Source organism: Tachypleus tridentatus, chromosome 8, assembly GCF_004210375.1.
Source record: "Tachypleus tridentatus isolate NWPU-2018 chromosome 8, ASM421037v1, whole genome shotgun sequence".
In the NCBI taxonomy this organism is placed as follows: domain Eukaryota; kingdom Metazoa; phylum Arthropoda; class Merostomata; order Xiphosura; family Limulidae; genus Tachypleus; species Tachypleus tridentatus.
In genome coordinates, this window is record NC_134832.1 from 14,740,743 (window position 1) to 14,853,543 (window position 112,801).

At 32.6% G+C, this 112,801-nt stretch overlaps 1 protein-coding gene and 1 long non-coding RNA gene across 7 annotated transcripts; both read left to right on the forward strand.

Annotated features, from left to right (window-relative positions):
- The first annotated feature begins 14,635 nt into the window (after positions 1 to 14,635).
- LOC143258569 (uncharacterized) lies at positions 14,636 to 15,769 on the forward strand. The gene is made up of 2 exons (XR_013032359.1): positions 14,636 to 14,817; positions 15,425 to 15,769. It is a non-coding gene; the product is annotated as an uncharacterized LOC143258569 (long non-coding RNA).
- Positions 15,770 to 16,523: 754 nt separating this feature from the next.
- On the forward strand, positions 16,524 to 97,396 carry LOC143258566 (uncharacterized). 6 transcript variants are annotated; one of them, XR_013032358.1, is made up of 45 exons: positions 16,524 to 16,737; positions 25,537 to 25,664; positions 26,641 to 26,771; positions 26,938 to 27,064; positions 28,068 to 28,196; positions 31,502 to 31,597; positions 32,007 to 32,143; positions 33,279 to 33,483; positions 35,006 to 35,117; positions 35,663 to 35,817; positions 39,495 to 39,617; positions 40,352 to 40,596; positions 41,554 to 41,704; positions 41,912 to 42,046; positions 42,850 to 43,010; positions 43,974 to 44,066; positions 44,927 to 45,098; positions 46,198 to 46,299; positions 51,273 to 51,458; positions 53,746 to 53,917; positions 54,283 to 54,443; positions 59,655 to 59,771; positions 61,430 to 61,531; positions 62,813 to 62,911; positions 64,826 to 65,006; positions 65,461 to 65,594; positions 67,635 to 67,709; positions 68,223 to 68,432; positions 68,874 to 68,998; positions 69,538 to 69,676; positions 69,886 to 70,071; positions 71,749 to 71,864; positions 72,326 to 72,503; positions 74,638 to 74,861; positions 75,237 to 75,359; positions 76,252 to 76,342; positions 77,324 to 77,410; positions 86,510 to 86,695; positions 88,726 to 88,815; positions 89,696 to 89,855; positions 92,773 to 92,938; positions 93,249 to 93,416; positions 93,749 to 93,871; positions 94,464 to 94,611; positions 95,756 to 97,396. XR_013032358.1 is itself a non-coding variant. In XM_076517726.1 (45 exons), the coding sequence occupies exons 2-45, from the start codon at positions 25,542 to 25,544 to the stop codon at positions 95,902 to 95,904; spliced, it is 6,297 nt and encodes a 2,098-aa protein (XP_076373841.1). In that variant the 5' UTR covers positions 16,524 to 16,737; positions 25,537 to 25,541; the 3' UTR covers positions 95,905 to 97,396. The 6 variants fall into 6 exon arrangements, 5 of the variants coding, with proteins under 5 accessions (XP_076373841.1, XP_076373844.1, XP_076373845.1 ...); XM_076517726.1 differs by having other exon boundaries at positions 92,773 to 92,942; XM_076517727.1 differs by having other exon boundaries at positions 16,596 to 16,737; positions 25,540 to 25,664; positions 92,773 to 92,942.
- Positions 97,397 to 112,801: the final 15,405 nt, after the last annotated feature.

Below are 112,801 nucleotides of genomic sequence, written 5' to 3' on the forward strand. Positions count from 1 at the left end.
TTATTTTATCACAATAGTGAAAAGGCAAAAATTAAAACTAACAGCAGTCGAGTACTATAAATCTGGTAAGGTAAATACGTGCATGCATTTAAAAGTGTAAAAAAAAAGTCGTTTTGACGTAGTAAAAAGAAAATATGTTTAAAATAAAAACGAAAGATAAAAACCTGTTTTCTTGGACAATCAAAAGCAACAGTTGTATTTTAAGTGTTTGTTCGTTGTTAGTCGGTAAGCTAAACAGTGAGTTATCTGTGATGTATTCAATCACGAGTAACAATTCGAATTTTAGTGCTAAAAACCAAGTTTGCCGCCGATCCGCCTCTAAAGAGCATAATTAAAATGAATTAGTTTTAAACAGAGAAAAGTTTAAAATGTTTTGATTCGCCTAAGTTTTGTACACACAAAATTTCACATATTGCACGTTATTATATTTAAGTGACCTCTTTACAAAAGTAACTTATTTCAAACTATGTTTAAGAGTTGTCAGTAAAACTGAAGTATAAGGTATCTTAGCAATTATACCAATAAAAAAAAATTGCTTTTCGGGAGAAGAATTACGTCAAAGTATTTTTCTTGTAAAAAGATAATTAAAGATTCAGATATAGCTACTATAAATTGTACTTATTAGTTTTGGAAATACTCACTTTTTCTTTCGTTTATTTTCTCTGTTCCTCGGTTAGAAAGTAGTAAATTTACGGACTTGCAACGCCAACATTTATGGTTCGATTCCTTGCGGTGGACACAGCGGATAGCCTAGTGTGACTTTGTTTTAAAAGCAAATAAACAGTTATTTCACCTTTCTGTAAAGTAGATACATGAATGAAATACTGATTGTCAGCAAAAAAATTAGAAAAAACTTGAATAGAAGATTAATATGATGATGAAAAACCCATTTTGAGACTAATAAAATTTATAACTAGTTCGACATTTACTGGTGACTAACAGGACGATGGGGAAGAATAACTTATTTATTTATAATAAAAATAAGATTCGAATATATTATCAATGGATAAGGAAAGTGTAAATATAAAGAAAATATTTTTTATTGGCAAGAGGAAAACTACAAGGGCCTGGCATGGCCTAGCGCGTTAAGGCGTACGCTTCGTAATCTGAGGGTCGCGGGTTCGCATCCCCATCGCGCCAAACATGCTCGCCCTTTCAGCCATAGGGGCGTTATAATGTGACGCTCAATCCCACTTTTCGTTGGTAAAAGAGTAGCCCAAGAGCTGGCGGTGGGTGGTGATGACTAGCTGCCTTCCCTCTAGTCTTACACTGCTAAATTAGGGACGGCTAGCACAGATAGTCCTCGAGTAGCTTTGTGCGAAATTCTAAACAAACAAACGCACGTTCAGAAAGCGGACAGACAGAAAACCATGCATAATTAGCATGTGGTGTAAGTAGTGAGTTTAATATGGATAGAAAAAAAGTCCACCATAAAGAGTCTATAATGAACTGACAGGAATCGATATACCTGCACAAATTTCGTACCATAAAAATACTGACCAATCAAAGTTAGTATAACTTTAACCACTTTGTTTGAATGGAAACTCTTCACTTCATTTTAAGAAGTGTAAGTGCCTTCACAAATATAATCACAGAGACCAGTGATAGGTTAACAAGTGTTGCTGACTCTCTAAAAAAGGTAAAATCTAAATGGTTTAACAGCCAAAAGTGAAATCATTTTAGTTTTTATTATGCTCAGTTATTAATGCTGATTTATACCTATACAGTTGGACGGTTACCTACTTCAACGCTAAAGATTACAAAATTTGCATTTTTTTCGCATATATTTATGTGTATTTCATAATGCCTGAATATCATAAGGTTAAAACTAATTCTTTCAAAATTGTCACCTGGTGGCTAATCAGAATGTCTGAGAGCTTATAACATTTAACATTGGGTTTCGATACTCCCGTGGCTACAGCATTTTTTTTAACAGCAGAAACAAATAAATCTAAAATTATATGTTCAATCTATTTTTTAGAGTAAAACTACAATGGTCTATCTGCTGTGTCCACCCCGAGGACTCAAACTGAGGATTTTGGTGTTGTAAATCTGTAAACTCACCGCTGTCTAACAGGAGGACTATGTTTTGAAATTAATATGTTAAACAACGTACACTTGCAAGGAATAGTTGTTCTTCTATAGTAGTTGGAAAGTTTATTTACTTTTTAAAAGTTGTGATACTAGTAGTAACTAGTTGTTTAATCATTTAGTTCAATCGCCATTGTATGTGCTTGTAACCATCCAGAATGTAAATGTAGGCGTGTTTTTTTTTTTTCTTATAGCTATATGTTGAGTGAATGTAGGCTTTTGAGCAGAACAAGGAACTTTGGAAAGCTATCAACAACATTAAATGCTTGAAAATGTGAAAGAGTTCAATGTTTCATTTGATTGAGGGCCCTGCACGGCGAGGTGGGTTAAGGCGTACGACTCTTAATCTGAGGGTCGCGGGTTCGAATCCCCGTCGCACCAAACATGCTCGCTTTTTCAGCTATGGGAGCATGTCAGTCCTACTATTCTTTTTTGAAAGAGAAGTCCAAAAGCTGGCGGTGGGTGGTGATGACTAGCTGCTTTCCCTCTAGTCTTACCCTACTAAATTAGGGACGGCTAGCGCAAATAGCCCTCGTGTAGCTTTGCGCGAAATTCAAAAAACAAACAAACATTTGACTAAAACTATCTGGTGAAAAACATTCCCACTCACTCTTTTTCATTTTGTTAACTCCCCCGGTGGGATGGCGATAAGTCTTCGGACTTACAACGCTAAAATCAGGGATTAGATTCCCCTCGGTGAACACAGCAAATAGTCTGATGCAGCTTTGCTCCAAAAAAAAGCAGCCGCACAAAGCCACATAATGGGCTATCTATACTTTGGTGACAACTAATAAAATCAAGAAATGTATTCAACAGACCTCAATAATATGCTTGAGAATACAAGACCAACAACTCCTGTATCTACATACATAAGATTTATAAACAGTATAAAATAAGCACTTTGTTCTGAAACAGAACGAAAAAGAAAAGAAGCGAAATTTTACAAGTTTAGTTTAACAAAATCTCGATCGATGAATTCTGAATTAAAAAGACTGGCATCACTTAAACATTTGGTTAGCATGTGCTTTAATACATTGAATTTTTGTAAGTATTGTTTTGTTTCAACTTTGTAATTAGTGAAGCAAATACTATTTGTTTTGGTATTCTCGATCATTTCGAATACTTATTTTGGAACAAAATGGAATTTTATTGTGATATTTATCCCTGCTGTTTGGGCGACTATTTTATATTATACTGATTTCAACATTCAGAGTTGTTTATACTAAAACATTTAATTTTTAACTCGTTAATAGTAGAGTTTAGTGTGATGAGTAGATAGATAGTGCAGGGATTATATATATAGTAACAACCAGGTTTTTGTTTAAATTTAAGCACAAAGCTACATAAGGGGTTATTTGTGCTTACCACGGGTATCAAAACTCGCTTTTTAGCGTTTTAAGTTCACAGACATGCCGTTGTGCCACTGGGTGCTAAGAAATCTGTTTATGTAAGTGTTACAATAAATCTTTTGGCTTGAGAAACTGTGCCTCTCAAAGAGATGTATGAATTTCGACTATGAAAGTGTTTTTTTTTTCAAAACATGTGAGTGAGAGTTCTTAGGTCATTAAAAAATAAAGTCTGAGAAACTTAAGTCACGAAGAATCAGTTTGTTGCTTCACTTCATTTTTTTTCCATCAGGTGACTCTCGCGAAGAAAGGCAACACGAGTGGATCCACAGATTCAAAGTTTAGTTTAGTATCTAGATATGATAGGCACAAAAATAAACAGTTAAAATCATAGATAAATGAAAGTTAGTGTAATATATACTGACTTGCTGTACACGTGTTCATTTCCATCAATACGTAAATAGTGAAACTTCGAAATTTCACAAACAATTATTGTGTAATCAAAAACAAAAAAGAAATGCACTTCTGTACCTCCAATATATACTGACTTGCTGTACACATGTTAATTTCCATCAATACGTAAATAGTGAAACTTCGAAATTTCACAAACAATTATTGTGTAATCAAAAACAAAAAAGAAATGCACTTCTGTACCTCCAACGTATCTGATTGCTTCCATTGACTTTTGATTAAAACTGCCTATGTTTATTTCTTCCCATTCTTCAGAGGATCAAAATTTACATTAATATTTGTTCTGTTATGTAATAATAAGCCTGAAATAAAAGTATATATGTTTTATTTGTTTGTCTTCCATGTAAAATAGTTATTAAAGAAGATAAACATTATTTAAGCCTAATAACCAAAACATGTAATTAGTTCAAAGTGAATTTCATATTAAAGATATGTTAAAAGGCATAACTATCTTTTGTCTGTTGATGTGTTCTATCTAGTTTTCGACGAAAGGCCAACTGGACTGTCACATGTGCCACAAAAGGAAACTGTGAATTTAAAAAAAAAATTCAGATTAAAAATCCATAATGAACTAATGAAAATAACTGTGAGAAAAAAACATCTACAATTATGGCATGCTGTATTTGCATTCATCTCTTTTATTTATTTGTTTAAATTTAAACTTGGTCCTGAAGAATAAGACCAGTAAACGTAAAATGCTGCGATAACTAATTTGGTGGTGGCCCGGCATGGCCAAGCATGTTAAGGCGTGCGACACGTAATCTGAGGATCGCGGGTTCGCATCCCCGTCGCGCCAAACATGCTCGCCCTTTCAGCTGGGGGCGTTATAATGTGACGGTCAATCCCACTTTTCGTTGGTAAAAGAGTAGCCCAAGAGTTGGTGGTGGGTGGTGATGACTAGCTGTCTTCCTTCTAGTCTTACACTACTAAATTAGGGACGGCTAGTCAGATAGCCCTCGAGTAGCTTTGTGCGAAAGTCAAAAAACAAACAAACAATTTGGTGGTACAATTTAAACACTTTCGAAAAACATTTATGGCTTCATATATGTTTCAAGCGTTGTTAATGCCAAGTATGATTTTCACAGTTTGATTGTTTCATAACTAAACAAGGGCTATTGTGCGTAGCTGTCCATAATTTTGAGCTAATTATCTACAGCGATGGTAGCTAGTTGATAGCGCATACCTTCAACTCTTGAACTATATTTGACTTGCAGAATGATGGGATTCACTATCTTTCTTATAATGCTCCCAAAGAGGAAAAAGCGTTTTCCAGCAACAGGACACAACTCATAAACTTTTGAATTCGCTGTTTTGAGTAAGGTAACTACTAGACCACGCCTGGTTTCATTTCAGATAGGCCGTACAGAAGAATAAGTTGAGCCTGAAACGAAAATAGAGTAAGCGCTAAAGACACCAACAAAGTGTGCTTTATAGATTGCCGAGAAAAGGGGTCACAAGAGAAAAAGATAAAACAATAGATTTGGTTTCTTTCATATAAGGTACTGAAAATTGCAGAAACTATATAAACAACGTTACGAACTGTATTTTTTATCGCTTTCTCAAATTTATGCATTTCACTCTATCTGCATATTTTCGCAGTTTAATTTTATTGATTGAGAAGTAATTATGATAGCTCTTTTTTTTGCTAAACCTAACATATAAACATTTTATATGGTGCATCATTTTATATTTATGTACAATGAAAAGCTTTAGTTAAAATAATAACACTATTAATGGTATGTTGTTTGGGTGAATAGGTGGTCGTGCTTATACACACTTCTTCCAAAGGAAATAGCTAATAATTTTAGTTTATGTTTTAACTGTAGCATATTGTTGTAGCGTTGCATAGGTTACCTTAAATAATTTGGTGAAAATAAGACGAAGGCCAATCAACTGAATGATAACAAAGTAGTTCATGTCTTCATTAATATTTCTACAAGCTAGTTTCATTTGTGCCCCCGCTAGTACAGCGGTAAGTCTACGGACTTATAACGCTAAAATCAGGGGTTCGATTCCTCTCGGTGGGCTCAGCAGATTGCTCGTTGTGGCTTTGCTATAAGAAAATACACATACAAACCCACGCTTTCATTTGTACACTATTATAACTTGAGCCTAGTTTACAAATTACATTCAGAAGGAAATTCCACGACAATTGTACTACTTTGTTGTTGTTGTTTTGAAGTTACGCACAAAGCTATACAATGGGCTATCTATGCTCTGCCCACGACAGGTATCGAAACCCAGATTCTAGCGGTGTGAGTTCGGAGACATACCGCAGTACTACTATGAGGCTGTTGTACTACGACCAATATAATTATAAACTTTAAAATTACATGTACAATTTCATGGCTGATTGACCAAATAAGTTACTCAATATACGCGAGAAGTAATGCGGATCTGGATATTTCGCTGAAAGACTGCCACCATGACAACTGAAAACAAACTGACTCAATGTTTCATTTATTCTAATCGTGTTTATTGTCAACTCTCATTCTAAAATTTAATAGACGTATGACATCATATTTAGGTATACATTTATAAACGTTTCGATCAAACTTAACGTCATGCACATCCTAACTAACATTGAAAATATAGCTCATAACACCGCCCTCTTCCTTGACTGTGAAGTCTCTTGATCAATACTAAAAATGAAACACTAAAATATTCATCCACCAATCTTTTGAGTTTGGTGCTTTTCTCTTTTTTTCTTTTCTTTTCAGAAGTACATAGATGTAATGGCTTCTTCTCCCTTGTTGTCCTTGGCTGTTTTGTCGCTGGTGGATTTCTTCCTAGACTCCATTCTTAAGTATCCTCTGGAAATAGTCTTAACAGGAACACTGGGCCCTTTCTTTTAAATAATTGCTTAATAACGTTTGTTAATTTCTTACAGGCTCAACTATAATGATTATTTATATAACGGTTTCCTTTTTCTAGAATCATCTTGCAGAAGTTTTATTTCATAGAAGTTTTAATTCACATCTCTTCATAATATATAATTTCAAGTTACATTTGAAACATCTATTTTCTTATTTCTTACTTCATTTATTTTGTGTTACCAGATTTTCAATTAATTTTTTAATTTTTTGAAGACTGTAGTTGGAATAATTTGAGGTTTCAATACTACGTCTGGCGATCTTTTAACTGCTATATCGTAGTCGTAGTTTCATCTACAATTGCAGAACTTTCTATAAAGATGCACACCTACTTTACTTCACCTTACTTATCATATTATCATTTTTCATGACATCTGTTAATTGGTTACATGCCGACGATTGATGATTTCACGAAGAGAATAATTTGGCAAAGCTTTACTCATCTGTCACGAATCCAACTCTATACTCTGTTCCAGAATGTTGTTTAGATACTTCTTTTTTTCCTACCTCTCTCAACTTGTTGAATAAGGCAACTACCTTATTGACATTTTTTTCAGGCAAGATGATTCTAGAAAAAGGAAACCGTTATGCAAATGATCATTATAGTTGAGCCTGTAAGAAATTAACAAACGTTATTAAGCAATTATTTAAAAGAAAGGGCCCAGTGTTCCTGTTAAGACTATTTCCAGAGTATTTTACTTTTCGGTAACTATAAAAACAATCCTGTTACATGTATTCATGAAAATATATCTAACCATCTTGTGCAAATGTTCCACATCTACGTAATTTATAACATCCTAAACCGGATATAAAATATCGTATACCTGCAATAATCCTCTATCTTAAATAAAGGATATGTTTTACAGCTGTTCTGTAAAAGGCTAATAATAATTACTTGGACTTGTCTCTGTATCGTACCCACCTGCACTCAGGATGTACTCATTTCAAGGGATGGTAAAGATATTTGTCTGAGTTAGCATTATTTGTAGTTCTATATCACTGTAAAATGTATAGTTGAAAGAGTGTTACGGTTATACTTAATTTCTGACGAGTCACCGATTTATTATGTTACGTATATTATTAGGTCATCCCTTAAATAATGTCCGATTCTTGATTCAGAAAAAGAGAAAGGATTTTAATGTTATTTAGCCAATAATGTATGTTCCATTATTTTTAATTAATTCCTACCAACGATTCACAAGCTTCTGAATACTACTTTTATAAATATTTTGGGGTTTGAAGGAAAAAAATGTAGTGAGGGTGGTTTTGACATCTTCGTGTGTTTCAAGCTCTTTTCTATCAAGATAAATCTGCAAACTTCGAAACTAATGATAATCAGATGGGGCAAGGTCTGGAGAATAAGGAGAATGTGAAAGTTTTTCCCAGTCTAGCTCTTCAATCTTTGCACATGTGATCCTTGCTGTATGGGGCTGTTCATTATTCTGGTGTAACACAACACCTTGATCAATGCAAATCTCTTTTCTTTCGATTCAACATTCAAGTGCTCTGACTGTTGACAACAGAAGTCTAATGTAATCGTTACATTGAGTGGCAGCAACTCAAGATGGATTACACCAACAATATGTCACCAAACGCTTAACAAGACTTTCCTAGAGTGTAGGTCCGTTTTGAGCTGTGCTTTAGCCAGTTTACCTGCACTGAGCCATTATCTGCGGCGCTTAACGTTTTTATAAAATATCCATTTGTCATCTCCAGTCACTAACATGGCCAAAAAAGGTGAGTTACGTTCATGAGAGTGCACATAAAAGCAAACGTCCACTGTTGCTCTAAGGTTGGCTTCTGTCAAACAATGGGGGACCCATTTTTCAAGTTTTGACACCTTTTCAAGCTGTTGCAGATGACGATGAACTGTTAAATGGGTTGAATTAACCTTCTGTTCTAGTTCTTTAACTGTTACAGCACAATCTTCATCAAGTATAGCCAGCAGCAAGTCATCATTAAACTTAACAGGACGACATTAACGTGACGCATCACTTAAGCTGTAGTCATCTGATCTGAACTTTTGAAACCACCTTCGACATTTTCTTTCATTGAGAGACTCAGCACCATAAACACTTTGAATGTTTCGTATAGTTTCTGCTGCACTATTGCAAATTTTAAACTCCTAAAGCATTATATACCTAATGTGCTTCTCAGACACATCCATCTTCATAAAGGTTTATTTGATTAATGATCTGAAAATGTGGAGTTGGGTTAGTTTCTTTTATTCATTTGAACATTTTTATACACGTCCTACTATAAATTTTATTCATTAAAGCCTTATACAGAGACAGAAATGATGATCCACATTCTATATTAAATTTTGGGGCATTACATGTAGGATGGCCTGATACATTTTAAGACTTGAATTTAGAAGTTAGTTAAATATTAATATGTATCAAGTTTATTATATTTGCCAACAAGACTGATATACAAAATTTTCTTTCTTAACACAAATATTCAAATAACAATACAGTTTATAACAATGATTATTACAAATAATTATTATAAATATTGGTATATATACAAGAGTTTTACAAACTTAGAAACTATACTGAGTCTTCTACCTGGTCTGGAACTTGATATTTTAACGACCGTCCAGGTCCACGAGGCGCAAATTATTTTTGTGTTGATACACAGATATACTTGATGGGTATTCTAGCTAAGTATTCTTGTTTGACTTCACGCCCACTTATACGCTTGCTTTTTATCGACGAAGATATTTAATATCCTCGTAGCAAGTAAACGTCTGAAGTAAATTCAATGAAATTAACCGGTTTGTAATGTTCGAAATGAATAAAGTTTCTGGTAACATTCTGTAGTTTTCCGATTAATAAATTAATAAACGTTAGTCACAATTATAGTTTCCGAGGTTTATAGTGTACTGACTGTAGCTGACCAATAATATTTAAATCTGTCTTTCGGCGCATCGTATTATAAAATTTAAGGGACGATTCTCGAACGTTCAGTATGTTCGAAAACACATAAACTGCATATTGTTGATTCTTACTCTCCAGGATCTTCTACAATGGAGACTTGCGCAATACACATCCAAAAATATACGTCACATGTATCAAACTGAAACTCACGTAGGTGTTAAAATAAATGTTATATAGTAAATTCATTACAATATAGTAATTAACTTAAGTAATCTAGGGATATGGGATGTCACACTAGAAACTGGTGTAAAATTAGTATTTAACATATAATATAGAAACCAATTGGTGTTTGAATCTAATATTTGGTTTAAAATGATAATAATGATTGGATATAATTATTTCACACTTACTTTAACCAGCTTGTAAGAATTAACAACAGTTGGAGATACGAGTTTTGTTTGTTGAAAGTTCACACAAAGCTACACGAATGCTATCTCAGCGATCTATAACTTTGAAATGATACTATAGAGTGATTCAAACTAATCAATATCACTTCCAAATAGCTCTTTAATTAACAACTCTTGTCAGACCTGATAATGTATTTGACAGTCGTTCTTATAATTCATTCTTGGCTCTAAAATTAAGAGGTGCGACTCCTTTGTGTGTGTGTGTCGGTAACGCGGCACGAATCATGAAGCTTTTTTAGTTATAAACACTTATGCAAAACAGAACACCATACGTATCAAAGGTGTCGTTACTCTACTGTGAACTATCAGTATTGACAATAAAACAAACAATTAAGTGATTTCTGCAGAACGTGTGATAATCCTTCTCAATATTATCATTTAGGCGTCCCAAAAATTATCTCGCTGATCTCTAGATGTCATGTTCAGTAAAGTCATATTCCTTATATCTAGCATATTAAAATAGGGGTGCATCGTTGGGAGAAAGATATACACTCAATAAAAATATTGAGCCGTCATACACATGGTCGTGTTTTGTTGGATTTTGAATGTAGCTACTAGTAAACTAGGAAAGGCGCTTCTGTAAGTTAGTCTTAATATTAACAAGAGGTATCTTCCTAGTTTAAAATCAATATAATGTTGCACTGAAAGCAGTAAATGCCCACATATGATATTATTCTTAAATTCTCAATCAAACCCGATAAACATTTCCATGAACAACAACTTATTTCCTCACACTCCGATTTCTACACATATTCATACATGAATAGTAGGTCCAGTCTTCCCCTTTCCATCTATTGACATGTTTTTCAAAGAGCTTGAACGTTTGTGGTTAATAAAAATACTCCTTAATTGTAATGACTAAATCTGTTTATTTTATTAAGCCTCTTACATTCAACACTGAGCCTGAAGTAACTCGACATAATATTATGCCTATTTCTTAAACTTGTTAATAATAACCCTTGCGTAAGAGTTAGCTGATAATTTGCTTCATAAATATTTGTTTAACACAGTTTTAGATACCTTCACAGATTAGTTTTAGTGCGTGATAAAAAAAAATAAAACACACAACTAATAACAATTTGCTAAACATCAAGTTTTAATAGCGAATTGATAAACCCGTTCCCATTGATTATATTTCAATATACATTGTTATATGTTTTAATAAAGCTAGTTTTTATAAATACGTTGTATGTTTTGAAATAGCTCATTGATACAGTCTTCCTAGTTGGAGTGTAGTTAACCTCGTTTTCAAAAGGTCGATGGCCGCGGTTGAAGTAAAAAAGTATTTAAAAAAAGGAACATAATATAATATATAATGAATAGGCAAACAACGATTTATAAGCATAAGGAAGAATGTTACTGATGGTGGAACATATTACATATTTCAACAGAACACTGGTCTTCTTTCGAAACAGTTTTCACTATGAAACAATTCTTCATTGTGATAACAAATCGTTTTTGCCTTCCTAATATTACAGGTAATGCTTTTAAAAATTTTATTCTACAACGGATACTATTTTCACGTATCATGAAAATACAAATATTAAATTGAAGTTTTATATACCAAATAACATTCTACAAAAAAACAACTAGCAGTTTTTCTCATCTGTGATGTTTAAAATATAATAAATTTTCATGTGGCAAAATATTTAAATTTTAACATCAAACATTTTGCAAGGTTTAAAAGTATATTTTTATTCTACATGTGCGTGTAGAGTTACTTGATGATTTTTATGATCGAATATGTTTCGTTTGGATAATATAATATCATTGTGAGCTATATTTTCAACGCTTTAATTTAGATGCTCGCTATACGGCACATGACCGAAAAGCTTATAAAAGTGAGTCTAGAACAACTAGGATGCTATAAATTTTATTTCAAAAATCTAATAAATATGGAAGGTATTGAGAAAAAAGAACAATTTATAAATGCGAGAAACGAAGAAGCATTGAGTCAGTTTGTTTTCAGTTGGTATAATGCCACTTTTTCAGTGAAGTATATGGATTCATGTTAGTTCACATATGAATTCAGTTACTTGATCAGTCAGCTGTAAAACTGTACAGGTAGGTTTATTTTTATGTTACTTGAAGCATGGTACTTTGTTTGGACTTCATTTGTAAACTTAGAACTGTTAGTTACAACAATGTATCATAAAAATGAAGCTAGCTTGTGAAAACGATATTGAAGGAATAAACTAATTTCTTCTCGTCCGTTGGATTAGACTTAATCTTGTTTTTATCAAATAATTTAAAAGAGTTTGCCTAACCAAAAAACAAAATTACAACATTGATCTCAGAAGAGGAAATAATTTATCGATAATAAGATGGAACTTTAAATGTATTTGACGTTTAATTTCAACTTTTAAGAAACGACCACTACAGTCGAAAAGTAATATCTAAACGTTATTGGAGATGATAATTTTTGTTTTAGAGTAAAGCCACTTGTAGCTGTTTCCTGTATTCACTAGGATGAATCTAACAATAGATTGTAAGACTAACTATCTCATCTGCGGACAAGAGATGATGAAAGTATTAAAATAAGGTCAAGAAGAAATAGACAGAAAGTGAAAAAAATACCAAGAAGACTGATACAGGGAATTAAAACAAGAACAAATAGAAAGAAAATTAGAATAATGTGACAAATGTTAAAAGAATACCAGAGTAACGATACAGAAAATATAAAGAGGAACAAGAAACAACAGTTAGAAATTGAGGGGAGGAGTTAACAGAAAGAGACATGTTATTTAAAGAATAATTAATCCGCCGACGAAACAAAAGTAAGTTTACGGACGTATAAAGCTAAAAACCTTGTCCAGTGCTCCGCGATAGACATATCAGATTACTTAATATGGTTTTACTCGAAAACAAACAAACAAAAAAAAAAGGGCGTACTCCGATGGGACAGCGTTAAGTCTTCGGACTTACAACGCTAAAATCAGGGGTTCGATTCCCTTGGTGGACACAGCAGATAGCCCAATGTGGCTTTGCTATAAGATATAAGAAAAAACAAAGGAAAAAAGAAAGAAAGGTGAACAAAATAAAAAAAAAGATACCGACGAAACAGGGAACTAATTATTAAATTGAAAGACTAAAGCGGTCAAGCTTCTTTCTGCATTAACTCAAGAGCTCTATCTTTAAAAAATCAACAACAAAAATACAGCTACTACAAAGTAGGGAATAGAATAATTTACTTGGTCTACCCGTATTACTACTGCTGCTGTGCCACCCGTTTCTGTATAACTTTTCTGGACCTCTCAAGATACTACACTACCAAATACAGTTCTGGAGTTTAACTGGTCAGTTGAATATCGACCATATGAGAAACCAGTATAATATGATGGAAAGATACCATACTAGGTATACCAGGCTCAGTTTGAAATAATTTTCAAAGTGAAGGGGTGGAGCAGTAAGCAACAAGCTATTCTTTCAACTGCAACAGTTTTCTTGCTAAGCTTCAAAATATCAGTAATACTTTTCTCTACAGCTTTCAGACTATTTACAGTTTAATAACAATGTTAACCCCCGTGGAATGCTGTATCTTATTATTTCCCTGATAATTTGATACGTAAAAAGTTTCATAATACTAGCTTGATCCAAACACACTTTAACCGAATAGTAATCGTAGCTGTCAAATAGCAGTTTCCTAGGAAAGGTCCCATCGTTTAAAATCAACAGAAATATTTTCGAGGTGAGGGGACAAAACATGTACAAAGGGGATCAGCTTTTACAGTGTGAGTTAACAGACTAAAATAAAATGAATTATGTGTAGTTAAACACAAACACATATTTACAGCTTTAGTAAAATTACTTAAAATGTTTAGTTTATATCATAATACAGGAAAATTTTTGTGAAATGTAATAGGGGCAACTGCCCCCTCTTGTCCCTTCTTGTGGGCGCTATGCTGTCTCACATGCATGCTAAGCTACTTTTGTTTCCAACATATTCGAGTTGCTAAGAAGCAAACATCTTCGCCGAAGGTAAACTTTAAACGTGTTAACATGACTGATGTTTTTCTACAATTTAGCAGTACTTAGAATTTTTTGGTAAGAAGTAACAGTATATGATACGTGTATATGACGACATATATAATTTTGAGAAAAAGGCAGAAAACACTACTGAGTGGGACTACTGGTTGAATGGTAATTTGAGAGAGGATAAAAAATCTGCAACAAAAAACATATATTTTATTAAAAACGCACAAATACCCGATTAAGTCTAGCTACATGCATACATCAAATACCCTTTGTTTGTTGACTAATTTATACAAATAAAACATAAATATTGTAAATAAAAAGGTTCATGTTTTGAGCTTTTGGTATATCCCGTTTCACGTGCTTGTGTTGTCAAATTCATCGAATCCATGTGACGACATGAATGTTTTGAATGCCTGGAGAACACGTGCACAGCACGTGCAATAGATAACTCGCTAGTTAGCGTCAACCGGTTTTCGTTATGTATGTTGTTTGTAGAATTTCGCTCAAAGGTGCTCGCTGCTTACATGCGGTAGTCGTACCTACTTCTGAAGTGAAAGACTAGAGAGAACGCCACCAACCTGTAGGCTGCTATAATGAGACATTGAGATTTGACCTTTACTCTTACAACGTGCACGTGAGAAAAAGTTTCTCTGTCTTTTTACTATTTAGGATGTCCGAACCGGGACCAGAAACTATGGGTCCAAAGTCCAGCACAGTAAGCATAGAGCCACGCTTCACTCTCATTAGACATGTACCCGTTGAAGATTTCTCATGGTTTTTGAAATATCCCATTCCTTTTGGATATTCGCTCTTAATTCTGACTAACAGCTAACATTATATAATAAGTATTACAAGTTGTGAAAATTCGGACCCGTTTTTAATTTTAAAATACAAGTTTGCATATTTTAGACCAAATTCAACACTAATTTCTTGAATTAGAATTGTTTTCTTTTTAAGTTCGTTGTCAGCACGTTCAAACATTATTTATATAAAGAGCTGACCATAAATAATGCATTTGAACTTATTCAGGGTCTAATTAAAAGAGCCTACCCTTTTTGCACTATCTAGACGGTTGACTATGCCATGTTAAAAGAATTTGGAACAAGCAAAACTGCAACTTACTTGACAAGCACAATTGACATAAAGTCGTGGTGCAACGGGAGTTCATCAGAACTACATTTTCACTTTGTTTGGTGGAGTGCAAGTTGTGTGATGTTATTGAGAAATGATCACTTTTGTAAAGGGTATTTAACATTTATGTATTCTATATTTATGTGTGTAAAATATTATATTCTTAGATCATAAAATTGTGTTCAAATTAGGTACTTAGAATTTCGAAGGCGATAGAATTCTTGTACTGCTATTGGAAAATAAAGGAATTTGGACCAGTTTACGAAACCAAGATCATCGATAAAGAAACCTGCAACAAGTCGTACCTAGCCATGGTAAGAAAAGTACGACACCTCATAAGAGGATAAAATCCATGAATAGAAAGGTCGACAGCAAAAGTCATCTACCTGATACAGGCAGCAGTACCCAATATAATTAAATTAAGAAGTATATCTGACTGCAAAATCGATACAAGTAAAGTGTAAACAAGTTGCTTTCATGATATATCTGTTCAACCGTCCCATACCTCAAGCAACTGGAGAATAAAACGCGTACTCATGCCATTTTACATGAAAAAATACTGGACAAGTTGTCTTTGGATTTCTGTGTGATAGTAGTGTTGGAATGTACACTATATGGCTTATGGAAAGGAAAAAGAAAGGAGTATGCTTTGGACATTACAACCCTATGATGAACTATTTTACAATAACAGCTATGTTACAGAACTATTGTACAACTCACGGTTGTCGGATGGACCATGACTGGATGTGGCGACTTTAACGACGTGGTGAGGATCTGAAATCGGCTTAACATAACGAATTCAATTACTATTTCACCCTAAATTCAGGAGTAATAACACGTTTACATTTTTGATTTTCTATATTACTGACTGTGAAAGAAAGGTTTATCTGAGAAAATGTTTTAAAATAGAAAATGTTCGCACAAGAAAATTCTTAAAATTATGTCTTATTAAGATTTGTTGTCATTGTAATATGTTTTTACCTTATATTCAGGATAGCTGAATAAACATTAAAAAATTAAATATCAGGATTTATCGCTCCAGATATATGGTGAAAGAAAATTAAACAAATATGTGGAAATTATGTAACCATGAAAGATAGAGTCATATCCTGCAATGTTAGCAACAAATAAAGATGTCGGCTTTGTGCTGTCAACAAAAATCATTAAAATGACTTATTTTATTTACGCAAGATCTTCTTTAACTTTGATTCGTCTAAACAACATTAAAGGCGCATGCTCAGTAAATCCTGGAGGGGTGGTAAACAAAGCTGTCGTTCAAAGACTGCTGTTGACGTTAGATTGTCTTATTCTGACTTTACATTGGTATGAAGATAGTAACTGTTTTGTAACAAGTTCGTGATACGTCAAGCACGGCGAATGTTATAGCTTTAAGAAGAGTTAGTCGAATATTTTACAGTCTCCGACGCATTAAAGTACAACAGTTAGGCCAATAACTAATAATAATTATTACTTTATTTGTGGAACTTCACCTTTAAATAAAGTGGTGAGTGTTTATGAATAATTTTAATTCATAAAATGTAGACTTGTGACATTTATGTAAAATAAAAAATACATAATGTTTGTGGTCAAAAGTAAAAATTAACGTGGTACTTACGTCTTGTTCCGAATCATGTTTTTTATGTAATAAAATAAAATTGATGGATACAAAACGTTTTTTTTTTCTTCTAAATACTGACTGCCTCTATTATGTGGGTTATTGCATTTGAAGATAAATAATAATTCCAAAATGTCTATACAATACTTAAAGATCACAGCGTACCTGAATTCTATATTTATAAAGAAAGATCTGGTTTGCTTTTGTTTTTTTTAGGAATCATTTAGGTGTTTAAAGAATATGTAGAATGAACTGTTAATCATCACATGTCGACGATAAACGCAGAACAGAGTGTTTACATGCAAAGTTTATGTTGAATAATCATAGCTTAACTGCCCTAAACCGTTTTTCATGCGCATATCGTATCACCCTTCTGTTCTGGAAGTGGTAGATTAGTTACATCTTGTTTTGTAGAGTGTCAGTTAATTACGTCTGTATAATAATATAGCCGCAAGAAACGTAATAAATGGAAAATTAGTAGTTAAATAGAAGTTATTTTTAAATACTATCACGATTGTGTATTTTTTTTCTTTAGTGACTAATTGAGCATGATAAGTCGTCTGGAAAATCGATAAAGTTACACGCACGAGTCAGAAAATCCATTCTTCTTTCACATAAAACTTCATTAATGAATCAGTGCACTGGTAGTATCGTTTAATTTGATATTTTTACAGTACTTTGTAGGAAAAACATAACAAAGTTGTAAAGGTGATACAATGTTAAAATGCAGTGTAACAGCACAACTAAGAATTCGGTCCAAATACTGCTTGCAATACAAAATTATAGAATTTATGTTATTGAGAATAGTTAAAACAATAACTGAAGGTCAAATAAAGTCTGTGGGTCATTGTATGACTTGTTTAGTCGATGTTAGAAAAATAGATGTTCAACTTGTTATAATACAGGCGGTGAGATTTTAATCCAAAACGAACCTTATTTTTTAGTTTCTTGTGTTGACACTTATACTGATTTAAAGCTTTAATATTATAGTATTTCGAAAGAAAGGCAAAGGAAATTTACATTAATTCCTTCAGTTAATTTCAATAAAACTTCTAAGAACAGTAAAGGCTTTGAATATTTTATACTAATATTCATGATACCATGAAAACTATGAAAAAAATAAATTGCAAAATTAAAATCCAATAACAATTTGATAGGTCTATTAGCTGGAAGAGCTCAGGTTATTGAATTGGTAAAAGAGTTCTGGTGTTTCACTAATAGAAGCAAAGGACAATCTACTTACTTGTGGGGAAGGAGGAAGAAGCAGTCATAGTTGACGGTGTCCTTAAAGCGTAAAATATAGTTTGAAAATGTTAAAAATGCAACTTCTCTTCCAAGGAATGATAACTGGAGATTGAATAAAATGGAAAGTTCGATACACTATTAGTTTTTTATTATTCCTTTCTTTTGTGGCAAGTAATATTTTAGGAAACAGTCGGGTAATTTTAAGGCCTATAGTTTATCGCTGAACCTACGAGGAACTGTTTAAACTAAACATGCTTTTATCGACGTTAATATGACTGTATAAAATCTTGCGTTTTGAATCCTTTTACCTTGGTCTTTGGTAGGGTTAGTTTTATTAAATTCTTCGTTATGCCTTCTTTTTGACATCAGCATTATTCGTGTTTTACATATTAGAAATTTGATTTGCACCACGGTAAACATAACAAATTACTGTTTAACTTAGATAACCAATAACATGTAAGTTTAGAAAATAAACTTTTAATTTCTTACTGGCACCATATTATAACTTTCCTACGTCTCTTTCGTTTGATCGACTCGACTTTCACATCTGTTTTACTTTCTTCTTCCTTCCTCCTCTGTTGTTTAATTCCGGTCTTTTATATCTCTTTCGCAACACTACGAAACCGGTGTCTTTGTTTAGGACATCTTGTTTCCGTATATTTCATTATAATGTGTCAAAACCATAGGAGCTCTTGTATTCTCCATACCAGTTGATCTCAGAAAGGTAGCCGCTACACCAACTTCTAACAATAATTGTCTTATGCTTAGAATATTATTTCCTAAATTGTTTGGAGGTTGACCACTGGTGCTGTTATACTTGAAATTTTCAAATATTTTATAATGACTTAAAATATTCTAAGCCAGCGTCTAATTCCTTAAATGAACTTTCGTGTTTCTTTCGTTACGAGTTAAATTGCAGTATCGGCCACATAGACTTTTGAGAACCAAGTTTTTCGTGTAGAGTATTCCTTCAGCTTAAAAATGAATATTTGTTGTTGTGACTCGTGGTTTCTTAAAAGTTTGTAAAAGGTTATCTCCTTTATTTATCATGAGTTACAAGGAAAGCAGAAGTAAGCTGAGTTTTTTTATAAGTCAAGTTACAAGTTGTACAGTGAATTATGTATTACTGCTGTGTTGGATAACGAAGAGACAAGTTGTACAGTGAATTATGTCTCGCAGCCATGCTGAATAACGAAATTAGCTTTAAAAAATTCGCTTGTTAGCACTAAGGTGAACTGATGTAATGATGTTATGTGGTTCTGATTAAATCACAAGTTCCTGAATACAGAGAAAGCAGATTTTGCAATGTAACTTATTTAGTAATAAAAACTACAATTGCTTAATAGTTATAATCGAGTTTTATTCCTTCCGGTATTACAGTTTGTTTTCCTCACCAAAGTTCGTTAGTAAGGCTGTTTTTTTCCTTCCTGTTTTTATCCATGGAATCACTGAAAAAAAAAGTTAAAAAAAATTAAGATTTTCTTAATCTTTTCTAAGTATTAAAATGGCATAGCCAGGTGGTTAAGGCACTCGACTCGTAATCTGAGGATCGCGAGTTCGAATCCCGGTCACACCAAACATGTTCTTTCAGCTGGGGAGGCATTATAAAGTTACTGTCAATCCCACTATTCGTTGGTAAAAGAATACCCCAAGAGTTGGCGATGATGACCAACTGCCTTCCATATAGTCTTACACTACTAAATTAGGGACGGTTAGCGCAGATAGCCCTTCTGTAACTTTGTACGAATTTCAAAAACAAAAAAGTATTAAGACTGCCCATTAATCATTTCAAGACGCAAGTCTAGCTCATGCACGTTATTAGTACGAAATGTGTGTTGTATGTTTCTGTCTAGTGTATGAATGTTACTACATAGTATTAAATCCAAACGTGCTACATCTAGAAGTAGCTTTCTCCAAATTTGTAAAATAACTTCTGATTGTAACCGAGGCCTTAAGCAGAAATTAAAGTTGCGCCCCTTAATCACCCTGGAGTAGCCGATTGTTTAGCGCCCTTGGTATCCGCTTCTGTTGCATAATTTTAATACTGGATCTAATGTCAGTATAGTGTGTGTGCGTTTCTGATAGTATTCATTACATAATGAAAGCTCCGACGTCATATATCAGCTTTCATCGTGTTATCACTCGAGACACTACTTTAAGGTCAATGTTAAAAGGATGAATAACATATGGCTAACATTACGTTAAACCGTCTTCGTCTCTTGTTTGTTTGTTTTTGAATTTTGCGCAAAGCTACTCTGCACTAGCCATTCCTAATTTAGCAGTGTAAAACTAGAGGGAAGGCAGCTAGTCATCACCACCCACCGCCAACTCTTGAGCTAATTTTTTTACTAACGAATATTGGGATTGACCGTCACATTATAACGCCCCCACGGCTGAAAAGGCGAGCATGTTTGGTGTGACGGGGACGTGAACCCTCGACCTTCAGATTACGAGTCGCATGCCTTAACCCACCTGGCCGTGCCGGGCCCTTCGTCTCTTAATCAAAGTTTCTCAAAACATGGATCATGTTACTCTTTCCCTTGAAATGATTGTAACCCAACGCCTTACATTTTATTATGCCGTATTTCTATTTTTTTTACGTTTTTTTAAAAGTTGCAAACGCATTCGTCCAAATCCGAAGCCCCCAGTGGCTCAGCGGTACGTCTGTGGACTTACAACGCTAAAATCTGGGTTTCGATACCCGTGGTAGGCAGAGCACAGATAGCCCATTGTGTAGCTTTGTGCTTAATTCAAAACAGCAACAAAATCCGAATAATATATATATATATTTTTATTGTGATGTGATAAAAGAAATGTAAATAATTGTAAACGCTGTATATCTTTCATGGTGGGTCAAGAATCGGTCATTTGATTACGTTATAGTGGTTCTTCATTAACTTTGAGATATCGTGTTAGTTTTATTTGCGAAAAATATGTAGTCATTTGTTGACGCACTTGGTTAAACCTCTTATCACATCACTGATTCTTGTACATCTTGGTGCGTTATGAGAGTGGCAGTCAAATTCCAATATTCGATCTGACGAGCAGAGTTCAAGAATTGACAGTGGGTGTTGTCTAGCTGCCTTTACCCTAGGCCTACTCTATCATTTCAAATTTGGGATGGCTGGCGAAGAGAATTCGCGAGTAACTTTGTAATTTAACAACAACAAAGTTTTTACACACTTTCAGAGCCCAGAAGCTTTTAATGTCCTACAGCGAAGCAAAAGAAAAAAACCTTAATACATTTCTGTCATTGGGAAAAATGAAATAACCGACCAATAATTCATTGTGACTTCTGTGTTCTTTATCAAATTTATCCAGTTTGGGTTGTTTATGTATTAAATGTAGTATATTATATATGTCGACATAGAACACTTCTTTCAATTATTGTAATTTGTTTACTTGATTGATATTATCATGATGAACTTTGAGATAAAGTAACGACTTTAACACCTTCCAACCAGAGTTCAACGTAGGACAATGACCCTTTCAAGAATGTTGTTCATTGACTGTCCCACAACTGTTTTTAATCATATATTAACAGTCTGCACAAAACGCCCTCTATAGCTAAATAACCAGATTTATTTAATTTTTAAAATTTTCGTGCGTATAAATTTGTACTGAAAAATAATTTGAGCTGCTATCGCGAATGACCTTCAAGAAATGGACGTAAGCAATACATATGGTGTATATTTTCTTAATTGTAATGCTATTTTAACAAAAGATGTACGTTAATATGGCTTCTTCATGTTTTGAACATTCAGTATGTAATTGTTATTTCACTCCCATATGTGTTAACGCTTTATTCTTGTATAGATATAATTTTTTAAAGATTTTAAAAATCGCCAAGTTTTTATTTACCTTTCTTTAACTGAATTACAAGTGAAATATATGAGAAAAACATGAAGGATTAGGTATGAGAGATTCCAAAACATTATACCACCCAGTGGCACAGCGGCATGTCTGCGGACTCGCATCGCAAAAAATCGGGTTTCTGTACCTGTGGTGGGCAGAGCACAGATAGCCCGCTGTGTAGCTTTGTGCTAAATTCCAAATAACTTATCAATTAACCATCAATTATATTTTAATTAGTTAAATACATTTTATGAGGTGTGATTCGGTTTTGATCACGTTTTCTGAATCGTTTCAGCCTCATTTTGACCTAAAAACAAATAACATGAGACTACAATAGTACAATTTATCTTAAACACTTAAGTTGTTTCCTGAGATTAACTTACTTGAGGAAGCTCTAAAGATGATCTGAAATTTAGAATTAGACTTTGATCTTTTCTATTAACTGAAGAATAATCAGAAAAAGTAAATTATTTCCAGTTAAGCTGTTTTGGTATTTACTCCTAAGAGTTTTTCAGGTGACATGTTTGAATTTTTATGCTTATTTAAATTGTATTACAAGCACTTCTTACAGTAAAATTTAGCTTTAACTAATGTGCAAGTAAATTATCTGTATCAGTTTACTGAGCACCGTAATTCATAAGTGAAGCAAAAAGAAAAATTAAATTGCATGACGTTAGTGTTATATTTTATCTGGTGAGAAACCTCGTACTTTGAGTTTTGTATTCTGTGGTCGCCACACTCATCAGAATTTAATTCTAAGTAGACGCTAACACTTTTAAATTGTATGTGTTCAAACGCGTTTACTGTGTATACTTTGTTCGTAATTAATGTCTTTCTGAAATCATTTGTTCAAGTCTATTAACACTTTTTTTTTTCTTTTGTCCTAGCTAGTTCACCAACAGGTTTAACTACTACTGTCGCATTTAAGATTGATTTCATATTAATCTGTGGTTGTTTTTTGTTGTCCTGTGTAAAACTTCTCTTTGTTATGAAAATTTTTGCTCCACCGCATATCTCTATGAAAATATCTTTTATATTATCAATATTTTAATAATAACCCTAAGGCTCCCTATGAACCTTAAAATGTGGGGGGAGAGGTATGGTGGTGGTGATTTAAGGTAGCATAGCTCCCAAAATGCAGACTCTGCTATTTCAAAATATACGAATGTGCAAGTCATTATTAACACTTAAACATTTAGAGCATACTCCTTTCCCATTATTAAATTCTCACAAAGATTTAAACTTGGTTTTTGAGATACTTTCAAACTTGCACTACTATCTACTACTTATGCTGTTCATATTTGGTTACTAATACTTTTTTACTGTTAATGACTGTAAAATATGTTTTTGTGCATTATATTCTTATTAGTAAGAGGTTTGACAAAATTTGAAGGAGTGATTATCACTTAGACTTTCCTCAGAATAGCCACTGGTTTTTAGACCTTTATTATTCGTGAGAATCCTTTGAGAGTATGCAGTAAGAATGGTAAATAATCCACTCCCAAATACAAATTATGTGAATTCAACATTTGTTTTCTTTTACTTCTGTACATCAATTATACAAATTCTGTTGAACTGAGCTATTCACACGTTTGATTTTGGGCAAACATTTGAAGTTCATTCGTAACACTTGCAAATAAATCAACAGAAGCAAATCACGTTTCTAGCATCTTTTTTTCTATTTTTTGTAGGGTGTTTATTAGCGTCTTAAAGCTATTTATCCTCGAGTGTTTTTAAAACATTCCAAACCTGAGTAAATCGGATTTTAGTTTACCGTCACGTTATTACCCAATTTTAGAAGCCTATATATAACTCTCGCATATGACACAGCTAATACAATAAAAAGGAGGTGGGACTTATCTCCCACCTTTCGCGATTAGGTAGAATTTTAATGTCAATAGGATGGTTTACTTAATAGGTATTACTTGCAGTAAATTTTAAGATAACATTTTTAGTACCTCATTACCAGTTTTGTAGAGCCGGAACATTAGGTGTTTCATTACTACTGTATTTCCACAAACTAACAAAACAAACTAATCCAAAAATTAAATTTCCGTTCTTTTATTATTTAGCTTCAGAGACTTTCTTTAACACTACCAGGACCGGATTAATGAACAATTTACCCAAGTTAAAGCTTGACTTCCGTCCAAAGAGTTACAAAATATTTTTTTAGTAATCAAAGGCTATGAATGCTGTTCGGAATTGCCGTTTTCTTATCCTTTTATAAAGATAATATGGATATACAAGTGTTCTTAAAATTTTTACGTTCATGTATTCGAATACTACTTGTGGGAAAGTTTTTTTGTTTGATTTTTAGTATAACGTTATACCATGGACGATCTAAGGTATGTTACCGAGGAGAATCGAACTTCACATTCTGCACCGTAAGTCCATAGACTTATTGACCCACGCAGTGAATGCTGTTGTTAAACTGGTTGTTTATGGAAACATGTAAACAGGAAGTATTGTGTAAGTGGCTAACAACAGAAGTTTGTACATAAAAGGCTACTTTGGCTACATAAACTATAAACGGGATGATCAGGCGTGTGCAAGCAAGCTTATAACGTGTAGCTGAATTTTATATTCTTTAGCTAATTTCTGAAGGTAACTAACTTTAAAATATAAATTTGTTCTTTAAATATATGCTTTTTGACTGCTACTGAACTCTAGTCTAATTTGATATGTTCAAGGTACAAGTACGATTTGTATAGCTATAATTCTGTAATACATTTGCTCTATCTTATAATGTTCCCCGAGAGTTTAATCCGGTCTTGTCTACTACTGCTACAAGCTGGAAACTTGACAAAGGTAAATATGAATCAGTTCCTTCTCTAGTGACAAACCCTGTATACTTTAAAACACAAACATACATATCTTTTATTCTTTTTCTGTTAAAACAAAAGAAAAAAAAACTATAAACTTTAACAATAGATTTATCTCTCAATACTTTCTCGTGATCTTGCTTCAATGTAGTCTTTTTTAATAGGAGAAATACTTAACTTCTATTATTAAAAGTGATAATCTGTATGTTAATGATATCTAACTTCCTTGAAGTATAGCCATAAAAAGTATTTTCTGAACCAAAAGAAAATTGTGAAAAGTAAACTAATGTTAAAAGAAACAAAACCACGTAGATTACTTTATACGTTTTTGAAATAATGCCAAATGTTTATGTAGCCGAATTAGGTTTTCCTAAGCCCTAGTTGTTGTTTTTTTTTTCCTTTCCAGTTTAAAACGAATGGCAGGTTTTAAAAGATATTTAATTGACCATTTAGAAATAAAACTTTTTTTTAAATTCATAACCACTATCGCATTCAATTTAGTTGGTAATACAGACAGGAAGCACACATCAATGAACGTCTTATTTCTTTTTCAAACGTGCTTATACTTTCTTTAAAAACAGAAATACTGCATGAAGCACAACATTAGTCGGTGTAATAGCCACGTTTGTTTTTTAATCCATATTAATAGAGACTGTCTTTTATAAAAAAGTAAAGAAAAACGTTTTGTAGAAGCATATGAAACCGTTATAATTTTATTACTAATTCTTAATTTTAACTTTACTACTTTCCGTAATATTTCTGGCAGCAGTTATGGCGGAGATGCCATTGTTATATGGATATCCACAAGCGCGTGGATTATACGATCCCCAGTACGAAAAAGAAGCTTGCGGTGTAGGCTTCGTTGTGAATGTCGATGGAATTCCTTCTAATCAAGTATGTAACGTTTTCATTACGATAGACCATACCAAGTAAAACTAAACAGAGAAGCATGGTGTATTTCTTTAGGCATGTCTTTTTTACTTTTGTTTCTGTAGTGGTTTCGGATATTTCAGTAGTCATTTTTAGTAGCCCAAAAAATGAATTGTTTAGGATCTTCGCAGTAGTAAATTGTTTTAGTTTATAAAAACTCGCTAGTATGTGTTCATGTAGGAGAGTACCATACGAGTGATAGAGGCTCATTTATTATGTCTGAAACTTGTATATTATTTGTTATTTCGCTCACTCTTAGCTTCATACACTTTGTAAAGATTAAGTCGGTAGTATTTTTTATATTTCAGAAAGAAAAGAGAGTGAATTGGGAACTTCTTAAATATATATAATATATTAGTGTTTGACAGATGGTCAACGATCATGCTCGTCCTTTCAGCCTTAGGGGCGTTATAACATATCAATCGATCTTATTGATTATTCTTTAGTAAAGAGTTTTAGAAAGTTGGCAGTGGATACTGTCGGCTGTTATCGGTAGTTCAAAATTACGGATAGCGGTATTTAACCTTAATTGTTTTTTCATAAGAAAAACAACATGAAACTAGTCCAAAAATTGTTTCCATTCTTTAATTACTGATATTCAGAGACTTTCTAATCTAAGATGGGCGAAATATTTTTTAAAATCCACTCAGTTAAGAACTGTTTATTTTAAAATTATACATGCAACTTGATCTCGTTGTAAAGAGCTTTGAGCAGTTGCTTTGTATGTTGATTTCTTTTATCCCACATCTTTAAATACAAATGTTTCTACTTGCATGAATTTCAATATGTAATAATAAAGGAATTATTATAGCAATCGTTTAGCTAGAGAACAAGACGAACATTTTCTCAAACGAATTATCGGAGATGTGGATATTTAATAATATAATAACGGCTTACTATGTTAAAATTAACAATTCACGTTACTTTATCTCACTTTAAGCTCATAAGAGATGCTGCTATCGTTTCCCGAAGAATGGAACACAGGGGAGCATGCTCTTGTGATAATAACACTGGCGATGGAGCAGGTGTTCTGGCTGCCATTCCGGATGTATTCTACAGGAAGATACTCAAGTAAAATAAGACAGGCATTTCAGAACTAATGTATAAACGAATTTTCATAAAATTAGCATGCTAATCTAGGTTATGCAATTTTTTTTTTTTTTGTAATTTGTTGAATTTTCTGGAAATTTGTATATTATATCAATATACGAAGTTAAGTCTTGATGTATCGCTACAGGGAAGAGCAGGGAGAACAACTGCCACCTAGCGGGAAGTACGCAACAGGAATCATTTTCATAGATCGTACATCTTCTTCTAGAGCTTTGAAACTCTTCGAGGACATTGTTCTAGAAAACAGTCTTAAGGTTAGAGCCCTATTCGTTTACTTGAACGCTAGTTTTAAGTTTACAATGATCATTTTTTCCCTTTCTGTGGTATACGCATACAAAAACTAATGGATTATTAAATCTGGTATGTGTAGACAAAAACAAAAATCGCCAAGGTTTCCATATTTCGCTGTCGTAGGATAATCCATTATTACATAGCAACATAAAATCGATGCATTATTTTTATTTTTAAAGTTTTCTGTGCTTTAGGAATGGGGTGGGGAGTAACATCACGTGATGATATACACCTAATGTTTTTCTGTTTTATATGGAGTTGAACATTAGTTAACATTTAAGATTTTATCGTTACAGATTTTATTGATGTTGATTCTTTTAAACATTGAAATTTCATTGATTTCATACTTATGACTAAATAGAGAATAGCCTGTATGCTTAGGTAAACAATGCATTCAGCGATGTATAATTTTACACGTTATACATTTATGGACTAAAGGTACACTGACGCCCTACAGATAAAATCAAATATCTTCAAAACGATTTTTGGAAATGTTACAAAATATATGGATAGAAACAACACACACACACACACACACACACACACACACACACCTTAAAGTCAAATCAGTCTTAATATGCTATCTCCCAGTCCTTAGGTTACATAAAACAACAATTATTCCAAATAAATAAACTCGTAGAAAAAAAGAACCTGATTAATACTAACTTCACAAGTCTCTTCATCATTTTTTTGAATCGACTTTAACTCCATTGCACTGAAAAAGACACAGGCACGTAGTCAAATTGGTACAAGCGTAGTATGTAATTTTTACCTAGGAAACAATAGTACTGCAAACTTATGATTCTAGTATATCCGGTTTACTGCACGTAAAATTTGAATAAAGATGTATCCTGCACAACATGTCAAATGATTGAGTATATTATTAGCATCACACACTTATTGCATACTTTTTTCTTTTCTGTATTGTTTTTGTTCATAATGAATTTGTGGTTTCTTCTTGTTCAGATTTTATGTTGGAGAGATTTGCCCGTTGATAATTCTGTACTTGGAAAAGTTGCACTTTCTAATGAACCTCTGATGAAACAAGTTTTTTTGGTGGCGCCTGGAATGCCGAAAGATCGATTCAAAATACAGGTAGGAGTTCTGTAATCACAAAGTTCTCTACTGCAAGCTGGATCTTTGCTGTAGAAGATACACTGATGATGTATTCATCATTTTTAATAATGGAAGTAAGATGATAAGGCTTTTAAAATTATTTGGGTAACGTATGCAACAAGATCTGGTCTACAAAATAACGGAAAACACTTTATTAGGAACGTTTATTTATTGGACATTTCATTACCGTCACATTATTACGAGGACAATTTGTGGCAGGTGCATCCTTGTTACATTATTTTTCATGACATGGCAGTTTGTGTTGAGAACTACCCGTCAAAAATCAGTATTCATAATATAAAATTGATTGATTGATAAAAAAAAAATATTGATAAATTGTAGAATCATTTGGGCACTATTCAGAAATTATATAAATGTTATGGGGATGAGATTGTGTCCACCGGTACTCGAGTTAGATGGTAGTGAAATTAATAACGAAATTCGCCAGTCACAAACATTTTGTAACGAGATCTTTCGTAACAATATGGTGGTAAATGGATGTCGTATCGAAATGTTTTTTGTAACAAAAAATCCGTGTCACAAATTGTCCATAATAACGAAATGTCCCAGGCTCGTATTGACGCCATATCTTCTTTGGGAAGTATTTATCAATAGGCACTTTTTTTATGATAGCTAAATTATACATTATAAACGAATTTTTGATGAGAACATGGTCTTCGTAGAAGAACTGAAGTATATACTAGAATAAGAGAACTGAAGCTTTGCCAAAACGTTTGGTTTTGAAATGGCAACATTTCAAGACTGGGGACTGTGTTGTCTTTTTAGTTTTTCCTTTTTTAATAAACGGTAACTTTTGAAATATTATACCATGTTCCATTTTGCTAAGGCCATAGACAATAGAGTAAAATGAAGCCTAAGTTGTTGTGGTTATTCGTTCTTAAAAACCTTTTAACTCTAATCCTGATAATGAGATCGGTATGTGAATGTTGTAAACTATATGATTAAATAGCTACACATTAAACATGTTTGTTTTCTTAAGGACTTTCAGAGAGCTAATAGAGAAGTTGTAATCCAAAATATTCTCTCTTTACATATTTTAAAGAAAATACTACCTACCAGAAAATTTATTAGAATTTTGCTTTTGGTAGTTTGTGACTTCACTACTTTAAGAGACATTTTATTACTGCTTAATATACTGATTTCATATCTGACATAAACTTGCCAAACGAGTGGAATCTGTAAAGAATTTACTGGAATTACAGTCTAACAGATCGTTGACGAAGATAATGCTAAAAAAGGAGCTGGTGTAAACTCTCGTTGCATTTCACTTCGCGAGTGCGCACGCACGCGCGCGCGCGCACACACACACACACAGTGGCTAACCCTCGCCCATATTCATATATATATATATAAAATTAAATGTACTACTGAGTTTGGTTGTACTTGCAAAAAATTCATAATTGTCGCAAGACAGTTGGCTCTTTTCTCATATTGCTGTGCACAAAAACCATAAAGCAACTGCGTTTTTAAACCAGATTTTCCTGCTTCTCTAATAAATCATTGGGACATGTGCATTGTTAGAGTGGGTAAACATAGAACAGATTCAAAATAACTTTATTTTTTACCTGCAGGCCAATGAACTGTTAAACTTTTGATAAAGTAAACTAACCAAATTTTTAAGGATATTTTCGAGAAGATTTTAACTCCTAATATATCTTTGTCTTTGGGAAAGAAATCCAGAAGATATAAACTTCATTTACGTACTATTTCAATATATGTTAACAAGGAGAATTGTTATTTAATAATATCTAAAATAAATGTTTAATTTTATAAGGATTTATATATGTTGAATTATTTAATTTATATGGTGCATTTGAACATAAAACTGTTCCTGCACTTTTGAACAATTTGCTTTGATTTTTTTACTTTAGCATACTTAGGTTTTTTCTATAATAGACACTATCCATTATCTCAATTAATTAGTGTTGTTAACTCTTCCTGGACAGTAAGCATTTACCCCCTGTTTCACTGTATGTTAATTTCATTCTAGGTAACTAAAGTTTGTGGTGACTAGTAAATAAATCTACCAAGACCAATGCCAAAGAGCCATTCTTGTGTTGTATGCTATGTTTTATTCAAAACACTAGACATTTGTATTGTTTCAGTCTAAAAGGATGAGCATATGTCTAAATGTTTGGAATATTCTAGTTTAGGAAATGACTAGAATAATATAAAACGTGAATTACGCTAGAATAATTGATTAACTCGACACTGTTACAGATGATTAATTTATTAGTGATTTAACAGATTATTTACTAAATTTTGTCCAGGTTTGTGAATATTGTTTTTGTTTTGATAAAAAAAAGAAGATAAAAGATGTACATTACGTAATAGAGAAGTTGTATTTTCAGTTTAAATCTGTTTAGTCAAATAGTAAATAGTGTAGTTTTGCTATATAAATGTAAGTTTGGCAAGATATTGGAAAGTAATACTGAGTTCTGTTAAAACTGAGTCTGTATATGCAAAAATATAAGCAAACTAGACATGTTGTTTAATACACAATGAAACAATCTTTATTCAAACAACAAAAAACAACTGCAGGTGTACAATACCTTTTAAATGATGGACAATCACCTTAATTAAAGAGGTGGATTAATCAAGAGGGTTATACTCCTCCAATACTTAAGTCGATTGACGTCACCTAATAGAATTGGTTATGTCAGACTTTCATACAGCAACTAGTGCCAATTATGTAACTTGTCTGTCCATTTCAAAAATAAAGGGGATTTGCCCTTCAAATATCAGTTGATCTATCATTGGAGGACATTGCTGCATATATTCATGCAAAAGATGAAGCAGCTATACTACCATGGATAGACCAGGTGTTATCATTAAGTGATTACAAAGAACAAAGGTAATTGGAACGAAAATAATTTGATGACATTCTTGACTGTGTTATGTAAAAACTACATTTACCTTTGTATAAAAGAGAAATTACTAGATTAGAATAAGAAGGCAAAAACATGTGCTTAAAGTTAGCAAATAAGTGAAATTGTTGTTAGTGAATGTTAATTAAGCCAAATTTAAGAACTTGTAATGGAATAAATGAAACTTTATTATTATTATTATTATTACTAAGTGGTTTGGACTTTGTAATGGTTTTTAATGAATGCTTCTCAAGAACCTGCCCTACAGTAAAAGTTGATATGACAGTATGCAGACTGGAAGTAAATATTAATATAATTTTGGTAGATTAAACTTATGATCGTGTTTGATAACAACCTTAAATTGTTTAACACTTATCATTTAAACTTAAATTATAGGTGTTTATGTTGAGAAAGTTGGCCACTCACAGAATTCCTTCTGAGGGTCTCCGTTTTTACATTTGTAGTCTTTCCACAGACACTATTGTTTACAAGGTAAGTTAATTAATACTTTAAGCATTATTGTGGCAAGTAAATATATGTTTGTTTTAAACTTTGTGAAATTGGCAAGCCTTGATTACCCAAACCACCAGGAAATTAAACAAATTGGATAACCTTTGTGATTCTAAAGGTATAACACTTTCTGAGTGATTTTGTGATATAACTACTTGTTATTTTCTTTAACAATGTTTATGTGATTAATGAAACATTTGTCATGTAAAGTCATTAGCTATACAAAAAACTCTCTAGAAATTAAGCTATGAAAACCATTGAATCGGCATGATTTTTTCTTTAAATAATTAACTACCAGTTTGTGGACCATTGAGTTTGTTTATAAATAGTGTTAAATATGATTGTGTGAAAGTATTTAAAGACTAAAATTAATTTATTGGATTTTGCTTAGGGCCAGTTCACATCAAGACAACTGTGGGAATATTATAAAGACCTTTCTAATCCTGAATTTCAAACTTATGTTGCCTTGGTACATGCTCGGTTTTCCACTAACACGTTTCCTAGCTGGGAGAGAGCACACCCTCTTAGGTATGGTTGTGCTTCTTATTTTTTCACAAAAGATGCCAGAATGGGAAAGCGACAAAGCTCATTTTCAAAGCTATTTTTAAATCGTATTCTGATTTAAGGTTTAAAGCTAGTTTTTTTTTCAACTTTAATGTATTTGAAGAGAATAAAGAACCAATTTTAAAACATTTGGTTTTACTTCCAATATCTAATTTGTAAGTGAACTTGAGTCTGAACTGTTTATATTGGAAGGTGGGTAAAGAAATATTCATCACAAGCTGAATGTTTGTCATATGAAGGGGAATAACGTTTAATTTTTCTTCTCAAAATTATATCTAAATAAATGTTTCATGACCATGTTTATCTAGTAATAGTATATGTATATAGAATGACTATCCTATTTCTCGCATTTAAGTATTGTTTGATTAGCAAAAAACCTTGTGTATATTTTTATGTTCACATTTTCTTGATAAATCCCTTAAGATTGAAACATGCAAAAAATTGATTATCAAAGACATTATCTGCAAATTCTTAATTGTGATGATAAAGACAATGAATTTGGGGTCATCTCCCTTGGAATTTCTTCTTAGTTTTGGCTTTGTTGGCCTTCTGAGCCAAAGAAGCACACTTTAATTTGAACATCTGCAAAATTTAAATGTGCTGCAGGTAATAAATACGAGTTATTATAGGGCTTCAGTGTCTCATCTTAACAACCAAGTGCACATATATTATATTTGTAAAAGAATAAATGCTTGTTATCATGTTTACCAAATTCCAAAGTATGCTCATCCTTTATTGTGTGTTTCTTATTACAATAAGAATATACCCATGAACATTTTTGTTGTTCCTAAAGTGCAGTTATTTCGAGTTAATTACTGATCTTTTTTCTTAGAGTTTTGTAAACAGTATTTTGTTTTATAAATTTAGTTAGATACCTAGTCCAGTGCTTTTTAAGCTAAATACTCTTGGTTGACTAAACATGCCATTTGATGTTTGTTAGTCTTGTAAGTTATTACATAAAATTTGTTATTGTAAGCTTTGGTTCATAATTTTACATGTTTCAAATGTTTTTATGAAATTTTCAAATATACAATAAGAACACAGTTTTTATAAACATGTAGAATGCTTATTTATAGCATTTTTTACATTGTTACTTTAGAATGCTTGCTCATAATGGAGAAATAAATACCCTTAGAGGAAACATCAATTTCATGAGTGCCAGAGAAGGGGTCATGAGCAGCACCTTATTTGGTTCAGATCTTAGAAAACTTTACCCTGTGGTAGAACCGAAATTGTCAGATTCAGGATGTGTGGACAATGTTTTGGAATTTTTGGTTATGGCCGGACAGCGGTCACTTCCAGAGGTAAGAAGTTTTCATTTCTTTTGTAAGATGTGTTCAGAAGACAAAAATCTGAGAAATAAATCTTTATTCGCCATATGTATTTTTAAAAAAATTTCCACGTAAAAGCTAATAATCTTTTTCTTTTTCATTTAAAAAATCTTTGCACTGCAAAGATCAAAACGAAGTAGTGAGAAATTTGCATTTAAAACTTTAGCTCTCTAAAAAAAGCATCTGTCTGGAGTCCCGTGCTTTATATTGATCAAAAAAACAATTACCTTGTGTACAGTTTAATAAACGTCAGTGATAATTTATTATGCCTATTAGTAATTCCATGATTTCTTGTCATTTGTTTAATATTTTGTCGTCTTGACATGTTGCATAATTTACTTTAGTATAGACAAGTAGTTAGTTAACTTGGATCACCTAATTTCAGTGTAGAGACTTTTATCACTTAAACTATCAGGCCTTTGAAACAACTTTCGTTTAGAGATGGAAGCGCTTAAGGAAAACTTCTTTTTTTTTGACAGGTGTAAAATAATCAAAATATTAATGACTGCATAATTATATATTTCAGTGTTCCTTTTTTTTGTACTATTTTGAAATTGTCACAAAAAGGTGAAACGCAAGATGTTCGTGCATTTGTAACTGACATCATAAAATGTAATATTTCGTGCTTTTTCCATATTTTCTATTATGTTCGCCAGTTTAAAATTAAAGGCTTTTACTTATACTTCTTCATAGTATAAATATATACTGTGTTGTTGGGCTTAGGATTCATCTGCAGTAGATGTCTCTTAACTTGGTGGTAAATTAAAAAAAATCAGGAACAGCACTTGCTCTACTTGTTTTCAGAATTATATTAATAATCACGTTATGTATAAAATTGCTTTGGAATTTCAGTTGACAAGCTCATCTACCGTTATTTCTATTGCACTAGTATTCCGTGCATAATTTACTTACAAACGTGGCTCGACTTATTACAGTACCACACTGCTCTTCCAGTAATCGTCTGTTCCTTTTTTAAGTGTGCATTCAGGACAGTTCAATTACTTTAAAACTTGCTTTGACGGAATAAACTATACTTTGTTTATTTTAAAACTGTTAATTTTCCCTTAAGGTGTTAAACGTTAGGTCTACCACTTCCACGGCAATTAACTTTACGCCACAGTTTTCCTTAACCGCGACTTTACTGTACTCTGGTATTATCTTTGCTGTTTCCCACTCATCTCGTACTATTTATATATTTATTGCTAAATCACCTCCTCACCATATTCTCTACATCAATGAATTACAAACGCATCTTCCAATAACTGCATTTTTTAAATTGTGTGTGTAAAGGCTAAGCACTCATAAGATTCATTCACAAAATTAATTAATTGATAATACATACACTAAACAGTTTTTTATATCGTGACACAATGAGACTTATTCGAAACAGAAAACTTAATACACAGAAAATTTTAAAATTATTAGCACTTTGGTAACTTGTAGTGATAGACCTCTCTGTCACTAATGGTCTTTATTTGGATTTGACCCAAACTAGGCGGTGATGACAATGGTTCCTGAGGCTTGGCAGAGTGACAACTTGATGTCCCTAGAGAAGAAACAGTTTTACCAATGGAGTAGCTGTGCTATGGAGCCTTGGGATGGCCCTGGTATGTTATCCAGGGTCACCAGTCATGACATTTAGTTTAATGGTGTATGTAATATCAAAAGCTACACGACAAAAACATTCCTGATTCTCAAGAGTCAAATAACAATTACCTGGTTCTTAATTTTCAAAGATGTCTTGGGGATATGATATTAAAATAAGTTGATGCTTATATTTCTTTAGTCAGGAAATGTTTACTCTAAGAAAATGTTAAAATACTGTAACTTTACAAAGCTCTAACTAGAAGACATGTTATTGTTAACAGGAAAACGTAAGTTACAAAATCGAAGTTATTTTTTAACTGGTTATCTCAGGAAAAACACAATTTATTAAACCATATATATATGCGTGTGTCAATATTTGTTGCTGATGAGGTATTATGATTTGCTTATTAATTTGAGGTATTGGGAGAGTGAAAATAAAATTGTTACATACTGTTATTTTATTTGTAAAATTTAATGTTAAATCACGAATATTTATTTGTATTTGTTATCTTGTAGTGTATGATCATCATTATAATTTTAAATTAGTATGTTATATTTTACTTAGCACTTCTGACCTTCACTGACGGTCGTTATGTGGGTGCTATTTTGGACCGAAACGGTCTACGACCATCAAGATTTTATTACACAAAAGATAATATCGTTATTATGGCGAGTGAAGTGGGTGTACTTGATATACCTTTGGAAAAGATTGTTCAAAAGGTGATTTTTTGTCTTTCTAATTTTGCATTTGAATGTGTTTACTGAAGTAAATTATTGTTTGTGGAAATACAGAAAACCTGTGTCCTTAACCATATTTAACGAATATCTGTTTCTAAAAGAAAATGCAAATCTTAATCTTTTTAACATTGTCAGTTCTATGTGTTGGATATATTGACTAAAACTTTTGTTCCCTCTTGAAGAGCTTTCTTAGCCTAATAAAGAGGACGTGGATTTGCTGTGAAAAGTTGCATAATGGTCTGACAACTGTCGGAACACTTTTTATCACGCATGCACGCACACATACCCGTGTTTGTTGTCGAGCACAAGACTGAACAATGTACTCTGCTATCTGTACTCTACTCATTGCAGATTTCGAGACCGGTTTCTAGCATTGTAAGTCCGTTGACATGCCGCTGTGCCACTGGGTCGCCTATTGTGTGTGTGTGTGTGTGAAGTAGACAGATATAACAGTTAACATTTCTTTATTTTTAAATAAAATGCTAAAATGTAAAATTCAACAAAATTTCACTACAATCAACTTGTAATAACTAAGTCTGAAAACAATTTAAAAGATGTGTTAATTATTGCTTTAGTAAAGAAGATTTTAGCTCGAGTTATTGGAATTGAGTATTTCTTGACTCTATATGATGATTGTGTTAGAATTCATTACCATAAAAACAACCAAAACTACCTACAAATAAGTGGCTTAAGTATGGGGAATTCCATGTCACCAGTTCTAGCCACCATTTGTATGACACAGATTGAATCACAAGCGATCAATTCAGCCTTACACCCACCGCTATACTGGTACAGGTATGATGATTATAAAATTGCTGGATTCACATCTACATAACACACACTTTAGTTTTTTCAATCACGTTAACTCGATACACCCCAACATTGAGTTCACCTGTGAACAGGAAAAAACTAACCAAATAACATTTCTTAACCTCAAAATCACTAGAACTGATACACAATTCAAAACCGAAATCCACAGAAAAATCACCCATGCTGGACCATACATTCTCTGGGACTCAGCACATGAAACAAAACAAAAACTCGGCATATTAAGAAATCAAATAAGTATAGCCACAAAACTATGTTCACGCGATAAAATTAACGATGAAATCTCAACAAAATAAAACACTTCATCAACAAATTTTCCCCCAAACCGTGGAAAAAATATGCATACACCTAGACCAAGAATAAACAAACAACAATAAATCCCAAGATACAACAAACTACAAAACCTTGCACTGCTGCATACCATGTGTTCCCGATATTAGCGAAAAAATAACCAACATTTGGAAAAAACTCGTAACAAAATATAACATTCTAATAAACACCAAATTTATTCAAAAACCAGGTACAAAACTAAAGTCCATGCTTTGTAAAAACTACACTGACAAACACAACACCAACATAATTTATAAAATATAATGCAACAACTGCCACGACTTCTATATTGGAGAAACAAGCAAAACATGGAAACAAGATTCAAAGAACACACACACACACACACACACACACACACACACAAAACGACCTTGACGTTTTTGAACACTAAGTAACAAAAACATGACGTAACTACAGAAAACACCCAGATACTAGAAATAAATTGAACAGTGTAGGGAAACAATTGTACTTCAAGTGGGTTTCTTGTCATCAAAAATGATTGTGTTGTTGCCATATTAAAACATTATTGAGAGAAGAGTAGAAACGATTAAGATGTATGCGTTAAATTATATTTACGTTGTGTAAACAAAATATAAATATAGAGCAATGAACTACAGAAGTGTCAATGACTTTGCAGTTGAAAAAAAAAAAAACTTAAACGAAATTCCATTAAATACTGCCATTTACTTGTCATCGAGAATCGACTATTTTATGCTAACAGCGGTCAGGACGGGTCATATAACTGAGTGAGATAGTGCGAGCTCATACTTGTATCTTTATTACCTTATCAGCAAAGTGTATCGATTTCACATTACCAGAAGTAGAGAAAATAGTGCAGCTTTTCTGCTTCAGGGCCTATTCTATATAGTCAAGTTATGTAAATTATTTTCTAGATATCTCTTGTAGAGTAGGGAACCATCACACTGTGTAAACAAACGTGTTTTTCGATATATTCAACAAAAAGGTTAACAAAATTGAGACCATTTTTAGTTCCCGCAGCTATGCCGCTAACGTATTCTTATAATTCATTGTTAAAACAGAGCCAACTGTATTTTAAAACTATTCTGCTAAACGGATCAAACTGTTAGTTGTGTGTGTGTGTAGTTCAGGACGTTATTCAAAAGATTAGTGGGAGTGAGTGGACTAGGGGAGCATTACGAAATCTAAAGAAACTGGAGATAATTTTAGTTGGAGTATTACAGGTAGACACAATGAGCATACCAGACCTGTTGGGTTTATAAATTTTATACACTAAATAGAAAACGCCAGTTCTAGAGTCGGAAATAGGCAATATTAAATGTTGGTGATGACTTCATGATATTTCGGTAGTGGGTCGTCCCGAAACGGTTTGTATGATTAAGTCACTCAAATGACGTAATGCTTCCAGAAGATAAAGATGCTTACGCCATACTACTACAGTTCCTTTACCTTATGGTTTGTTAATAATACCATCTCTAGAATGCATATTTTACAAGACTTTGAATCAATCTCAGAAATAATTTCTGGTTAACTGGTCGTGTATAAATTGAGGTTGGAATAAAGATAAGTGCTATTTTAAAGTCTTCGTAGGCTTTAACACGTTTGCGGCTCCGATGACTGAATAGGCTTAATAAACTTTTAAAGAGATTTAATTTTTTCTTCGTTTATTGTGATAATACATTGGAATAATTCTCGTTTAGTAGAAACATTGAAAAATATGAACATTTTAATGTGCCTTGAAGTCAAAACTTGAAAAAACAATTTTCATTTATATTCTGTTACACACGCGCACACAATTTGTACAAATACATTAATAAATTGCTCTATTTTTTCATTCTCATCGTTTGTTTGTTTGATTTTGAATTTCGCGCAAAGCTACTTGAGGGCTACCTGCGCTAGCCGTCCCTAATTTAGCAGTGTAAGACTAGAGGGAAGGCAGCTAGTCATCACCACCCACCGCCAACTCTTGGGGTACTCTTTTACCAACGAATAGTGCGATTGACCGTAACATTATAACGCCCCCACGGCTGAAAAGGCGAGCATATTTGGTGCGACGGGGACGCGAACCCGCGACCCTCAGATTACGAGTCGCACGCCTTAACCCACCTGGCAATGCCGACCCATTCTCATCGTAAAACCAAATTGTCTCTCAAACACGTGAGACTACTAGTTGTCACTAGATCTAAATCAAATCGTATAGTGATTTTAATGCTCTAGAGCGTGTTTTATATATGAAACTATTTCTGTTAATGCTAAAGTACTATATGTTTTAGATAAAAGCTTATGCACACGTAAAACGTTTTTGCAGCGCTTTTGTAACTTTAATTTTTCATGTTTGTATTAGTTGTACTGATCGTATTAAACATTACGAATACATTGCTAAAATGTTTGTAGACGATTCTATTATATAAGATTTTGTAACTACTGAAGGCCACCCAGTTATACATTAAGCACCAACAACATTACGAAAGTGCAAAATCTAACCGATTTATTTCTAAGAATATTGATTGGTCTATTTTCAGGGCCGTTTAAAGCCAGGAAGAATGCTTCTCGTAGATACGAAAGAAAGAGTTTTTATTCGAGATGAAGAGCTTAAACTGCGTATTGCTCGTCAGCGTCCTCTAGGAGAGTGGCTTAAAGAAATGGTGAAGTATTGAGTGGTTATAAATATTTCATTCCGTTTATATTGTAAGGAAAATAAACGTTAAACTAAGAGGAAAAACAATTGGGCCAGTGGGTCTGTTTTTATTAAGATCTGGTTATAATAGTAGTAAATGTACATTTTTATAGAATGTTGTACATACATTCATTATAAAACTTCATAGAAGGTGAAAATATGTGAAGTGTCATTTCAGGTGTTTACAAAAGTGTAGTTTTGGTTTTGATACAATATTTTCATTTGACTAATTAGTAGCACCCAGTTTCACTTTAAACTTGACAATTTGTATTTGTATTTTGGTGTTGTATGATACCAACAAAAAAAAATCTGGTCTTTAAAGTTTATAACTTTTCTTAAAACATTATAAAAGAAACAAAAATAATTTTGATAATATGGAAATACATGCAGATTTCAAGACAAGTATTTATGTAAATAAATTACATTTGAGAAATATTTGTAAATTGTAGCTAGTCATGCATCTTGTATGGAATTGTCGCAATTAGGATAAACTTTGAAAAAAAACTGTATACCTAAAGAAACAAAGTTTATTAAAAAATGCACTATCATAAATAATAGCAATAACAAAAGTTACAGCAGGTTTACAATGGCTTTATGAAAGAGATTTAGAATTTAAAGACCTAACTAAATAAAAGTTTGTCTTTATTTTTTGTGGTGATGGTTAGTATTTTGTAGTTATGAATGTTTTATTTTGTACTTCAGTTCACATTAGAAGAACTTCATGAAATTCACAGTGAGTCATCAGTAACTGGGGATACTAATAATGAATTTGTAAATGGAGGGATGAATATAATAGAAGTAAAAACAAATGATCACAAACAACCCATAAATGGCTTTCCTAATCAAGACCACTTGTGTAGTACTGTCATGGAGGATCGAAGACTTTCACTGTTTGGTTATACCATTGAAACCATTCATATGCTGGTGTTGCCTATGGTTAAAACTAAGTAAGTTAATTCTATAGACTGTAGTTATTTAATATTATAAATCAAAGTGCTTGAACCGCGTATGCAAATTGAGTTTGTAAAAGTTGTTGATTTTAAAGTCATTTGAATTTTGTCCTTGTAAAACAAAATAAATGTTGGCAAGTCCTACAATTGATGTGTTTTCTTAAACTTCTTAGAAGGAAATAAACTTCTTAGTTATTGATAAGTTTAAAAAAATTGTACAGAATGGTATTCTATTTAAAATATAATTTTATTACTAATCATAAAAACTTGTTTAACAAATATGCATATTACTTAACATATAAACTTTGTATGTTGTTAATTACTTTGTATTATTTTAAGTAATTACATGTCATTAAGTGTTGTTTCAGAGTATGTTACAAAGTAATCCCAGCTAGAATGTGCTAGTGCATAAGGCTAACTAGCCAGTTTATGTTTGCACCATGAATTTTTTGTAACTTTGTGATGATTCTGAAAATAAAAGTAAGTTAAAAATATATTGCAGGTCTATTGCAGAATTATGTGATTAACTGATTACAGTTAAAACAGTAATTTTATGATAATCATACTGTTAGGTTTAGTACCTTTGCTGTTTATCCCAACATATGTAAGCATAACTATGCTACCAGTGTGTGTACTAAGGTTGCAAGTAAATGTACACCATCAGCCATTAACTATTTTTGTGCAAAGTTGACAGTTACTGTTATAATACTCATTCTTATTACTCTGAAGTAATTTTTCATGATAATGAGAAACCCACTTGAAATAAAAATGTATTTCAGAATGGCCGGTATGGGTGTTAACACTTTTACTGATAAGCAGAGAACAACGTTTCGACCTTCCTAGGAATTCCTTCCTAGGTTAATACCCATACCGGCCATTCCGAGATACATTTTAGATTGATTTTTATGTACAATTTTTGTTATTTAATAAAATTCTGATTTATTGAAAATATAGGAAAGAAGCCTTAGGCTCCATGGGGAATGATGTTCCTTTGGCATGTTTATCACTGTATCAGCCTTTAACATATGATTACTTCAAGCAGCTATTTGCCCAGGTTACTAACCCACCTATTGATCCCTTTCGAGAACGAATTGTGATGTCTTTGGTAAGCAGTTAAAACAAACTTGTTTATGCCCGTTATACAAGTATTCATCGTTCAAAATTTATTTTGTGGGTTAACATTCTATATTGATAATTATGTCAAAATATTATATGTTCTTCTTTCATATTAAATACATAATTAACATTATCAATTGCAGGTATTCTCATGCAACATCTAGTATAAACATTAATTTAATTTTTCTTTCACTAGGCTTGTCCAGTTGGTCCTGAAACAAATATTCTTGAGCCTAGTCCAGCACAGTGTAGAAGATTATGGTTAGAACAACCAATTCTTTCTTTAGAGGATGTTGAGGTCATTAAAAACATATCTTTCAAAGGATGGAAGGTATAATCTTAAACATGTGTATAATTAGAGTTAATACACTTAACCTGTACTCTGCATACATTTATTGTTTAGCATTTATAGATGGCTCGGTGAAATTAAATATTGTGATTAACTGAAACAAAATATTTTTTAAATTAACAGCATGGAACAAAAAGAAATTCTTGGCCATATTTACTACTTTCTAGTAAGTGTAAACTTCAAATGGGAAAGCTGAATTTGCTTAATTTCTAAGTAATTAAATCATTGAGATTTTGCCAATATTAAATGTATAATAAAGTTAAGCATATGGTAAATTGTAAGATAATTCTAGTATTATGGTAAATGTAAATGTTTTTATTTTTTGTTTCCAATACACGTGCAATGGAGGAATTTAAGGTATGTAATGATCATCCAACAGTAAAAGCAATATTTCTTGAACTATTTGTGATTATTAAATCACTTTGTTTAGGCATAAGTTATATTTGAATTTTACTTCAACTTATGTTTAACTTGTCATAACTTCTAATTATTTTAATACTTGTTTTTAGATTAATCAATAAAATTAAATAGATTGCAACAAAACAATGTTCTAATTACAAGAACTGAAGAACATTCTTAGTCATATTTATGAAGAAATGTGAACACAGATATCAATTGTTTATGAAATGGAACAACAATATTCATATTATTTCTTTAATAATGTCAGCTTGTTTTTGTTTTAATAGTCAAAAGTTCTTAAGTTTTGTTGTTGAAAGAAATTATTTGCTTATTATTTATTTTTAGTATCATTTTATAAAATTATTATTTCTCAATTGCCTTTTCAGACTAAAGTAATTGACATTGTATACCCAATGTCAGATGGGCCAGAAGGGTTAGTTCCAGCTATTGACAGGATATGTAAAGATGCATGTAATGCTGCTATGAGAGGGTACACTATTTTAATGCTGTCAGACAGGAAGGCTTCCAAAGAAATGATGCCTGTCAGGTTTGTAGTTGAGTAATAACTATTTTTCTGAAATGGCATTTCATTTGAATATTTCCACATGGGTATTTATTCAAGTTTGTTTATCTTGTGCTAACTGTATTAATTTTATTCATCATTATTTAAAGTTTAAATGCCTCATTCTTTCTTTATAAGTGAGAAAATTATTTTAAGAATTGCCAAGTGATATAAAATGGAGCAGTTTAAAGTGTGTTTGTGTATGTAACAATATATGCTTGGATTTATTTCTCACTCATTTTGTTTTTACTGTTTGACAAAATAAACGTTGAATTTCTTTAAAAGTGGATATTTATTTTAGTACATAAAAACAAAAATGCTTTAGTGATACTTTTAACAAATAATGAAGCAGATTAAAGTTGTATGTTAGTAGTAGTAGTATTGTTGGTTTCTGTATTTTGCACTCTTAAGAAAATTGCAAAAGGTATTGATATTTAATGTCACTGAATCATTATTATTATTATTAAGGTAATGTTAAAAAACATTTAATACAAGTTAGATCTAAATGTGGTAATTATTTAGCTTTCAACAAAATTCAAAAAGGCTTCAAAAATGTTATTGCTCAGTGAATGAATAACTAGGTAGTCTTATTAGAAAGCATGCTAATGGCACAAGTTTTTGGTTCTTGAATAATCTCAAAAGAAAACTGATTAATCTAAAAGTTATTTATGTAACTTGGACAGGTTAAGATGATGTAATATTTTTTTCTTTGTGATAACTCAATATCATGTAAAATTTATAGTATTTACATATTCCACTTTCATTTATCACTGTTTATCACTAAGTTCAGGTACTGTTAGATTTGACTTTTTGTCTCAAACTTGTGAATATAAAGAATAAGTCAGTTTTGAAAATTAATGTTTGAAATATAATACTAACATTAGAGTTTAACTTTTATTTGAGTTTTAATGCTATCATTTAGTTTAATTTTGTAATTCTCTTTTCCAGTGCTTTATTAGCTGTTGGTGCAGTTCACCATTACTTGATTAATGAAAGGCAGAGGATGAAAGTAGCTCTCATGATTGAGACAGGAGAAGCAAGGTGAGTGTTGGATATACAAGACTCTTTAGTGTAAGAGTTGTTTAGTTCATGTAGTGATCTAATATTTAATGATTTAGTTTTCATAAAAGTAATTTTTTTAAAGGCAATGTTTTTGACATTTTGTGACATACCTCAGTAAGAGTTGAACCTTGTAATTTGACGTTGCATTACTTGAACCTTCTTATTTTTCTTATAGCCTTAAGTGAATATTGTTACATCATAGTATCATCAGCTGGGCAATGTGTGTGTGGATTAAGCTAAGTTAACCTGCATGATTGTTAGTTTAGCCATAATGGGTGATATTTTGAAGTGAGTTTACAGTTTAACAGGGACAAGGAGAATAATTTACCTTGTCAAAGGATGTTCCAGAGTAACTAAATCTGATTGTGTGAACTTTGATGAAAAGGAGACAATTATTTAAAGTTCTGAATACAACTGTGGTAACTCACTGGATAATGTAATTGAATTTATTGCAGATTATATAGTAAAAAACAGAGTATAGAAAAATAATTAATCTTGTTAGTTGTATTCTAAAGCAATTGTATCAGTCTGTATAGTCACAATGTTATATTGTAGGTAAAAAAAACAAAAACACTCCATATCATTCTTAACATTTTTCAGACATTTAAAGTAAAGGATGTATTGTGAACAAAAGAGGGATATCTGGTATTTGGAATAAGAGATCATGAAAAGATTTGAAATAATATTAATTCTGCTTGATAAACAAAAAAACAAAAGTGTTGAGGAAATGTGTAAGTATTTTATGGAATTCTATGAATTGTCTTAAATATATGTTATGCTTCTGTAGGTTACATTTAATATTCTGATATGTTTATTAAGGGATAAGATGTCTTATTTAGGGAAGTGCACCAAATGTGTGTATTAGTGGGGTATGGAGCTGATGGCATCTGTCCTTATTTGGTGTTTGAAATTGTAAGAGAACTCCGTTCTGAAGGTCTCTTGGAACCTCCATTGTCAGACGAAGAGATATTTAAGAATTATGTTGATGCTATAGGAAGAGGCCTTGCCAAGGTGTGTGAGCTCTGCTTTCTCAAAGAAAATATTACGTAGATTCTTTAACTGTTCTTGTCATGACTAAGATTGATGCAAATTATCCTGCATTATTTTGATACCACTATCTTTTGAGATGTGTGGAAGTAAAATGTTAATTAATACTAGTCTTGGATGCAACTTTGATTTTTTTTTATGTCCTAATATAATTAAAAGCCCATTGTCCAAATACACATCTAATGTATTTACCATTTTGATTTAACCCCTTGTTCAGGGATTGATTTCTAATATGAAAAATCATAATTCATTCTAATGGTATGAATTATGTATGTTCAAGGGTCAACCTTTTTTTTTATATTTGCTTCAGTAATTTTTGGCTCGTACACTTAAGGGCCAAATCTAAATCTCGTATTTAGTATGGGCTTGGTGTGGCCTAGTGGTTAAGATACTGGCCTGTTACTTGAAGGTTCAAGTCATGTTACATACTCTACACTTTCAGTTATATGGGTATAATGAAATAGTCAATTTCATTACTTGATTCAGAGTAGTTAGGTTTTAAAATTGGAGATGCCTATGACAGAACCTTTTAGACCAGGTCTCTGACCTGGTTGCTTAGTCCATGTGTTGCAGTATATGTCCTTCAGAACATATCCTAATAACATCTTTGAGTTATGGTTGAGTTGCATTTTGCTGTTTTCATTAGGCTATTTTGAACATTAGAATTTAGGTTTCAAATATTGAAATCAATTGTATAATTAGGAAGAATTTTTTTTTTCTGTAGTTAAGTAGATGTATTTGAGATTGGCTATAATATAATAAATTTTTCCCAATGCACTAAGTGTTGATCCTTTTTTTTCTAGATATTGGATGAAACCCTGAATTAACTAACAAACCTACTGGTTCATCACCAACTTATTTGAAACAATCATTATTCATGCTTTACTGTATTTTAATTATAGAGCAGTTTATTTTGTGTTCCTTAGAATAATAACTCTTCATATGTTGCTTTTCAATAGTGTATTTGTTTAAGAGTTAAGGTCATTTTTAAACGACTTGTAAATGCTTTATTTTGCCACTGTTTTATTTCTGTTTTCTAATGGATTTTAAAAATTTTGTTTAGGTAATGGCAAAAATGGGAATTTCTACACTACATAGCTACAAAGGAGCACAAATATTTGAAGCTGTTGGACTTGATAAAGAGGTTATTGACAAATGCTTTACGGTAAGATGAGCATGACTATTCTGTTCATTGATAAAACCAAATAATTGGCAGAATAACAAAATTTCTAAAATATACCTATCATTTAAATTTAATAATAATTAGTAATTAACAATTATTAATGATAATTCAAATTGTTTAATGGATGTATCCCATTAATGTCTAACACTAACTACAGTTTATTTCATTATTACATGCCAGCACTGAATCAAAACAACCTTTGTTTAAAGATTAAATCATGCCAATGAAATTACTAATAAAATGTTGATAAATACTATATACAAAAAATAAATACTATTAATCTTAATATCTAAATTGGATTGAGAAACCTTTTTTTTTTTCTGATTCATTTTTAAATAGGGTTTGTACATGGAGGTAACAAAAGTTCTACAAACAAATTAAATTTTTTGCATGCAATCTGGTATGCTTATCTTATTTTAGGTACAAGATGTAAGATACTTCTGTGTGTAGAGAAGATTGTGGAAATTGTACTTTATTCAAGATAGATATTTATGTAATATTTGCTAGTTGATGTCAGCTTTGAGGTATCCGAGTATATTGCCTTAGATATTTTATTGAGAAAATAATGTGTTAAATTTTAGGTAACAAAATAATTATAAATCCTACCAATTTAAAACAATGCTCCTCATCCTTAAAAATCAATATTAACAGCTAGATTGTGTGTTGCTTCTTGTTAAGCGAATTACTCTCTTAAGTTAGAATCGCCTATTGTCACATGCAAAGTTGAAAGTAAATAAAGTGCAAAGGAACTGATCTACCATGGGGACATTGTTTAAACATAGACCTTAAAGCAGTATGTAAGGATAACAATGGACCTGTTGGTCTATTTTGGCTTTCCAATCCTCTAAATCAAACTTGTTTAAAACCAGCTCTTATCATTCATATATAGGTCAACTTTCTTTTAAACCCACTTGAACTTACTGCCTTTATAACATCTAATGGAAACCCATTCTGTAGGCCAGCAACTCTATTTGAAAAATTGTCTCAGCTGAATGTCTTTTATCTTGCCTAAATCCTTATTTGTGTTCCCTAGTTCTGTAATTCTTGCTGTTAAGTATAAAAAATGTTGATGCATCAATGTTATTAATTCTTAAACATTTCAATCAGATACACTCTAACTCTTTTTTTTCAATAGAAAAAAATTTTAAGGATTTGAATTTCTTCTCATATGACAACCCATCCATCCCAGGTACTATTTTAGTAACCTTCCTCTGAATCATTTTTAACAATTCAGTGTCTTTTCTGAAGTAAGTATCACAAGATTAAACACAATATTCCAAATGTAGCCTAACTAGTGACTTAGATTTCTCTCAGTATTTCTGTGGATACATGGTAAAATCATATTGCTCTCCCATTCCCCTAGCAACAAAATGCTGCTTGGTTTGGATGGGTCAAGAGAGTGATCAACCATTACACCAAAATCCTTTTCTTTCATGACAATGTTAAGGTTATTCCAATATATATTTTGGTTATAATCTAAATTGTGATAATCTATTTGCAATATCTTACATTTACTGTAATTAAAACCAATTTGCCATTTAATTGCCCATCTTGCTGAATGATCTAAATCCTTTTGTAAAGCAGCAACAGCAGCATCTTCACAACTAGCAATGCCAAGACCGTTTTAGCAAATTGAAGGAATGGTCAATAAATTACTTAATCTGTATCATTAATGTAAATCAAAAAGAGTAATGGTCCTAAGATTGAGCTCTAAGGTAACTACTTGCAGCATTAATCCAGTTTAACTGAACTCCATTTATAATAAACTTTCTGCTTTTTTCCATGAAGTCACTATTCTATATCCAATTAGTTAACTTGTACCCTGCAGCTGTAGTTTGTTTTTTTTACAAGCCTTTTATGTGGCACTTTGCCAAATGCTTTCAGAAAATCTAGATACATCAAATCTACGCTCTTATCCTCATCTACATATGTGGTAACATTTTCAAAGCATGTCAAAAGATTTGTAAGGCAAGATTTTTCCCTAGTGAAACCATCCAGTAAAATTGTAAACTTTGTTAAATGACTTGGGAAAAGTAATCTTTTATCAAAACTTTTCCCACAACTGGATTAAGGCTAATAGGCCTATAATTACTGGGAGAACTTCTGTTACTGCCATTAAAGATAGGAGTGACATTAGCTACTTTCCAATCTGTTGGTTCTTGTCCACTATTCAAGGGCTTACAAAAAATTGTGACAAGTGGCTCTTGTGTCCAATCCTTGTTCTTCTTTATAACTTCTGACCAAGGAGTGTTATCATTCTTTAAACTTCCCAATCTTGTTTTAACAAGCTCAGAATTTATGCAGTTGCCTTGCTTAACTTTGTTTTCATCTTTCAGTTGTTCAAGATGAGGAATAATTCTTAAATCTTCATTACTAAAGGCTGAAATTATTAACCTAGCCATTTTGTAATCATTAGATGTGAGGTGTATTCTCAAGATGGCTGGTATTGGTATTAAAACATTAATTAAAATAAAGTACAGAACAATGGGTCATTTTCAGGTTGACAAAGAGAGTTTGGAACCTGAGAATATTTTTCCTTCAAGTGGGTTTCCTGTCATTGTGAATTGCATCACATACAAGCCTTTATCATTTCTAACCTAACATTTTGTGTACCTTTAATGTACTTTAAAATTCTTACTGTTAACTTTTGTTTTCAGCCAAATTGTTTTTCATACATACTTTTGGATGCCCTAATTTTCTTTTTGACCAACTTTCCTGATCTTCTAAATCCTATAAACCAATACATTTAGATTACTTAATTTTATGATGTGTTTCTTTAATTTTATATCTTGTACTCTTTGTGAACTAACCTGGTTTTTTACTTGCAGCTACCAGTTTCTTTCTGTAAGGAATATATTTGTTTTGAGTGTTGAAATTACTTTGGCAGTTACTGCACTAAGTCTTAGAGCTCTTGCTCTTAAAATTATCTTTATTTTGTATGTATTGTGTTAGATTGAGATATTGAGAACTGAAACTATGACCAGAGTGTTTCATCTTGGAATCAAACATTGTTAGCATGTTAAATGAATAGTTGGATGGATTTCTAAAAAGGTTTTCATGGTTTCTTAAATGGTTTTATTGTGCCTAGTTACAGCACAGTTATTGGAGGCACAGAATGAAAACTTAAGTGTGATTGCACAAGAAATATAAGCAACTTGTTTTAAATATGTAAGAAATTTAATAACTTCTGAAAGTAATTGTTAGTTTAAATAAACTTAAATTTGTACTGGTTCTGCAACACACACACACACACATATTTATTTATGTATTGATAGTACAAAGAGCTTATGGGCTTCTATGGTGCTATTATTATGGTATGGTGAACCAGTAGTTAGGTAGAGATGTCTTCTTTAGGCTTGCATTGGTACCTTGTGGTTTTTCTACGGTTCATTTGAAAAGAAAGAAAATGGGAGGGAGAGGCTTTACCAAAATAGCTAAAACTAGCTCTATGATCAGTACTAATGTAATTAAAAATATGGTGAGTGGCGTTTGCTTAGCTTTAAAATGTAATGTTATTTTTGTGAGATAAATTTGTTACACTATACATTAGAGCATTTTTTTAATGTAGTGATTTTGTGACAATCAGTCAAAAACACTGTTGCCTAGCAAATGGAATTTTAAACTATTGGATGACCAATTTTTTGATGCATTGTGACTTTTTGTCTAGTATACAATGGGTTTCATATTTGTAAACACTAAATTGGTACAATTGTTTGCCTAGTATAATTTGCTTAAAATGTTTTTAATATCCAAGGTTAGTGTAAAATGTATAATACACAAGTACTTTTAATATATAGAAATAAACATGAAGGGCAGTGTATTATTTTATTCACCACTTATTACAAAGTTGTACTAATTTTGGGTAATTTTATCCCTCATTAGTAGTGATGCTGGACAGAGTAAAAAGAAACATGAGGCTTCCTGTATTTGTGAGCTGCATATTTTATATACAAAATGCATAGGGTTTTTAGCTGATTTTCTCATATAGTGAAGCTATAATTATATAGTATTTGAAGAATATGTTCTAATAATACTTTTAATTTTTTGTATAATTTGCACACAAACTGTCAATGAACATATCATTTGAGCTTCATATTTATTTTTAGTATCTCAAATGGCTTGTTTGCTGAAAAATACAAAATAATAAATTAGTCGCATTATTATTTATTTCTCAAATTCTACATAAAAATAGGTCCACAGTGGTGATAGAGATATAAAAACACTGTAGTTATTATATTACTAATGTTTTCTTAACAGTCTGAATGTTCTTGTTATTCTAGCAAATCTAGCTGTGTGACTCTTAAGGCATTCACTCGACTTGAGGTGATTGATGTTATCCAACTCCAAGGCAGTAAAGATGTATATAATGAAGTGATACACAATGGGTTTTTGCATGTGATGGATCTGATATTGAGAGATTTGTGCACACTCTAAACAAATCAAGATTTGTTAAAATCTATTGTGGTCAATTTTGTTGTTGTAACCCATTTATTATGGCTGGGAAGTATTCCCAGTGTACTGGGGAATGTACATCCCAGCCACAGAGAAAGGGTTAATCTACTAACTAAAACTTGTTTGGTGGAATAGAAACTTAACTATCTTTTAATGTAAATATTTCATCTCTTTTTGTGTAACCCTATAAAAGGCCTGGCATGGCCAGGTGATTAGGGTGTTTGACTTGCAATTTGAGGTTTGCAGGTTCAAATCATCATTGCATCAAACATGCTTGTCCTTTTAGCCATAGGGGCATTATAATATGATGATCAATTTCACTATTTGTTGATAAAAGAGTAGCCCAAGAGTTGGTGATGGGTGATGATGACTAGCTGCATTTTCTCTGGTCTTGCACTGCTAAATTAAGGATGGCTAGCACAGACAGCCCTCATGTAGCTTTGCACAAAATTAAAAAAACAGCAAACAAACACTATAAAAATAATTACTTGTTTAACTTTTAGAACACTGCATCTCGCATTGGTGGTGCTACATTCAAAGTTTTAGCAGAAGATGCCTTTGAACGTTATCATATTGCATTCCATGAGCGAGACTGTGATAATTTAATACTGAGAAATCCTGGCTACTACCACTGGCGAAGTGGAGGAGAGAAACATCTAAATGATCCTGCCAGCATTGCCCATCTTCAGGTAATTTTAATGTATAAATAAAATTAACCATTTTTAAAGCAATTATGCAGTGGTAATTTTATTAAACTGCTACTAAATGCTCTTAGTTTATACTTGCATGATTATATGGATTGTTCCTGGTACATATTCGACTGAACATCCAGTGCTGATGTTATCACATAAGCAAAGAAATAAACATTCTAGTATAGCAAAGTGGAAATGGCTGCAAAGGTAAAAATAATTTTACCAGTAAATTCGTATATCAAAATTAATGTTTATTTATAGTGTCCATGTTTAAATTTTTCTTTAGCTAGCTGAAAATATTTGTTGTAGGTAGCCAATGGATAAGTGGATGCAGAAAATTCAGTTATACACAATTTTTCAAGAAAGTATAAGGAATAAAGACCGACTAGAAACTGTTCAAAATGGAAGATGAACAAGTTGGATAGACTTCAAGATGTTTGATACTTTTAGAAAGTGTGCAGAAATAGAAGTTTTATGAAAATTTTATGAGTTTGTAGAAGTTTGTTAGAAATGCATAGTGATTAAGAAAGTAATAATTAAAATAGTGGTAAATTAAATATTTTAAAGCAGAATAACTCAAGATAATCATGAAAGTTCATTCTTTCTAGTGCTAAAAACTGGAAAAAACAAAAAAACAAAAAGGAAGCATCAATTGGTGGGTGTAAAGGATGTCCTTTTTGTTTGTTTTTAATAAACATTTTAAAAGAAAGGTAAGAGACTAGTTTCAAGGACTCGAGAAACCATTGCTGCTAACTAATGAAAAAGATTGTTCGCTCTTCTATGTAAAATATTTTCTCAACTCAAACGAGCCATTTGTGCATATAAAAGAACAGAAAATTGATTAAACTGTGTGATAATTGTTTGTCAAAATGAGCCCAGTACAGCTGCAGATATTTTACTTTTCCAAAGACAAGAAGGAAGGAATTTAAAAAAAAAAAAACGTTTCTGTAAATGATTTTTTTACAGTGAAGAAGCATAGAGAGACAATGACTTCAATGTTCATTTCTATGCTATTCAGTTTTATTTTTCTTGGAAGAATTTAAGCACAAATAATTTGTCACTGTCATCAAATGGAATAAACAAAGAATTTTTCAGAATTTTCAAAATGACTTAAAAGTAGCAGATCATCCAAAGTTATTTCTAACTATTGATGTGGAATATTTATCTTATTTAACAACAGAGGGAGAATTAATTATCTGTACTTGGTAAAGTGTTCATGAAACTAAAAACGTTGCTCTTTGTGAAAGTCATAAGCTCTTGAAATCAATAAATAAACGTTTTCTGATATTTGTTGATCATTTGGCTGTGTTTGCTGTTGTTATAAAGAATATCCTAAGTAGTATGATGCAAAAATTTTGAAGTGCACTATCTGTGAAAAGATACTAAGAATGAGATGATATGATTGGTATGGTATAACTTCACTGTGCTCAACAATAACAGACATACATTTTTTTCACATTTAATTTGCTTTTCTTCTATGCTTGGTGTTTGTAGTTTAACTTTTAATATCATTTAAATATCACTACTGGGATTGAGGTAGATTTTGCAAAAGCATTGATGAAGCAATGAAGCTTGAAATGGAAATTGGAGGAATAGTTGTTTTTGTAAGAACAGCAGGTTTGGTAAAAAGAAACAAAAATACAGCTTGCATATAAAGGTCATGATTAACCCATCATTGAATCAGTGGAAAAGAGACTTCTGTAACTGCAGGAACAGCTCATTTTGTCTTGTGATAACTTCACTTGAAAATCCATACTGTGTTTTTTGTCAGCAATATCAGCAGAGTAATTGATGTCAGTGTATCAGAACTGTGATGAACTATAGGCTCTTTAATAAATGGTGATTAAAGTGACTTAAAATATGGCTTGAAATATATGCAAAAGAGCAGGCTAACATAACTGTTCCTCATTATCTTTGCTACACTGGATGTTCTGGGTGATTAGGTTTTAAATCAATATAAATTTAGCTATCTGATGTTAAACATTACACAAAAAATGCTGTTATAGCAACAATTTTGAATTAACATGAATTCTAAAGTAGTGTGATTTATTGCTTTAATGAAAGCAAATAGTAAAATTTCTATAAAATTTTGAACTGTTATTGAGTTTTGTTAATTCTTATAATAACCTTTATGCTTTAATAAATAAGCACACAGAAATTATAATGTCAGTTTTGTAATATAAATGAAAGTACAATTAGTGTAGGAGAGTCTGATTGAAATTTGCTTTGGGTGTAAGAATTACCATTTTGAACATATTGTTATAATTTTATTTCAATATTTTAGGATGCTGCAAGGACCAACAGTCAAGAAGCTTATAATATGTTTGTTGAGGCAACAATGGAAAGTGTACGATTTTGCACCTTACGAGGTCAGTTAGAACTTGTCTATAGTGAACAACCAATTGACATTTCTGAAGTGGAGGATGCCAAAGAAATAGTGAAGAGGTTTGTAACAGGTGTGTTTTCCCTTGAACATCCATTTGATTTTTGTTGTTATTTAAATTTAATATCAAAACATTATTGTTTTCGTGAAATGTTTGGTTACTTGGATGTATTGAAGGTTTTCTTCATACTTTTTCTAAATAATTTGTATATTTTATATATCCGTAATATTAAATTTAAGAACCCTAGAAGCAGGCAAGATAATTATTGAAAAAGTTGCATTTCATTTTTCATAGATCATCAAACTATAGTGTTAGCTTATAATTTATTGTATTTTCTATTATAGTTTTATCTAATATTTTACTTTATAGGAAAGAACTTAATATAACAAATTACAAATAGTCAAAGTATGACTGCTAAATTCATTTTATTTTTCCAGGAGCTATGAGTTTTGGAAGCATTTCTATTGAAGCTCATAAAACTCTAGCTTTAGCAATGAATAGAGTTTCTGCAAAATCTAACACAGGTGAAGGAGGTGAAGATGCTAGTAGGTGGCTGAATGAAGATCCTGAATCTAATGCTCGTTCTGCTATAAAACAGGTTATTCTCTTTACTGCTTTCTTTGTTTTCATTTTTCACTTTTGCTATTTCACTGTCATTTGTTCAGTTTGAAATCTTTTTGCTGTAGAAGATGTTACATAACCTCATTTGTATGTGGTTACACTATGTTGTAACACAAATTTAGTTCATGGATAGTATGTATTATTTCTTAATTGCTTGTGTTGTAAAAATACAGAAAATGGCCATTATTCCCTTCAAACTTTGCTTTTGTGACCTGGATAATGAAATTTAGAAATTAACCAATTTTCTGTGTAAAATGGACAAATTTGCACATTTTCATTTACAAAAGGTCTGAATAAAATAACTATGACTCAAGATTCACATGTATTTATATTAAAGTTATAAAGAAATGAACAAAATTGTTTAGAAGTGAGTAGTTTTCGATATTTGCGACTATAATATAAATCACTTTTGCGTATCAGCCCCCATATAATCTCAGTATTTGGCTTTGTTAGACCAAGATCTCTGATCAAGTCACTGGTCTCCTTGGTTGGGGTAGTATGGGTTTCTCTCACCAGCTGCACCTCTCAAATTGTAATTTGGTTTTCCAATGTCTACTTCCTCTTCTAATTAGCTGCTCTCTTCTGAGGATGGCTGCTTTCTCTCTGGTTGAGTGGGTATAGGGAGCTCAGGGCAGTGTGGCATTGAGACAATGGATGATGGAAGGTCCAGATACATGATAGCAGATGCATTCTTGTCAGCCCGACGTTTGGAAGGGTCCACCATGCAAAAGTGGCAATTGCTTGAGTTGTCAGTGGATTCATGCCAATTTCTTGGAATAAGGAACTTCCTGGCTCTCTTTTTCCCTCTGTACTATCCTGCAAAAGAGCAAAATAAAATTGTTATTATGAAGAATAAATTTATTTCATCCTCAACTAATGAGGTTCATGCAAAATATTGTGATATTTCTTCTATACTATTGGAAATTAAAAAAAAAGTAAATTAAAAGATATTTAAAATTTAAAACATCTAAAATTTGCATAATATAAAATTGAACTATTCAAGCAAGCAAAAATTGTCTGTCTTACCTTCTAAAGTATTTTTTCAGTGCTCTTGGGTGCCCAGGGTTTGTCTTGATCTCCGACAGGCATGCCAAAATACTCTTTGTAGGCTTCACACTTTGTAGTGGATGCTGTCACAGAGAATTTTTTCATTCTTGTCTTGATAACTTGGTCACATACATAGTAGAATGCTCCTTGGTGTGTATTCCTGTACTTGGTGAGGGGACCTCCTAGGGAAGGTTCTGTTCTTTCGGTTTACCTCCTCTGGGATCTAAACATCCACCCACGTGTTTGACGTGCGTGGTGACCCGTGAAGGGGAGGAGAGGATCCTGGTGGTTGAGGGGTCCAACCCTAACACACCACTTTGGCCTTGAACTCGTGTAGGTGGGCAGCCTTGGGGGTGGCCCCCCTTGGGTCAACTGGTTGGTCCACTTGGGCTAGAGCCAACCGAGTACCAGTGTTGGATGTTCTCAGTAGGTGTTGTGGACATTGCATCTAATGCTGGTGTTTGGGTATAGTGCTAGTGAAACCCTGACTTTGCTGCAGTGTACTTGTTTGGCATTGTAGGGCTTCATGGTGGGTGGTGGGATCAGTGCTTTTTTTTGATCCTCGAAATAAAAACTTTAAAATAGTGAAAAAACAGTCCATAGGTAAATGACCTCATCTTGAAGATTCTGAGTAGCAATTTTCAACATCTGTTACACCTGTTGTACCTCATTTTCTTATACTACATTCTCTTTCAGACAAACCTTTAGAGCAGATGTCTCCATTTTTCATTCAGAAGGGACTAAGGGGATTTGCTGGCTCTCTTAAATCAGTCAAAAACTATGTTCTGATGATATATTGGTGGAAACATCCACATTTCAACACATTGAAGTCCTCTTGCATTAAAGGCAATTGGGGATATACCTATTGAGGTTACACTTTGTTCTACTTTGAATTCATCACAAGGAGTTATTGTTGAGAGAGATTTGAAGAACATTCCTGAGTCAGAGATTCTTGCTGGTTTTTCTACTCAAGGAGTTTCTGAAGTGAGGCGTATGTCCACTCACAAAGATGGAATTACGATGCTGACCAATATCCTTGTTCTGATGTTTACATCACCATGTCCATTTGCCATCATCAAGGCAGGTTATCTTAATTGCAGGGTATAGCCATACATTGCAAACCCTCTCTGTATCCAGTGTCAGCGGTTCGGTCACCCAAAGACTTCATGTCGTGGTTCTCTGACATGTGCTCGTTGAGGTGGCAAGGACCAAGATGCCTGTGAGTGTGAAATGGACCTTCATTGCATCAGTTGCAATGGCTCTCACCTGTCCTATGTTCGTTCTTGTCATAAATGGTTGGAAAAAAAAGAAAAGAAGAGGTGCAGCATTTGAAAACAATTCATAACATTATTTATCCTGAGGCTCAAAAGTTTCTGTCCACCACTTCATCTAGGACGTATGCTGCTGCACTTCGCTCTACAACTACAGTGGAAGTGCAGACAGATCTCTCTGTGCCTCCAAAATAATCATTCTCAAAACAAATGAAAAGTGTTTTAACCTTCATGGTTAGAAAAGTTGATGGATCAACTTCACTACCCATCTCTGTCCCTTGCATATATTCCAACAAACCACAAGATTCATATCCTTTGGTTCTGGGTACAGGCATTTCCTTGGATACATCTTCTTCTCCCACCTCAATATGTAAAATAATCATTCATTCAATCCCCTTCCAACAGCAAAGCCTAGTCAATCAATGCAGGGCAGGATCCATGGAGGTTGATAGACCTCCCTTGAAATAGGAAAGTAAGGGAAAAAGACGTGGTTGTAAAGAGAAGGGTACTCTGTTCAATTCGCCTACACGTAAATACAAATGACCACCCTGATACAATGAAACTGTTGAGGTTTACGTTCTACTCTGGATGACATCAAAACTCGGATTGCTTCCTACCATTCTCTATGTCTTTCCTTACAGGAAACATTTCTGAAACCTGCTGATGCAGTACCTTTCGGCAGTTTTCTTTGTACAAAAATGACAGGCTGTGTGATGGACAAGTGTATGGAGGGGTGGCACTGTTGGTTGTTCAGCATGTGCCAACCCTGTCTTTGCCACTCGACACACCTTTGGAGGCTGTAGGCATCTGCTCTGGCACTATCACTGCTGTGCTTGTTCTATACATGGACCATGGTCCTGTATTCAAGGCTCGGCTCTGTGCCAATTGGCAGTCGACTTGTAGTGAGCAACGTGAAGACAATCTTTTCCAAATAAAACCCTATATTGGACTTTAACCTTCTTGCTTCCGTAAGGATTGGAAAGAGGAAGTTGCTGTAACTAGACTATGCGTTGTTCAGTTTTTTAAATCATCATTTTCTTTTATCTGGAAGTGATGCACCAGTGTGTAGTCTGTGTAACACTGAGGTCACAATAAGCCACATTTTAACTTATCGTTACGACTCTTAACGATGGCACCATTTTAAACATGTTCTGTCGCAAGGTTTGTCCATAACGGTAGACAATTTATTGGTGATGGTGACACTGGCCACCTTGGTAATATTTTTAGTTTTTTAAAGTCCATTAATCTTTTTAATAGTATTTAAGTTTTTTAATTTATACATTAGACGATTTTTAATGCAATTCCCTTTTAAGAATCATCTTGTTCAATTGGAAAGTAGAAAATGGCTGTAATGTTAAATAACTCAAAAACCAGGACTGGGAAGGCCAACTTCAAGTGACTAATGCTATCTTTGAACTACCCATTATTCATCTTGATGAGTTATTATTAAAAGTTTGCATCAAGTCTTTTAAAACTTTTATGTTACTTTTTGAAAATGGCCATAATATCAAATAACTCAGAACCAGGACTGGAAATGCTAACTTCAGGTGACTGACTGTTGTTTTTGTACTAACCTGTTAATCTTCCTGGCAAGTTATGATAATTACAATTATGCTACAGAAAGTCCTTTACAACTTGTATTACTGTAGTTTTTCTCTTAATGTTGTAGACTAGATGTAATTATTGGTTTTAATGCTTTTTTTAACTTTTGTTTTATTTTACCTTAATTTCCTTTTATGAATTTTACTAAATTTCCTTAAATTTAACTTTTTACTGGATGTTTGGTACAAATAGCCTAACTGATTTGTGCCATAAAACACAAAATCAACCAACCAACCACTCAGCCACAGCACAATGCATCTGGAGAATGCTTGCAGCTTCTTGATGCCATCTCTGATAATGTCAGATAGGTATGTGTTCATTTAGGCAGTGAGAACTAAACTGAAGTGGTGATGGTGAGCCCCTGTATATATATTACTATGGAAAGTTCTAGAAAATTCTAAAAGGTTCTTGAAAAATCTTGTAAATTCTACAACATTCTAGAAATTTTAGAAAGTTTGAGAAAATTCTTTATCAGCTGCTCAGCAATGAAACTACCTGGAATGTTCTGTAAAATGGTAAATTTGAAAATTTCATTCCCCACGTCACAAAAGCAAAGTTTGAAGAGCAAAATAGGTCTTTTCCATTTACTTTAGGCATAAGGAATTGGGAAATAACACTTTCTGCCGGGAAAGAAGAAAAAAGTAAATTTTATTACATAGTGTTATTTACAGTTTTACATGTTCAAAGAACCTAATGTTTTACTTGATTCTTCTACAGTTTGTTTTTTTATAAGGAATTATATTTCTGTAAAGCTTTTTTTCAGCTTTTTATCTCCATATAATTTTAATATAAAGGTCTACTTTATTTAACTTGTAAATTTCTGTTAAGTTTTGATTGCTAACTTTCATATTTCACTGAACCTAAGCATAACTTAGAGATGTCTGTTTTGCTACTATACTTTTTTCTGATCATTTCTGGGAGGAAATCTACTGAATTGTGCTTATGTATTGTACATAATAGGGGTATTGGCTTCTCATAGAATATAACGTTTGTAAAAGAAAAGTATTTAAAATCTTAATCATTATATTCTCACTTGTTAGTTGTTTATTTTATTGTAGTATTTTTGTTTTTGTATAGTAAAAATATGTCCGAATTATTTGCTGTTCTAATAGCAGTTTATTGAATTTTTTTATGCCATGAGAAGCTTCTATTATAAAAAGTAAACAATCATCCTCTTCGTAAATGGTAAAGAACTTGCTGTTGTGATGATCGGTGTGTTAGAATGTGGAAAAGATAATGTATGTTTAAACTACAACATGTCATTGTAGGTAGCTTCAGGAAGGTTTGGAGTGACCAGTGGTTACTTGGCTAATTCTGATGAAATTCAAATTAAAATGGCTCAAGGAGCTAAGCCAGGAGAAGGAGGTGAACTTCCAGGATACAAGGTATATGCAACTCTTGTTTTATGCTGGCATTAAGTGTAAAATTATAAACACATGCACATATACTTACAAATCAGATCAATAGTAAGTTTCAATCAGTTAAAAAAAAAAAACAGTAGTAATTTAACAAGTTTCACTTATGCTTAATGCCTAGTTTTATTTCTAATCTCATTCCTTTTTTTAATTCAGTTATAAATGAATTAGAGTCAATAGCATAACAAAAAAATATTTAAGATAGTTTATGGTAAGATTGACATTTAATCTGCACATCATTTATTCACATTGTAGTCACTTTTCAGTTTGGATGTTTAATAAATATGTACAGGATTGTACTAGTTAAAATTCTATGATGAAATTTTGCATGATAGGTGTACTTAAGTCTGTTCCTGGTTCAGTAGTATTAATTTAAATTGACTCTGGATAAACATTATCACTGCAAAGACTGATTTTATATCCATTTGTGTGTGAGTGTACCCAAATACATGATTCAGACAAACAAGACACTTGTTTTATAGCATTCTATGGCATATTTTTTTAAATTTTTTTTCTCTCATGCCCTGTTTTGATGTCCTATCCCATGGTTTCTCTGTTTTTAATAGTTAAATTTATTTCACCTTAATGTTTATTCTTTCTTTCATCTGATATTACATTTAAGTAATGATTAAGTGCAACCTAATTACTAAAGGGTTTAGTTTTTGTTATCAATTTATGGCATCAAGTACTTTGCTCAGCTACATAGGATTGGTTTCATTAAATTAATAAAATAACTTTTTAGTTCTGTATAATTAGTCTATTTTTGATTAGCAATTTTTAATAATAGAATGTAAATAGTCCAAAAAAAATTGCATTTTATGCAGTATGTATAATCAAAAGCTAGTTAAACATTTTATAACTCTTCTGTAAAGGTAGAGTATTAAAAAAATTATTTTATCATGAAGAAGAGAACATAAATTGTTCTATTACTTATTTTGAAAACTTATAACATATCACATTTTGTATCTTTGGCCATTTATGTGTGAAATTGACTACTACTACCTTCATTGTACTATTAGTGTAAAACAGTAGAAGGAGTTAAGTTTTTGTTGGATGTTATTCTGATATTTGCTAAATCTTAGTGGCATTTAACTGCATTGTTGCATTAGTTATTAAGGAAATCAGTACCATGTTAGTGTTAGTGACTCATGACATTGATCACAAACTACAAATCTCCTTAGGTATGACTGATGCCTTGTTATAGTACTATGTGTTTTCTTGATGGTAAACTATGATCTAACCATAATATGGCAATTGTAATTTTAAATTTAAAAAGTTAGGCTTTGAAAGAAGGTTTTTTCAATTTTTTTTTAGTAAGTGAATCAATGAATTTGTAAAATAACTATTTCGTGATTTGGTGGTTGAAGAACTTCCTTTGTCTTTTAATAGCTACTGTTAGATATACTAGTTTTACAATTTTATGATATCCATCATAACTGCCAATGTTTCTAAAGAAACTAAAAATGAAACGAAGGAAGTGTTATACTTGGACCCCTTCTTTCTTGCAGGAAGTACAAATGTGGGACTGAGTCTCACTGAATCTCAATATTTGCTTATTACTTTTAAAAGGATTTGTAATGTTATATGAAATGGATTCTGTAATTAAGACTTTTGATTGTATCATGTAGGTTTCAAAGGATATTGCCAAAACCAGACATTCTGTTCCTGGTGTTGGGTTAATAAGTCCACCTCCACATCATGATATTTACTCCATTGAAGATCTTGCAGAGGTACAAAATTTAGACAGATAATTAAAATGTAAATTAGCTTTTCTTTTGATATGAAACTTTTCTTAAAATACTGAAGATTAGTATCACTCATCCTGGTAAAAGGAAATCTGTAGTAAAAATGTAAATAGCAATAGTTACTGAATCAGTAGGTGTTGTGTATTGAATAATTAATTAATATGAATTATTTTTAATTTGTATTCTTTTAAAGTAAAGTAATTAAAATAAAACAAACCTAAATTAACTTGCACTGTAGGAAAACCAGTTTATAATTAAAGAACTCAAATCCTAAAAGTTCTAAAATTAATTTTTATTCAAAATTTACTAAATTATTGAACTAAGTCTTAAATTTGAATAAGTTAAAACATTTATTTTGCAGAAAACTAAATTACTTATAAAGAAATAGTTACTGCTAAGGAAAGACATGTTTGTGCATTAAAAGTTTCAAGTTGAACTTGGTTATAAGGAAACTATTTGATTTGAAAAGTAAGTTAAAAGAGGAAAATTTGAGACTGATAATAATAATATTATAGTGTATGCCTTGCAAATAAGTGACCTTCCTAAATATAACAGAAAATTGAATTTTTTTTTTTTTTTAAATGACTTGCTACAGCAGATACAAGCAATGGTATTATGATTACAGCTTTGATTTAAGTATTTGGTTTATGGTGTATTATTATTATTTTTAAATCCAGTCACGTTTTCTGTCACGTAAATACCACCTTAGTTATAACTTCATTGGACATCCATATGTTAATTTTTCAAAATCCATGGACTCCATGATGTTACACAAAACTGGCTACAACAAAAATTCTGGTGTTTAACAACAGTACACAATCATGATTAGTAGACTGAGCATGATTCACAGTTTACATTAGTACAGGACCTAAAATATTACTCTTGCAAAATGCAGTATAGTTCTTAGTATCAAGGGACTTTTCATATAATGGTGTCATTTGTCACTTTCTTGGAATTGTATCTGTTTAATGGGATAGTCTTTAGTATGTGGTAAACATAAGAACATGGAGTTTGCTACAGTTATTTCTGTGGTTTAAAGAAGAGAATTTGGTTCTGTAAATTGTATTTTGAGAATATCTTAATCTCAATATTGGATATGTTTAAAGATCTTTAATGGAAATATTAACTTTGTGATATTTATCAAAATATAATGTGCATTAAAATTGCTATTTTGAATGTCTTTTAGTTTAAATTAACTAAGTACTTTAATATTCTTTCCTTAAAAATAGTTTATGAAAAGTTCAACTTGTAATATTGGTATTTTAGTTAATCTATGATTTGAAGAGTGCCAATCCACAGGCAAGAATTTCTGTAAAACTTGTGTCTGAAGTTGGTGTTGGAATTGTTGCTGCTGGTGTAGCTAAGGTGAGAAAATATGGAATAGATAAATGGTAATACTTTTAAACTTAATAGTCAATTTTTATGTACATTTTTTGTAAAAACGTGCCTAAATATATTAAGTAAGAACTTTTAGTTTTTGTTAAATTAAGGTAAGAGTAAACACACTGCTGGCCAAAATCTTAAGGCCAATGAACAAAAAGGAAAAAATATGCATTTTGCATTGTTAGACTCAACCACTTATTTGAGTAGAGCTTTGAAAAATGAAAATAAGAAAAGGGAAAATAAAAATAAAAAACTTTTTTAGCATTTAATAGGGAAAATGCAATCTATGAAATTAGCCTAAACACTAGCTGGTCAAAAGTTTAAGACCATACTGAAATGAAGCGTTAATTGGTAAACATGTAACGAAATTTAGTCATTTCAAACATTAGTGTTGTCAACATCTCCTAATGACATCTGCTGTGTTACAATGGGTAAAAACATGGCAAAGGCTAAAGAATTGACAGAGTTTAAATGTGGCAGAATTGTCAAGCTGCAAAAGCAAGGTCTCTTTTAACATGCCATTGCTGGTGAGATTAGGCATAGTAAAACTGCTGTTGCAAATTTCTTAAAAGACCCTGAGGGATATGGAATGAGAATTTCACGTGGTTGGCCCAAGAAAATTTCACCGGCGTTGAGCAAGAGGATTAGACGGGTTGTCTGGCAAGACACCAGTCAATTATCGAACCAGATTAAGGCTCTTATGGATGCAGAATGCAGCTCAAGAACAATAAGACGCATCTATGAGAAAAAAGCTTTGAAAACCGTAAATGTCTTCAAAGGCCACGCCTCCTTCCACACCACGAAACAGCTTGGTTAAACTTTGCTGAGAAGCACCAAACATGGGATGTAGAAAAGTAGACAAAGGTTTTGTTTTCTGATAAAAAATTTAACCTGGATGGTCCAGACAGCTTTCAACATTATTGGCATGATAAGGATGTCCCACTGGAGACATTTTCTACATGACACAGTAGAGGAGGTTCCATCGTAATCTGGGGTGCTTTTTCCTTTCATGGAACAATGGAACTTCAGGTTATACAGAAGCATCAAACAGTAGCTGGCTACATTGGCATGTTGGACAGAGCATCCTTATTGACTGAAGGCCCTTGCTTATGTGGAAATGACTGTATCTTTCAGCAGGACAACACTGCAATCCACAATGCTTACAGGACAAAGGACATTTTCATGGCAAATAATGCAATTCTTTTTGACCATCCAGTGTGTTCAGCCGAACTGAATCCCATTGAAAATGTTTGTGGGTGGATGGCAATTGAAGTCCATAGAAATGGACGTCAATTCCAAACAGTGCATGATCTTTGTGAAACCATCTTCACCACTTGGAATAACATTTCAGCCAGCCTTCTGCAAATGCTTATATCGACCATGCCAAAGCGAATGTTCAAAGTTATTTGCAATGACGGCTGTGCAACTCACTACTGAGACCTCTTGTTGGGCATTTCCTACCCTCTTTAGGACTTCTTTTTGGTATGGTCTTAAATTTTAGACCAGCTAGTATTTAAGCTAATTTCATAGTGTTTACATTTTCCCTATTAAATACTAAAAAAGTTTTTTCAATTTTATTTTCCCTTTTCTTATTTTCATCTTTTGAAGCTCTACTCAAATAAGTGGTCGAGTCTAACAATGCAAAATGCATATTTTTTCTTTATGTTCATTGGCCTTAAGATTTCGGCCAGTAGTGTATATAGATATACCAGAAATTCTGCACATTAATAATAATTATAATAATAAATTTCTTTGACTTTTGTTATCATTATTATCAAATCAGCCTGAAAATCATGAAATATGATAGTTAGCTATTATGAGGTAATATTTAATATAAGCTTTATTTTGGTAACTTAATGTGTGTAAAATTTATACTAATGCTAAATTTAAATTCAGGGAAAGGCTGAGCATATCACTATTTCTGGACATGATGGTGGCACAGGAGCAAGTAGCTGGACAGGTATTAAAGGTGCAGGATTACCATGGGAATTGGGAATAGCTGAAACTCATCAAACATTGGTGCAGAATGATCTAAGGTCTAGAGTTGTATTACAGGTGGATGGACAAATTCGATCAGGTAAAGATGGTCTTCATTGAAAATAAATACTTTAAGCATATTTTACATTTCTTTAATTTGTTTTTCACATAATCTTTACCAAAATCAATTGATCCTTGTTTTTTGTATGAGAAGGTTTCTTTAAAATAATACACTCTTGCCATTTAATAAGGATAATTGAGGGATTTATATATTAATTGTTACACTAAACATGTAGCAAAAGGAGATGAGACATTGGGAAGGCTGCTAAGCACTTTTAAAGTGATAAATTAATTTTGGAGCTTGCTACAGTACCATTAAAATTATAGTCAAATGTTGGTTTGCATTTAAGACATGCACTAAATACTAATAACAAGAACACAAGCAATATTTAAGACATATAAGCTTAGTTTTGCTAACATTTTACTAAGAAAAGCTGAATATTTCAAGGAGTAACTGTTATTATATTTTCTGTGAAACTATATTTTTTATTCAGGTTTTGATGTGGTGACAGCTGCTCTGCTTGGCGCTGATGAATTTGGATTTTCTACAGCACCACTGATAGTATTAGGCTGTACAATGATGAGAAAATGTCATCTAAACACTTGTCCTGTTGGTATTGCTACTCAAGTATGTAATGGAATTGTACAGTATTATTGAAACTGTGTAATGTTTAAGTTATCACAATAAAATCACATGAATGTATAACAATTAACATATATTTTATATGCTAAAGCATTTCTACCTTCATTTACATAAAGTTGTCTTAATTTTCTTATTGTTTGTGTTTTTCTTTGTTTATGAATATGCTTATTTACCATTTCAATTTTTTTTACATTTATTTCTTGTTACTAAATTATGAGAGATTTTAGTAGGAATTTATAATAAATATATTGACTAGAGAAATTCTCATAGTCAAAAATGTTTCTGGCATGACTTCCCAAGAACCTGGTTAGACTTTATTTGTAGAGAAGGTATAATTCTTCATTTGCAGGGAGCTAGATTGACACATGCAATTTTCTTTCTTAATAAAAATATATTTTAGTATACAAATAATAATATAATTTATAATAACATCTATTGCAAAAAGGTTTTACAGATAAAAATTACCCGGAATGGTTATGTGGTTAGGGCGCTTGACTTGTAATCTGAGGGTCTTGGGTTTAAATCCCCATTATACCAACCATGCTCTCCCTTTTAGCCATAGAGGCTTTATAATGTGATGGCCAATCCTACTATTCATAGGTAAAAGTGTAACTCAAGAGCTGGAGGGGGTTGGTGATGACTAGTTGTCTTCCCTCTAGTCTTACACTGCTAAATTAGGGATGGTTAGCATAGATAGCCTTTGTATCTTTGCACGAAATTCAAAAACTAACAAAAAATAATTTATAGAGAAAAAAGTTGTACAAACTTGCACTCAATGCCCTAGTCTTCTCTCTGGTTTGAAATTGAATATTTTATTAAAGATTCATGATGAGTGAATAAATTTCAAGTTGATATTAGTACAATACACTTAATGGTTAGCTAGCTAGATGCTTTATTGAGTGCACTTAAGTTTTTAACTGAAAATATCAAATGTCTTTGTAGAAAGACTAATGCCTGAAGTTAAATTGTTTATAATGTTCAAATCCACAAACTTTCCTGGTCAAATATTTGTAGTTTCTTGATTAATAAGCATATTTATTACAGTTATAGGTTCAGATGTTAACAGTATACTAAATGTAGCAAACCAACAATATATACTGTCTCTCTGCATTGAGTTGGTTACCTTTTATAAGTTTCAGAAGAGAGTTTCTAGAAATTTAAGCCAAGGCAATGACACTACTATTTACATGCACACATTGTACATCGTTTCTATGTGTGCCTAATCACCCCCCACCTTTGCAATCTGGGATTCTAACTTTGTATGAGTATAGGTAGAATTGTATCAGAAGTAAACATTTTTCTTACACTGAAAATTTATTTCTGATGGGTATTTACCTTTTCTTGCACACTTCCTCCCCTTCCTCCTCACAGTTGGTGTTATTCTTTTAGAGCCTACCAATTCTTGAAAGCGAGGACTGAGCTAGCATAGCTAGAGGAGGAGTTAGCTGTGACATTATAAGTGGCACAGTACTATTGGTGGAAAATAGTTGCATAATCTGTACATATTCATAAATGATATGAGAGTGATTGGGTAATAGATTGGTGTACTGATTGTGAAATTTTGTTTTTGAAAGTGCTTAGAGGACAGAAGATTAAGATAGTTTTGTGTAAGAGGAATTAAGTATATATGAGGAATATATTTTACAAGTGAGAAAAATGTTAACTTCAAAAGTACTCTAAATTTTATTTTGCTTCAGCTAGATAAGATGTAACATGAAACTAATTATCACTTTTTTTTTAGTCATGTAATAGTTTGCTTTTAAAAATGTTTTAAGTTTATATTATATTTATTGTTGTTTGGATGGTTAGTGCTTTTTCTTTTTATTGATAACTAAATAATTTGTTTTGAAATTCCACAATTATTTTTAATTCTAAAAATGGCATTTAGAATTTTTTCAAACTTAAAATCAAATTTTTTTAGATATTAATGAGCTGCAGTAAAGGAAAAATATATATGCTCTATATACACCATAATTTTTTATTGTTTAATTTCATAAAACATGTAAATATTATCTTTTGTCTTAGGATCCTGAACTAAGAAAGAAATTTGAGGGAAAACCAGAGCATCTGATCAATTATCTCTTTTTATTGGCAGAAGAGGTAAATTTTTGTATGAATCCTTTTTAAAAAAGATTATAAATACATTATCATCAAAGATGAAAATCCAAATAAGAATAAAGGCTGTTTCACAATTCTCTACACTTGACAGATTCATCTAGATACTGATATTCCTTGACAAGAATATTTACTCAACTACTTACACTTTAAATGGATGCATTTTGAGATGCTTGTCTTACCCATTATTTGCATTATGCATACTAAGCAAGTTATGCATCCATTCATTCAGCATATAAACTGTTTTGTCTTTTTGTTTTTCCTGAACAAGTATGGGGTAATTCTGTGAGGTATGGTAATAGAAAAAGGTTTGTATTAATGAAGGTAACTTTCATGAATTAAAAAAAACTAATAAAAAATTAGTGAACCAATAGTTTATAATCAAGATATTAAAGTATAATGTTAGTACCAAAAAAGGCTTAAGTTTTTGTAAATTGGAACTTTATCCATTTAGGACAGTATAGTAACTTTGAGAAAAATTTTGAATTTTGTAACTAGGTTCGTGGCTATATGGCTAAAATGGGGATCAGAAAGTTCCAAGACATGATTGGACAAACTAATCTTTTGAAGAGATGTGAAAATTTTAAGAATCCAAAGGCAGGACTACTAGATTTTACTCCAATTCTTTTTAATGCTCTTAAACTTAGACCTGGTGTAAATATTGTAGGTGGTTCTGTCAGCCAGGACTTTAAACTGTTCAAGAGATTGGTAAGGATAATCAATTTTCCTGACTTTTGGTTTTACCAATATTAGTATACTATAGTACAGTTTTTGTTTTTTTTAGATGGAAAACATGACAAATAAAGATTGTTTTTGTGTTAACTGTTATTTCTGAATATAAGAAGTTTTTATAGATATTTAATTTTGCCTTTATTGCTAAATACATTTCACATTTTCTGAATCACTGACAAATTTAAACAACAAAAAAAAAAAAGTACAATTAGGTTGAAATGTTTCAAATAAAACATGATGTAATTTACTAGTGTTTCTGAAGTTTAATGTTTACAAAATTGGTTAAACTCAATCAGGTGGATTAAAATGAAATATTACCTATTTATTCACCATTATTGATTATATGTTATAACTTGGTAGGTAACTTTGGCATCAAGGATCTAATGTTATGAAATGTATCTTATCTTCAATTTTAAGGATTGCAAGTTACTGAAAGAAGCTGCTGATGTTCTGGAAGGCAAAGCCAAAACAGTTTCCATAAAAATGAACATTTGTAATGAAGATCGTTCATTTGCAACAACACTTTCTTACCACATAGCTAGGTATTTATAATTTGCATTATTTTCATTAAAAAGTACTTGCGTAAAATGTAAACTTGCTTTTCAAAACAAAGTGGTAGACTTAAAATCAACTCTAAATTACAAACATCTGAGGAAATTATTGTACATTTTGAGTAATTGTGGAAAATCTTAATTTTTCCCTCAGTTTCATACTGAACATTTTAAACTACTTTTCTTACTTTTTCAACTTTTGTAAATAATTTATTGCATGATTTCAGAGTCAGTAGAAGCTATATGCATTATCATAAGTTACATTTTCAGGTTGTTAAACAGAAAAATAATGGCATTCTTATGTTTAAGAATTGATTTTCTTTTAATAATAAAAATAAAAATAATGTATACACATTTTTTGATTCATATAATTAGGTTTTCCATTGTTTAAAACATTTAAAACCAACAGTTGTTTCTGTTGTTATTTTACCTAACTGCTTTTTTTTTGCTTTAACTGGAATTTAATGTTTTTGATATTGTTTTCTTTATATAAAACAAGAGAAAACAAAAAATATTATCTTAATCCATAGAAAATTTGGAGAAGATGGTTTGCCTGCAGGAAGTATTAAAATAAAGCTTCAGGGTTCAGCTGGACAAAGTTTTTGTGCTTTTTTGTCTTGTGGAATTATTGTGAAGCTGGAAGGTGATGCTAATGATTATGTTGGCAAGGTAACATACCTTAATATCTGTATCTATATTATTAAAGTACAGTTCCTTTTTTATATTTCAGCCATTTTGTGCCAGTTGTTTAACAGTTGTTTGAGCAGTAATAAAATCAATGGTTGCTTAAAGTTGTTCCCAGAAAATTACTTTATCTTAATTAATTTTGCCTTGTAAAAATATTTAAGAGGAGTTTTTTGTTTGATTTCATGTTGTAGGGCTTATCTGGTGGAGAGATCATCATATACCCACCTCAAGGTTTACCAGTGAATTTTAAGTCTGAAGATAATATTATTGTTGGAAATGTGTGTTTATATGGTGCAACTTCTGGGAAAGCTTTCTTTCGAGGGATGGCAGCAGAACGATTTTGTGTTCGTAACTCTGGAGCAATTGCTGTTGTTGAGGTAAAAAGCTTAATTTTTTTTTAATTATGTTATTTAAAAAGTTCTTATATATTTTATTCAAACCTTATGTTATTTGATTACTTGTAGGTTTTTTTTGAGATTGATAGCAAATTTACTTATTTCACTATGTAACACAAATTTTGTTCCTGTATAGTATGTGTTATTTCTTAATTGCTTATGTTATAAGAGTACAGAAAATGGCCATTATTCCTTTCAAACTTTGCTTTTGTGACCTGGATAATGAAATTTAGAAATTAACCAATTTTCTATTTAAAATGGACAAATTTGCACATTTTCATTTACATAAGGTCTGAATAAAACAACTATGAATCAAGATTTACATGTATTTATATTGAAGTTATACAGAAATGAACAAAATTGTTTAGAAGTGAGTAGTTTTTGATATTTGCGACTATAATATAAATCACTTTTGCATATCAGCCCCCAAATAGTCTCAGCATTTGGCTTTGTTAGACCAAGATCTCTGATCAAGTCACTGGTCTCCTTGGTTGGGGTAGTGTGGGTTTCTCTCACCAGCTGCACCTCTCAAATTGTAATTTGGTTTTCCAATGTCTACTTCCTCTTCTAATTAGCTGCTCTCTTCTGAGGATGGCTGCTTTCTCTCTGGTTGAGTGGGTATAGGGAGCTCAGGGCAGTGTGGCATTGAGACAATGGATGATGGAAGGTCCAGATACATGATAGCAGATGCATTCTTGTCAGCCCAACGTTTGGAAGGGTCCACCGTGCAAAAGTGGCAATTGCTTTGAGTGGTCAGTTGGTTCACACTAAATTCTTGGAATAACAAACTTCCTGGCTCTCTATTCCCCTCTGTACTATCCTGAAAAAGAGCAAAATAAAATTATTATGAAGAATAAATTTATTTCATCCTCAACTAATGAGGTGGGTAGTTGTGAGTGGTGAACCCCTGTATATATATATATATATATATATATATATATATATGGAAAGTTCTAGAAACTTCTGAAAGGTTCTTGAAAATTCTCGTAAGTTCAAGAAAATTCTCTATCAGCTGCTCAACACTGAATCTACCTGGAATGTTCTGGAAAATAGGTAAACTTGAAGATTTCATTACCCAGATCACAAAAGCAAAGTTTGAAGAGAAAAATAGGTATTTTCCATTTATTTTGCACATAAGCGATTGGGGAAATAACAATTCTGCCCAGGAACAAGAAAAAGTAAACAATTTTGTTACATAGTGTTTTTAATGCATTTGAAAGACAAGTAAACAATTATTTTGTTAATATAATTTTTGGACACTGTAGTGTGTGTGTTTGCAAAGTAAGCTTTAGTGACAAAGATTTTAATTCTCTTTAAATTCAGAAATTGCTGTTTTCTACAAAATACAACTTTTAACTGTTTTTCTTAACATTTCAATTGTAACTAGAAATTTATTTTTCAAGCAGTTGCAGTTAATTTTATTATTTTTCACGTAAGTAATAATAGCAAAAAAACAAACCAAGGAAAACGATGAGAATTGTAGAACCCAGGCCTACAGGTCTATGAAGATATTAAAAGCCAACATCTGTAGTTTCTTTGAGTTTCTTAAACTAAAACGAAATTGGACACTACTACTACTAAGCTACCAATATTTTTGTGTGTGTAAGTATTTCAACTTTAAAGTAGTTTAAAAAAAATTGTATATTTTGGTATGATTAGGGTGTTGGAGATCATGGCTGTGAATATATGACTGGTGGAAAAGTTGTCATATTGGGACCTACAGGCCGGAATTTTGCTGCTGGAATGTCTGGAGGCATTGCTTATATTTTAGACAGGTAAAATATAATTTTAGAACTGGAAATGAAAATTCACATACTTTTGATACTTGTTTCATATTCATACAGCATTTACAGCATAACACCATACATTACTAAAGTGCATCAGCTAATACTTTATTAGAAAGTAGCATCAACTAAGTTTGATACAGTGATTATTGATTGTCTGACAAGTTTCACTATATTCTAAAGATGAAAATAATTCAAAATGGAAGAAATATAATTTAAAAATTTTAACTTCATTCTCATTGCACATTTGAGAAAATAGAAAAAAAAAAGCATCCTGATAAGGCATTTTCTATAATACTACTAGAACTGAAAGAAAACTTCTGGTGGAATGCTAGCTTTAAATCTGCAGTATAGTATGAAGGTACTGTAAATTTTATATTTTGTAACTTTGGTTATATACTTGAAAGATAAAGTAACTTAAATTGATGTTGTTCTGAATGGAATCTTTTCAGAGATGGAATTTTTCCTTCTCACTGTAACACACTGATGGTGGACCTGATGCCTTTGGACCAACAAGAAGATCTGAATGATGTAGAAAATTTGATACAAGAGTTTCATGATAAAACTGGCTCTTATCTTGCTGCTGACGTATTAAAGGAATGGCCTAATATTGCAGTTCATTTTGTAAAGGTAAATAGGTATTATAGTGCACTACTTTAGATCATTTGCATTTTTTTCTTATTTGCACAAATAAAGTAAATATGTAGGAATTTAAACTATTGCCTCTAGTATTCCTGAAAAGTACAATTACATTAATTTCAGGTTTCATTTTGTGAATCAAAGTTCCTTTATTTGTATGCATCACTCATTGTTGGCCTTAACAAGAATCTTAAACGAATGAAATGAACAATAATGTGACATTATTCTTCAGCATATCATCATACCATAATGTAACTCTTGCTTATATGATAGTGAAAAATATTTTTATTACACAGTATGCAATCTTTGACTTTGAAAAAATATTTATCCTGTATTCATGTAGATTTGCAATTGGAGTTGTGGTTTTTGTTTCCCATCACGGAGAACATTTTCTCCATTCTCAGGGTGCAGATATCACAATCACATTGTGAATACATAGTACTATAATGGAACTCTTTCTTATAGGTATGATAGTAATATATTTTTTTTTATTACATGATGTTCCCATTTCACCTCCATTTTCTGTCACAGAGAACTTTGTTTCTCCATTCTCAGGGTGCAGATATGATGTCATGAATGTGTCACATGTAGATTAATGCACTGGTTCCTTGGGTAATTGGCTATTTCTAATAATATACTTTATTTAGTGGGTATTCTGAAGTTTGTGGTTTTTGTAATACGTATTGATAGTTTTATTTTTTATAGAGCCAATATAATCTTGCTTAACAGCAAGAACAAGTAAATTTATAAAGTGCTAGTGGTGACTATAAAATTTGTACCTTGTCCTTAAATTTAAAGAGAAAGTGGACAAAAATTAGGTTTAAATACACATTTTAACTGTACCTGGGGATAATCTATTTCAGCTAATTCTCGACAACTAAAAAAAATTTATCCGTGAATGGTAAAGTGATTACTAAAGATTATTTACACGTTTCAATTAAATTTGCAATACAAAACTCTTTTTATTCAAATAAATATGAAATTTTGTCCATCATATTGCATGGATACATATTTGGGCATAAAAATTCCTTGCTGTCAGTAAATTATTTATGTATATCCTAGTCAATCAAAGATTACTCTACTGTATATATAAAATAAACAGCATTTACAAAATTTTCTGTAAAAAAAATTTCAAAATTAAAATATAAATCTATGAATATTTTCTTATGATAAATTTCACATTGAAATCCTTTGTGACTGATCAAGTATTGAAAGCTAGAATTTTATTGTCCTGCTGATGTTCTATAGAAAACTTTATGCTGTTGTATCTACTGCTTAGACACTGAAAAAATTGGAGAGTTTAATCAGAGTTCTCAGAGATGTAGGTATTATCAACATAAAATAGTGAAAAGGTTGAAGCTGTTGCAATGTTCCAATAGTTTTTACCTTTTTTGAATACATAAATATAAGATAGCTAAATATGGCAAAATTCTCAGGTCCCTAGTGGCACTGTCATTCTGATCATATATCTTCCCATTCAAGAAAAATGAGATTTTTGTGACAGTTCATCAGTTCTAAAAATGAGATCTTGAATATACATGATCTAGTTATTGTTATACACCAACTTGTACTGTGCCTTATAATTGTACATTTGTATATAGTGGTTCAGTGTCAAAACCAGTACAGCGCACATGACTATTAAACTTTAGTTTTTAAATTTTATGAGAAAACTCAACTATCTTTCAGAGTATATTCATATTTTAAAAAGTCAACTAGAAAACCAACCAAAGTGTGATTATAAGATTCATTAAAGTGTTTGTAAGAGACACCATGTGTTGACTTTTTGGCAGTCCATAAAATGCACAATAATAATATCTTGATGGTGTAATATTCAAGTAGTTTTTTGTGCAGTTGATTCTTCGGAAACATTTCATGTAAGACACTGCATGTAGAATTTAATTTTGGTACCTTTAACATTCTTCACGTATATTATGCATTATTAGGATATTTACAACTAAAAGATAGATTGTATGTTAGTTAGCTTTTTAATTGTACTTAGCATAAATTTGATACTATGCATTTCCTGTGCTGTGCATTGTATTAAAATTAAGTATTTATTATTTCATATGTCTCAGTTTTTTTTGTTTGCTTTTCTTATTATTTGCCATTTGTTTTTATTTCAAAGGTTTTCCCCAAAGATTACCAAAGAGCTTTGAAACAAATAGCTTTGGAAGCTCAAGAAAAACTTCAAGTTAATGGAGACTTAATGAGTACCAATAATGATAATGTTATGAATGGCAGTGTTACATCAAATAGCAACAGCAACCACTCAAGGATTAAAGACATTGAAGATTCTGTACCTGATGCACCAAAAGTGAAGAAACATCCACAGAAGTTAGATAAACTTCGGTATAATAATTTTAATCATACATTTGGTATTATTGAAGTACACTATTGAAGTTAGGAATAACAGTTTAGATATTGCTCTATTTCTCTTATTAAATTATTTTTGATGACTGCAAGCTTTAAAAAATGTATAATTTTTCATGTTAATATTGCAGGGACTCTTGTGTTGCAAAACATCAGGATTATAAATTTTCTCATCTCTGTGTTATATTTCACTTCTGTGAGCATTAATATGTATGTATGCAAGCATGCACATTCCAATTATAGTTTGTGATTACTAGCTGATGATTTGATAAGTGGGTAAACTTTTGGTAGCTTTACCATTATGTTAATTCTCACACATCTAATCTTCTGTTAACATAATTTGTTTCATTGTAGTGGTTTTATGATGTACAAACGTGACACTGTGTTTTACCGACCTGCTGAAAAACGAATGAAGGACTGGAAAGAAATATATAACCACCATGATGTAAGGAAAACTCTCAAAGTACAAGCAGCAAGGTAATATAGAAAATTTTAATTGCCATGGTGTTAAAAACAGCAAAGTGTCGATATTATGATTGTTATTAAAAGCTACTCCAGGGGCGTAGCAGTGTGTTTGTGGACTTAATGCTAGAAACTGGATTTTTATACCTATGGTGGTTTTTAATATTGGTTGCATAAATACTTGGTTTAAACAATAATTCCAAAGTTGTTTTAGCTTGCTTAAAAGCAATCTTTTGTCAATTCCTTATTGTTATAATATTGTACATATTAACATTTTGACTACTGTTTTTATAGAATAAAAAGTACTAATCTCACATGATCATTAAATACTCAGTCGATTGCATAGCTAAAGCAAATAATTCAATCTGTGAAATTGCAATACTTTAAAATTGATTCAAATTTTTATTGTTTTAAAATTACAATCGAGACTTGAAATGCTATAATATAACATTTTGGGGTTATAAAAGTTATTTTAGTATTACTAAATTGAATTGTTCTTAATTCACTTAAAGACAATACCTGTTCCATTGTCAAATTATGAAAATGAAAGATCAGAACAAAGTCTTAATACTTCAGTGCTCTAACACACTCCCTGGATTGTAATCAACTATTGAATATATGCTTGTTTGTATATATCAGAACTAGGGATGGTGAAGGAACATTGCATATTAAGGAATCTACATTCAACATGAATTGTATTAAAATTTTATTATGTAGGCATGAGAATAAGTCTTTAAAATGATACTGTTTATTTAAAAAAACTCATCAGATTCTGTCTACAACATTTTGCTCATTATAATGAATTGACTAAATTGATTATATATCTAGAAACAAATTAACTAACAGTAGAAAAATGTACAGCTATCTTATTTTCTATCACATTTTTAAAAATTTTGATTATATGCAGATGCATGGACTGTGGTGTTCCCTTTTGTCAATCAAGTCATGGATGTCCTCTTGGAAATGTTATACCCAAGTGGAATGAACTTGTTTTCCAGGTAGGAAAAGTAATATACTGGTAAAATAAGAAAATTTGCATTTTTTATTACTATTACTGTAGGATGCAATTTTGGAGTGGCCAGGCCATTGACATAGCTAGACAGTGTGACATAGAGTGTGTAAAGCACAATATTGGCATAAAAAAACATACCTTTTCTAGGGGGAAATCTGGGGACATGCCCATCCCCAGAAAAGTTTTGAAGATTTAGTGCTATGGGGTTGAATCTTGAGCCATTTTAACTATAAATACTCCATACACATGATGTAATATATTGAAATGAAAGAAGCAAGCTTTAATACAGAAGTTGAACTGTACATTCCAAGTGATTAGGCTTTGGCTTTACTGGTCTCAGTCTTTCCTGTGACTCTAAATAGCATAATAATGCACCAATTAACTACAACCATGAGAACATTTGTGGCAAAATACATAAAGCAGAAAAATATCTTACCTTTATGTTAAAATAATAATAAAAAAAAAAAATTTGTAAGCATGGAGAAGTTCAGGTTTTACAGAGAAATTAATCAAAGAAAGTTTCAAATACTTTCTAAACATAGTTTATTAATTATTTCAGAATGATTGGACTTTAATGCAATAGTTTAAGTTCTTAAATCCTTTACAGTCATGCTAGTGGTTTAACCTTTAGCACAATTGGTAAAGTACTGTTGTAGGTTTCTGCTTTAAATGCAGAACAATAAAATAATAAATTTGAAATTCTCAAAGTTCAGTAAAGTATATTATTTTTGTATCCCTGCTGTGGTTCACTTTCTTAAAGCATTCTTTGAAAACTTTTGACAACCTTGTAATTTTACATAACAAAGTAGTTATTTTTACAATATTAAAACAAAATGGTCTTCTGGTTTAGTTTTTTTACTTTATAACTTATACATTTTAATTTCATGTTTTGCATATTACTGAATCTTTGGGATTTTTTGTCCTAAGTGTGTGCATGTGTGTTTTTCACTGTACCTTTTTTATATAGGATAATTGGCAGCAAGCACTCCACCAGCTTCTCCAAACCAACAATTTTCCAGAATTTACTGGTCGGGTATGCCCTGCTCCATGTGAGGTGAGCTATGAGGAGCTTTAATAATATGGTTGTCAAATACGTTTCTTAAAACTTCTGTAACTAATATCTCCAGAATGCAAATTTCAGTGATGATAAACAGAAACCTGAATAGCAAAGATAAGAAACAAAAACAAATGAACAAATAAATAATCTTTATTCACAGTGTTTGCACAGAGTTTAACTTGCTGGTTGGCTTGCAAGTTTCCATTGTCTGTTACAGGCTGCTGGGATATAGATGAATATTCTATGCTTCCACAGTAGACAGAATTTTGTTTTAATGGCCCCATTCAACAAACATGCTAGTGTGACATAAGAATCCATCACTGCATATGTCCAGCCTATTTCAAATAATTTACAGGAAAGAAAGTCTTCTAAATAATATCAATCTATGCTACCCTTTGAGGTGGACTTAGTGCCCCTCCGAAAAGGAATGTCAAATACATGAATAAAGTGTTAAATTTTTGGTTGCCAAAAACAAACTTTACCTTAGTAAAATTATTATTTTATGAATGCTGCCTTTTGACATTTGATTAGCAAGAATTGCGTATTACATACAGCATGCCTGCAAAACAAATTTACATACATTTACCTGAATATATTAAAGATTTATCCTAAACTGGTTATGGAAGATAAAATTTGTGAATATTTTAGTCTTTATACTAAGCTAAAGTAAACCTTTTTCTATAAAATACATGCAGATCTGATCATAATGGTAGCTTGTACATAAAGGACTTCATCACTGTTTAGTTTTATTCTTAGGTCTATACCCATCTAATTGTTTGCTAGGAAGCTCTTATTATATTATGGCAAAAAAAACAAACTGTGGTAACTTCAGATGAACTGGATGATATGAAGAACTATTGGATAAGTCTGCTAAAAGGAGAATTACCTTTAGATATTAAATTGCAGACTAATACTAAAAATGCTTATTAACCAAGACTAGATTAAATGGAACAAAGAAACTAAACAAAAAGCAACAAACAGAATTAACAATAATTAGTGAGACACTTAAGGTAAAAACAATGTGGATTAAGGACTTGGTTTTACTATAGGATGCAAGACCTTTATACCTGTACCTCACTGTATCTTGCCTTAACTGTGCTCAGCTTGATCTGTATACCTTGTTTTCCCTTGTGCTCATTTATTTAGGTTTGAAGGACATTATTAGGAAGGGTAGGATATGTGCAGAAGTCTACAGTAACTTGGTGCAAAAATAACAATTTTGCAGCAGAATTTCTAGTCTTTTTTTGAAAGGTGAAGTTTCCTGGAGAGAAACAGAGTTGAAAAACTTTATCTTTCTAAAAACGTTAAGAAACACAAGCTTCGAAATAACATTTAGACAATGATTAGAAGTGTAAATATCACTTCAAAATTAGGTGGAACCTGGAATTTGGAATTACTAAATGTAATGTTAAAACAAGAACTGTTAAATTCGTTCAAAAATAATACATTAATTGTTTGTTGTTTTGTAGTACTTCTGAATTGCCATTACATGGCTGCGGTGAAAAAGAATAAAATTTGAATCCAAGCATGTTTTAGAGACTGGTTGAATTTGTCAACATAAACATTGCAATTGAGAGAACTGTTGCATAAAGTAAGGGCACATCAAAAGCAATACAAAGAAGCTACTAGACTGCATGTTTTGAAGTCACAAGGAATCTCAATTAGCAATTTAAATGCACTGAATATACAGCAGCATTTTGATGATGCCAAAAGCATATCAACAAAGAATCAGTCTGTACAAGTTGATATATTGATAGAACTGATAAAGTTTTTGAAATATTTTGATTTCATGAACATTAAACACTTATTCAGAATTAGTTGCTAGCTGCTTTGTTAAATCAGCAGGTTTCAGTTGTTTCACCCCATGGTGTGGATTCCTCTACATGGTGAGGGGACTAGTGGGTTTCTATTTGACACAAGCAATGGTGTTGAACTGCAAGATGCCAGTTTGTTGATTATACCAAAAGAAGATGATGAGTATTTACAACTACTTCCATCTGTGTGTGTAGGAAACTTTGTGGTTTGTTTCTTATTTTTGTATTTAACAAAATACAAATAGGGAAGGTTCTGTTCTTTCAGTTTACCTCTTGGGATCTAAACATCCACCCATGTGTTTGTTGTGCATGGTGACCCATGAAGGATAGGAGAGGATCCTGCTGGTTGAGGTATCCATCCCTAACACACCACTTTGACCTTGAATTCCTATAGATGGGTGGCCTTGGAGTGGGATCCCCCTTGTGTCAATTGGATGGTCCACTTGGGCTAGGGTGAACCTGTTGGACTTTCTCAACCAAGACGTGTCTTTAGTCGCTGCAGTCCTCTTCCAACAGCAATGACCTGCCCAATCAACCAGGGCAGGATCTATAGAGGTCAACAGACCTCCCTTGAATAAAGACAATAAAGAAAAAAAAGACGTGGTTGTAAACAGAAGGGCTATCCACCCAATTTGCCTGCATTTAAATAAAAATGGCCACCTTGATACAATGGAACTGTTGAGGTTTACGTTCTAATCTGGATGACATCAAAGCACTGATTGCTTCCTACCATCCTGTATGTCTTTCCTTACAGGAAACATTACTGAAACCTGCTGATACAATCAACTTTTAGCAGTTTTCTTTGTACAGAAATGACAGGCTGTGTGATGGACAAGTGCATGGAGGGGTGGCACTGTTGGTTGATCAGCATGTGCCCACCCTGTCTTTACCACTCGACACACCCTTGGAGGCCAAAATTATCCATGTTTCCTTGAGTTGTACCATCACTGTTTGTTCTCTCTACCTGTTGCCTGGAGAGACCTATGATCAATCAGACCTTGATGCTCTCGTTGAACAGTTGCCGTCTCCCTTTTTAATCCTGGGAGACTTTAATGGACAACATCCCCTCTGAGGAAGTGCTGTTATTGATAGGAGGGGTCACTCTGTAGAGCATATGCTCTCTGGTCACAATCTTTCTCTTTTCAGTAGTTCTTCTACTTATTTCCATGCACCTTGTCAGCCCTTTACTGCTATTGATCTTTCAGTTTGCTCACTTTCACTATTTTATGGTTGTTCATGGAGGGTTGACAATAATCCACGAGGCAGTGATCATTTTCCTATAATTTTGAGAGAGACTGACTGTAGTTAATGTCTCCCGTATTCTGGTGGAAGCTGGATAAGCAAACTGGCACTCTTTCACTGCTCTCAGAGAACTTTATCCTGTCATTGTCTGAAAGCCATCAATAGATGACTGTGTGGCAGCAGTAACTGACTGTATTATACAGGCAGCTTCTCAATGTATTCTAAAACCTGAACACTTGTTTCCATGATATTCTTATCTGTGGTGGAATTCTGTTTGCCATATGGCATGGAAGGCTCAAAACGGACTTTGGATACTTTTCATAGGTATCCCACATTCTTACACCGTATATCTTTCCAGCAGGCCTGTGCACATGCTTGTTGGGTAGATATCAAAGCAAGAAGGGCTCTTGGATTAAGTTCACAACCAGCATATCTTCTACCACCAGTTCCAAAATCATATGGGACAAGATTTGAAAGGTCGGTGGGCAATATAATTCTATCCCCCTCGATATTGCTTTCTGGACAGGAAGTAGCTGATACTCTAGGTGAAAGCTTTTGTCAGGTATCTAGCACCTCTGCTTCTTCCTCCACCTTCTTATTTATGAGGCAGAGCAATCACCTCTTTCCTTTTGAGTTGTCTCTATAACTATAATTGTACCTTTATACTGGTGGAACTCAAACTGGCCCTTTGTCAGTTGGACCTGATGATGTACACTATGAAATGCTGTGCCATTTATCTCCTACTTCTCTTGCTATTCTTCTGATTGTTTTTAACCAGATCTAGCAGGAGAATATTTTTCATGATGCCTGGTACCAGGCTATTGTCCTACCTTTCTCAAAGCCTGGGAAGGATCCCAAGATTCCTTCAAACTACCGTGCAATTTGTAAGACCTTTGAGAGGATGGTTAATTCTCATCTCGTTTGTTTCTGGAATCAAACAGCCTCCTCTCAACCACCCACTGTGGGTTCTGACGACAGTGCTCCACTATAGACTACCTGATTTGACTTGAAACATTAAACAGAGAATCCTTTCTCAAACAACATCTTATATCAATATTCTTTGACATTGAGAATGCTTATGATACCACTTGGTGGTATGGCATTTTGCAACACCATATATATATATATACATACACACATAAATGGGTCATGTGGCCATTTGCCAATTTTTATTAAAACTTTTTAATGGATGGGTGATTCCAATTTTGTGTAGGTTTGATACTTTCCTGTTCTTTTCTACAGGAACTTGGAGTCTCTCAAGGCTGTGTGTTGAATGTCACACTTTTCAGTGTAAAGATTACTACCATCACTGAATAACTCTCTCTCACTGTTGCAAACAGGCTCTACGTTGACAACTTTCACATCTCATGTCAGTCATTGAACATGAAGTTTATTGAGCGACAGCTACAGACTGCCCTCAATCGATTCCTGAAGTGGACCCCAGCAAATGGCTTTAACTACTCTCTCTCTCTCTCTAAAACCATTTGCATGCACTTTTCCTGCCAACAGGGTATTCACTCTGATTCTAAACTCCATATCAGTGAAGTTGTGCTGCCTGTGGTTTCTGACAAAGTTCTTGTGGCTTAATTTTGACTGTAACCTAACTTTTATACCACACATTAAGCAGCTATGGGCCAAATGTACAAGAGCACCTAACATCTTCTGTGTCCTCTCTTCCACCACTTGGGGAGCGGATTGATGTTCTATGCTTTAGCATGCCCTTATTTGATCGAAACTTGACTATGTATCACTGGTCTATGGCTCTGCCAGACTCTTGACCCCATTCATCATCAAGGACTTTGGCTTGGCACTGGGGCTTTCTGCACTTCCCCAGTTCAGAGCTTATACATAGTCTCATGAACATTCTTTGCATTTCTGCCATCTGCAACTGTTTTTACTATATGCTTCAAAACTTCTTTTCTTACCAAAGTATTCCACCTGGGGTTGTGTTTTCCTTCCTCAGTGAGTGGGCCATACTTTTTCAGAACAGATGGTCTGCCATTGCTCCTTTTGGTTTTCGTATCCAGGTGCAGTTGGATGATTGGGTCTGTCCTTGGATAACATTGCTGTATTCACTGATTAGCCCATCCCACCATGGCTTCTTGCAGTCCCCTATTATGATCTATCTTTACATCGTCTGAAAAAAGTAAACACTCCTGTTTGGAAATACTGTCTGTTATTTGCTGAACATCTTTCAAACCATCCTTTCATTCCTATTTATAGAGATGGTTTGAAATCAGGTGACTGTGTGGGTTCTGCCATGGTTTGTTGTGGTTTGGTGGTTGTGCACAGAATTTCCTCTACAGCTTCTGTGTTCACTGCTGAATTGTACACCATTTCTCTTACTGTGGATCACATAGAAGCTAAGCAGTACTCAAACTGCACTATTTATACTGACTCCTATAGTTCTCTTCTGGCCCTGGAATCACTTCATGTTAGTTCACACTCTGTTCCCACAGATACTCAAAACCAATTGGCCCATTTCTCTTTAACATCTACTTCTATCCAGTTTTTCTGGATATCGGGCCATGTTGGTATTCCTGGGAACGATATCGCTGACACTGCAGCTAAATCTGTCTGATCTGTCACTGCTGTGCCTGTTCCATACATGGTCTGTGGTCCTGTATTCAAGGCTTGTCTCTGTGCTAGTTGGCAGTTGACTTGGAGTGAACAACTTGAAAACAAGCTTTTTCCAACTGAAACACTCTATTGGACTTTGACTGTCTTGCTTCCGTAAGGATCGGAAAGAGGATGTTGTTCTAACTAGACTATGCATTGGTCAGTTTTTTAACTCATCGTTTTGTTTTATCTGGATCTGATGCACCAGTGTGTTGTCTGTATAACACTCAGGTCACAATAAGCCAATTTTACTTTCTTGTTGTCGTTATGACTCTCAATGATGGCACCATTATAAACATGTTCTGTCCCAAGGTTTATCTGTAATGCTAGACAGTGTTGTTGGGGATGGTGACACTTTACACCTTGGTAATGTTTTTAGTTTTGTAAAGGCCATTAATCTTTTTAATGCCATTTAAGTTTTTTTAATTTATACATTAGGCCTTTTTTAATGTGATTCCCTTTTAAGAATCAAAGTGCATCTTGTTCAATTTGAAATTAGAAAATGGTCATAATGTCAAATAACTCAAAACCAGGACTGGAAAGGCCAACTTCAGGTGACTAACTCTGCTGTTTGAACTACCTGTTAGTCATCCTGATGAGTTACAATAATTACAATTATGGTGCAGAAAGTTCTTTACAACTTCTATTACTGTAGTTTTTCTGTTACTGCTGTAGACTAGACGTAAAAATTGGATTTAATGCTATATATTTTTTAATTCAAAAATTAAACTTTTTTGTTTTACCTTAATTTCCATTTATGAATTTTAATAATTTTACTTTAATTTTAACTTTTTAACAGATGTTTGGCACAGATAGCCTAGTTGCTTTGTGACATAAAACACCAAACCAAACCAACCAACCAGTTGTTTCAGGACAATGACAGACAAATTGCTCAAAGCTGTGATGGTACAAAAACTGATGAATAGATTCCCAAATGAACACTGTTTACTGTTATGCCTACCAGTGAATCTAATAGTGGTGCAAATTGTATCTACATTTGTGGTATTTTCAGGTGAAACTGATTCCTCTGAAGAGTTAATCAGGCCAGTCTGTTATATAATGGGAAGTTCAAAAAGATATATTGTGAAAAATTTCTTATCTCTATGAAACTGAGTGACTTTAATAAAGGAGGAGACAGGAGAAGAATACGCAAAATGACAATGAAACAGTTTTTTAATAATCAAACTTGTAAACAAATAATAGGTTGTACAAAGGACAGAAAGCTTTTATATATTGTTCTCTCAAACTCTCCTTAGGCCTTAATGTTTTTTAAGAATCAATTAACATTAGTTAACCTTTAAAATAGCATTAGTATTTGAAGAAAGGTCTTTAAATATTATTACCAAATTGTGTGAAGGCTTGAGAGAGAGAGAGAACTGGTTGTCATTTTAATCATGGGAGTAATTTTAGGTGGGTGGCTAGAGATAAGAATTTTTTCACCCAGAGCTAACTGATATATCAGTTTTATATACCAAATTCTATAATATTGTGCATCTTAAAGTTCAAACACAAATGTCACTATTGGTCAATTTTATTGAAAAATAAAGGAGGTTGTAACCTCTATCACCTGATTGACCAATAGCAGAAACTGGTATCTACTTTTATACATCAGATGCAGCTTTACATCTGTTTCTTGTAGACCATGTAATATCTCCGAGAGGTGACTCGGAATAATAGGTAACTAAAGCAAATGTAACTTAATGAGTTTTTGAACATGTATTACATGCCTAGAATAAACAAGATTTTGAAGAATTATTACTTTAAGAGGGTATAAAATGCATGATATGCTTGCATATTAAAAACCTCTATGGCACAGTTTCCTTTTATGTGATTAGCCTGACTTCCCAGTGTTCTTTTCTGTCCCAAAATGAAGTTGAAGTTATTGAAGCTATAATGACAGGACAGCAACTAAGAGGTATTTTAACTTTTACATAGTTAATACCAAGTATGAATATTGTTGGACCTCATTGTATGTTTTAAGACAATTAAAAGGTCTGAAAATTTTAAGTGCATCTTTATTAATGAAGTTAAAAGGTTTGTTAGAATGTTCCAAAACAGTTTATTTTTTATGATATAATGCCAATGTTGTATAGCCAACTCCAGAAACAAATTACTTATACTGTTGGTGAAAGTGGTGACTGAGTTAGTCAGTAGCATTCGTTAAGTGCAAGAGTTCATCTGCATGCACAAGTTTTGAGAGGTATCTTTGAACTTTGGGTATTAGTGCAGATGAGTTGAAATGAAGTGAAATGAGGAGAATGGAATGGGAACTGTGCGACTTGATTATCATTCGTACATTGTAAAATCATCTTGTGAATGCTATGTTAGAGGTTTATTTGTTTGAAAATTGTAACAAAAGTTTCAAATGCATGAATTAACTAAAACCGTGCAGGCATGTATCCAATGATGAACAAAGTTTGCACACAAAACTCTTCATTTATAGTAAAGAAAAACTTTATTGTATTTGATATTCCACAGCGTTATTGAGTTTGTGGCTGCAGTTTCTTTTCAACAGATATTTTTCAGTTACTGTGTATATGACAGATTTATTAGTTTTTGGCAGTACATTCTGGTGATACCAAGAGGCATATCAACAAAGAATTGGACTGTGAAATTTATGTGTGCTCAAAGCTGTGATGGTACTAGTGTGATGCACATTATTAAACAAATGTGAATAGTCGAGGAGTATTTGGCTGTACATTAAAAAGATAGAAAATCCATGGTACTCCTGCATTTTAAAAAATCTGTAAAATGGTGGCCAGTTCTCTGTATGTAATCATGGGAGTAATATTAAGTGGGATTCACAGGTGGCTATAAATGAGAATCTCTTCACTTGGAGCTAATTAACATATCAGTTCTGTATACCAAATTCTATAATACTGTGTATCTTAAGGTACAAGCGTATGGTTCAATATATCTAGAACTTACAACTACAGCTGAATTGTAAGTATGCTTTAATACAATCAGAGAATTTAAAAATTCAATATGTAATACCAGAAACTTGACTTGACACATTGATGATGTTTATAAATGAGGGAAAAACTCTTATTAGATTGCAATCAACCCTCACTGAAAATTGGCTGCTCTTAAGGACTGTAGGGAAAATTACTGTATACATAGGTGAGTGTTGTTATTTAATTGTGACTTAGTCATGTTTTCTTCAGTTTATTTTTGTTTTTCCTTCCCCTCATCTTTTTCAACAGTTAGAATCTGCCATTGCACAGATGTGAAATTAGTTCATGCTATAATTTGTTTCTGAAGTTAATAAGCATGTAGAACCTGTTGATTTGTATTGTTTGTTTGTTTTTTTGTCATTTTAGATCTTTACCTTATTAAAGTAATGAGGTCAAGATGTTTGGTTTCTGTACACATGCTTTAATATTGGTATATGTTCTAATGATAGCCTTTCTTTCTTTATCAGGCAGCCTGTGTGCTTGGTATCCATACACCACCAGTAACAATAAAGAATATTGAATGCGCTATCATTGATCATGCTTTCCAGAAGAACTGGATTCAACCACAACTTCCTTTATTTAGAACTGGTAAAAAAGTAGCTATTATTGGTAGTGGGCCAGCTGGTCTTGCAGCTGCTGCTCAGTTGAATAAGGTCAGTTTATTTTTATGCATTTTAAATGTCATTATAATATGTGTTAGTAATAACATAAGGTAATTATAATTTTTCTTCCTTACTCTTGCAAATATGGCAGTTTTCTATTTTTAAATAGAAAAATTCAGTTTGATATTCTGAAAACAACTAAATACATAAAAAATAAGGCATTATAGTATTTATTAATGATACATTAAAGAACCTGAGAAGATGGTACTTGATTGCCAGTAGTTTAATGGTTAAAATGAATACCTGGACTGATTATCACTCTTGGGTGGTAAAGTACTGATTCTGTTATGGATCTAGTTCTTTATAGTGTAAAATATAGAAATAGAGTATATTGGCTAAATGAACTTTACAAATAAACCACACCTTTGAACGAAATATCAGAACAAAAACTAGGAAACTAGTCTCAAGATTTTTATATGTTCTCTTCAGTCTCATACAGATTTCTGAAAGGTGATGTCTGATTGTGAAATTTCTTTGACACACACAGTTAAGAAATGGTTCAGCTTGAAGTGGCCTTCAGAGGTTTATGTTTAATGCACTTTCAACAAATCTCTATTTTATATAATTTAATATATTATTTCAACTGATTTTTCAAATCAGAGTTGTCAAAAGTTCTGTATGAAGAAATATTGAATTATTTTAGTTTTTAATATACCTCTTCTATTGAGCATATTTACCTTTGCAATGTATGGTGAAATGTTTAAGGATTTATTTATTTTTTTCCAGATATATGCCAGTTACAGTATAAAAATTGAAAGTACTAAGAATGAAATTATTCATGTCCACTGGGCTTGATTATTTAAACAACAGTTTATTTTCTGTTTTAGTGTTATTGCATTTTGATTAAAAAACAAACTAACATGTGTCTTAAACATCTCGCTTAATATGAATATTTTGTCTCAAAAGAATGTGGGAAAAAGAAACACCTCAAATGATTTATGGAATTGGAATGCAATTATAAATTTGTTGTATCAGTTATGCATATGAATGGTATTTGTTTTGTCCCAATTATTTTAGTAATGATTGAAATTATACATACTGTATGTACAGCCTTTATAATGAAAGAGAAAACTGAATAAATCTCATTAGTAACAATAGTGATTACTTCAATAAATGACTTTACATTTAGCCAGCAATGAAGCTATGAAATCTATGCATTTTGAAGAAAAATAAGTTGACACGTGTAAAATCATTCCTAGTTGATTGAACTATCTTGCAGGTCTAAATGCAAAAGCCTAGGAGGAGTAAGAGTAAAAACAAACACAAACTTCTTTCAAATTATATTAGGTTTCTCGCTGTAAAGTATTTTCTGTTTGACAGATGTGAACTTTTTCACACGATTTGCATGGAAGAATAGAAATGTCCTTTATTTTCTTGTTTCATTTTTAAGTCGGGTTTGTAAGGGTTCTGCATTAAATATTTGTAAATGAAAAAAAAATTGTTTTAAGAATCTTTCTGCAAGTTAAAATTTGTGCTGTAGTTCAAACAGTGTAGTTTTTTTCTTGTTTTCAGGCATTTATTACATTAAAAAATGTGCTTTTCTAGCTTTAAGATGATTATTTTTTAATTTAATGGCACATTGTAAATTCGTTAAAATGGACATGTTATTTTTAATTTCTTTATTCAGTTTTGAATGACCTATTCTTAAGGCTCTTAGTGACAAAGATATTGTAATACATGTTTTAATGTATTGTTGGTGGTATGAAAAAGTATTTGTAGTATTATTATTTTGTTCCAAAAATGTTTTTTTTTACATTTTCCTACTACTAGCCTTTTTTTTTCTGTCAAGTATTAATTACTTTTAGACCCTTGTTTTTGTTTTTTGCATGCTTTCAGTTGTCTTTGTTAAGTGTTGGCGACTGCTGTCTCTTTCTTTGGTTCCTTTGTCAGTGCATGTTGTTACATAATATTGTTGTATTTTTTAATTGACAACAGGTACACTGATGTTTTGTTTATAGTTTCAGTAAGTTTTTTTTTTTTTTTTACAAATTTGAAAATTTAGTAATGAGACTTATTTTCAGGCTGGACACTTGGTTACTGTGTATGAACGAAATGATCAACTTGGAGGCTTGTTACAGTATGGAATCCCTACTATGAAGTTGGAAAAGAAGGTAGATATGCAAAACAAAATGTTATGAACAAGTCTACATTTATCTGTATTTAAAAAGAAAATTATAACAGTACTGGGGAGGATACTAAAATGGCCCAAAACCAATAAGAAATGAATATTCTCAGTGTTAGTTTTAGGAAAAGAACATGGTAGTTTAATCAAACTTGTGCTGGCTGTTGAAATACAGGTATGTTACATGAACTGGGAATACAACAATTCACATTATGTAATGAGCTCAGATTTCACTTCGTTGTTGTTTCAGTTTAGTATGTGTTTAAGATACCATTTAATTCCAGACAGTTGTTTATTTTAGCATGTTTACTTGGTTTAACTAGATTGATTTTTTATTATTTTAAAGTATCTCTATCAGTGTTTTACCTGTTTTTAATTCAAGGAAAAATTCTTTTTTGATAAACTATATACCACAGTGATTTACCTCATCTTTTAATCAGTAAAGTGCTCCTATTTTGTTGTTTTCTGAAATTTAATTATCATAGTACTAAATTGAATAGGTATTAATATATATCACTAAAAGTTAAACTGAAATAATTTGTTTCTGTAATGTATTAAAAGTATAATTCACAAATGTATCATTGTTTTAACATCAACATGATAAATTTGCTGAACACTTTGTAAAATCTAGCAAGTTTTGTGCATTTGTAAATTTTGATGCAATGTTTATAAACAACCACTTTTGCACATATTTCAGTTTGAATGGTATATTCATCAGTAAATTTAGGTATATTGAGCTAATAATGCTTAATAGTTTTATAGACAACTGTACTGGATCCTCAGCAACTGAAAAGTTTTATATCTATGAAAACATGATGATTAATATAGTTAGTTATGGTGCATAGCACTACCTTTTTGTTTTTGGTTAGGTTGTACAACGAAGAGTGGACTTAATGTGTGCAGAAGGAATTACTTTTATTACTAATACTGATGTTGGAAAAGATGTATCACAAGAAGAGCTATTGAATGAAAATGATGCTTTATTGCTCACTGTTGGGTCTACTTGGCCTAGAGATCTTTCGATTCCTGGTATGTATTTTGCTTTAAAATTGAACTTTCTCATCCACCTTCTATATTAAGTACATACTTAGCTGAAAGACTGTTACAACTCTTTCTCTTCAATCCTTATGGAAAATGTTTTAAAGCATTTAGTTCTTGTTAGTTAAAAAGCAATTTTTTTATAATGTTTTATCTGTATATATGATTGTTTCATTTCAGTTATAAAATTAATGTGAACATTGTTTTAGATTATTTGCTTAGCACAAGTGTTACATTTAGTTTTTTTTTATAGAACCAATAACTTATTGTAAATTTATATGTTTATATAACTGTTCATAAATCATTTTTGTGTGGTTCAATTCTTGGGAATTAATGTCATGTTAGTTGAATCTTCTGAATTTTTCTTATTGCTGTGAGGAAGTATTATTGCATCATGTATCTAGTAGTATGTGGAAAGTTTAAGACTGTTGTTATGTGTGTGTGTGTGTGTGTGTATATACAGAATGTTGAAAAAGTAGTCTGAATGGTAAATACATGTTAGAATATAGAAATAAAGTGAAAGTTGAGTTAGGGAGAAATGTATTAAAATAAATCTAGACTGTTTGTGTGTGAATTTATCAGTAAAGAACTTAGCAGTTTTCTCTTTTATTTATGTCAATGTATCACCAACTGTATTGTAATAATAGAGCAGAGAAGAGTAATTTGTCATGTCAATTATGTTCTAAAGTAACTGAACCATCTTGTGGACTTTTTAGAAGAAGAGATGATTATTTACAGCACTGAATATAGCTGTGATGATTAACTGTATAACAAACATATGTACATATATTTCACTTATTTTAATAGATTACTTTTAAAAAGTCAACTGTGTGCTGTTTGTTTATTGTTGGATTTTAATGCTGACAAGTCATGGATACCTTTTGTAAAGAATCCTGCTCATCTATAAATGTGTGTGTTTGTAAACTTGGCAGTGTTAAGGAGTGTTTGTTTGGTTTTAGTGCGAAGGTACACAGTAGAGTATTTGTGCCTTTCTTCCATGCAGAGTTTAACTCTAGATTTTGGCATTGTACATTTGTTTGTTTACTACTGAACTATAGTTAAGGAGAAGTACATGTAGAGAAAAGAATATATGTAGCTTATGTATGAAATTTTACTGGGGTACTTTGGACACACTGCATGTTCTTTAAAGTTCTGTAAATAAAAATTAATAAAATATTACACTAAATTGAAAGATTTTATAATACTTGAGGATAATTAGAAATATGTAGCCTTCTACAGTTAATCACTAATTTATCTTTCTTGACTTTTTCACATTGATTTGTTTAAGCATTAAAACTTAAGTTAAATTCAAGTGACTGTCTGTCTTACCTTTTTCACAATATGCTTAGTATAACATACATAAGTTAAGTATTTATACTATAATATTTGATACAGTATGTGTACTTCACAAATGTTAGTGAAAATTTAGAGAAGATTGCAAGAGTTGTACACAGAAAATATTTTTAATGAAGTATTTTGCACTAAAGATTTTTATGAAAATATTTGTTTCATTACTGGTTCAAGTGTGAAGTAATTTTTGTTATAATTTAAAAAAATTATTCTTCATTATCAATCTTAAATATTATTTGTTTAATCTATAAAACATCCCAATACAATTCAGACATTTGTTTTTGGTAAAAATTTATATTTCATCTGTTATTTTCTCTACTCTAACAGTGTCTGTCAATTTGGCTGCTCTTATAATAACCACTTAAAAATATATATATATAAATCATGCTTTTTTATTTCTAGCATGACTACAGATTAATAAACAAAAACATAAATACTTAGTCTAAATAACTTAAATCTCAAAACTTTATACATCGATATATATTTATTGTTATTATATTGACCTTTCAGCCATACCTGGCTAATATTACAGAAATTGCAGTGATGTAGTGCATTTATGTTACCATGTCTAAAAATATTAAAATGATCTTTAGTCTTTACAAAGTGACCTGTCTTGGCTGTTTTATAGAGGACTACTATTTTGTAAAGTACAAGTAAAATTTCAGTTATTGTGTATATCTAGATTATTCACAAATAAGTTCTTAAATGTGTTTTTCTTAAAAGATAAAACAGTAAGTGTAGCAAACAATTAACCTTCTTGTTATGATAACCTTTGTACTCATTTGCTGCATGTCATAGGTTGCTAAGCCTTTTTGCTTATGGAGGATGTAAAATGTTTGTGACCAGTGGCAATAAAATTGAAAAATAGCAATATGATTAAACAGTACATTATAATCATTATAAGTAATGTAGTTTTAATTTTGCTTAGTTATCAGTGTACTTTGCTAGGTATATATTTTGAATTCTGGTCTGTGTAATTTGCTGGCTTTTGATCAGAAGTTCATTGTAATTGATAAATTAACTACAATTTAAATGTATGCATAATCCTAATTGTAAACATATCATATAATAGGTTTTCCTCAAAAATGGTAATGTTTTCCATTCATAGTTAAAGATTTCTATTGCATAGACAATTTGTTAGCTGATCAACAAAAATTATTTGTTGTACCACAGACAAGACTATTAAATTAAAAATGTCCATTTATCTTTGCATTGATATTGTCATTGATAACCTCTAAGATCAGCAAATTTATCACATGATAGTAATGTAAGAACTAATGAATATACTATATTTTATATTAATATACAACAATGGACTACATGAATACAACCTGCTTAACTGATATGTGAAACAGCTGTGCCATTAGTTAAAAAACAGTTGCATTGAAATCCTAAGTATGAAAGTATTCTTTATTGTTTAATACTATCAGTATTTTTTTTTACAATCTGTTAATCATTTACAGAGAATTATAGTAGTAGTAGTTAAACTAAATTTAACTAATAATACTTAAATATGTTATGTAATTTGTATTATACTTATAAAGTTTTTCTAATTCAGGAAGACATCTTGAAGGTATCCACTTTGCTATGAGCTTCTTGGAGACTTGGCAGAAGAAACAATTAGGAAGAAAAATTGATCATATTCCTTTGTCTGCTGTTCAGAAAGATGTAATAGTTATTGGTGGAGGAGACACTGGTGTTGACTGCATTGGAACAGCATTGAGGCAAGTAAGTAGAAGGGAGCACATAAAAGTCGAAGCAAAAGAAATGGAGTTTGCATGTTGCTGATTTACACCTTACTTAACTTTATTTTCATATTGTTACTACATACTTTTAATTAATTACATGAGTTTAGAAACAACTTTTTTTTTATCTTTTTAGTATTTAGACTGTCATTTAATAACCAAAAAACCTGTTAAGATGATTGTGAAATAAATATATATTAAGCGTGAGTGTAATTTATTAGTAGTTATAAGACTTGTTTTACTCTCTTTTTCTTTTTTCTTTACTACCAATCATTTGTTGGGTATTTAGGGTGCTAGAAGTGTAGTCACTTTTGAAATTCTTCCTCAACCTCCTCCAGCACGAACTTTATCTAATCCCTGGCCACAATGGCCAAAGGTTTTCCGTGTGGACTATGGTCATGAAGAGGTCAAATTTAAATATGGAGAAGATCCTCGTCATTTTTCTGTTCTTAGTAAGGTGTGTTTTAAAGTTTTCTTTGGGGAAAAAACTAAAATTTTTAAGTAGCCATTGATTATAAAATGGAATCAAATGTGTTTGTGTTTTTGTTTTTTTTACAATAATGTTTACAATAAAATTAATTGCTTAATCGTATCTAATTGTACTAAATTTTTTTTCAGTGAAAATTACCAGATTAAAAATGGGATGTATGTTTATACCAACTTTTACTACTTTAAGCTGCATTATTTATTTATACACAATTGTATTTTTTAGACATTAAACTGTTAATATTAATTTGTATTTAACTTTACTTTTTTGTTGAGAGATATTCTATACTTAAATACACCTAGGAATTCCTGGATGATGGACGGGGTCATGTAGCAGGCATCAGAACTGTTAAAGTGAACTGGAAGAAAGACCCATCAAATCGTTGGATCATGGAAGAACTTCCAGGTACCCAGATGGACTTCAAGGTAAATAAGATTTCATATGAAATCTTCGGTGTAAACACACATACTTAAACAGTTTTAGTTTTCACTTAAAAACAGTTTAAGATGTTTAAACTAATTTTACTCTGATAGCTAAAATTATAACTGGTAATTATTTAGGTTAAGTCATTGTAGGTTAGCATTGCATAAGATACCTTGTCAGGGAGGGCATTAATTAAAACTTAGTACTAAACTTGAATATCATCTTTTGCTCCCTTTTTTATACTGGTGTTAACTGACATTAATTAGATAGTATAATTTTAAAACAAACTAATTTATATTGTAATTATGAAACTTGTTGACATTAGGAGAATCACTGCAAATATTTCATATGACAGTTTTAGAAATATTTCCATTATCACCTCTAGAATTTATTGAAAGTTCTTTATTTTGTACCAAAGAATTTATTTCTAGTTGTATAAATATGGTGATAATGTAGCTTTTGTTTTGTTGTGACATGCTCTGCTTCTTGAAAAGTTAATTTTTTGTTGGATGTCATACTTCCTTATAATATTGATTTAGATATTATAGAATGTTTTCATGAGGTGATGTAACGTTTTTTCTTCTTCTTTTGAAGGCTGATCTGGTTCTTCTAGCCATGGGTTTCTTAGGTCCAGAGCAGTATGTAGCAGAAGAATTGGGTATCATGCAAGATTGTAGGTCAAATATAAAAACTCCACCAGGAAAATTTCACACCTCTGTTTCTAGAGTATATGCTGCTGGAGGTAAGTGTGCATATACCGTGTTTCTCCGATAATAAGACCTACCCATAAAATAAGACCTAGTGTGATTTTTGGGGATAGTTTTAATATAAGCCCTACCCTTAAAATAAGCCCTAGTTAAAAGTGGCAGGAAGAGGAAAGAAATAAAAAACAAATAATTTATTAATTAGTTTAATAGTTAGTTAATTAGTTTGTTTAAGTATTAATCAGTTAGTTTAATAGTTTAATAATAGTTTATTTTAAATGGTTAGCTTAATAGTTTTACTTTGTAACTTCATTTTTTTAATATATCAAAATAAGACATCCCCCGAAAATAAGCCCTAGTGTCATATTTTGGAGTGAAAATTAATATAAGCCCTGTCTTATTTTCGGAGAAACATGGTATTATATTAGCTATTTAGTCTCATTTGAATGTTCAATCATTTGTTTTGCTTTTCAGAGTGTGTGTGTGTGTGTGTGTCTTCATCTGTATCTACATGGTAAAATACAGATTAAATCAAGTGCATAAATTGGAGGATTTTGTATATGAAGAGATGGAGCAATATAAATAAGAATTTAGATTTGAGTTGTTTTTTTCTGTGGGAGGTTGTTACTCATGTATGCATAATCAACAAATGCAAATGTATACATAGGAACAAATAATATTGTCCTTACAAAAGTGACTGAATTTGTATGCAGGAATCATAGGAACACGTGCTTCCCTCAAAAAACATTGTACATGCTTCTGAAAAGGAGAGTATTTTCCAATAATAGAATGAGAGAGAATACATGGTGTTTAATTTGAATAAAATTTAGTTCATGTGAATGTTGTTGTTAAAATGCACTGAAGTCTAAAAATACTTAAATACACTTTTCCTTTTTCATTGGTGTCTTAATTTTTTTAAGAATGTCTAACACTTTTGAACTCTTATAATTTAAATCAAAGTTTAAAACGTTTAGAAAAGTTGAGTATTTTGTATTAACAACTTGTGTCCGAACTGTTATACAACAGTTTAATGTTATTAAAATACTATAATTTTTCAATTTTCAAGTTAATACTTTTGAGTTACTAAATTATGTCAAGTCAATGTGAATTAGGTTAGCAAGGTGTTTAAAAAAAAATTAATGAAAATGAAAAGTAACTGGCTTTATTTTTCATTTTAAATAGATTGCAGAAAAGGCCAGTCATTAGTTGTTCATGCTATAGCTGAGGGGCGATCTGCAGCTCGTCAGATTGATGAAGATCTCATGGGTTCATCTTCTCTTGCTGGAGTAGGTGGTGTTATTCCCTACACACAACTCATTGTAGCTAGTTAGACTATGTGATCAAATGAATGAAAAAGTATAGTCAAAATGTCACTGTGTTGACTGACTAGATTAAGTGTGGAGAGTTACTGCTTTTGTTTTTTGTGCCTTGAAGGCTGGTTTATCACAAGTACTTTTTATTCCTAATTACATCATTTAGAATTTTTAATATGTTGTTATTTTACTTATCAGAAAATAAAAGTAAATTACTATGGCAAGGTTTCCTTTTAATCAACACACTACTGTTTTATATCGTTTTGAAGATGTTACTTTATAATAGGTGATAAACTGATACTGATAGTTCTAAATTTGTTTTGTAGGTAAATAATAAAGTATTCAAGACTTCTAATAATATTTTAAATGTACAGATGTTGCTCTATCTATGGAATACTTTAAGTCAACAAAAGTATGGTAAGCTAAGCTTCTGAAACAAGCTTGTAATATTGTGAAGTACCAGGAATAAAGTTGATTTGTCAACATCTGATTTCTGAGGATTTTGATACATTATCATATTTTGATTGTTACCCTACTCAGAAATTAGTACTTTATTTTGTTATTCCAAGATAAGTGATTTTATAGTTAAACTGTAAATATTATCTGGATTTTTTTGAAATAGTTCTTAAAATATTTAGTTTGGAACTTGATCCCTACCTCATTTTAAGCAGTCCTGAGAACTAAGTAAATGGCTTATGCTATACATATACTTCTCAGGTGTAATAATATATGATCATTCCTGCTAGGATCAAATGTTGTGATTACATTATAATGTAAAGGAAGTAGGATACAATACAAATGAATATCTATATTGTTTTCAGGATTGCTTGAAAGATAGAGAATGATACTCAGATCTATATCTTTTCTTCGTGTTAGATGAAAATAGTTTCCAATCCAATACTTGGTAGTTTGTGGATGTTCTTTAATTGTGTATATTTAATGTTCACTAAAAAGAATTTTCAAATCGATCAGTTAAATTTATGGGAAGTGAACCCAAATTATTGTGATTAGCAAAGAATAAAGAATATGCAGCTAATTTCTTATGTCCATGGTGAAAAAAAACTTAAAATATGACATGAAAATGTATGTACTTCTTTTGGTTACAGAATTATATATATATATATATAAGCATACACTTCAAAACTCTAGGTTTACATTCTTGATTAAATGTTGAGCTATATGGAAAATAAAACATTTCTAATTGCAATAGGTTTAAACTTTTATTTAAAGGCTATTGTACATACAATTTTGGTTTTTAACTCTTTAAAATTGAAATATTAGTAAGTTTAACTATGTTCTTAAGAAATAAACTACATTGTTCAAATTTGTTAATGATAAACAGATGGAACACTGCATAAGAGAAAATTCAAATAAATTCAGTGTATTGTATTCATTGACTCTTCTAAGTTTCACCAAGGAAATTCTGAATTCTTTTTATGTGCTACTATTTAATATAAAGTGCATATTTGGTATTGTAATTTAAACAGGAAATAAATCAATTTTGTTTAAAGTTCCTGAATAGATATACGGTGACTTTGAATGACAACAATAACTATTTACACAGTCACAAATGAAACCACTTAATATATCCTTATTAACCCACCAAAGACAACATGTATTTGTGATAATGCCAAATGGTCGTAATTTGGTATTTGGGTTACATCATTTTCATTACATGACTTGTACATTTTCTAGTGGCTACAGGTACCACATTTTCTTTTATATAACACTCACTAGGTTTTTCTGATTGAAAGTTAAGAATTAACTTTTGTCCTATTTTGATATTCAAATTCTGTAACTTAGTTTTGGTATGAGAAATACCAAATGCTCCTCATTGTGGATTCCTTTACGTGGTGAGGAGACCTCCCAGAGAAGGTTCTGTTTTTTCAGTTTACCTCCTCTGGGGTCTAAACATCCACCCATGTGTTTGCCATGCATGGTGACTCATAAAGGGGAGAAGAGGATCCTGGTGGCTGAGGGATCCAACCATAACACGACACTTTGGCCTTGTATTCCTGTAGATGGGGGGGACTTGGAGTGGCCCCACCCTTGAGTTAATCTGCTGGTCCACTTGGGCTAGGGCTGAACCAAGTACCAGTGTTGGATGTTCTCAAAAGTTGTTGTGGACATTGTATCTAATGCTGGTGTTTGGGAATAGTGCTCATGAAACCCTGACAATGCTGCAGTGTCCTTGTTTGGCATTGTAGGGCTCCATGGTGGGTGGGGTCAGTGGGCACTGAAATATTCTTTTTTATTATGGATCTTTCAAATAAAAACTTTAAAATAGTGAAAAAACAGTCCATAGGTAAACGACCTCGTCTTGAAGATTCTGAGCAGCAATCTTCAACATCTGTAACACCTGTTGTACCTCATTTTCTTGTACTACATTCTCTTTCAGACAAATTTATAGGGCAAATATCTCCCTTTTTCATTCAGAAGGGGCTAGAGGGACTTGCTGGCTCCTCAAAGTCAGTAAAGAAGCCTCGAACTAGTGACATTGGTTGAAATATCCACACCTCAACACAGCAAACTCCTCTTGCATTCAAAGGCGATTGAGGATATACCTATTGAGGTTACACCTCATGCTACTTTGAATTAATCACGAGATGTTATTGTTGAGAGGATTTGAAGAACATCCCAGATTCAGAGATTCTTGCTGGTTTCTCCACCCAAGGAGTTTCTGCAGTGAGGCATATATCCATTTGCAAAGATGGAATTATGCCAACCAATGTCCTCATTCTGACATTTACGTCATCATTTACACCTACCACTATCAAGGCAGGTTATCTTAATTGCAGCATATGGCCATACATTTCATGGTGTGTTTTGTGTGTTTTTCTTTCAGCAAAGCCACAAAGGCTATCTGCTCAGCCCACTGAGGGGAATCGAATCCCTGATTTTAGCGTTGTAAATCCGGAGACATACCGCTGTACTAGCGGGGGGGCCCATTTCATGGTTGATACCACCTGACCTGTGTATCCCAGTGGAAGTTGTATCAAGCAAACTGGTCCTCTTTCACTGCTCTCACAGAATTTGATCCTGCCATCGTCTGCAAGCCATCGATAGACGACTGTGTGGCATCAGTAACTGACTGTATTACACAGGCAGCTGCTCAATATATTCCTAAAACCTCGATACGTTTTCTATGATATCCTTGTCAATGGTGAAATCCTCCCTGCCACATGGCACAGTAGGCTCAAAAATGGGCTTGGGATACTTTTCATAGGTATCTCACACTCTTGCACTGCATTTCTTTCCAGCAGGCCTGTGCACATGCTTGGTGGGTAAGACGTAAAAGCCAGAAGGAATTTTGGATCAAGTTCACAACCAGCATATCTTCTCCTACCAGTTCCAAAATCATATGGGATAAGATTCGAAAGGTCAGTGGGCAATATAATTCTGTCCCCCTCTCGATCCTGCTCTCTGATGTCCAGGAAGTAGCTGATACCCGGAGCATCGCCAATACTCTAGGTGAAAACTCTTGCTGGGTATCTAGCACTTCTTCTTCCTCCATCTGTTTAACTGTCGAGTCTCGAGCAGAGTGATCACCTCTTTCCTTTCGAGCTAATCATCTCTGACTATACTCGTCTCTTTACATTGGTGGAACTCAAACTGGCCCTTCATCAGTCTGGCAGTACATTGGCTGGACCTGATGATGTATATTATGAAATGCTGCGCCATCTCTCTCCTGCTTCTTTTGCTATTCTTAACTGCATCTGGCAGGAGAATGTTTTTCCTGATGCCTTGTGCCAGGCTATTCTCCTACCTTTCTCTAAGCCTGGGAAGGATACCAAGATTCCTTCAAACTACCGTCCAATTGGTTTGACGAGGTGTCTGTGTAAGACCTCAGAGAGGATGGTTAATTCTCGTCTTGTTTGTTTTATGGAATCAAACAACCTCCTCAACCACCCACTGTTGGGTCTGACGACAGTGCTCTGCCATGAACCACCTGATTCGCTTTGAAATGTCAGAAAAATTCTTTCTCAAACGACAACATCATGTATCAATATTATTTGACATTGAGAAGGTTTATGATACAATATTGAAATATGGCATTTTGGGAGACCTTCATGTATATAGTTTAAGTGGCCATTTGCCCATTTTCATTAAAAACATTTAATGGACAGGCGATTCCAAGTTCATGTGGGTTTAACACTTCCCGTTCTTTTCTACAGGAACTTGGGAGATTAAAGATTAAAGCCATCACTGAACAACTCCCTCTTACTGTTGCAAACAGGCTCTATGTCAACGACTTTCACATCTCATGTCAATCGTTGAACATAAGGTATACTGAGCAGCAGCTACAGACTGCCCTCAATCGTTGACTGAAGTGGACCACAGCAAATGGCTTTAACTTCTCTCTCTCTAAGACCGTTTGCATGCACTTTTGCTGCCAACGGGGTATTCACCCTGATTCTAAACTCCATATCAGTGAAGTTGTGTTACCTGTGGTTCCTGACAAAGTTCTTGTGGCTTATCTTTGACCATAAGCTGATCTTTATACCACACATGAAGTAGCTATGGGTCAAATGTACAAGAGCACTGAACATCCTCCGTGTCCTCTCTTCCACCACTTGAGGAGCAGATCAATGTTCCATGCTAAAGATATATTGTGCCCTTATTCGATCAAAACTCAACTATAGATCACTGGTCTATGGCTCTGCTAGGACCTCGGCCTTAGAGATGCTGGACCTCATTCATCGTCAAAGACTTTGGCTCTGCACCGGGGCTTTCCACACTTCCACAGTACAGAGCTTATACATAGAGCCTTATGAACCTTCTTTGTACTTCTGCCGTTTGCAACTGTCTTTACTACGTGCTTCAAAACTTCGTTCCTTACCCAAGCATTCCACCTGGGATTGTGTTTTATTTTCTTGATGGGCCATACTTTTTCAGAACAGATGATCTGCCATTGCTCCTTTTGGCCTTCGTATCCAGGTGCAGTTGGATGAATTGGGTCTGTCTTTGGATAACATTGCTGTATAAACTGGTGTGCTCATCCCAAATGTGACCTATCTTTAAGTCATCTGAGGAAAGCAGACACTCCTGATTGGAAATACTGTCTGTTATTTGCTGAACATTTCTCGAACCATCTTTTCATTCCTATTTATATAGATGGTTCGAAATCAGGTGACTGTGTGGGCTCTGCCATGGTTTATTGTGATTCGGTGGTTGCTCGCAGAATCTCCTCTACAGCTTCTGTGTTCACTGCTGAACTGTACGCCATTTCTCTTGCCGTGGATCACATAGAAGCTAAGCAGTACTCAAATTGTACTATTTATACTGACTCACTGGCCCTGAAATCGCTTCACGTTAGTTTACATCCTGTTTTCGCCGACATTTGAAACCGACTGACCCATTTCTCTTTAACTTCTACTTAAACTTTTTCTACTTCTATTTAGTTTTTCTGGATACCAGGCCACGTTGGTATTCGCGGGAACGAGCTCGCCGACACCGCAGCTACATCTATCTGTCCTGGCACTATCACCGCTGTGCCTGTTCGATACATGGGCTACGGTCCTGTATTCAAGGCTCGGCTCTGTGCCAGTTGGCAGTAGACTTGGAGTGAGCAACGCGAAAACAAGCTTTTTCAAATGAAATCCTTTATTAGACTTTGGCATTCTTGTTATCGTAAGGATCGGTTTGTTTGTTTGTTTTTTTGGAATTTCGCACAAAGCTACTCAAGCTATCTGTGCTAGCCGTCCCTAATTTAGCAGTGTAAGACTAGAGGGAAGGCAGCTAGTCATCGCCACCCACCGCCAACTCTTGGGCTACTCTTTTACCAACGAATAGTGGGATTGACCGTCACATTATACACCCCCACGGCTGGGAGGGCGAGCATGTTTAGCGCGACGCGGGCGCGAACCCGCGACCCTCGGATTACGAGTCGCACATCTTACGCGCTCGGCCATGCCAGGCCCGTAAGGATCGGAAAGAGGAAGTTGTTCTGACTAGACTACGCATTGGTCGCAGTTTTTTAACTTATCGTTTTCTTTTATGTGGAACTGATGCATCAATGTGTTATCTGTGTAACACGCAGGCCACAGTAAGCCGTATTTTACGGTCTTGCCGCCGTTATGACTCAACGATAGCACCTTTTTTAAGCATGTTCTGTTCCAAGGTTTATCCGTAACCTTAGACAGTGTTATTGGTGATGGTGATCCTGTCCACCTTGGAAATGTTTTTAGTTTTTAAAAGCCATTAATTTTTTAATGCTGTTTAAGTTTGTAAATTTATACATTAGACGTTTTTTAATGTGATTCCCTTTTAAGAATCAAAGTGCATTTAGTTCGATTTGAAATTAAAAAATAGCCGTAACGTCAACTCAAAATCAGGACTGGAAAGGTCAACTCAGGTGACTAACACTGTTGTTTGAACCACCCGTTAGTCATTCTGGTGAGTTAGAATAATTATAGTTTTGCTACAAGTTTTTCAAAACTTGTATTACTTTACATTTCGAAAATGGCCATAATGTAAAACAACTCGAAAGCTGGATTGGAAAGGCCAACTTCAGGTGACTAACACTGTTAGTCCTCCTGGCGAGTTATAATTAAAATTTTGCTACAAATCTTTTAAAATCTTTATTACTTTACTTTCTGGAAATGGCCATAACATCAAATAACTCGGAACCAGGACTGGAAAGGTTACGTTCAGGTGAATAACGGTGGTTTTTAAACTTACCTGTTAGTCGTCCTGGCAAGTTATGATAATTACAATTATAGTTCAGAAAGTCCTTTATAACTTATTACTGTAGTTTTTCTTACCGCTGTAGACTAGATGTAGAAATTGGTTTTAATGCTATTTATGTTTTTTGAAACTTTGTTTTGTTTTCCTTAACTTACTTTTATGAATTTTACTAATTTTAACTTTTTACCGGATGTTTGTCGCAGATAGCGTAGTTGCTTTGTGCCTTAAAAACCAAACCAACTATTCAACCTTTTGTAATGCCATAGAATTATAGAAACATTTAAATAGGGTTATTTGACCATTTATGATTGAATAATTTCAAAACCCCTTATACATCGGTGATAATGTTTTGTGTGTTTTTGAATTTCGCGCAAAGCTACTCAAGGGCTATCTGCCCTAGCCGTCCTTAATTTAGCAGTGTAAGACTAGAGGGAAGGCAACTAGTCATCACTACCCACCGCCAACTCTTGGACTACTCTTTTACCAACGAATAGCGGGATTGATGGTAACATTATAACGCCCCCACGGCTGAAAGGGCGAACATGTTTGGCGCGATGGGGATGCGAACCCGTGACCCTCGGATTACGAGTCGCACGTCTTAACACGCTTGGCCATGTCGGGAAATGACTCGACAGCATGACAGGAAAAAAGAAAAGTTTAGCATCGTGAAGGGTAAGTTACTAAAGGTATTCAAGCAGTTTTATGTTGCTAACAGAAAAACTAGGGCTGTAAGAAAGGTTAAATTTCCAACCTTTGTTGGAAAACCCTTTAAACAACCTCAACTAACAAGCAACATAACAAAAAACCAGGTAAAACACTGAAATAACTTAGTTTTCTCTTTATTCTCACAAATAAAATGTGTCAAAAAACAATACTACTCCAGAGAAAACGGAACAGAACAAATATGCTGCCTCAAAAATGTAATATATGAAATAATTTGTAATGTTGTTTATGGACAAATATAATATATATAGGAGAAACCAGAAGACATTTTCACAGACGCATCTCAAAATATACCAGTGTGTTGTACACATAGGACAAACGCAAAATCGCTCCAACACAACACTTCTTACAAGAACACGAGACTCCAAACACACAAGTTCAAAGTTTCTATCTTACAGAAAAATGTTAAAATGAGAATATATGAAAAAATTATATCCATTAACGATAAAAATCCAAAATTGAACAGAAAGGTGGGTGGTACATATAGCTGCCATTTAGAGTATACATCAATACACTCGACATCATAACTTTCAGTTCAAACTTGCATACTCCAAGATATCACAGCCCAAAAAATTGTACTTAACACTACTAGCAAGCTTGGTTTTTGTTTTTTAGCAGCTTCTATTTCAGCCAACGTGTTTGTTTAGCTAGTCATAACGTATGCTGCAGTTCCCTTTAATTTACATCTCGTATAAAAGCAGTATATGCCATATTTTAGTATAGCTGTATGGTTGGTATTATAACTACACTATAATTTTAAAACAACAATAAAGACGATAATCTATACAGTGCTATACGCACCTTATTGGAGACTCGAGAAAACAGCTATTGGATATTAATCCTGAAGAAGTCACAAAGGCTAAACATTAGTTAAAATAAAATAAAAAAACATCTATCTACACACACACATGTATATATATATATATATATGTATATATATAAAGTATAATAGTCGTTTTTACTAAACTTTTTATGAAAATGTTTAAATCCCTGCAGTATTCATTACAAAATTTGAAAGGTAATACAATTTGCACAGTAAGCAATATGAAATTTTATCGAAGATTGAGTACGTTATTGAAATCCATGTCACTACGGCAGGTTATATTCTTTTGACAACATGATGATTACGATAATACTGCAGCATAGTTTCTAAAGGTACCGGCACAATCTTATTCTTGTCATGTATAAATCACACGCTGTCATCAAAGTTTGAAGACATGGCTTCCTAGTGTCCGTTTCAATAGTTATATCGCGCAAAAATTGATAGGTGTTGTATCAAGTGATTTGACCAACATTTATTAATCAAGATACCCGGTAGTATGACGTGCGCTCCTGCCGCAGGACACATTGTATGTTATCAACAAGATTTTCCAACTTCTGCATCTCGGACTGTAGTAATCCAAACTGCCACATATTTTTGAAGAATGCGCTATACTGGGCTTTTACTATACATACCTGTATTTAATTAATTTTTTGTTTGTGAATTTCGCACAAAGCTACTCAAGGGCTATCTGTGCTAGCCGTCCCTAATTTAGCAGTGTAAGACTAGAGGAAAGGCAGCTAGTCATCACCCATTAACACGCTTGGCCATGCCGGGCCCCTTTAATTAATAACCGAGATATAGCATTTCTCATTTTCATTGAGTTTCTGGCCAGGTGGCGTAAGGGGTTCGATTCGTAATCTGTGGGTCGTGGGTTTGAATCCTCGTCGAACCAACATGCTCACCCTTTCAGCCGTGGGGGCGTTATAAGGTAACGGTCAGTCCCAATATTCGTTGGTAAAAGAGTAGTCCAAGAGTTGGCGGTGGGTTGTGATGACTAACTGCCTTCCCTCTAGTCTTACATGGCTAAATTAGGGACGACTAGCACAGATAGCCCTTGAGTAGCTTTGCACGAAATTCTAAACAAACAAACACTCGTTGATTTTTTTTCCTTTTTTATTTCGCATCAAAAGTATGGAAATTATTTGATAGAAAAACACACTCAATTGTTTATGAATTTTTAAAAATTTGGTACACTGATAACTATTTTCAACATATAACTAGAAGTCTCGTGTAGTATAAATGTAAGTCACGTGTGCAAAGTTATTCAATAAATACCTCTCAAAGGTAACGATAATTTCACTAAATTTTATGAAATTATCATGAAGAGCATTTAGCGTCATATGACATTAGCTTAAGAAATTAGCATAAATAATGAAGCTTGATATGGCTGTACTAGTTGCACGCCTTAATGACAAGAAATTCTTAATCTAAATTTTATGGCGTCAGTATAAAGGAAGATATTAACATTATTTTAGCTAGAAAAACTACCACTATATATTTTAAAGAATCTAATTGGTTCTGCACAATAAAGATCTATTTTGAATAATAGGGTTATGATAATAAAGTTAATGCTGGCTACTGTCGAGTGTCACTTTCTTTATTGATGTGGTTTGTTGGTGTGTAATGAAAAAGATGTGTCATCTTTGTGATGTGTAATCAAAAGCACCTTAAGTGTGAAATAAGGTGCAGTCAAAAAGGATGAAATCAAAACTGGCGGCTAAACTGGTAGCTACACTTCTAGCATTAATAAGAATTTTATATCAATATCCATTCATTAATTAGGAAGAATGCATTTTTTGTTTAACTTGATGGGTGAAACAAAAAACGTGGCACACCTTTTTTCTTCACATCTAAGGTTGTTTTGATTATACATGATATGGAATAGTATTAAAATCTATTTCATTCTCCACCTACTTGATAGATCTGATGAATAATAAAAAACAACAACACAGAAGCGGCTTGTGAACACCTGACTTTGTCGCTTTTATAGATAGAAATCCTTCTCGATTGTCTACAGTACTTATTTCTGAAATACTTGAATGACATTCGTTATTTAAATTTGTGTTCATTCAATCCTCACCTGTTTCAAGATGACGTATTTTATCTTGTACGTCTGAAGTATGAATTGTTCCAAGTAATTTTTAGTTTATTATGATGCTCCACGTTGAAATATACGTCTCAGTTTTCAATGTAATAAAGTTGAAAACTTTCCTATCTTTGAAATTCTAAATCGTCTATTTCAGCCATTTTTATGATATGAATGAATTAATATTTTGTAATACATGCTGTTAACCGATACGGTTTTTGTTGTCATGTGACTGATTGATTTGCATATTCAAAATTGTTTTAATTTAACCGACGTAATTAGGATTTTTTGGGATATTATAATTCTTCAGATGATATATTGATACATGCGCCCCCCGCTAGTACAGCGGTATGTCTACGGATTTACAACGCTAAAGTCAGGGGTTCGATTTCCCTCGGTGAGCTCAGCAGATAGCCCGATGTGGCTTTGCTATAAGGAAACACACACTCGACACATGCTTTGCAAATTTTGAAATTATACGAAAATTAATCCTTAAAACACTTGAAGAACCTCACTCATACATATATTTTAAACAGTAATATACATTTCAGTGAAATTACTACAGAAAAAATTAAGAACCATACTCTCTAATTCATAGGTTTTCAAACTACGCTCCGCGGAGCCCTTGGGCCCCTCGAGGAAATTTTAGAACGTTAATATTTTTTCATAAAACTATAAAATTGAATCAGAATACGCCGTACTATAAGGTAAAATATATCTTTAATAAAGCACATTTATCGCGTATTGGGTCTTTTAATATTTTATTCAGCGTAACGCCAGATGATTTTATTTAGCTTAGAGGAAGTTCTCGCTGTGAAAGTGTTAATACAATCTCAATTAACTTCGACAGTGGCACCACTGGTTACTAGTACATATAGCACCATCTCAATATGCATGCGTCATTGGAGATACAAGATAGTCTAGTAATTTTGGTATGACACATCTGTCAACCCTAGGTATTGATGCAAACTGTCTTTTAAAAGCCAGATCTGGATTAGCGGCTAAATCTCGAACGAAATGAAACATGACGTCATAGGTGAAACTTTTCCAAATTTGAAACATCGTGATACAATCAGATGCAGTATAAATTGTTTCAATATCAAATTATGTTTATATGAAGTATAATTATATTTATGACGATTATAAATGGTAATTTTAAGTTAGGTTAGATTATTGTAGTTTAATTAGACAAACCAATAAGTGCTATGTCGTTATCGCCGGTATGACGTCATGTTCGAGATTTAGACGCACGTTTGTTATTTGACTTACAATTTTCTGCTAAAAGCCAACAACAAAAAATTGTAAAAATAATAGTTTACCCTTTTCCTTTGGAAAAATATATTATTCTAGCGGTCTAGCCTTTTTTTTCTACAAATCTTTGTTTCTGACTTCGTTATGGCAACACTGATCTCACGTCAGCAAGTTATTGTGTGATGATAAAACTCAAGTGCTTGAACGAGTTTTCATTATTTTGAAGCTATTTTGAAGTGCCAAAGATATAAGAATACATTTTTGGACAAATTAATAATTAGTTGTCACCCATACGATGTATCCATCAATTATAATTTGACACAAGTAAAAATCTTCCTAGGCCTAGGCCTAATACGAATTCACCGGCGTTATCGCAGGATGACGCAAGAAGTACCGAAACAAGAAAGAAAAGAAAGTACGATGAAAGTTTTATTGAATATGGTTTTACATGGACAAGGTAATGAAGATGGACCTAATGAGTTGTGTATTGAATGTGGAACAGTGTTGAGTGACAGTAGTTTGCATCCTGCAAAATTAAAACGGCATCTAGAAACCAAACACTCCAAATTAAAAAAATCCAACTTCCGAGTGTTTCAAAAGAAAATGTTTGCAATTAAATGCAGGGAAAGCTATATTTCGTTCGTTTGTCCGTTAAGACAACAATGGTGCTCTTAATGCTTCATATCGTATTCCAAAAGCAGGTAAAGCTCATATAATTACAGAATATCTGATTAAACCATGCACAAACGATTAGGTAGAGTGCACGATTGATGAGAAATTTCTTAAAAACATTAACTCTGTGCCCCTTTCTGCTAACTCGGCTTCTCGAAAAATCAAGTATATCTCAGCAAATTGCTTAACGGAGTTAATAAGGAGAGTAAAAGCGAGTCCAACGTTTTCGCTTCAGATGGATGAATCAACAGATGTCGCAGACTATGCGATGTTGCTTGTATTTGTTCGCTATATTCACGAAACTAGTTTTGAGGAAGACATGCGAATTTGCAAACCTTTGCCTACTCAAACAACAGGCGAAGAAATATTTAAGCTGATCGATTTATTTATGGAAGAATATGAGATCCAATGACAGCTTTGCTCAACTATTTGGACTAATGGGATTGCAGCTGTGACTGGAAAATTTTCAGATGCAGTGGCACGCATAAAAAAGAAAAACCCGGACATCGAGAGTATTCACTACTGTCTTCACCGTCATGCACTTGCAATGAAACGAATGTCATAAAAATCAAGACCACTCAATATGAGAATCTTCAGTTTACTCTGTGAGGATATTGGAAGTTTGCATAAAAATTTGCTGATTCATACTGAAGTCCGATAGCTTTCTCGGGGAAAAGTGCTTGCTCGGTTTTACGAACTATATGAGGAGATAGGTTTCCTTTTATTTGAATGCCATTTTGAATTTACACACAAATTAAGGGAAAATTCTGGATACAGAAAGTGGCTTACATTTTGGACGTATTTGCCTATCTAAATGAAGTGAATGCTACAATGCAGGGTACCAGGGTAACGTACTTCAAAGCTCAGAGTAAAATGGAAGCGCTTCAACATAAGTTAAAACTTTGGGGTGAATGTATACTTATTGAAGAACTTGATTGCTTCGAAAATCTCGGTGATTTTTTACTTATGAATGAAATTTCCTTAAGTGAAGATGGAAAAGTTTCAGTCTTGCAGCACATATTGAATTTGTGTACAACTACTGAGGAGTACTTCCCTCCTCATTTAGAAAAATTATTGTGGATTCAAAATCCCTTTGTTGACTCTGCAAACACCAACGATTTGCCTTTGAAAGAGAAAGAACAGCTTATAGAAATGTCAACTGATTACACCTTATAAACAAAATTTCAACAGGAAGAAATTACACAATTTTGAATTCAAATGGTCATGGAATATCATGAAGTAAGTAACAGAGCTTTGAAAAATTTGATGAGTTTTCCAACAACATATCTTTGCGAGCAAACATTTTCATTGTATACAGCTACAAAGACCAAATTTATAAACAGGCTAAATATTGAAGATGATAACAACCATAACTCCAAATATTGAACTACTTTGTGAAAAAAAGCAAGTCCATCCAAGCCACTAATAAATAAATCAGTACACTGTACTTTTACTGATATAAATTTTGCAAGCAGAAATTTTTGATCAAGTAGGTATAAGTAAAACGTTTTTCTTTAAATATTAACATTTTAAATAAATTTATATTCTAAAAGTTTGAAGTAAACTTTATCTGGTACTAGTGACCGATTGTTTCTATTTTTAGTGCATTTTTTGAAATTAAGGCTCCGGAATGTTTTTTTCTTCCTGATGTGTAGCTCCACATGTCTAAAAGGTTTGGGAATCCCTGCTCTAGTTCATCCACAGAACTCTCCCGTCTGAAATTCAAATGTTTCCTATCTTTTATCGAAAAGGATACTAGTATATATATATCTATAAAACGGACGATGTGCGATTTTGGGCGTATAATTATATTTGACGGTAGGTCCTGTAAATGTTCTGATGAGTAATAAAATAGATCCTGGTATAAGTGTTTCTCACAATTGGTATTGCTTTTGCAAAAAAATGATGTTTAATAAAAGGGAACAGAAGTGTATTAAAACCTTTTAAATTTCATTAACATAAGTAGGGATCGACATACACGTGAGAAAAATATTTAAACGAGAAATAATTGTTTGTTTGTTATTTGAATTTCGCGCAAAGCTACACGAGGGCTATCTGCTCTAGCTGTCCCTAATTTAGCAGTGAAAGACTAGAGGGAAAGCAGCTAGTCATCACCACCCACCGCTAATTCTTGGGCTACTCTTGTACCAACAAATAGTAGGATTGGCGGAAGCATTATAAAGCCCCAACGGCTGAAAGGACGTGCATGCTTGGTGTGACGGTGATTCGAACCCGCGACTTTCAAATTGCGAGACGAATGCCTTTACGATTGATCAAAGCAGGCCTCTTTTCTTTCAGCACAATATTCAAGCGCTCTAACTATTGACAAATGAAGTCTGATGTAATTGTTACACTGAGTGGCAACAACACAAAGTGGATCACACCAATAATATCACACCAAACGCTTAACAAGACTATCCTAGGATGAAGGTCCATTTTCGGCTGTTTTTTAGCCAGTTCACCTGTACTGAGCCATTGTCTGTGGCGCTTAACATTTTTATAATATATCCATTTTTCATCTCCAGTCACTAACCTGTCCAACAAAGGAGAGTTACGTTCACGAGAGTGCAGAAAAGTGTAAATGTCCACTCTTGCTCTAAGGTTGGCTTTTGTCATATCATGGGGGACCCATTTACCAACTTTTGACACCTTTCCAAGCTGTTGAAGATTATGTTGAACTGTTGAATGGGTTGAATTAAGCTTTTGTGCTAGTTTTTTCAACTGTTACAGCACAATATTCATCAAGTGCAACCAGCAGAAAGTCATAATTAAATTGAATAGGACGACCTGAACGAGGCGCATTACTTAAGCTGCAGTCATCTGATCCGAACTTCTGAAACCACCTTCGACATTTTCTTTCATTGAGAGACTCCGCACCATAAACACATTGAATGTTTCGTGTAGTTTTTGCTGTACTATTGCATTTCTCTTAAACTCATAAAGCATTATATGCCTAATGTGCTCCTTTGACACACTCATCTTCAAAGGGTTTATTTGATTAATAATCTGAAATAGTGGATTTGGGTTAATTTATTTTATTTGTCTGAACATTTTTACACACGTTCTACTACATATTTTAGTCATTAAAGCCTTCCTCAAAGACAGAAATGATGATACACTTTCTGTATTAAATTTTTGGACATTACTTATGGGATGTTTTGATATTTTATAAAAATTCTGGCCATGTTTAACTGTGTCAGGATAAAATTGTTCTCTGGTATATACGGTACTTTTCACAACTGAATATTAAAATATATTAATTTTTTATTATCTTGCAACAAAAAAGAAACGTCACTTCTATTTGTAGTCGCCAACTAAATTATTTGAACAGTTGAAAAGATAAACAAAAAGACGTACAAATAAAGTCTTTCTACCCTTTATAATTGCTGTGTTGAAAATGTTTTACATGACCTGATCATTAAGGCACTGAACTTGTAATCTGCGGATCCCGAGTTCAAATCTCATTGTCACACCTGCTCGCTCTTTCAGAAATGAAGGCGTTATAATGTGAAAATCAATCCCACTATTCTGTAGTAAAAGAGTAGTTCAAGAGTTTACTGTTTGTAGTGTTGAGTAGCTGTTTTTCCTCTATCCTAGCACTGGAGACGACTATCGAGGTAGCCCTAGAGTAATTATGCGCGAAATTCTAGAAACAAAGAAATTTAATGAAAAAAAAACATGCATTAGAAATTTACCTTGACAATTAAGAAAGTGTTACATAATATACACAAAATGAAAAATAACATACAAAACATAGTTTGTCAAAATTATTTTCGCACCCTTACGTTTGCGTTTTGTGAACATATTTTGCTTTATTTAGAGCTTATTGCCATTTATGTATGGTATCTTTCCGCAAATACATTTACCCATTATTTGACACATAGAACGTTTTGTTCTGTAATTAATGTTGGTGTCTTTTTTTTGATACATCAGCCTTCAAGTTAATCCACAATATCTTGGTAGGATTTAAGTTATAGACTTTGCAGAATTCTTAGAGTCATTATTCTACTTCATATAAATTCCGTCCAATAACTTTTCTAACGCTAATTGACAAACGAGAGTGAAAAATTTCTAGATGTTTTACAACATCCGTTGATTCTTCTACAATGCCAATACCGTCGGTGCCTGAAGAAAATGAACAAACCCATGTCTTCACACAGCTCAGCAATGTTTAACACCGGATATGATGAGCCTTTTTTTAAACCACTATTCTCTCTTTTTCCCAATGTATTGTACACTTTATTTCCTCTGTAAAAATGTTCCATTTTGATTTATTTGGCCATAAAGTTTGGTTGAATTATTCAAGTGTTTAATGGAAAGCTTCTTCAAATATTCAGTGGAAAACTCCAATTGCTTTATTTTCTGTATTGTTATTAAAAATATTTGCATCTTGGTTTTCACCCAAGGACGTTCCATTTGTTAAGGTATTCTTCAATTATTCGACTATGAATTATCTGAACATTTTCTTCCAGTTCTTGTATCTGATATTTTCAAGTGATCTGAGAACAAGACGGAGTTGTTTGAACAGTTCTTCTTTTCAGGTTTTGCAGAAATATTGTTGGTCTACCACACCTGGATCTAGTCGCACTAATTCCAGTTATCCTGAGTTTGTTAATAGTAGAGCACAAGGTAAATCCATCCTTACTCCTGTTGTATCATAGCTATTTGGTTTT

What these genes read in the sequence shown, in the direction of transcription:
- LOC143258566 (XM_076517726.1), top strand. Translation starts at nt 25,542, where the DNA reads ATGGCGGAGATGCCATTGTTATATGGATATCCACAAGCGCGTGGATTA. An exon ending in CAGACACTATTGTTTACAAG is followed by an intron (nt 31,598 to 32,006) that starts GTAAGTTAATTA and finishes GATTTTGCTTAG; the next exon opens with GGCCAGTTCACATCAAGACA. An exon ending in AGTGAAGAGGTTTGTAACAG is followed by an intron (nt 53,918 to 54,282) that starts GTGTGTTTTCCC and finishes TTATTTTTCCAG; the next exon opens with GAGCTATGAGTTTTGGAAGC.